The sequence below is a fragment of the Poecilia mexicana genome, unplaced genomic scaffold, assembly GCF_051168715.1.
Source record: "Poecilia mexicana isolate PSO_F unplaced genomic scaffold, ASM5116871v1 scaffold_17, whole genome shotgun sequence".
In the NCBI taxonomy this organism is placed as follows: Eukaryota; Metazoa; Chordata; class Actinopteri; order Cyprinodontiformes; family Poeciliidae; genus Poecilia; species Poecilia mexicana.
The window spans coordinates 18065024-18205392 of NW_028263386.1; the positions used below are offsets into that span (position 1 = coordinate 18065024).

The 140369-nt window shown below is 40.6% G+C and overlaps 6 protein-coding genes across 8 annotated transcripts; 4 read left to right on the top strand and 2 right to left on the bottom strand.

Annotated features, from left to right (window-relative positions):
• Window positions 1-456: 456 nt before the first annotated feature.
• On the top strand, window positions 457-18143 carry cbarpa (CACN subunit beta associated regulatory protein a). The gene is made up of 10 exons (XM_088014823.1): window positions 457-462; window positions 2564-2674; window positions 12017-12168; window positions 12293-12354; window positions 12460-12622; window positions 12702-12882; window positions 12957-13094; window positions 14603-14801; window positions 15820-16024; window positions 16093-18143. Exons 1-10 carry the CDS (start codon window positions 457-459, stop codon window positions 17948-17950), a joined length of 3075 nt encoding a protein of 1024 aa, XP_087870949.1. The 3' UTR covers window positions 17951-18143.
• A 4843-nt stretch (window positions 18144-22986) lies between these two features.
• Window positions 22987-40917, bottom strand: stk11 (serine/threonine kinase 11). Its single transcript, XM_014970272.2, has 11 exons — window positions 40502-40917; window positions 37947-38925; window positions 32539-32622; window positions 32273-32362; window positions 31270-31402; window positions 30270-30406; window positions 30062-30189; window positions 27905-27962; window positions 27056-27252; window positions 24368-24615; window positions 22987-23674 (listed from the first exon to the last, which is right to left on the bottom strand). Exons 2-10 carry the CDS (start codon window positions 38228-38230, stop codon window positions 24407-24409), a joined length of 1320 nt encoding a protein of 439 aa, XP_014825758.1. The 5' UTR covers window positions 38231-38925; window positions 40502-40917; the 3' UTR covers window positions 22987-23674; window positions 24368-24406.
• A 903-nt stretch (window positions 40918-41820) lies between these two features.
• Window positions 41821-49884, bottom strand: sugp1 (SURP and G patch domain containing 1). 2 transcript variants are annotated; one of them, XM_014970271.2, is made up of 14 exons: window positions 49754-49884; window positions 48493-48661; window positions 48253-48356; window positions 47787-48035; window positions 47505-47628; window positions 47306-47406; window positions 46452-46575; window positions 46008-46336; window positions 45811-45917; window positions 44868-45045; window positions 44647-44753; window positions 43206-43351; window positions 42775-42904; window positions 41821-42352 (listed from the first exon to the last, which is right to left on the bottom strand). In XM_014970271.2, the coding sequence occupies exons 1-14, from the start codon at window positions 49770-49772 to the stop codon at window positions 42326-42328; spliced, it is 1914 nt and encodes a 637-aa protein (XP_014825757.1). In that variant the 5' UTR covers window positions 49773-49884; the 3' UTR covers window positions 41821-42325. The 2 variants fall into 2 exon arrangements, with proteins under 2 accessions (XP_014825757.1, XP_014825756.1); XM_014970270.2 differs by lacking the exon at window positions 49754-49884 and having other exon boundaries at window positions 48493-48898.
• Window positions 49885-50118: 234 nt separating this feature from the next.
• rnf126 (ring finger protein 126) lies at window positions 50119-55778 on the top strand. Its single transcript, XM_014970274.2, has 9 exons — window positions 50119-50356; window positions 51669-51727; window positions 51809-51869; window positions 51949-52187; window positions 53198-53266; window positions 53352-53421; window positions 53671-53764; window positions 53967-54082; window positions 54611-55778. The coding sequence occupies exons 1-9, from the start codon at window positions 50282-50284 to the stop codon at window positions 54764-54766; spliced, it is 939 nt and encodes a 312-aa protein (XP_014825760.2). The 5' UTR covers window positions 50119-50281; the 3' UTR covers window positions 54767-55778.
• Window positions 55779-58979: 3201 nt separating this feature from the next.
• LOC106905421 (potassium/sodium hyperpolarization-activated cyclic nucleotide-gated channel 2) lies at window positions 58980-95403 on the top strand. Of its 2 annotated transcripts, none has more exons than XM_014970266.2 (8): window positions 58980-60169; window positions 63049-63472; window positions 67117-67278; window positions 77962-78180; window positions 92441-92587; window positions 92813-93053; window positions 93143-93307; window positions 93779-95403. In XM_014970266.2, exons 1-8 carry the CDS (start codon window positions 58980-58982, stop codon window positions 94729-94731), a joined length of 3501 nt encoding a protein of 1166 aa, XP_014825752.1. In that variant the 3' UTR covers window positions 94732-95403. The 2 variants fall into 2 exon arrangements, with proteins under 2 accessions (XP_014825752.1, XP_087870857.1); XM_088014731.1 differs by having other exon boundaries at window positions 63049-63471; window positions 67104-67278.
• Window positions 95404-121812: 26409 nt separating this feature from the next.
• LOC106923030 (spindlin-Z-like) lies at window positions 121813-127331 on the top strand. Its single transcript, XM_014995862.2, has 5 exons — window positions 121813-121961; window positions 122522-122563; window positions 123989-124248; window positions 124612-124845; window positions 126167-127331. Exons 2-5 carry the CDS (start codon window positions 122544-122546, stop codon window positions 126370-126372), a joined length of 720 nt encoding a protein of 239 aa, XP_014851348.1. The 5' UTR covers window positions 121813-121961; window positions 122522-122543; the 3' UTR covers window positions 126373-127331.
• Window positions 127332-140369: the final 13038 nt, after the last annotated feature.

The window sequence follows — 140369 nt, forward strand, 5'->3', positions numbered from 1 at the left end:
GCTATAGGTTTGTTGTGAAGTATCATTTCATTTCAAAGAGCTGAAAAGATTGTTTAAAAACGAGCTTCACTATTAAAGAATGTGTTGCATATCTGCCTCTGGAGGTAAGAACATGATGAACGTCTCTTATCTAAACGTAGGGAAAAGACCTTTCATGCTTTGCATGCTTTCTCCACTTTGAATCGAGCCATCGTCCCTCCATCAGAGAGTGACGTGCTTAGAGACATAATGGTAATGTGAAATTTAAACTCAGGCTGCATGTAAGGTTTTTCACAACTGAATTTTCAATCTTGTTCAATGTCACTTGTCAAGCTCAAAGCTCGATTACTAACCAGTCAAGAATTCAATTCAACAGAAACTGCATGCCAACATGAAGTAGGCTAAGCAGTCTCAAAAAGTACCATCATTGTATTTTACAATGATCAGAGCTTTTATGTGCAAGCGGCGCGTATAGGCATGGAGGTTTGATTTGCCTTTTTGTGAAAATAACACGCACCAACTCAAACAGCCTCATCATCAACAGAAACAAAGACGTAACTGAGCATTTTCAAAAGACGTCACATTACAAATTTAACACAAACGAGGCATTTTGAGCTCAGTTTGAAAACACTTTGTTCAGATGCAAATTTCTTTTCGTCAGGAGGGATGGTTTCCAAAGACTTTAAGTGAAATTGGTAATCTTTTAATTGAAGAGATGAACACTGTTTGCTTTGCTCTCCTGCCACTTCCCTATCCCCGTCTCCAAAGATTGGTCAGAGTCATCATGATCCCACAAAACTCAGATCAGTAAATCAGAAGTTTCTTTCTGAGAGTATCACTCCTTGAAATATGACTATTTGAAAAAGACTAACAAATAGAAAATATACATTTCTTTAAGTCAGCAGTATTTTATGTGCTGTCCTAGTTAGAAAACTGATCTAGAAGATCACCGATATCTGTCACAGTGAGCCTTAAAGTCAAAAGGAAAGCTACATGCATATAAATATATATATTGAAAATACACCATTGTGGCCGAATCTTTCTGAAAAGCATCTTGAATCAGATGCTTGGAGCGGTTAGTCGTTTATCAGTTTCTTGCAGGCAAGCGGAAAAATGATTGCCAATAAACAAACCGGACCGCGACTATGAAGCAGATTTCCAAAGTTTTGTTTTGTTTACGCTTTTTGTGCCGAAAGAGAAAATTAGTTCTTCAGATGTGATATCTTTCCTTCTCGTGATATCATGAAGGCTCAGATTAGGCCTCCTGCCATGCCGCCACTCAGGCTCTGTCTGTTTTATGTAGCAGACTCAGAGGGCGCACACTGCAGATGCTGAAATGGAAACACTTCTATTTTTTTTTCTATTAGATCCTGTCTGAAAACACAGCTGAGTATTCTACCTTGCAGACGTCTTTGAATTCCTTCAATCTCTTTCACCTTTTTTTCACAAATTGCAACAACCTTCATTAGTAAATAGGGATGATTTTTTTAAAAAAAGTAACGTAAATAAAAACGTTCAGCAAATGGCTTCAAATGTTTGTTAGAGAACATTAGTGAACAAACAGCATCTCGAAGACCAAGAAACAGCAAACGAGTCAGGAATAAAATTGTAGAAACGTTTAATACAGAACTATGTTACAAAGTAATATTGCAAGCTTTGAACGGCTCACAGAGAGCTATGTTCAACACAGGACTGAATATGTTATGCAAAATGATACAGATAGAGAAAACCTAACAGGACACCAACACATTGAGGTGTTATTCAGGACAGCTTATTCAGGTGCTAGCATTTCAGTCAAGAAACAGAAGATATCTTTAGCAAGACTTGGACACTGATGTTCACATATGCACTCCAGTGAATACAGTGCAAAACATTTCAGTTTTTAAATGTGCAGACCCTTGAAGAGACTTTTAGCTTCAAGGAAATGTGGCGTTACAAAGAATTAACTCAAATAGTTGCTCAAGATTTCAGGTGGATGAAAGCAAAAACATCAGTTATTTATTTTGTTTGTATTTTTTTTTTCCGTCAAAGATTATTTTAAATCAGTGATATTCCTTACTTCCACTTCACAACTCTTTGCAATATGTTGCTGTTCTGTGACAGGAAAGACGTTTGTGACTGCTGCGTGACAAAAATGTGAAAGAGGTGGCGTGTGAATATTTTTCCAAATTGTACATGTGAACGTGAAAGTAAAATCGCAACACAAAGTAAAAATGTAAATCATCCTTCATTAGAGTGAGTAGCACAAATTAAAACACATTGTGTTGAGCTAGCATGAGGTGGACCGGATCTAATTCAGAAAACAAACTGAACGCTTTTAGACTCCTTTCGACGGAGGAGGCAAAGCACAATGCTGCCACCAAGTGGCCAAGTGTGAAATGACACAAAGCTTTACCGCACCCGTCCGTCTGTCCGAGCATCTTATCTCCCAATACGGAGGATGAGTGAAGCACAGCAAAGTAAAAAAAAAAATAAATAAAAATAAATAAATAAAATAAATAAATAAAAATCCTACAGATTGAATGTGTCAGTTTTAGCTTCATTAATGGTGAAAATGAGATGAGAGACGCCATTCACGGGGCAGCTCAATGAGGACGGCTTCCCTCTGCCATCTCACATCCTGACCGCCACCATCACCATCATCACCATCATCATCATCATCGGTGCTGGTCACGTGGCGCTTCGGGAGCGGGCGGTGGGTGTGTCTAATCGCGTGTGGTTTCATTCATAACTACAGTCGTTATTTGAAGCCCAGAATAAAGTATGCAGACGCGGCAGACTGGCTGTGGACCGCTTCTCTCCGAGTCTACAACGAGGTGAGTCCCTGTGTGTTTTTTTTTGTTTTTGTTTTTTTTTGGTTTGTTTTTTTTTTGTACCCCTCCCTCTTACTTTACCCGGACCGGGCTCTGGCTCTGGCGTTTCTTCGCGGTCTAAACGTGGTTCTGTTTTAAATTATGTAAGACTCAGGCGACACAGCTGACCCCGCGTTTATGTGAGCGGTGTCAGACGGCGGAGTTTCCCCGCATGAGCGGGGGTCCACGTCGTGATTTATCCCACCTCCCCACAGGGCTGAGAGCAGGCGGTGCACTGACATGGGACAGCCCTGCTGATCGGGGGAGGGGGGGTTCGGCGGAGAAGGGAAGATGCTTCTGCTGCTGATGGTGCTGATGCTGAGCGCCGGCTGCAGCGCGTCCCTGTAGTCCAGCAGCCGCACACAGACGGCGGAGGGAAGCTCCTGTGACACCTCCCGTTATAGACCGTAAGACACAACACATCTGGAGCCCCTCAGCACCCACTCTCACCTGAGGGTTTTTATGCAGTAAAGTCTTCCCCCCTCCTCCCACACACACACTCACACCCTACCCCCTCCTCCTGCTTTTCTCCCGCTGATGGTATTTATAAAGACACAAACACCATCAGTGTGATTGAAGCGTTGGGAGGTAGAAAGTGTGTGTGTGTGTGTGTGTGTGTGTGTGTGTGTGTGTGTGTGTGTGTGTGTGTGTGTGTGTGTGTGTGGGTGTGTGTGTGTGTGTGTGTGTGTCTGAGCTCCAAACGCCCATCTGCCCGGATGATAAACCGGAGATGAAGTGACAAGCTAACATGTTCTCAAATCCCAGATTATCATTTTCCAAAAACATAGTCAGTGTTGATTTAGTTGTTTTTTTTTAATTGTTTTTTTTTTTTTTAGCTTACTTCAAAACAAGTGCTGACAGATAGGATATGCGAAACTGTAAAGTCTAGAAATACAAGCATTGTTGTATTTTTTGAGAGTGTTGCTACAGTAATAATCAATAATTAGATATTTTATTTAAAATGCCTTTCATATCTTAAGAAAAGGCTAACAAGTTATAGATGAATTTGACTTAAGCTTACTAGTGCATAACACATTTGTCCGATGATTAACAGTTTGACGTTTTTGGGTCAAATCATTTATGGCCATACATTTTAAGTGAATTTGCTTTAATTAGATTTGTCCTATAACTTGTCATGTTACAGGGGGGAGTTCATATCCACGTTAGGGAATAAATATTGTTTTGTTAAATTATCTTGCTATTTGCTGCTTCACCGTGTTTGCTTGGAATTTCCTGTGTCAAACCAACACAAAGTCGTGCAAAACTACAAACTGGAAATGATCTGACGAATGAAAATCTGAAAAGTGCGGCATGCATTTCAAGAGCCACCTTATGCTGCATTGAAAGGCTTTTTAAGTACGTTTCAGCGCAATAGCTCAGGCTCGTCCGGCCTGTAGCGTCTGTGAATGTAATTTTTTCAAGTCTTCTAGATAAGATTTAGATCTGAACTTTCACTAGGACCTCCAGGGGTCTTCAACTCCAGTCCCACAGGACTGGTGTCCTGCAACTTTAAGATGTGTTTCTGCTTCAACACGTCTGGGTCAAAGAGTAAGGTTACCATGGTTCAGTGTGTTTTTTCTTGTAGTTCATACCTCAGATAGTGTTTTAAAAACTTGGTTTTACTTGAGCAAAGCACATGTCTGCTGTGTCCATAAAGGGATTTTTTATTACTTTCTTTTTACAGGGGCTTTCTTCTTGCCACATTGCAACGCTGACTATAAAAACCCCCCCAAAACCCATATATGTTGTTTTAACGCATATAACTGTGTGTGAAATGCTAAATTCAGAATTCACGTTTCAAAATGTTTCACATTTTGTCTCAGGATGTAGTTTTTTGAATTATATTTGACAGACTGAAACAAAATATTGTGTAACTGTTTTTTTTTAATATATAAATGAAAATCTGAGAAGTGTGGCATGCATTTGTATTCTGCTCCGATTACTCTTACACCCTTAAATAAAATTCATAAAAACCTGTAGCTTAATATGTACTTTGATATCTCATAATTTAATTGATTAAATTAAATTATGAGGTCATTACATTATGGTTAGATCATTACATTTATGTTAAATTCCCTTTACTTCTCCACTCCATCTGACCTTCTAGTGTGATCACAAATTTAATTCACTTCTTCTGAAAATCCATTCAGATTTCAACCATTTCATGTGAAAAAAACAACAAAAACATCTGAATGCTCTATTTCTGTTAGGTGTGAATGAGAGAAAACTCTGAAAAGACGCTCACAAATGTCAGGACAAGAATAACAAACGGGCTGTGATTATGAGTAAATCACCGGGGGAGATTATTTATCGGAGCTAAGGATTCGCGGCCACGCGCAGCGCGTGAAGCGATGGCGTGCTGTTCAGAGCTGCGGCCTCGTCGTAGTTACCTCGAGCTGAGATATTACATAAAATATGAGTCTCCCTCACGGTGAGGGAACGTGCAGCTGGGTTGTCAGCGTGTGTGTGTGAGGAATGCAGTCCTGGACTGACGTTACACCAGGTGCACGGACTCTTTACTGCGGAAAAGTCCTTTTAACCTTAGAGACGATCATTAGGCCAATCACACAAAAATGGAGACATCACTCTAGTTCAAGATTCCTCGCATTGACTTCACACTCAGCCTATAATGGATTTTAGAAAGATTTATGTGATTTGAACGGTTGAGAGCGATCCGCTCTGTGTCTCTGAACGTCCTCTGCACTCACCACCAGACCTCTTAGAAAATAAATGCTCGTTTTCCTGCAGTTTGCTCCATCTTCTTTGTATTTATAGTACACTTACAGGACAGACTTCCACAAAGCATGTAATTGTGAAATGTTAGACAAATTAAACATGGTTTAAAAAATATGTTACAAACAAAAGTTTGAAAATGTGACACCCATATCTTGAGTCAATACTTAACACAACCATCTTTTGTTGCAATTTATATATAACTCTATAAAGTCTATAACTTACAGATCTAGGCTTTGCATATCCAGACTTTTTTTTTTACCCATGAGTCCTTGCAAAAAGGCTCAAACTGTGGAAGTTTGCATATCAAGAATCCCTAAGCATCAATTTTCAATTCTTACCACATATTCTTCATTAGATTTTGGTCTGGTTTTGGTCTGTTTGTTCCACTGTGGCCTTCACAGAACAGCTTCATTTATCCTGAGACTAAATGACAAACCAACAAGCCCTTTTTGCTCATTAAGTGATTTCTGGAGGTAGTTCGTTGTAGCGGGTTATACTTAGAGGAGTTAGGATAACTAAAAAGTTGAATACAACAGGCACACCACAAGTTTTAAACTGTGTTTGTGCAACATTTCACAGACGTGCTGTACTCTGTGTTGGGTGATTTCAGAAATTCCAACACAAACACAGAAGTTTGGGACAAAAATGTGAGCTGTGCGGAACGTTATAATAAAATCTGAGCTGACATTAAATGCAAAAATCTTCAGAGATAAATTGGGCAGCAGTTGTCTCTGCAGGATAAAGTACAGTCTGGGATGGGAAACAACTGGAAAATCATTTGTGCAACTTTGACAAAGAATCAGTTGCAGTCTGAGAAGGCATTGATTCAACACTCAGATCCAAATAAAGAAAAAACTAAATCAAAAACTTCACTTCTATGCAGCGTCTTTTATCTTTAATTTATCTTTTTACGCTTTTTTGCTGTTGTTTTGATTTAGTTTTTTTTAGTTTTCATTTAACCTTCAGCCTTAACACACACACACACACACACACATACACACACACACACACACACACACACACACACACACACACACACACACACACACACACATCGCTACTTCAAGGATACAAGGCTGAATATTGTAACTGCTGCAGAAAAGATCTTTCAGTAGAAACTCCAGCTAAAAAGCACTAAAAAGGACAGAATTGCTGAGTTTGAATCTTTCATTTTTCTTTGATGTGTTATATCCACTTTCCTGGTGCAAGCAACAGTTTGAATCAACACCAAAAGAAGCGATTCTCTCCCTCAGGAGGCAACACTTTGCAAAGCCAGCTCATGCTCTCTGCAAGGCTTGTGGGAAGCACAGCACCAAGGTTACCTACACTCATAATGCGGATGACTGTCAGATTAAATTTGGGCTTCAAATGATTCATTGGAGCCATGTTTTTTAAATTTTTTTGCATCATTCAACTGCAGTGAATTTGAGGAAAAAAAATTGGTACCAAATTTATTGTGAATTTTTTCAAATCACCACAAAATCAGAATAATACACATAGGCACTAATAAATTCCCATAACTATTTATTCTTTTTATGTCTCTTGTCAAGTTTCACCATGACCATTCACTTCCTGACCTGCTCACATGACCACTGTTCTTGGCTGAATTTGAACATTTATAAATTCAATGATTTCCTGGTACAAAGCAGACCTTGGAGCTGTCTTTTTTTTTTTTTTTTTTTTTTTTACAGAGGTAGAGTCATTGGCTTTGGGAGCAGTTCTAGCGTTATTGTGCAGTTCTCTAGGACATCTGGCAGAAAGTATGCCCAAAGGCTTGAAAGCAGTCAAAAAACAAAACAAAACATGGATGCATGTTTTAAGAGGAGATCATTGAGAGAGTAAAAGAATGTCTCTGTGTGTCAATTTCATGTAAAAAAAACCCCCCCAAAAAAACAACGATTAAACAAACAACCAGCGAGTCTGACACTCCAAACAAATGTCCAAAGAGGAAGAAGCAGCTGTTTTGTAAATTGTATTTGCATTCACATCACAGTGGCCTTTTCAGGAGAGGTCTCCTAAAAGTGGCAGAAACTACATCAGAGCGTTTCAGATTAAAAAGGACAAGAGACGCCGCTACCGTCAACACGTTTTTAACACACTGAAGCCTGTGAAGGTGTAACAGTCGAGCGCCAAGCTTGAGTTTTGGATCCATGTAGATCAACATAGTGTCGTATTATAACTTTGGACAACCATTTGTACATTAGCAAAAGCAGGTTGAACTCTCACCTCTGACCTCTGGAATTCAATCCTTGCTGTACACACACACAGCCTTAGCTGGGTGGTGGTTTGAGGAAAATTTGTTAAAAATATTTTGGACTGCAGCCAAGTTTGTGACACAAAGCCAGCCTTTCTAAATTATCAGAACAATTTCTGCCGATAACAGTCAAAAGTGAATCCCATATTACTCCATAAACTCCTTGGTAGACACAAAAAAAGCTTCCGATGTTTTCAGTTTAAGTGACATTCATCCAAACCTGTCAAAAGGTCTCCACAGCTTAACCAAACTTTATCTCAGAGTATTTAGAAGTTCAGTTGCACAGTCTGTATTCTGTAAAGGACGGTGTAACATTTATATAATCCGAACTGGATGTTTTAAAGTTGATCTGCGGCTCTGTCTTCCTCCACAGGGCTCACTCACTCTGACCTGGACCATGAGCAATGATCTGCCTGTTCGGACAAGTCTGACAGAGAACTCCACTGTGAGTACGCTGCGTATCCAGCAACACATGCTGTCCACACCTTCAGATGGCGCGGGATCTTGATGTTACGCTTGGAGAAACTCTCACGGTGTTTTCTGAATCCCTGCTGGGTTTCAATCAGGGTGGGAACCGCGGAGAAAGGCATGTTGGGGAAAAACAGTGTTCCAGGTGTCGGCTTCAATCTGCGGGTGCTGCGGGGGTGACGGGCAGATGGGGAGCTGATGGGAAACCAGAAACTGGATATGGTTCTGGATGGATGAGAGAAGGAGAGAGGAGGAGTCTGAGCTGGTTGCTCTGATCGCCGGTCAGCTTGAATTCTCCGTGGAAACGGAGAATCGACTTCCACGTTGCTCTGCACAGAAAGATGGCTTCGCTGCTCCGACTGATTGATGGAGCTTTGCTTCCCGTTTGGCTGAGTTTGTAGAAACAGCAGGTTTCATTAAGTCACGGCTGCTCCGATACACACACACACCCCCACACACATACACACAAATGTAATCATGGTTGTTTCAAACACAAATATGCCGTGCTACCAGAGATTTAGTTGAATACAACATTGAATGAATCTGTTCCAATTAGCTTTTTCTCCATGTGACTGCAGTAAAACATTATTTAATGACTTTTTTTTTTTTTTAACCAATCTTCACGAGAGTTGACAAGAAGTGCAAGGACACCTTATGTTTCACTTTAGTTTTCTGTGTAAAGAAGCGAAATTGGTTCAAATCTTTAATCCACATATCAAACCACATCCAGCTTCTTCTCTTCCCTCCTGGTTGTGGGCTGCTGAATGTAAAACACTGTTTCATCTTTAACTTGGTTTAAGTTAACATGTTCTGACTTGAGGCAATTTTCTTTAGAGGCATATTGAACAAAAAAAATGTGTATATGGGTGTGACCACACTTATTGCCAGCCAGGTCTGCTTTCTGAAGTAAAAAAAAAAGAAAGTTTTTTTTTTCTCACCTTGACACCCAGACGGATCCTCTGGGTGTCTGATTGGTGGTTCTACAGAAGAACCTCAACGCTCAGGACTGAAGGCAGAGTTTCTATTTCCCACCCATATCTTATCTGAATTCAGATGGATCCATCGCCGGTTCTGCTTTATGTCGGAGTCGTGATGATGTGCATTGGAAAGGAGATATATACTCTGTATCAGGAGACACATTTTTTTCTCACTGCCTGAATTAAACCAAACTAAACTTGAACTGTCTTCGTTCAAGTTTGGTTTGGATTAGCAAAGACATTTCTCATGTGTTGAGCCAGAATAATGAACAGTCGAGGCCTGAAGAGCCACGCAGTGAGGAAGAGGAACATCATTTTAAATGAAACATAAAAGCTAGAGAGCAATGTATGGATGAACACCGTAATTAAGAAGTAGCTTCATTTTTGGAGACTTGTTCTCTGGTTTGATGAAAGTCCAACTGAAGTGTTTGGCTGTAAAGCATCATGTTTTCATGAATTACTGATTGGTACATTTCACATTGTGCATTGTGTGTCTTTTCACAAGTAGTTTGGACATTCTTGGTTTCAGCTGTCAGTGGAGACACAGACGTTTTCTCTCTTTTGAAAGATGTTTGAAATGCAGCTGCGGTTCACACTATTATTATCCTGAAGTCGTTTTGCACTCCACGAGGAACTCCTGGGTTCTTCTCTCCCCTCTTGAGCCTCTCTGGATAATTCTCTTTATACATCTTCATCCATTAGCCAAGATCAAACATTTCAATTGATTAATATTCTTTTCGTGCGGGCAGAAAGAGTCCAATTATTCTCCTCTTTCCACTGAAACCGACATTCGGAGAAGAGCCAGGAAAGTCGTCAGTGGGGATTGCTCATGTGCGTCGGCATCCTCCTCCTCCTCCTCCTCCTCCTCTTCCTCCTCCGACTTCCATTTTTAGCCTGCAAAGGCCTCATTTCCCTCTCATTGAGAAGAGTTGGGAAATTGAATTAAGGGTCTTGCTGACGTTTCGATTAGCATCCCCAGCCCCGCTCAGTCAAGACTCGGTGTATTAATCAAAAGAGAGCAGTTGGTTGTCTGTGTGTGTGGGTGTGTGTGTGTGTGTGTGTGTGTGTGTGTGTGTGAGCGAGCAGGCGGTGTGTATGTGGGTGTGTGTTTGCAGCGAGGAGGCAAGGACTTAAGAGTCTTCCAATGCTGATTCCACTCATTAAATATTATGGTGCTTACAGCTGACAGTGTAACACCACAAAGAGAGTCCTCACTGGCTCTTTAGAAAAAAAAGAAGAAAAAAAAAGAAAGACAATCAATTACAGTCCAGCCAGAGTGAATTCTGCCACCATGTTCCCTTAACAAAACACAGCAGTGGAGAAATGCACGCCTCTGCCGGGCTTTGCTGGTCAATGAATGAGTCTGGATCTTTGGAGAGGAAATTAAATTCATGCGCCGCATCCCAGGCAATATCACCGCGTCAAAGTTTAAGCGATTACAACCATGTTTACAGGGATATTTATAGATAAAAGATCAGATATTCAAATTTAGATTCATGAGCTTCGATGTGTTGCTCTGTTTCTGGGTGTTTTTACCTTCATCCTTCAGTCTGGATGTTGTTGGTTTAGAGTCCTTTGCGGAGCATTTCGTTTGAATGCACAGAAAAAGGAAAGTGTCCAGAAAAGGACAAAGGAAAACCAGGGATCTGTCCCAACCCATGCACAGCTGGTAACAGGATTACGCTGTGTAATTTGGTAAAATTTCTGCCCTGATGGAAACAAATGTATCTCACTCACCCTCTCGTGGGAGGCCAGCGACTCCAGCGTTCTGCGCTGCTCGCATTTAAACAGGATTTAATTATGTCCTTGTGACTTTATAGCACTGATTTGCTGATAATGTTTTCTTTCTTTTTTTTCAGAATATGAAGTATGCTTGTGAGAGAATTCAAAAAGAATGTCCATAACCATTTTGGCATTTTGTCACGCTAAAAAGACAAACATCTGTGTATTTTATTGCTTTAGACCTACACAATGTTCTGCATGCTGTACCTGCAAAGTTTCAAATCTCAAAAAGGGTGGTATGCATTTTAATTTTATGGTATCCAACCCATTTTACTTTGATGCCCCAAATAAAATCCCCCAGCAACCAGAAGTCGCCTGATTTTCCTATGAAGACGGTTTGTTAGAGAGCATTAGGGAAGCAGCAACATCATGAAGGACAAGGAAGAACAGCAGCAAAGTTCAGGGAGAAAGTTGAGGAGAAGTTTAAAGCACCTTGGGGTTAGAAAACAACATCCACAACAGCAAACGTACCAAGACATGTACGTCCATCCAGACCGACTGGTTGGACTGGAAGCTGCTGCCCATACCATTCCCACTACGATACACGGTGGTGGTGCCATCATGCTTTGGGATGCTTTTCTTCAGCAGGGGCATGGAAGCTGGTCAGAGTAGAAGAGAAGATAAATACAGCACAGTCTTGGGGGGGCAGGGAGGGAGGAAAAATAGGGCAGCAACCCTAAACATACAGTGAGAGGTACGAGGGAGTAGATTAGATGTAATGTCCTAGTCAAAGTCCAGTCCAATGTCCAAAGCTCACCAAAATGTCCTCCATGTTTTGTTGTTCAGACTGGAACAGGAAACCACGATGCATATCAATACGCACTGCATATGTCATTTGCTGCTGCAGCCAATGTTTATGAAATGAAATGTAAAACAGCTGGAAGCTCCATAGTATTTATGTGGACTATAAATGCGTTATAGTCTACAATTATAACACATTTCACCCCCTTTCTTAAATAATCGCTCAGCAACAGGATGTGCCCGTGTCGACCGGCCAAGCGGAGAACTACGTGCTGCTGCTGGTGCTGCTGAGCGTCTTCGCCGGCGGGACGCTGGTCCTGCTGTCCCTGCTGCTGCTCTTCTGTCACCGCTGCTGCTTGGGTGGACGGCGCTACTCCAGGTGGGTCCTGCCAGAACCAGGTCGGTGTGGATTGCAACTTGAGAGATCCACATGACGTGACAGAGAGCACTTCTCCTTCTGTGCTTCAAAAACACGGAGAGTAAAAGTAATTTCCTCCCCGCAGAGCGAGCGATGACCCTGAGAAGACAAACACGACTTATGCTGAGGATTCTCAGCCCACGCAAGGTCAGAGCTGCACCATTTTGTTTTCCAGTTTCACACATGCTTTCTGGTTCGGTGTCGTCACAGACCTCTTTTGTTCCTCTTCGTCGGCGCGTTCTTGTCGCTCAGAGATCACAATTCGCCTTGATGAATCAGACGCTCTCTCGGCGTCGAGCTGTCACGATGGAGAGTCGGACCGATTCGTTTCCACCGCCTCCACGGGCCGCAGAGTGTCCTTCAACGAATCCGCGCTGTATGATCAGGAGAAAAACACTCAGGAAAAAGGACGCAGGTAACGTCCACTTGAGCAAACTTGGGTATTCTTCCCCTCTTTGGCGGACGGAGATCAGACGCTTATGCCTCGACCTCAGGTACACGCTCACCGAAGGAGACTTCCATCACCTGAAAAAGGCCCGGCTGACCCACCTGCACCTGCCTCCCGCTCCGTGTGACCTGAAGATACTCACCATCATGGAGTGCGACTCCACGGAGAGCAGCACCATCAACATCAGTGAGACTTCGGCTCCCAATCTGCCCCTCAGCATCTACCAGGTAGCTGAACAACATCAGGTCGGTGAGCCGCCACATTTCGGCCTCTGATGCAGTTTCCTGTCTCCTTTATCCAGCCTGCTGAGAGAGGAGTCCCTGACTGGCTGGGACAGAGCCTGAGTGGGGGGCTGCCTGGAGATCCACACCACTCCACCGTCCTGGACCAGAGAGACCTGCAGTCCTCATTTGTCCTCAAGTCCCAGCGCTCTCAGACGGTGAGTCTTTAACTTGTTTTCATTTGAAGTTCGTACTTCAAATGAATCCCTTGAACGTCTAAGGAGACTTCACTGCTGTTCATCTTTTGTTTGCTTTTGTTGTTTGTTTGTAACTTTGTTTACACGAGTGAAGATGGCTCCTTCACCTTTTTCAAATCAAACAGAATTGGTGTCAAATGTTTGTGCAGCAAAATTGTTTTTGTTTGTGCCGCTGTCACTTTAAAGATATTAGGAAATGTTTCCAGAGGTCACAAAAGGTCAACCAGCCCCTCCACCTAATTCAAATCAGACAAAATTGGTGTCATTCAACTCGACTACGTTTGTGCCGTTTGCTGCACACACCAGCTTTGACTTTAAAAGTCTAAAGATCAAACGGTGAACCAGCCCCCCACTTTTACTAAATCAAAATGACCTTTAAACTTTCATCAATAACTTTAACGCTTTAATGCTAACCTTTCGCGCTATTAATATTTGTAATGCAAGATGGAAGAGAAAAAGTGGACAGCAGAACTCCTAAAGCACACACACACAGAACCCTTTCATTCTAAATCTCAAGAAAGTTTAAGATTGTTGTAAGATTTTCTCCATCAAATTTTTTATTATAAGATTTTAGATGCTGTGACGTGACTTAATATTGGATAAATATGTATGAAACCCCCAAATGTCTATCAGCTGAAAGTGAGAAATGGGCCGATGTCAGAAGGAAGCATCTCAGTGAAGTTACTTAGTTTGCCGTACGTTTGCTGTACGGCGGATGAAGGTCAAACTCAACATCACGTTTACTGTGAAATCTACAGAGAGAGACTGTGAAGCCTTCACTAAAACATGCAAGGGAAACGTTCTTTATGATTTGTGGAGATTATAAACAAAAACACTAACAATTCTCACACCTTATTTGCCATAGTTGACAGGTTCACAAACCTTCTTGTGATTATATCCCCTGAACTACAACAGTTAAAAAAAAAAAATGAGAGGGTTAATCTGCACATCGTGTCATATCTCTTTGAAGATGTTGCATTACATCCAGTGTCTATCAATTGTGGTTTTGGATCACTTTTCTCTTATGAAATATGATCTAATTAAGCTGCGAGAACACAGGGAACGTTCTTTGTTACATAGTGAGACATAAGCCACGGCTGTACTTTACAAAAGTTGACCTTGCTTCATTTATTTTGTCTGTACTAGATCATTAGCTGCTATTTATTTGTTAATGTGCAACTTTTGTTTTCAAACTCAAAGCCGACCTGGTCTGTACTGAACTCGGTTTATTTCCACAGTGCAAACAAATCCACTGATTTCCAACACACAGTGAAACTCAGTCGCCTGCTAGAGGCTCAGAGCTGCTGCTGCTGCTGCATCAGTCATCGCTGCAGCTGAGTGACAACATGACAAATGCTGTCCCCTGAGGACTCTGGCTCTCACTGTTGCCATCCATCTCAGATGCATGTCCTTCCTTAATGCGTCTCCACCTCCCCTCCATCTTCCTCTGCCTTCATCTCTTCTGTCAGATGGAGGCCATCGGAGACAGGGGCGAGGCCGAGAGCGAGTGGGGGCCGAGGGGAGAGCCGGCTCAGGCCCCGGGTCCGACGTCTGTCCTGCACTTCCTCTCCAAATTGCGGCGACACGCCAGCCTGGAGGGGGCCGGGCCTTACTTTAGGAGGTGGAAGTTCGACACCAGCCATCGGGCCGCCAGTCTGGACGCCAAAGGTTTGCGCAGATTCGTGGAAACGCTAAAAGTTTTCGGGAAATGAATATGTATTTTTAAAAAAAATAAAAACTAAACTTTAAACTGGTTTCAAATGGTTTGAAAGGAAAGATGAGACGTATTACGACGTAGTACCACAAAATAAAAGATTAAATTGTTTATGCTTGACTCAATGAAAATAAATACAAGTCGTTAAATTAATAAATAAATGAATTTATTATCATTATGTTAATAATCAAATATACAAGCCGATAAATATGTAAAATTCATTCATTAAAAAAAATCATTAAATATTATGAGCATATGTAATTATAACAGCATTAAGTGATTTCATGGTTCCTGTGTAACACTGCACCATGAAATGATTTATTTGTCGCTGCAGCTCATCAGATCTGTCTGACCTGATTGGTTAATCTGTACAGGAAGTTACAGCATCACACACAAGTTTCTATTTCTACCTATATTAGGACTTTGCATTGACTTTTGTACATTGCAGTGAGTGAATTTATGCCTAACCCAAACATTTTACCTCTAACCCTAAAACAACAGAGTCCATTGTATTACGGCCGCGTTTTGGTCCCAATAAAGCTCACTGGTCTTCAGAAAGTTAGTAAATATGGCAGAAATGAGAAGAATATCTAAACGAATACATACAAACATTAAATCCATCAATTGTGAAACAGCTGCAGCTCCAATTTCATTTCAGTTATGACAAGTGTAAGTAATACCTTTAATGTAATTGTAAGGCGGGGAAGGTAATTTTATTTATATGGCACATTTTCAACAACAAGGCAACTGAAAGCTTTAGATGAATTAGAGGAAATACAAACAAAACAACAAAAGACAAGCAAGAGAAAGATGAAAGTATAAAAAATTTACAGAAAGGTAAAAGTATAGAGCTACATTTTGGTTCCCCATGTTTAGTAAGAATAAGAATCGATTAACTAGTAGGGGTTTCTCTGAATCGTGACACACTTGGCACTAGATGGAAATGTGAAGATGTGTGTGATTTCCTTCCAGGCTCCCCAAAGAGAAAACCTTTCCAGAGACAGAGAGCAGCAAGTGAAACCACCGACCACACCGATGAAGACTCCTCTCCGTTCCGAGATGACGCCTTTGAATCTTTCCCACATATTCCCATCCAGACCAGCGGCCTCCAGTCCCTCTCCGCTGAGACTCTGCCTCATCCGGAAACAGCTCCTACATCCTGTGTCTTCCTCAGGAGGTAATTCTCTCCTTACATAATGATTTCAACAAAGTCAGGTTCTGACTGCATGTTCCTCTCCTGTGCAGGCTAAAGCTGGAGGCCATGGTGGAGGTAGGTGGCAGCGCCACCACCAGCAGCAGCAGGAGAGCCGAACTCTGTTTTCCATCTGATCCCGCTCTGGGCCAGGTTGAGCCCGCCGTCAACGGAACCGGAGCAGAACAAGAAACGGTGTTTGGAGCAGCGATAAGAACCAAAGCAACAAGAAATGAGTCGGAGTCTGCGGAAGATGACGACCCGTTTGGTGCGGAGCAAGGACCCACCAGGCGGGACCGGTTTGAAGAGCTGTTGAGACAAACCGAGGATGCAAAAACAGACGTCGGCACGGCTGGTGTGAGAAAAAAGAACAATGCGGGGACAGATGAGGGAGACGATGCAGCGTTGGGAGCCGTGGCCAGAAGAAGGACAGACTCAGGCTCGTCTCTGTCTTTCATGATCCGCCAAGAGAGCTCAGAGGCACCCCCATCTCTCTACAGAGACATCTGGAGCCTGAGAGCCTCTCTGGAGCAATATGCGTCTTCAGATCAGAGCAGCACCGATCGTGAGTCGGTCCGCAGTGACGCAGACAGCGTCTCGTCCTTTGGCGGCGCAGGAGCTCGCTCAGGCCTGGACACCTGCCTGTCGCAAGACCTGGACGACGAGCCTGAAGGTGATGGGGAGGCGGAGGGCGGAACCAGAGGGGCGTCAGGGGGAGTCGGGGAGATGGGGAATGGAGCTGGAGGAGAGGCAGAGGGAGGAAACAGGAAGTTGCTTCAAATGGACAGTGGTTATGCCTCTATTGAAGCACCATCCAGAGCCCCTGAAGATATGAGGCTGTTTGGGACTCCTGGGGCCCCTCGGGGGAAGACAGCATCTGAGAGGAGACTGTTTTTTACCAGCTCTGGGAGGAAAGGCTCAGTGTGTGAGAGCGTGGAGACCAAGTTGTTTCAGGAGGAGCTGGAAGACCAGATGACCCTCACCGCAGACACAGAGGACAGACTAAAGCAGAAATCTCAGGGTGACGGTCTTTCTCACACCCTTCAAGAGCCATATCAGCTACTGAAGTCCCTCCATCCTCAGAAGCCTCCAGAAACACAAACTCAACTCATTTCTCCGTTGGTGAGCCCGACCCCACAGCCCCCGAGTCCTCATCGATCCCGTCTCCGTCGCCGTGACTACAGCATAGACGAGAAGACAGACGCGCTCTTCAACGAGTTCCTTCGTCACGATCCGCGCTTCGACCAGCAGGACTCTCCGCTGCGCTCCAGGCACAGGTCCAGGGTTCACCTCCGGAAGCAATGGCAGAGACACAAGCAATACAGCGACCCGGGTTCGGCCTCGGGGGGAAGGTACTCGCCGTCTCTAGAGAGACAGAGGTTCACCCCGCTGAGGAGGGGGGACAGCGCAGGCTACCCGCTGGACACCAGGTACCACAGCACCCTGTCGAGAATAGCGAGCGCTGCCGATGAAGAAGCCAGCGAGGTCGCGGCTTCTGAGGAGGCGACAACGGAGAGAGCAGAAGATCCGGTAGGAGAAGCAGCTGCAGCAGGGAGCACGGCCGGCCAAACGTCCGACGGAGCAGACCCAACGAGAAGCGTCTCCGCAGAGTTGGCTGGTGAGACTGATGGCTGCCAAGTGTCCACAAGCAAGGAGGCGGGAAGCGCGAGCAGCACTCTGTCGGCGCAATTTAGCCTCATGGACCCCAGAGTGGACAACAGGAACAACAACAGCAGCCAGGCCATCCTGTCAGAGGTTTCCCTGCAGGCCCAGAGCAGCCTAGCAGACAAGCTGGTGGCGTCGGTGGACGAGAGACTCTACGGCGGACTGCGCCGCGCGGAGAAGGCCCGACAAGCAGGGTCAGAGGTCATCGTGACTCACACTGCCTCACCGGGGTCCAATCCCACATAATCCCCTGCCGTTGTATTTATCACAAAACCACAATAAATCAAACATCATAATGCGTCAGACACGGCCCAACATTATCACGTGTCAGGCATCTCTAACAGCATTAGCTTCCAGCATTAGCATTAGCTTCCAGCTCGTCCAGTCACACCCGAACTGCCGCTGTGACGTCCCTCCGTCAGTAACCAGAAAACTCATCGCCGACATTCAAAGATGTAGATGCATCTTTAGAAAACGTTATTTTCTGACCTACCTGTGACTTTTCAGCATGCTAAGTCCAAGCTACGTGTCTGTGAATAGTGTACAATTTTAACCTCTACGAGCACTTTGATGGGATGAAAGCTACCGCTGGTGTTTGTCAGCCATTTCTCTCATGTCCCTTTCCTCCTCAAGTGTCCTTGTTTGTCTCTGCCGTCATGAGGGTGAAAGGTCGTGTGAGAGAGCGGTCGATTCCACGAACAATGATACGGTGAACCGCGAATGTCCTCAGCCCCTTGGCTTTTACACTCACAACCACAAAATTGTGGTTAGGTGGAATTTTACGACAGACACACATGAAGTAGTGCAAAATTTGATTTTAGCTTTTAAAAAAACCCTCCTTTTGAAATGAATAAAAACGCTATAGAACCAGAGAACAAATGAGAACATTAATTTTCAATTCCTGCCACAGAATCTCGGTGGGATTTAGGTATGGATTTGACTCTACGATTAAGGTCCTCTGACAGGGTTTAGCTAAAGTGAGTGTGCAACACATGCAGTCTATAACAAAATGAAACAACCAGGCTCCTCCAGAGTTAGCACACTCCTCTTTACTGCTTATAATGTTCCCCTAATATCCTTGTAACAATCCACAGATACCATCAAATAACAGCAGGATTCATACTGACAATAAATTAGCCACAGTTGGACTATGGTATTCAGTAGAAAACCTCTGGAGACGATTATTTGCACTGGGTTTTTATTTCTGGCTATTTTTATAATTGCACACCAGTTTTTAGATCATTTGTTCATCTAATTTAATTATGCAGTACTTTGTGTCTGTCTATCGCATAGAATTTCAATAAAATATAATTTTGTGGTTGTAAAGTTAACAAAAACAAAAGCTGTGTGAATACATTTGCCAGTCACTGTATGAAGAACGATACCAAACATGTTTACAGCTGCCCTCTCTTTCATTAACACTTTATCAGCCAACCTGAAGATATCACTATAAAACCAGATGGAAAGCAGAAGATGCAGTCAAATAAAAAAATAAATACATGAGCAGTTTTGCATTTGCTCCTTGTATTTAAGTTGTGTTTGTGTTAGTCATCAGTTCTTGTTATGTGGCACGACCGAGGAGACGGCGTTCAGGCGTGGGCTTTAGTGTATCTGGGACTCTTTGGAGGGAAGACTGACAGATGATGCGCTTGAAGTGAGTGACACAGAAGCCTCCGAGGCTTTTAAACAGATTGCTCACGGAGGAGTTCAGGCTGTCACATGCTGAAAGTAATCAGAGGTGGCGTTGCCCTGTGCCCAGGAGAAAACGAAATGATTAACACACTGTGTAAGTCCAAATAAAAATGCGGGAATAATCCGTTTTTCTCCCGAAAACAACTCTTGCAGAGTCTGATAGTTTATTTCTTTTGAGTTTGATTGTACATAACCCTGCAAAATCTCCCAAGATATGCCAAAAAAAAAAAAAAAAAAAAGCACAATCAGAAATGTTTCTGGAAAAATGTGGAACATAAGATGATTGTTTATGGCTCAAAAGTGACTAGAAATTATTATTATTGGAACGTTTGTAGTAATAGTGCAAACCAAATGCCGTTATTACTCCAGGGAAAAAAGGTGAGAATTAATCGTGAATTCTCTCAGTTCACTCTGGCAGATGAGCAAATGTATTTTTTCATCTAAAAAATAAATTTAACATTTTTAAATTTATTTTTTAGATAAATTTATGGCCACTTCCAGCTTAAATTTGTTTCATTCTTTAAAACTGAATCAGTAGAAAGGGAAAAAATAACTAAATCCCTGAAATACGAGTGAGATGCGTCTCTTTTTTTTAACGAAACATTTGAAGGAATGAATACATTCAGCTAAATATGACCTGATTTAGCTTTAGCTGCAATCAGTGAGTGGATGTAGTTGGTGGGGAACATAAACGTTTATATGCATTAACATAATCCACATATTTTCACTTTCTTGTTCTCATCCTTGTCATGTTGGAGCCCAGGTGGCAGCACTGAAGGTGAAAGCTCTTCTGGCTGCATTTTAGTTTCTCACTAAGAAGAAAAACTGTGGTCTCTTCTGGTCTTGAGACAAAACTCCAGCACTTTTGAGACAAAGACCAGAGAGCAAAAATGCTAACATCGAGAAAAGACGAAGACTTCTACAGTGTGATTTCAAGGTATTGAGACCAGGATCAGCCTCAAGAAGCCCAAACCAAAATGAATGAAAAGATGGCAGAAACTGGCTGAAAGCAACACTGAAGAGCCTGTAGGAGTTAATTCAAATCTGATTGTGTTTTATATGCGAGAAACGATGCTGCATCCTCCAAGTCTGCATCAACGAGTAGCAATGAAATGGAGAAGGCTGGTTAGTTTACAAGGACAAGCCAGACTTAAAAAGAAACCTTCTAAAACCTTTTATTTCTGTTTTTGTTTTTCTGTTGCAAATATCTGACCCAGAACTCTTGTTTCTGCTTGAAAAGTGAAGTTTTAAAAGGGTTTCTTTTCACCCCCCTCCCCTAAAATATCCTTATCGATTCCCAAATCTACGAAAAGTGGTGTCACTTGGTGATCTTTAAATCTTTAAAGGTGCTACGTAAATTAGGTTTTACTTGCTTCACCTGGAGAATATTACACATTTTAGAAGACCAGAATAAAGTCTGACAGGAAACATTAGTAGTCAAAAATGGCTGCCGACAAGATGCCTTCACGCTTATAGTCTGATAACTTCTTCATCTTTGAGATTATTCCTGGATTTCACACCTTAAGGACAGACTTCTTAAATGACTTTGATCGCAGAAGCATGACATATTAAGCGAGGGCGAGTAAAATGTTTACATTCAGGCTTTACAGTTTTAAAGCATCTATCAGCTGAACTCAAGCAGGTCCACTAATTTTCCCTTTAGTTTCCCAACATTAAGAAAATATTTTGAATCTATTAAACAGTGCAACCTGAACTGAAAGTGTGATTTTAATTAGCTGCAGCTTTAATCTGCATCATTACCAAACATAACGCACAACCCCAGCATGTTCCTCGAAAAAAAAAAAAAAAAATAAAACTCACTCATCGAGTTCCTGTGTTTAACTTCCAGAAAGAAGCAGTGACTTTTTCATCCACATTTCTCCATGTGCTATTGTAAAAATAAATCCGTTTCTGCAGTATCGACAAAAATGAAGCCTTTGTGGCATAAACTAAAGCAAAAATATACATTTTAGTCTCCACCCCCCCTCCATGGTGACTCATTCAAGCTTGTACGTGTGTGTGAGTGAGAGCTGGGTGACTAAGCTTCACAATTAAACCAAACACATGAAGTGTGTCCTGTCGTACCGACCGCTGGGCTGAAGCGTTCACAATGCCTCTCTCCATCCTCGCTGCGCCCTTCTCGTCTCCGGCTGGAGGCTCAGCGCTGACCTTGCTGACGTGGAAAGCGCCGCTCCCCCTCCTCCCCTCGCAGTCGTGACTCACCTGCTGATCTGTTCCCAGTCAGGAGCTCATGATGCACAAGAGAGGGGCAGGGCTCCCACAGATGTGATTGGTGCAAAAAAAAAAAAAAAAAAAAAAAAAGTACTGGCCATTTTTCGGCACCGACTGCCTTCAACTTAGCAGCATCTGCATAGATTATCAGGTTAAAAAATAAAAAAATAAACAAAGGTCGGATATACAAAACTGAAATTGATAATTTAGGACCAATTTGCTTTTAATTAAAACCTTAAAGAGCTGACATTTTCCTTGAGTCAGCTTAATGTGTTTTACTACTTATTGCATCTCTAATAGTTGCAGTTATTCGACTGATACGACTTCAGCCAAGATATGCAATAAACCTCAACTAAATGTTTTTAGTTTGCAGTCTAAGCTGTTAGCAGCTGGTTAGATAAGAGAGGCACAAACCAGAGATTTTCTCCTGATTAGTTTTCTTACAAAAAAAGAAATATCCTTAACTGTCTGTAGAAACTTCAAATGTGTATTTGATGTTTCGCCAGCTTTCCCAAAACAAAAACAAGTTTAGAGCAGGAGTCGGCAACCTTTTCGGTCCGTAAAGCCAAGAACATATCCTTCAATTGTAAAAGTAAAACATTTGTATATTAGAATACAAAACAACATAAAACCTTTATTATAAATTGTTCAAGAGTCACTTGTGCAACCAGGCTACTTTAGTGCAAACTAAGCAGAAACTCCTGAGGAAAAATGTACAGCTCACCTAAAAGAAAAAAAAAAAACAGCATTTAAAAGATTTAAAAGAAGCATTAGTAATTCTGTCGTATAATTTTTTGCATAGCTGCTAAAGCCAACCTCTCTTTGAGCCATTATGATGAAATCATTTTTTGATTAAAGCCAGAGAGCCTCTACAGAGGAGCTAAAAATGAAAAAGTGGCTCCAGAGACACAGGTTCCAGACCCCTGCTCAAAACATAGACCCTTTACAAAGCAGCGATAATATAATTCCTCCATTTGTGTCGAATACCTCCTGCAGCAAACGCTACTCCTGTTTTATTCTTTTCCAGAAAAACCCCTTTAAAAAAATCAGCAGGACAGACATGAATGACTAAAAATGTATTGCCTGATTGGTGCATCGCTATTAATTAACCTATTTGTTTGGGTAATCTTCCTAATAGACATGCCTCTCGCAGGTTACCTACCGTAGTTTTAGTTAGTGTAATAGTCAATTGTTTGGTTTTGAAAGCATATGGATTTTAAATCTGCGTATTCCTCGGTATAAGAATGTAAAAAAGAAATACAGTAATAAAAGTTATTGATTGGCATTAAGTGAGATGCACTGTGTAAAATATATTCCCAGCTAGCAAAAAAAAAAAAAAAAAACTTGAGCAGAACAGACTGTTTGGGACACATTCTTTATAAATAATAATAATAAAAAATAAAATCACTGGAAAAATAAAATTTAAACCTAAATTAAGATTTAAGTCGGGGCTTCAGTCTGTCAGCGAACCAATCGGCTTCCCTTTCATTCAGCTCTGTACTGCATGCAGTTTATGTTGGTGGTCTTGCTATAATGATTACTCACAAAGTAGATTTAAATACAGAATTATCCATAGCTTTGCTTTTTGGTTGTTTTTTTTTCCCCACTTTAATATTTTACACATCACAATGTGTATTAAAAACGGCCATCAGGGTTCAGTAAAAACAAAGGTAGTTGAAGAAACAGAAGTCGGGGGAGGTCGGGATGGGGTCGGGGGTGTCTGAATCGTCCGGTGCAATACTTGGCCATCAGATGAGGATGACAGAACTGGGGGCAGGAGAGGGAGGGGGGTGGGAGGGGGGGTGAACAACCAGAACCGGATGACACAAGTTAAAAGGAGGCAAAAATATTGGGAGAAAATAAACATCTTCACAGCAAGTGCCTCAGTCTCAGAGCAAACAGAACTTTTCATGCCGTCCTTCTCCTCCCCTCCTCTAGAGAGGCGATGCAGGCCGGCGGTCCGGGGAGGTGTGGGGACGTTAAGGTCAGCAGGCTTCACTCCCGGCCATCAGGACTCCAGACAATAAGGGACGAAGACAGATCGACCTGAAAGAGAGCGAGAAAGAAAGAAAGGGGCTCGGTTCAGAACGCGGCAGACGTCTGCACGACTGGATTTTTTTTTTTTTTTTTTTTTTTTAACCAGGCGAAAACTAATTTGTGGCGTCAAAACGGAAAGAGTCAACCCACAGGGTGAGAAAGACACAAACATCCCACAACCCACTTTTTATCTCATTCGGGATGAGTCATCGCCTGAACAAATTAATACACAGCATCTCTTCTGCACTGCGCCCGTGACAAACGGCCTCGCTGTGCGAGAGCTTCGGATGTGTGCAAGACGGAGAGAGCAGCTGTGGGTGGTGGCTGGAAAAAGAAGACAACCTGTTCGAAATTTGGCAAAACGCTTGAAGCGAAAACATGTCCTGGTTGATTTGAACAAGGAGCCCTGACAAGCAGTTGAAAAGATATTTGACAGCCCAGTCCAGAGGTGTTTTTGTGGCATAAAAAAAGAGAGAGAAAGAGCAACAGAGAGAGAAAGAGAGAGAGAGATCGCTCTTGTATTTGTCAGGGAAGCGGTGATGAGTCAGAGAGCTGGAAGCTGAATACCAACTCCGTCTCTCAGTCCGTTTCCCTTCTACACTCTGAAACATGTTCCTCACTACAGTTTACTGGATCTGAAGCGTATTGGAGGTTTGTTTGTTTTTTTTCTCCTTTTCTACAAACTCAGCAGTCATCACTTACCAACTGGGCTGCTGTCGTGGGAGAGGATCGGAGGGGCTGTCATTGCTGTTTGCAGGTGGAGAGCTTGCGGATTTTGCTGGCTGTGGAGACTCCTTTACGCGAGGGGTTGGACGAGGAGGAGGACCTGCGCTCGGCTTTGGTCTTGCTGTTTAGAGACCCGGCTTCTGTCCCGTTCACACAAACTGGCTTGGCGACAGCTGGGCTGTGGTCTGCGTTCCCCTGATCCTGGTGTTCCTCAGCCACTTGCCCTGCAGGCAACGCAAAGCCTTAAAACAATGGCAACCAAATCCCCAACACAGCTGACGTTCCTTGAAAAATAAAAAGCACCAAACGGATAGTTTTGTTTCCCCAGATCGGGTGCTGCTAAAAGGGAACCGTCTAAAGCTGCGTGTCCTTTACAAATGTGTGCAGAACATTGTCAATATTCCCCACTAATGTTGCAAAAACTGCACAAATTCGCCATTGTGGTGTTTCCATTAAATAAGAAATGCAGTTAAAATCACATGTGAATCAGTTTGTGCAAGCAATAAGTCATTAAAAAACATGCCACACTGTCATCCTTCTACCACTTCCTGTTGTCTCCTTTGTCTTTCCCCCCCAGTAGTAACATCCAGTAGTTAAGCACATGATTAGTGTAAAATGGAAAAAGTTTTCACTGGAGTTTTGCAAAATACACTAAGATTTCGACATCTAATCGTAGCACAAAAACTTAACGAAACTCATTTTTTCCCTGAAATTGGTGAGATTCCTTTCAGCAAATTTATTTTCATAATTCAAAATGGCTCAATTTTAAGACCAATTGGAAACACATAATATCTTCACAACCAATGAATTTCCATCGGTTGTGCAGCTGAGCCTCCATGACCAACTAATCTGGATTTACACTGAAAGAAGATGTCAAGAGAGTTTTCTATTGACAGTAAGAGTCAATTTATTATAACCTCTAACAATTACTTCAACAGGAATCTCAAAGTCCAGTCCTCAAGGGTCGATGTGTCGCATCTTTTAGACACGCCTGATTCAGACGGCTGAACTACCTCATCACCAAACATTCAACCTATACAGAGTCAAAGTGTTGAGCTTAATGCTTGATAATCACATGTGTTGAAGCAGAAACGCATAGAAAGCATCTGAAGATTGGAGTTTATGATCTTTATACAAAAGTACCAGACAATCTGAATCTCACAGACTTACAGTAAAAAAAAAAAAAAGAAAGAAAAAAAAAAAAGGTCAGATACCCAAACGATAAAAAAAACAAAACACTAACAGGAAATCCATCAGGTGAAAACCGGTTCCAACCTTAATGTCACTTTTTGTTTTTTCATGCAGATGTCTCAGTCTGCATGCGTGGCGGCTGGGCCTCTGAGAAAAACCCCCACACACCAAAACTGCAACACTCAGGTAAAAATTACGGCAGAATACGGGTCGGAAATCACCTATGAAACCTTTTTTATTTATTATTTTTCCCCTCCCTGGAGGTGCTTTAGTTTCTGCTACAGCAAAAAGTCCTTTTCGCGTTATTATCAGTATTCGAGCTCCAGTTTCATTCAAATGCAGCTTCCTATGAGGGACAATGCCCAGCGTGTGTGGGAGTAAACCTTGGGAAACCATTCATAGTCCCAAACCGAAACCCTTTCAACTGGACTATTTATAGTTGGCTTCATTCACATTCTGCAGCTCTGCTGGGCTTTTTATGTGGGGCACCACTTCTAGATACCCAACACTGACTGCTGCATTTATATTACAGGCTGTTACCTAGCAACAGATGGAGGATCTCAAGTCTAGAGGGGAGGCATGATGAAAACGGAGTCAGGAAACGAGTTAAAGCATTCGGTTAATGTCTCTTCTCCCAAACATCTGTCAACTGTGGCTACAGTTTGTAAACACGGCTAATTAATAGAAACCTTTCCTGCACGTTAAGGAAATTAAAAACAGATTACACAAATGCAGCTTGGCTAATGCCCACACACTCGCTTGATTTGGCGATGGAACTTATTCACAGCAGGCCGTCTCAATTCATTTTTAGAAACACTTGGCGGCTACATGCGCCCGGCGTTTTAAAACGGATGTAATCCATAACCAGTCAGGTGACATTGGAGATCTTTAAAAATAAAGACACATCCTACCCAAATCACTGGGCTATGTAAATAAAAAATAAAGCCTCAAAGACATAAAACGGGAAAGGAGAGAGATTTGTTACAAGTTTTCTTAACAAAAATGTCAAGTAGTTTGGTTCTGGTGGAAAGAGAAAGCAAATTATGAGTGTTTCAAAGGAGAAATAAATATTAAGAAACAACCACTGACTTCACTGCACTCTTATAGGACGAGTTGAAGGAATCTAGAGGAATCTATGGTTTATGTCTCAGAAATCCAGCTTTAGACAAAAGGGTTTATATCTAAACTCTGCTACATGCTACTAGACGATGAACTAATTAACTCGCTGCTAAAAACAACTAGAAACCATCCAACATTAATTATGCTGAAACCTCAATTAAGGCAATCCAAACAGCAAAATTAAGATGAGAGAGCTTGGATTTTATCTGTTTTTGAGGAGCCAACTAGTATTCATCAACCCGGTGCCATTAACTGCATTAAAATCTTTCGCTTTGTTTTGCTAGTTTGTCTAATTTAGACTTTCACCGACAGCTCAGAGGTAACAGAGACTCTGACTCAGGCCTGCGGCCTCACCTGGCACTGTGAAGTCCTGAGTGTAGATGATCTCGTCCTCTCCGTCGTAGAGCTCGTCGTCGTCGTCGTCCTCCGTGTAGCCGTGCAGATCCTCTAGGTAGGGAACCACCGTCATGCTGCGCCACTGGTCCCTGCTCTCCGCGCTGGCAGGGATGGGCACCGGGCGCTCCGATGGAGGATGTTTCTTTCGCACCCAGCTGACGAGAGATTGACGGGGACGAAGGTGTGATCAAGAACACAGGAACCGCTGGTTCACAGCATTTCAGACCTTCGGGTTTGGTTTCATAGAAACGACTCCCTCTTACGCTCGGACGAACAACAACAGCATGAAAAACGTAGAAAGTCATTATTAAAAACCGTCAGAGAAAACGGGGCTGACGCTCAGACTGCAAGGTCCCCGGTTAAAAACGAAACAATTACAAAAATGTTAAACGTATGGTTCAAAATTTGGTTTTCAATACATCCAACACGAAAATATTAACAGCTCTTATGTTAGGCAATTGGTGCAACAGCTACAACTAAGCAAGACATGGCAACAAATCCAGAAGTGTGTTAAGAATAAAGATAAAGTATTTCAAAAGTTCAATAAGGTTCCAGATCTAAAACAAAGTGATACATTTGTAAACATAAAGAATTGGATTGACTTTTACCACAATGCTCTAATGTATGTTTAATATGTTTTAGTTCTTTTGTTATTAATCTAATGTCTTCACTTTAAAGTATTATTTTTTCAACATGTTATGGTACATAAAGTCTTTCTCTGGGTGTACTTTCTTTTACTGCAGCAGGTACTTTCATGCCAAACATATTTCTCTGTTCAAAAGGAAGAAAAGCAAAACACACACTTACTTGTGTTGCCTTATATTCTGTATGGAAAACCTCTTTGCAGGATCATACTCAAGCATTCCTGGAAAACACATTAAACGGTGGATTAAATCACTTTACCAAGCAATTCTTCACTTCTCTCTTCTCACTGAATTTTGATAAGCTGGTTGGAAACCAGAAATGTGGGAGGGGAAAGATACTGAAATACTCCGAAGCTCTTTAATTTTTCATGAATTAATTAACATTCTTTCAAAAGACAAATATTTTAATGCACTGTATAATTTTAGTCGTCGTAAGGAAGCATTAACACCCTTCAAGTGCGTTTTTGTGCCTTAATTGTTGTAAAGCTGAGTTTCAGGGTGATAATGCAGAAGTGATGAGACGCCTTTTTTATTTTTTTACTAATAATGCAGCCACTAAGCAGAAAAGGGCAGAATGCAAAGACCTGATAGTAGTGCTGAAGGACACCTTTTGTGGCGATGGGCTTATTTTAGACCATGTAATTATGGACCGACTATCTCTCAGGTGCTGCGTCAAAGACAGACGTCACACTCACAAAATGGGGGCCAAGTCTGTTTTCAAACAGCACAGATTGCCTTTTTTTTTTTTTTTTCTTCCTCCATTGTTACGAATCCAACGCTCGATGCGAACGCGGTTGTTCAAACGGAGCGCAGGTGGATTTCAGTCTGAAGAATCTGCACACGAGGCTGGATTTCCTCCTGAAGCATTTAGCTTCTACTAAAGGGTTTTACCGTAGCTGCTGCAAACGTAATCTTCCCAACATTCTTCTTGACTTATAAACATGCACCACAAGGAATTTCATCTGCAGAAAATAAACAGAGACTCTCGAGTTGTTTCCAGTTTTAAAGGAGGGGAAAGAAATATTGCAGCGTTCATCTGGGTAAAAGCAAAGCCCCGACTATAGAGTGTTTATTATTCTGCTGCTGGCTTCAGATCAATGGAAACCACGTCAGCAGCTGAAGGGATTTCTACTGTTAGGAGGAAGCCAAGCATGTACAGCAGACACTCTTACTGTCAAGGTCACAGCGCCACCTACTGGGTGTATACAGGAAAGACCAGTATTGAACAAAAGAGGAGAACTTGGATTTTTTTTATTTTTTAAATCTAGAAACAACAAAATGATGAAAAATCTTTTTGATAATTGCTAAATTTAGAACAACCAACCCTCCTTATAAGGCAGCTCTGAAATTGTATGCAGGGGAATGATCTGTAAAAGTATTCACACCCCTTCAACGTTTTTACATTTTTGTGACAAACTATGACTTGGAGCCTTCAGACGTTATCTGCTTAGCGAAACAGACAAAGTGCAGTGAAAATCAACCATCATTTTCTATCTACTTCACAACAGCATGGTTCTTTGTGTTAGTCCGTTACAGGAATGTGTAACTTTTAAAAAAAATCAAAAAGCCATTTTTGTCCCTGGTTTCAGTAAAATAAAAATCATTTAGAGCCGCTAATGTCACATCGTCTTTAGGGAAAAGACGACTTGTAATTTTTCATCGTAATCTGATGAGTATTAAATTTATTTGTTCAGAATCACCATTTTATTTCTATTTTTAGGTTTAGAAAGAGGAAAAAAAAAAACATGGATACATCACAAAATATATAAAAAATAAGCACTAAATTTCCAATCTAGTTATAGAAAAATAGAGTTAAAAGCATTACTGGTAATTATTAGTTGCATTCTGTTGTGGAAATGCAATAAAAAAGAAAAAAACTGCTTCGGTCGGCCCTAGATTATTACACCTTTATTTCTAAAGTTTTGTTCACCATTTGTTATTTTTAGCCAAAGATTATGAAGAGGCACAGTGGACGGTCCAGCCTGGAGACTCCTGAACTGCAGCAGAAAAAGCTACGCTGAAGTTTGTGAAACATGGAAAAATTGAAGCGGTATGAATACTTTAGAAGTTGTGCAAATTTTCAAGATGACAAAAGAGGGTATTTTTACTTTCCCTAAAATTATGAATTATTAGATTGTAATACCTCCTTTTTTTAACTAAGGTTACAGAGTAAAAACAGAAAAAAGTGAAAAGGTTCTGAAACCCCTATGGGACGTTGTTGCTGCATCATCATATATATGTAACTATCGCCTGACTTGTGTATTTGTTGCTTTTTTTTGATGATCCTGTTTGTTCTGGTTCGGTTCAGAGCCGTGCTCACCTCGCAGCAGGTCCGACAGGAGGGGCCCACACTCCTCAGGAACAGTGTAGTCTCCTTTGCCGATGTTTTCAAATAGCTTATAGATGTTGTCTCCCTCAAACGGATAAAGACCTGTTGTAATGTTATATCTGAGCACAAAGAAGCACAAATCAGGAGTCAGAGTTTGGAGACTGGGAGTGACATAAGCATCTTGGTAGGAGTGACTCACAGTGTTACTCCAGCAGACCAAATGTCCACTTTAAACCCTGAAAAGGTGTCCAGTCCGTTGGCGATCTCTGGGGGCTGGAAGGCCGGCGAGCCCTGACTCGTACGACACGTGTCATCTTCTGCAAACGGGTGAAGGGCCTGAAAACGATGGGAGAGGAGATGCAACTGTGCTGAACTTTTGTTTGCGTATTTCTTCATCTGAAAGAGTAATTAAGTCATATTGTAGTTTACTGTGACTATTTATAAAGACAAATTATACAGGTGAGAAACTACAGCTGGAATTTTATCAACGAGAGAAATCTTTGAGCTTTTGTGTCTAGTTTATTATTTTTTTATATATAAAGCATTTTGTTAATGCATAAAAACACAGACACAAACTGCAGTGCATCGCTGGGGATTTTATATGACAGAACAACAAAGCAGAGCACAGTCATGACAGGAAGAACAATTTTACTCTCAACACCTGCAAATAAAATCCAGGGCAACATATAATCTATAGAGGTCACTATGTGAGCCTACAGTCTGAAATGTGACCAAAGGATAAACGAAGCTGTTCTGTGATTTGAAAACATTTGAGCGTTTTTACAGAGCACTGATCATAGTTGAAGATAAAATGCAGCCAAGTACATCCTGGGAGGAAACCTGCAAGAGGCTGCAGGGAAGAGGTTCATCTTCCGACAGGATGACGCCGATCCATCAGCCAGAGCTGAAACTGAATGGCTTGAATCAACGGATATCTATGACCACTTAAAGACTCTCCATGCTCTCCATTCAATCCTGAACTTGGCAAAAGGTGAAAAAGTTGATACTTTATATCAACATAAGGTTAATATATAGCATTAATGCTTTTGCAGGGAACTGTAAACTAGAGAACTGACCATATGATAACTCATAGTAATTGAATAATCGGTGCTTTTACAGAGATGATTAAAACCTCCAGCTAACTTCAAATGACAGACGGCTGAAGTGATGAAAACGAATCGTGACAGACTTCAGCTTACCTCTGCTACTCCAAGGTCGGAGATTTTCAGAGACCCGTCTGTGGTCAGCAGCAGATTTCCTGGTTTAATGTCTTTATGAACTATTCCCTGGCTGTGCAAATATTCAAGGCCATTTATGAGTTGGCAAAAGTACCTGCAGAGAAGCAGCAATAAAAAAATAAAATGAAATCACAGGGATCTTATACATGTGCTTCGAAGGGAAGCAGAAATACAACAGCTGTTCAGAGAAAAGCCACATTTTATTAGGGCTGAAACAATTAATCAGATTCATAATGATGAATTAAATGATCTAATTGTTTACTAATTCAGTAATTGATTAAACGCTAGACTCAAAAAAAAAAACTTGCCAAAAGAACACAGAGCAGAAATTAAGTCAAAACTGAACATCATTTTGGTAAAAAAAAAAAAAAAAAAAAAAAAAAAAAAAATATATATATATATATATATATATATATATATACATATATATATATATATATATATTTATTTATTTATTTATTTGCATCTTGTAATGCATTTATAATATTCTGTGAAAAGCAGTTAAATTAAAAATCCCCCAAAAGTGCAAAATTTTTAACCAATTAATTGATTAATTGTGAAAATAAGAGATAGATTAATCGATACTAAAATAATCAGTTGCAGCCCTCCAATTTATAGAGAGCATTGTCAAAATATGAAACCAGCATAGTAGTTTTATTTATTTATGTTTTAATGGCAAAGCACATAAACAATTACCAATTCAAACAAACAGCGGAGTGATTAGAAAGACCTTCATCAATCACTGGAAGCATTCTGGAGGCGACGAAGCATTCGGTCTCTGCTTGGTTATTTTAACATTATTGACCCTGCAGACGCCGAGCTAAACTTAGGCCTGGAGAAGCAGCAGCAGCAGGGATCAGACTAAAAATAGCTGAGAGGCTCAGAGAAAAACTGACTTGAGGAAGAAGAAGAAGAAGAAGAGGAGGAGGAAAGGGCAGAGGGGAGGAAAAAATGAGAGGCTTACCCGTGAGCTTGAAATACTGGAAACCTTTTCTCTGGGACGCTGTCCAGCATTTCTTGCATTCCACAAACACAATACTCCATCACCATATACGTGAGATGGGAGTTGAGGACACAAACTGATAATTTGATTTAAAAGAGAGTCAATAATTAGGGTTTAAAACAAGCAAAAAAATAAATAAATAAATAAAAAAATAGGGATAAGAAAATGAGTAAGTTCATAGCAACAAATGTTAATAAAATCTCATTGAATTCGAGGCGAGAGGATATATTTTCTGCTTCTCTTCATTGTAGAGTACGTCGACTAACTGGATCACATTCTTATGTTGGAGTCTTCTTAGCAGCTGAATTTCCCTATGAATGAAAACAAGAAAAAACAGACATTGAGAAAATAAAATAAAGCAGAGCTTTGCTGCATGATCTAATGGTGGCACATTTCTGCTCGCATGCAGGCGAAATGCCAGATATACATCAGCACTCCGGTTGAAAAGTGCCGCTATAACGAACATGATCTCAACCTATTTTAATAAATGCTGCCAGGAGATGTGAGAATATTTTCCCACTGCAATCCAAACATGGATCTTTCTTGTAGTTGAAGCTTGCTATGCCGTCAACTCACACGTTCATGTGTTGCAGCTGATTTTTATCAGCACAGCTTGTAAAATACTTGAGGAGATGCAGCAATGGAAATCTCTTGGGATTTAACACTTAAAATATTAGATCTTAATTGGAAACGGCACAAAATAGAAATTATAGACTCAAAAAAGACAAATGCCTCCACATCCAAATATGTTAGATACACGTTTTGTGACGGATTCTTCTGATTTGGTTGTACATCAAAATTTTATTCATAACTAGCGGTATTTATATTAAGAAATATTACGGTTTTCCTTATTCCACCATTAGCAGTGACACAAGCAAAGTTTTAAAGTGACATTTCAGGTTTGTTGAAAGCCGAGAAGCTGCTAGCTTCATTCTTGCGTATCGATGCAAAATATACCACAAAAATCTAAACCCCGGGTGTTTTGTTTATTAATCCATTTTTACCAAACTTTATTTTGAGCTGCTGATGGTGCAGAAGTCCAATGAAAAGCCAATACAAGCATGTGAAACAACTCAAATCTAAACTGGTTTAACAATCAAGGACAGTTGGTTAATGACGATCAGTGTGCGACATCATAGGTATCGACGCACGTCTGATGAACACTAGGCTGAGAATACCAACTCTAAGGTGAGATAAGTTTTTCTCAAAGCTGAAAATGATGCTAAAGAAGTTCAGATCCTGGCCACGCTCACACTGGTGTTTTGTGAAATGGAGATTTTCAGCTGCCGTTCATTTTTTTTTTCTTGTTTAAAAGGAAAAAAAGATGGGGTGGATTACATTTAGTCCAATATTGGTGCAGAACCAAATAACCGAAGTCATGCTTTGATTGCAGTACGTCTACCTGCGCAGCATTAGTGACGTTTGGAAAATGTGTTGGATTGTTACAGAGGCAGCAAGTTGAGAGAGCAGCAGCAACAAACAGGACGCCTAGCTTTGGTCGACTCGTCTTTTCTACCATTAAACAAGTCAGATTTGTAAATGTTGGCAGGCAGCTGGAGAGTTTTACACGGAGAATCTTCTTTTTCCAGGAAAACATGTAAACAACAACATAATGGCTGAAAATTGTGATTAATGACTAACCCATATTCTTTGGACTCCCTCTCCTTTCTTTTTATTCATCACAGTGACTCTCCTCAAACAGACACACACCCCGTATGTAAACTTTAGTATCTCTGCCACTAAAAATAAACACCGAGTGTGAGCATAAAGGGCAGTGACAATCTACCCAACAGGCCAAAAATACATTAGGATGCAGAATTTGCAAGCAAGACACTTCAGATCTTATATATAGGACAAAACACTAACATCATATTAAACAGCCCTAAAAGTAGAAAAACACATAAAATACACCTACTAAAGTGGTTCCATCTTTGAGTAGAAGTTGTTATTTTTTAAATCTGCTACTTTACTGATCTGTCTGACACAACTTCACTCTGTTTCATACATAAACATGTGATAAAGGTTTTCTCTGCTCGTAATTTTAAGTGTTTCACAGCAGAAAGAGTCGTTAAGATAAAATCACAGCAGCTTTTACACCATAGAAAAACCCAGAGTTGGCAGCAGGAGCTTTTAAGTCCTGAAGTCAGTAGTGCCTTCGACCTCTCCGGTTTCTGTAACTTCATAAACTGTGGCTTTGATTCAACTCAATCTTAATCTTTGACAATGGATATTGTGAGCCTTTGTTTCACACAAACACACCAGCAGTTGTTGCTGCATCACTGCAGCAGCTGAAGTAGTTTCTTCGCGCACAGTCAAAAGAAAAACTAACCGGTAATCATCTACCCCGATTCAAAAGATGTAAAGTGTCTTTCCTCTCCAGCTGAACGAGCTCAGACGACATCCCACATTGCACCGCTTGTGCGTTTGTCGCCGCATCCCCACAGATACTCATTTCCTTCAGAGTAACATAACAGAATCTGTGCTGACACCAGAGGACTGCAGTCCATCTGCAGCTCAAATTTGCACCGAAAGACCTTGTGCACCACCGGCCCGCGGGCTGCGGCGCTGACAGGACTGCAACACTCAGCGATACCGAGGCAGCTGCGGTGCAGCACAAACAGATTATCCAAACCTCTATCTACGCTGCGCTGCGCTTCCAGAGGTGTGTTTGTGTTCATTCTGCGTTCCCGTCATTCCAGAAAGGCATTCACAGACTGTTGCCATAGAAACAGAAGTGGCATTGCTCAATCAATAGCAGCGTGAGCACGCCCATCCCAACAGCAACACCCAAGAAAGAGGAGCCATTTCATTAGTGAGACCACTGTGAAGCCGCTGAATGCAGAGGTCATTTCTATGCAATCTGCAAACCTAAAGGCAAACACAAACGTTGTCACCTAAAGCCGAACATAAATAATAATTAAAATAACACATGAACCACTTGGAAAGTTAATACTGCATTTGACACGTCTGCCTACAAAACACCTTTCACATGAATAAAGTTATAAAAGGAGATAATAAAATATGTGACTAGTTTTCAAAGAAAGCAGCAGGATGCATTCATGGAAAAGATGATTAATGAGAAACTGTTACTGTTGCTATAATCAGGGAAAGCGAGGGATGCTGCAAGTCATGTTACTGGCAAACTGTTAAGGTTTCTAAGTAAGCCTAACTTTTAAATATTTAGGTCAATATTTACTGTATCATGTAACAGCATGAGTCAAATACCGGCATCAAGGTACAAAAAGTTATTCTTTCCGCAGCTCTGCATTTTCAATGACAGTGTTCAGATGAGACGCCAAAGAAAGCGTCAGAGAGCCAAGAGTTTTCTATCCAACAAAGTTCTGCAGACTGAGAGCTGGATGACCTTTGACTGTCTGGGATATGGAGGAAAAGATTTGCTCAACAAACAAACTCTGAAATCAATTTCCAAAACTTGTTTTTAGTCAGTGTTACCATGGTGATGTAGCAAAACTATGTTTAAAAAAAAGACACCTTCAAAGTAACTAAACTCTTCCAACTGAGCCGTTCGTCTCAGTTTATAGAACAGCTCTCCAATCGACGATCAACCCAGGCTGCATACCGATCAATAACTGCTGTAGCTTTCTTCTCCTTGCTCTCCTTCGCGTTTCTTTCCATCCGGTATTTTATGTTTACATTATCACGACACGCATTGTTGACATAAACATCAACAGAAAAAAAAACCAAACTGGGAAGGTGCCCCGTCCACTATGGGTTGGAGACAAACCACTGCAATTTGCTGCGAACCCTTTTGCCTCGAGTGCGTTCTGCCCAGAAGCAACCAGTGAGTATTTTGTGCCGTGACGCCACATTCCGACAGCAATGCTTGAAGTGTGAACTGAAGTGTGCGGCAAGGCGACAGCTGACGTGTTTGAATGATTCTTTGTTTTTCCAGTCTGTGAAAACGTGAGCAATCCATCTCAAGTGAAACGCCGCTAATTAACGCAGATGAAACCAAATATACGGATGCCGCAGTTTGGTGGGACATGCTGCACTGGACTCTAGTCCCAGTAGTTTTGGAAAGACAAAGCCGCTGCCTGGATGGATCTGTCATTAACCAACAGCGACAAATTGTAGTTTGACTACAAGCTGTCGGTATAAAAATGGTAAACTTCAACCAAAGTCAGTCAGGGAGTCGGACAAAACCAGAAACATCCATTCGCAGTGAAAACAGCCTGATCTCTGTTTTAAATGTGGCCTAAAAACATTCGGCGCTTCCTAGGCTCAGAGTGAACTCATTCTGACAGTTTTCTAAGGATAAGTCTAATATTAGTACAGCCCCACAGTGAAAGGCTGAAGTAATATTTAATAAGACTGATGTGATTAAAACCCCGGCTGCTCGTTAGAAAACGGGTGAGGCAGAAAGCATTTGGGTAGATGTGCAGGATGACCACACAGGAGCAACGGTACGGCCGGAAAAGAGACTAAATAAACAAAAAACTAATATCGGACAGTTGCTACGAAATTCATGGTTAGGATTTTATACAAAACATTTTCTGTCATCTTCTCTTAACCCTTGTTCACACCATTTAAAGAGACGATGCATAGAATACAAAACAAGAACTCAGTGTTAAAACAATATTTGGCAATAACCTCATCAACTTCAATTTCCTTTAATCAACCCATTAGGACTTCATCCAATAGATTAGAGTCTGAAACTACATTAAGAGAATGTGCAATAAATAAGAAAAACAGACTTCTTGTTTGTAATCTATAACGCTACACATTCACGTCACAGATGTAGTAAAAAGTGATGAATTTCAGTGATTCTTTTATGAGGTGAGATACCAAACTTTCCATCAGAAAATGTTCAGGCCATAAAAAAAAAAAAAAAGAATCAATAAACGGCGTGCTAATTGGAATTTTAATTGTTGTTTAAAACGTGGTGAATAAATGATGAGACGAGCGCGACAATACGAGAAACGTGAGCGCGCCTTCACAGGTCATATGAAACCTGTGAAGCACAGCGCCTTGCGAAAGCAGCATATCCCCTTAAACATCTTGTTACGACTGAAGACTTCATTGCGTTTTGTTACGTTTATACACAATAAACCAACAGAGCTGCAGAGAACCACGGCTGAAGGATAAGCATGTGCTGGGATGACGACTACAAGTTGTACACCTAGTAAAGTTATGAAAGCGTGACGACAGGAAACTCACTGTTAAAAGAAAGCTTAAAAGCTCCTGCTTGTATTTTGACAATTTGGAAATCTGAGATCCTCTCAGTCCAAGCTAACAGAGTTTGAGCTGCTCTGAATAATGGCAGCAAATTCAGTACAAAGCTGGAAGAGATGTGTGCCAAGACTCCCAGCTGAAAATCTCACCAAAAAGTAATAAAAGACATCGACTTGGAGGGGTTGGATACAAATTCATACCCAAATTTTTACATTTTCATATAAAAAATGTTTGAAAATAATATTTTCCTGAAGAAAATATGGGTAAATTTGCATCGTTCACAGATAAGTCCACTCCTTCGGAAGACTGGAATGTGAAAATCTTTAATAGCTTTTGCAAGACACTGCATAAACTGATATCACTAAATCCTCACTGAGGAATCTTTCCTCCAAATAAAGCTTCCAGAGAAAAAGCAAAAAAAATGAAAACAAGCAGAACTTACTTTTTAACATTGGCTTCTCCATTGGGAATCCGTCTAAGCTTCTTCTTCTTCAGTATCTTGACGGCCCTGCGGCAAAGTGTCTCTGAGTCCAGCATTTCTTTTACTTTGCCATAAGAGCCTTCCCCCAGCAGGTCCCCCATCAGGTACTTCCCTATCAGCTTGGCCCTCTTCCTGCGCGGCTGATAGATCACCTCGGTAGAGTCAATGCGGTGGATGAACGTGTCCATCTCCATGAGTTCATTTTCGTTGAGATACTCGAGACGAGGCAGGTCGTCGTCACTCATGATGACGAGATTTACAACAGCTTAATCCTCGGGTGCACGACGAAAGGTTTGCAAACGCACTGCTGCTGAAGCGTAATCTGCCGCTAACCCTTTAAAACTAGACTAAGCAGATCCATGAGTGGAGATGAAACGAACGAAAACCAGGTAAAAAAAAAAAAAAACTGTGAAAACAGGTGAAGGTGAAATGGAGCCTGAGGGCTGAGGAAACAGCTGGGTGAACAACCTGAAACCTGTAAACATTAGGATCTTTTTTTTTTTTACTCAACAGGGTTTAAAAAAAAAAAAAAAAGAGAAGAAAAAGGTGCAGAACAAACTGGCTCCAGTGCTGAGTTAGTGCTTAATATTGTTCATTATGAGCTAGATTTGTTATGATTAATGCTGAACAGAAATTGTGGAAAAAGGCTATGATTTCACAATTTAATTCTGATCAGTCAGTCTCAATAATCTGTTTAGGATTCTAATACCATGCGACTTTAGCTAAAGGCCACCAGTCTTTCTTTAAGGCCTTACAGCAACGCATTTCTGTCAGAGGTCCATACTAAACGACTTAAAAGTGTGTATGTAGCTGGACTGGATTCCCAGTGTAGATCAACAACCGAAGCTGCGGTCGACTCCAGGAGGTTGACCGGACCGTCCGATGTGGTGAACCGTTCTTAGGTGTCCTCCATGTCACCACAGTTCCCACAGAAAGGCGCCTGAAGAATGGCCACAACAGATTCAGTTTAATTCAGTTATAAGTTGCGTTAAAATAAAAACATAAGCAATTTTAGTGAAGCATGTTAATCTTATTCTCTTCATAGCTACTGTTAAACAGAGGTAAGACTGCAACTGTTCAACGTGAGGCCACCATTTGAGCTTTTTACTGAGACATTTGGGTCGAAAATGTGCATTATTTTTTACCTTTTTTTCTTTCAGTCGTCTGCCACAATATATTCAACCTAAGTATGTGCTTAGAGCTTAAGATTCCCAGCTTTAAATTTAGCGGCATTTACATCCTAACTTGGGGAAGAGTTTATAAATGACAGTCCCTGACATGCAGAATCCCTCAGTCTCTTTGTTGAATGCAGGTTTTTTTGGCTACTCATACAATAAGCCCACAACAAAACCATAACACATTTTCACGTTGAAAGATAAATTGCTTTGAACTAAAACATTTTCATTGTGTCAAAGCTAGAGATTCGTTTCTGTTTTTAACTTCTCCAACACCTGATTCTTGCTCTTCGCGATGCTGGTTGTTCTCAAACTACTGAGGCCTTCACACAACAACTGGATTTGTACTGACACTAAATTACACATAAGTAAATACCAATAAGGCAACTAGGCGCCAGAGCAAAAGGGACTTTATGTACATACACCAAACTTTTTCTACTTAAATTTGGATATATTGTGAAAAAGATGCATTATTCTCTCCTTTTTTACAAATATGAAGTATTTGTGTTGGTTAATTGTATAAAATGAAGTTCGAGGTCACAATGTACAAAATACAAATGGGGTAAAGGGGGATGAGTACTTTTGCAAGGTGTGTACACAAAAGCCTCAACAACAATTAAGCTGCATTTATTCAACTTCTGCGGTTACATTTAAAAACGAACAATGGCAGAAAGACACCTTTAAAAATGGTTAAATTCAAACATAATTTTATGTTTCACGAGGCACGGTGTTGTCCTGATGCCAACTTTTTTAACAACTGTAGTACTAAACAGCTGAACTAGCAGAAATGTCAACATCTGAAGGCTATAGGCTAAGTTTGTTTAGCAACTCTGGTTGAATAAAAAAAGATTTCTAATAGAAATGTTCGCGTCGTGGGTTCATAAAGCGTCAAACACTCAACGACCTCAGCTTGTTTTGCACCAAAAATAAACGCGTTTGTGTTCACCGAGGGCTGACAGTAGAAAATCAAGAGGGGGACGAGCGAAACGTCGTCACACAAGTGTAGCTAAGGACTGGATGTACAGCAGCGGCGGCTATCCAACTTCATTTGCCGGGTGAAACGGCGGCATACTGGCTTATGAAAACCATGTTATTTGACTTTGCTGCATTATGTTCACCCCACAGCTGAACGGACACTGGCTTTAACAACCTGCGCACTCCTAGAAATGCATATACACAAAATACTGCAGATGAAGCAAGCTAATGCAAGCTAACCGACAGCTAGCAGGACGCTCAGATTCCAATGTAAACTGCTAACCAGCCATCTAACAAGCTAACTAGCTGCTGCTGCAGAATTTCGCCTAAATCTACAAACATGTCTTAGCTATGAGTTTTACTCACCCGCTGTGTGGCCGTCCTCGACATAAACTATTGCCCCTCTCGTTTGACACAATACTAATACAATTTTCTGACTATTCGTGCTACTCTTGCCTCTCAGGTTGTCGCCATCTTGTTTACCTCCCCCCTGAACTCGCCCCACACGTTACTGCGTCAAATCAAAGTTTTCAGTGAGGAAACGACCTCTGCCACCTTTTGTTCACTTAGTCATTCACTTCAATTATTTATTTACATAAACATTAGCGATTACTGAGGAGAGTTTTCATGGAATTGCTGTATATATATTTAAATTACCGCATTTTGTATTTTTTTTTCAAAATTTTATTTTATTTATTTTTTTGTTTTCGGTATGAACATCCTGAATTGAGTAGATGAAGCCCAAAGCAGAATTTGCTTTAAGAGGCCCAGTGCAGTTTAGTATCCTTCCAAAAACCTATTAATTAAATTATTTTAAATTGTGTAAGTTTCTATGTTTGCATGCAATTAGTTTTGCTTAGAGGGAAAAAAATACATAAAAATTAAGTTATTTAAAGAAAAAATATTAAGCCATAAAAAACTTATATATATAAAATCCCCCTTATTTGTTCCATACTTATCCACATCTGAAAAAGTCAAAATCAAACTCTTCCACACTACTTAGAAACACTTCTATTAAAACTATATATATGTAATCAATTTAAATCCCATGCTTGCTCATAGCAGTGTAACCAATATTGTCCTTCAGAAAAATCGAAATACTTTATATTTAAAAACATCTACAGAGTACGTGGTCCAGTTTTTCAAAGGAAGACCGTTCATTTTACAAAGAGACAATAGGATTATAGAGGGACCACATATAAATAACAAATCAGTGATGCCAAAAAACTAAATCAATATAAAAAAATGACTTTAAATTTGCCAAACCATTTCAAAATTTATTCAGCCATGTTGATTTATGAGCGACAAATTAAAATACTAGCTGCATGCCACCAGTTTTACCAATTTTTATGATCTCTCCTGTATCTGATTGATGATGTGGCCAAAAAGTAGCTCTTGCTTCGCTGGGACCTCTTGAGTTATATTTATCCCATGTAAACCTCTCTAGGGAATGGCAAACTAAAGGTCTGATTTCACTGATCTGTCACTCTCCCTACTGCTGGTTTCTCCAGTCAACACTGCTTACTGTCACAGTCATCCAAAACCAGAAATAAAGAGTTTCAAAGGCACTTGAATACCAGTGCATAGAACAATTTTCCCCCCCCAAACATAAAAATGAGTACGTCAAATTTGTTTCTAGATAAACAAGTACAGCAATTGGGAGTCAAAAAGTATTTTCCAGAGCCTTATATTTCAGGTAAGGTTTTTTTTGATGTTGTTTTTTATTGTGAACAATGGAAGTTATGATACATTGTAATGATTGGGGCACAGTGACAACCTCACTCGATGTGAGAACTTATCAGAAGACCGTGAACTTATACAAAACTTTTATTTAGCTAAGGACGCACAGATCCGTAAGAAAGCCAGACAACACAGGAGTGAAACACTGATGAAAACCAGATGGACTTCTTCATACATTTGATCATGTTACACAGATTCATCGCAATGTAACAGACAAATTAGCAAAAGTTTATAGAAAGCTGATAGTTTAGTGTAATACACGACATTTTCCCAACAATCTTTTTCAACGTTTGAGATGTTCTCTTTCTTTTCCTTTCACAGACATCAACACAAAAATCTCTACTGTCAAAACACTTTTGATTTTAAAAACCAACCGTATGAGCAGCCGATGCGCAAACTATCCTTTTGTTACAATGAAACGACGAGCACAAACAGAAACAGTCCTCCATATCAGTAATATGGCCTCCGTGGATTATTCTGCAAATAAAAGACAGTAGATCACATTAGGAGATCGCAGTAGAAATACAATGTACAAACAACAATTGCAAAAATGACTATATGCATACAGAACCCTGTAAAAGTACTGAACGTTTTCACATTTTCTAACATTAAACCAGAAACTTCAGTATAGCTTTTAGGATTTTTTTAATGACAGAATGAAACAAACTAATTTAGATGTCAGAAAGTTAAAGTACTTATGATCTTAGCTGACCAGAAGCATCTTCTTAAGTGCTAGTTTTTGTTGGTCCGTTGCATTGAAATCCAATAAAATGCGTTAAAAGTTTGTGTTTGTAACATGACAAAATGTGGAGAAGTTCAAAGTGTATGAATAGAGAAATTAGTAGATTTAAACGCTCTTTGCACAATTCAACTTCATCAAAATGTGAAAAACTCATTACCAGGGGATTGGGCCTGAAGCGGTAGGCGAGCATCATCCTCTTTCTGAAAGCGTCATACTCATCATCGCCTTTCGACAGCTCAGCTGGACGATCGACTCCAAACCCCGCGCCGTTCATGGCGGTGGTTCCTCTGGAGCGGGACGGAGAGAAAAACACAAAATCACCTTTGTGGTTCATGACTGACCGGGAGCAAAATACTGGTGTTTTGTCTAGAATGTATGTGAAATAAGTATTTTTAAATATAAGTTTGATTTGTGTTGGAATATCTTTCAAGTTCTCAAACAGAGATAAAAATGATTTTTATATTAATATTCCACTCCTGCAACATAAACACTACATTAAATGAAAGTATTGACATAATGTACATAGAAGGACATTTTCTTCTTTTTTGTTACTATAAGGGCAAAACTTAAAGAGTGAGAAGGACTCACTTGTTAACAGGAGCTTTGATTCCTTGTCCTTCACTGCCAAGGCCTTCTCCCTCCTTCCAGCCCATTTTCATGAGCATTCGGAAACCAAGATTCTCCACCGTCAACTTAAACTCTTTATACTCTGAGTAGTCGGGGTCCCGGCCTTCCTGCAAGACAATATTACAGAGTTGTTTAAGTATCCGAGACATATATCCGACACAATTAAAATTTGATCCAGATGTTTTTATCGTCTGCCCAGGAGATTTTGCATGTCCACCTTGTCTCACGCATCTTGATTTTTTTTTTTTAATCGATAACTGGATTTCCTTCCACAGCCGTAGGCGTTTAAATCTCACATGGATGCAGACATTACACTGAACCCAGATGACTAGGAATGAGGAATGCTTCCAGTAAAGTTTTAAAATTATTTTGTGGAAACCATGGACATGAAGAGGAAATTTCCTTTACCTTTTAGAAAACAAAATACATCAGTTGCTAGGATTACCAAAAACTTTAAGATACATTTATATACCGGTAATTAATATTAGTTAATTTTGTTCATATCTATATTTATGCTGATGATGGAGATGACATAAAGATGTGCTGAAGGTCGGTCTTATTCAGGTTCCATTTGATACATTTCAAATTGCTACCAAATGTATAAAAAAAAAACAAGTATATGTTTTCAAATAATATACTCCTTGCAGTTTCAAACCCAGGAAACAATTGTTATTTGTTAGAAATTAATTGAGTCAATTCTGCTTTCAAAGAAATTAACTTGTTACAAGATCCTTCCTACTGCTCTTTCAATTTGATATTATTTGTACAAATGTTCCTGTTGGACCTGTAGAAATGTAGGGTGCAGTATATTATGGAGCACTAAAGTTTATTACAGGACAAGCCTCTTGACCAGAGCTGTACTCTGTACTCTCTGGATAACTGGCCTTCATTGTTCACACAAACCGTTTCTCCAATACACAGAAAACCTGAGGAAGAAAAAAAACAACACACTTTTCTTTCCATTTCCACTTGAAAAAAAATCTACTATTAAGCCTGAAGCTGGACAGCTTGAATACACAAAAAGATTTAAAGACCCTGGAGTAAAAATAAGTGAATATTTAAAATTTTATTTGTAGGGGTTCTTCTTTTTACTTGACACTTTTAGACATAATTTTTTGTATCCGTTGTGTTGACTATTCTATTTCAAAATATCATTTTGCAGGTTTGTTGAAAATAATACAAGCTTAAACCTGTGAGATTTCCTCAAAAAGAGAAAGATGATAATGACTGATAATGAACCGACATCACTATGACCAGACACTTAACATGAATTAATTTCAAAGAGTCACAACTGTCACCTGGTAAACCCCCAAAAATGACATACTAAGGGTTATGAATTTGATTACTCTTTATGAATCTTCCTGATAAGACCAAAAACAAATGAAAAGAAAGCAAAACAAACCTTGAGAGCCTTGAAGGTCTCCATGAATTTCTCCAGCTCCTCGGGGGGAAGGAAGTCTCCAATGAAATGTTTCCCTTTCCCCATTTCTGTCAGAGACTCCGCCCACTCTGGAATTGAGGAAAAGAATGAACTTAGTCATTTAAAAATGGTAATGAAACCATCACAAGCGATCGCTGCAGTTACAATGCACAGCAACGTTTTGTTGGATTTCTCCGGCGTACCGCGCGTCTTCTCCATCTCCATCTTTCTCAGCTGATGCTCCCAGGTGCCGTCATCCTGGTCCACTTCTTCGTCGCTGTCATACTCATGTTGGTGATCTCTAATGGCTTTCTCCCACAACTTCTGCATGTCCGCCATTGCACGTTTGTGCTTCATGATCATTTCATACATCTCTTGCATCTGTGTGGAAAAGACGGGGATGAGGGTTTGGCAAAAACTAAAATGATAAGATCTAAACGGCTATGGCTGCAAAAGGCTTTTGTATTAGTAAAAAAAAACAAACAAAAAAAAACAACATCGGGTAAGATTTATGTAGAGCTGTATGAACAGATGCACCAAGACTTTCAGCTCAATCTTTTCCAATAAGAGAATGCAAAAAAATAAAGTCAAAGTTGGCAAGAAGGTTTTAAAATTAAGGAGACATAAAGTCATGAGTATTTAATTTCCACAACATGTTTGCTGCCCTCAAGAAGCCAACAGAGTCTTTATTCAACTATTACATGATGGCTTTTGAAATGACGGCAGACTTTTGGGAATCTCAGAAATAAAGATCAATATTCTATAAAGACTGTTGTTTAAGTAATCCTATCTGTAATAATCAGATAGGATTACTAATGTAAGACACTGAAGTACAATAGAGTATTACGGCCATACTAAAAAACAATAAAAAATGAAATTACAAGAGGAACCTCTTACGAAAATAAAGTCATAATATTACCTGAATAAAATTGTAATATTGTGACTTAATTCTGGTAATAGTAGATCTTTTGTCTTGCTTTACTTTGTTTTTATTTTCATACGACTTTATTCTCATAATTTTTTTTTTATTTTATTTTCTAAAGCCAATTTAGACTCCACTATAATTTTACATGGTTCACAATTTATTTATTTTTTTTACAAAATTATAAATATAAAAACATCACAATGACATTTGCAACCGTATACCTCTTGCTGTTCTTTGATTTGTCTCTTCTGGTCCTCAGAGAGCTCGGTCACTCCAACCAAACCAAGAGGCTTTCCCTTCTTATAACCGAGGCCGCTCAGCTCTTGAGCTGAAAGAGACCACACAGCAAACATTCACAAAATATAACGGACATAAACAGCATTAAAAATAATGCAAATGAATTAAACAGACGGCTTACCAGATAGGGAGGGTGTGTTAGGATCTGGGACGTTAATATCTTGGGGAATAACAATTGGTGCAACTGGCAGCTGCACTTTGTCCTCTTCAGACCCCCATCTGCTCTTCCTCTTTCGTTTGACAGGCGGCGTTTCTGACTCCTGATGTTGAGGCACCGATGTGCTGCTCAGATTATGTGGGGAGCTTACAGGTAACGAAGACGCAACTGGACGCTGGACGTCTGTCCTGGAGTCTGCTGGCGGCGGCGAAGAGCACCGAGATGCAGAATGGTACTCTTGTAGTTTCTTTCTGTAGAGAAAGTAGGCTGGACTTTGCCGGTCGAATAAAAAGCTGGAGAATGGAGATGAGGAAACATTTTTTGTTAGATCTGAAATAAATAAATGGTAAAAAAAAAAAAAAAGACAGAGAATGAATTTGAAAACGAGTAACAGAAACACAAAAGAACCTGAATGCAGGATTTTCTCTGTTGCGTTCAATGGCGATGGCTTCAACCTCGGGGCCACCCTCCGCCACAAACCGGGCCAGATTTTCAATGATTTCCTGGGTTTCCACGTCCACTGGGGGGGAGACTTTAAGCAGCCTATTAGTACTGGGACTCAATTCACACTCTACTACTGTACCGTACTCAACTGGCCCTCACACAGCACCAGTCTAGAGCCAATAGGGAATAAGAAGAGGAAAGGGGAGGAGGAGCAAGGACGGACAGGGCTGGTGAATGGGGAAATCTTTGGATGTGAGGTTTTTAGCACAATAAATAAACAAATTAACTCAAATGAAACTACCTTAATATTCTATTTATATGTATGTTTTGTAAAGTTAGCTTTAGAAGACAAATGGCAGTGCAAATACTGACAAGAGATTATGTATTACTAGATTCAAGTACAAGTAGAAAATATATTTAATTTCAAATAGCTGAGACCACCATCTGTCTTAAGTGACATTTTAACAAGAAAACATTAATTTATTTCAAGGTTTTTCAAGCATCTTTACTAAGAGAACCAGTGAATGTGGCCGGCACAGTAAAGATTCAATTAAATGATTTGAATCTGCTGCAAGACCGTTGATAACTGCTAACAATGGAGACCGGACTTTGACATTTTACAGCCGACTCAGCTTTTAAGAAATGGCATCTCTTCTAAAGCTGCTTGAGAATTATTTAAATTATTTAATGTTCTATCTAATAATATGCTGCAGAAAAGCAGCACAGTCTGTGTGCCCTAAATGTTTAATTGTTTGAAAAAAAATATATTTAAAACAGATAAAAGTAAATAGAAGGTGAAGAACAAATTGAACTTTTACCATTTTCTGATTTATTCTCAAGTTTCTGCAAATTGTTCTTCAGAACTGCAACTTTGTGTTTGAAGTAGAGATACTCCAAGCTGCTTTTATCAAATAAGAACCTGCAAGGCAAGAAGAATAATGAATCCTTATGAGTATAAAAAAAAACAAAAAAACGCAATCTGTGTTAAACGAATCTGACCGAGATATTAAAACCTACGAGAACATAGGATCATCTTTGTAGTCCTCCATTGCCTTCTTCTCCAGCTCAGGTCCTCCTTCTGCCACGAAAGAGGCCATCTTGTTGATAATGAGTCTGGTGTCTGAATCCACTGGGGGAGAGACTTTAAGCAGGCTATGAGTATATTTACTCAAAAGGCACATATGACAATATGCCAGACACAAGGCAACTGTTCCACCGGAGCACGCAAAGCAACCACTGAACTGTCCAAGGCACGGAGCGGTCCACAGTCAGATTTATAAGATACAGGCCTTGAATTACCTTTCATCTCTAAGAACTTGGAGTAATCGGTCTCCTCTTCCTCATCGTCATCATCAGGAGAGGAAAACACGCTAGGCCTTTGGCTGAGAACTGGGTTCTTCTTGGGCTGGGCGTAGCTCTTGAACTGACTGAGCATTTTGCTAACTTTGACCCCAGGCCGCTGGCCGACCGAAATGCTTTTCTTCTGCAAAGTGTTTCCAGATGGAGATGGACCTGAACTTAAAGGAGCCTTGGAGTCACTGGTGGAATCTAGAAAGCGTAAGATAAAACATTTTATGTATTCTGGTATCTATCACATATCCAATAATTTTTTTTTAATGACTCTCGTGAATAAGTTAAAACAACCACGTCATACTTCAAAGCATTTCTCATACTTGGTTGAAATCTAATGTGACATTAGATCGCCAAACAGAAGTGAAAGGATGTGTAATTTCAATAAGAAAACAATGCAAATAAAGAAACTTACCCGAAGTATTGTTTGTTTTTTCTTTTTGCATCTTCATGAACTGCTGTAGGAAGCTTCCATCGTTTGCGAATTTATTTGAAGAAGGTCCCTGAGGAATGGGTAAACTACAGGAATAAGAAAACAAATCTCTTAGTTTACTCAAAGACCACGAGAATAAAAAACTATTTCCCCAGAAAACACACTGACTAATATATTTTAAAATATTTAATGTCAATCCCAGTTTTGCAGATGTTTGACTACCTTGGAGGCAGGGACTTGCTTGCTGTCTGAGCATTCAGTTTTGCTTGCTCGGCCATTCTTTCTTCAATCTCCTTTTTCTTCTGAGCGATCAGTTTCTCTTGGCGGAGAATATTCATGTTCATCTTGTTTTTTTGCTGCTGACCTGGTTTGGACATCCACCCTCCTCGTCCTAAGACACATTTGAAAGCGCAACATCCAGCCATAAAAAGTTGAAGACGTTTTCTAATCAGAACTAATAATTATGAAGTTTACAAATGACCTAATCCACTTATTGGTCATTGATAATACAATTCGGGTGACTCAAAGGAACCCGAAGGAGGAAATTTCTACATAGGGATATTTTCAACAAGATAAAAATGTTGGTTTCCTTTTATTACTCATTCATTCAGAGCACTGCAATGTGATTTATACTGACTGAGTTTGGGCTAATTTGCAATTGCGAATCTGCAAAAATGTCAGTCTCTACATGTGCTAAGTTGGAAGACTTGCAGTTATTACGGGAGCGAAATGCCGCTATTTAAAGCATTAGCATGCTAGCTGGTGTGTGAAAATAAAATGCACACTGCACTTTTCATACATTTATGCATAAAAATGTGAAAATTATTACATTTTTTTCCTGCCACTTTACAAGTAGACACTACTTTGTGTCGATCTGGCACTCAAAATCCCTGCATGTAAAAAAGGGATTTAAAATGGCTACGTGGTCCTGTGATAAGAACAATAAAGGGAGTGTAATATTTAGCCTTTTTAAGGCCTCAAAACCCAGTCATATCCATATTTCGAATATCAGTATCTCTTGGGAAACATAAGGGTAAGAGAATTTAATGTTAATATTAACACGTACGTAGAGTTGTTAAATGCGGATATATATATATATATATATATATATATATATATATATATATATATATATATATACTTGCGAGTATGGTATAGTTTTGTAGTTAATTTACTCTGGAGTGAGACGGTGTATACTACAGTAATAGACAAAAGTGCTGAAGCCAAGGATCTTAAGATAATTCTTTGCCGATAGAAATTGCAACTGATGTGCATTTCATTTATTAAGAAATCTTCATTGACTTAACTGGTGTAAAGTAATAGCTAGTTAGTTCACCTGTCAGCTAGTTAACACTGGCTGACCAAACGATACGCTCAAATACGACATAAGCTAGGTAATTGCAAAACTAGCCGACCGATTCGTTTCGTCAGAAAGTGCAACTAGCATATTTATTTTTATATTACAGATACACTGAATAATTACCTCCATCGCCAGACTCCATGGTCGTAGCTAGAGGATAAATATACAAAGAAAACGGACAAAATACAGGGAACGAGGCCTCCAGCTGCCGCAGTAGCAGCTAACGGAATGACGCTAACGTCAATTAAAACGCCACTTCCGGTCTGTGTTTTTCACACACTAATTTTCTACTTGTCAAATTGAAAATCATTTATAAATATTAACAAAATGGATCAAACAATAGACCATATATGTACAGATGCATTTAAAGGGATTTGAAGAAAAATGACAATTGTATGAAACGTACAGTACAAGTGCAATTGTCAAGCTGGAAAATTTGAAAGGAATATTTGTATGGAGGTTTCTTTCTTTCTTTCTTTCTTTCTTTCTTTCTTAGAAAAAAAGCCGGAAGTTCTTTTATTGGTAATATTTACACACTTTACATTACACTCTGGTGCTGCTGTTTCCTTTTCCTGTCGCAAAAGCAAAAGTCGGGCTCTAGTGTCCCTTGCTGTTATCCGTCCGTACAGTAGCACTCACCCAGTACTAGAAATGGCCGAAGCCCCTCCACGGCCCAGCCGGTTTTTTTGTCACCGGTGTTCAGCAGAGATCTCGCCCCGTCTACCGGTAAGAATCACTGACATATTTAGCCTTTGTGACGGGTGGGGAATCATGTTTGAACTGGTCTGGTTGCAGATGTAGCTCTTACAGAGCCTCGTTGAGTATCTGCTGGGGTTAAAGCCCCGTCGGTTCAGCTAACCCTTCAGGGCAGCAGTAGAGTGTCAGTGTCAGTAACAAACTTTAGGGATAAACTCCGGTTACAACCGAGTGTTTTGGAGGTGTATTTTCAGCGGTACTGTCAAATGAAGATTCAGCTAGAAAGAAAAACCGTTACTGCCCGACGGATTTAATAATGGTGGAACACCATCAGGCTAACTGAGGTCAATTTGTTTGGATAAAATAAGTTATCCCATATATATATATATATATATATATATATATATATATATATATATATATATATATATATATATATATATATATATATATATACACGTTTGTGTGTGTGTATATATGTACAGTGTATTATTATTCAGTCATTATTGCTGTTGTTCCAGCAGCTTGCCCCAGCTGTTTGTTGTCAAGCTATTCATTGGAAGCTTCTTGAATGTTACAGTAACATTTACTTTCTAATCAGCCTGCCGTTCGGCTCTTTGTTAGGAAATCAAACCGTTTAGTTTTGTCTACAGTGCCTTTCAAAAGTATTCACATCCTTAAAAGTGTTTCTTTTTTTCATGTTTTTTTTATTATTATTTTGTCACATCACAACTAAATATTTAAGTGTATTTTATTGGAATTTTAAGTTATGGGCCAACACAAAGTAATGGACAATTGTCAAGTGGAAAGAAACAATTTTCTTTCTTTGTAAAATAATATTCCTAGCTTCGGGCAGCTTGTGATGCACTGGTTAAAATAATAATAAAAAAAGGGCATGGCCCATCACCTTGAGCACAACATGTTTATAGTGAAACAGTGCTGGCAGCATCATGTTGTGGGGATTCTTGTATTCAGTAGAGTCGGAGGAGCTCGAAGGAGCTAAATCCAGATGGTTCAGATCCAGGCATACTCAGGTGTTCGAATGGTCTAGTCAAATCCAGGCCAACATCTAATTGAGAATATCTGCAAGATCAGAAAATGATGTACGTTGATGCTCTCCATCCAGTCTCTCCATTCTTTATTTTATTTTGCACCGAACATGTGCCAGGCAGGTATAAACGTACCACGAAAGACGTTTAGATTTTTATTTGTAGGTGTTTATTAACGGCCAAAAATCACCATCATGTCAGCTTTTCAATACGATCTCGGCTGTCTAGAAACATTACTAGCTTGTGCAAGAATGCTTGGCAATAAATTCAGTTTTTCTGATTCTTATTCGTAGGACTTCACATGCCCACGCTGTGAGTCTGGTTTCATTGAGGAACTACCTGAAGAAACAAGGCAAGGATTTGTATTTATCTTACGAACCGTGTCAGTTCGATCTCTAAATGTCTGAGTCTTAGTTTCTGTGTTTTCTAGCAGTTCTGAAAATGGGTGTCCGTCCACGTCTTCTGCCAGCGATCAGAATCGCTCCAGCTTTGAGGTCAGTACGACAGTCAACCCAGTACCAGGAGAACACGTCGTTGCACACTGACCTGACTCTTTTGATTGTGTGATAACAGAACATGGATCAACATCATTTATTCACATTTCCATCGGGCTACGGCCCATTCGCCCTTGGGATTTTCGACGAAAACTTTGACATTCGATCGAGATTATCCACAGAGGACAACCGGGAGGCGGAGAACAGGCGAGAAAGGGAAATGGCTTCACGGCAGCGATACAGTGCGCGGCAGCCGCGGGGTCGACACGTGCCACGCCGGCAGGGTTCGCGGCACGAAGGAGTGCCCACATTGGAGGGGTGAGACATCTTAAATTGAAATTTTCTTAAAATTTTCAACACGAGTATTCACCTATAATGTTCATCTTTTTGCTTTCATTCTAGTTGTAAACCAGATCACAATTCCCAAGCGACTTTTATTCAAAAGCAGACCTGGGTTGCACCCAAATCTGCTTTTAATCAGTTTAGTAAACTTGACATAATGTAGAATAATGCAACTCTTGTTCTTGTTTCTGAGAGCAGACTCTTTTAATGTCTTGGATCTTCAGCGTTTTGCAGATCCCTTTTCCCCTAGAAATGACAGCGTAACTTGTTTCACTAAAATATTGCACCTGTAGTTTATTGTCGAGCTGACAAAGAAAATGACAAAGTTTTGGGGTTGGAGTGTGGGTTTAACGTAGAACAACAACATTCTTTTGACTTGATGATTTCGGATTTTTTTTTATTGCACACAGTAAGTTGTAGTAGTAACGTTTTTTGTTGTTGTCACTACTACAAACTTCAGTGTATTTAATTGAGACTATACATGATATACCCACACACAATAAAGGAAATAATAGACAGGTTGCATTGTTTTATACAACTAAAGGCAGTGAGTTGCATTCATTTTTAAGTAGTGGTATTTGAGCAATAGGGGCTAAATATAGATGTTTGCCACACTTTCCAGATTTTGATTTGTGAAATATTTTGAATAGCCTTCCACTTCACACTTTTGCACTACTTTCCGCTGGTCTATCACTTAAAATACATTGGAATTTATGGTCGTAATTTAACAGTCTCTGCAAAACGTCAGAGATACGAATATTTAGCAAAACGCTGCATAGAATAAGCTGACATTTTCTGCTGGTTTCTAAATAGACCATAGCTTTAAGAAACACACAGGCTGGTGTGCATTTTTTCATTCTTTATATGTTGTGAATTGCCAGTAAATGGTTCAAAATGAAGTAACTCTGGACACTCTCACTGCCATTAGATGTTATTAAGAGTGTGATGATAAATAAATTAATGCTATCCGTCTTCTCTTTGAGCAGAATCATCCAGCAGCTCGTTAATGGAATCATAGCACCTGCAGCCATGCCAAACACCGGGATGGGACCATGGTAGGGTTCAAGAAGTCATTTGTGAGATTGATAATAAACACGTGTTATTGTACAGTTTTTACAGGACTGTATTGTTGTTTTGCAGGGGTATGCTACATTCCAATCCAATGGACTATGCCTGGGGGGCTAATGGACTGGATGCTATCATTACACAGGTTTAATATTATCTAATCATTCTTCTGACTGCAGATAAAAAAATATTTTAGATTTCAAATATTCAGTGGACAATTTTACAGTGCAGATTATTTAGCTAACTGCTAAAAGCACCCACAAAGAAGCAGTTTATTTGTTTATAGCATTTGTTAAAAATTCCATCCGTGTACTTGTCACATACTAAAGCAAAACATGTTCTCATGCTATTTTTTCTGTAACTATGAAAATGTTTCTGCTTTTTTGCTTTGCAGTTATTAAACCAGTTTGAAAACACCGGTCCTCCGCCAGCTGACAAAGAAAGAATAAAGAGTTTACCCACCATTTCCATTACCCAAGAACACGTTGGTAAGTTCCTTTTACGCCATGGCGTTGTCGTTTGAACTCAAGAGAAGCTTTAATTTATAGTGATGTGTAGCAAAGCTCAACACACCGTTTACCCTGAATGCACAGAATCGGTCTGACGGCTGTTTCTCTTTGCAGCTTTTCTCTGTGACTCTGCGTTGCAAACATACACAGACAGATGGCATGTGGCTTTGTGTTTGTCCAGGTGCTGGGTTAGAGTGTCCTGTCTGCAAAGAAGACTACAGTGTTGACGAGAGTGTTAGGCAACTACCGTGCAATCATTTGTTTCACAATGATTGTATAGTTCCATGGCTGGAGCAGGTATGGATATTTGATAGCGTTGCCTTTAACTTCATTTCAAACCTTACTGTTGCTGATTATTACTAGTTACAACAATCAGAGTATCTGTGTCCATTTAGGCTGAAGTTATTTATTAAAGAGCCCGTGCAGTAACAAGTTAATATATGGCTTGTATATATTTAGAAAATATTTGTGATGCGTCTGTCTTTGATCGAATTCCAAACAAAACTCAAAACCTTCCGCTGTGGATGAATTGGAACAATTCTGCAATGAAAAATTGATTCCAGTTGATGCTGCATAGGCTGGCAAAAAGATTTTTTTTTTTTTTTAGATTAAGTAGGTAAATACTTTTTTCACATTAGGGCAAATTGGTTCAGATCTTTTTAGCTCTTTTAATAAATAAGTCATGAGTTAAGCATTTACTCTGGTAATCTTGGTTTGAAACATTTAATCAAAAAGACCAAAAACAGAAGGAGGCAAATGCCTTTTCACAGCACTGTAAATAGACACGGTATGTTGATGAACACTTTTGATCCTTTTCTCTTTCAGCACGACACGTGTCCCGTGTGCAGGAAGAGTCTTAGCGGTCAGAACACGGCCACAGACCCACCGGTGTTATCAGGAATCAACTTCTCTCCACCTTCCTCCTCGTCCTCTTCCTCTCCAAGCTCACCTAGCAACGAAAATGCAGGGAGCAACTCATAGGCTTTCTCCCCCTCCCCCACCCGTCTCCCTCCCAATGTCCTCCTTCACATCTGACGGCACTGCACTCCGCTGAGACCCTCCAGCTCCTCTCTGCAGCTGAGACCACAACAGTTTTATGTCTCAATTCTCGGGGACAAGAACTTTGACTTTTAGTCTTCATTCCACCCCTCTGTGCCGAACAGACGCTGGGTCCAACCCCTGCTGCTATTGTTACTAAGTGTATGAGGAGTGAAAGAGGAATGTGAAATAAATTAGAGGTGGGATTGTGACCTGATCAGAAGCAGTATAGAACTAGAGTGGACTGGGTTTTTTTTTGTTTGTTTTTTTTTTTGTTTTTTTTTTTGGGGGGGGGGGGGGTCGGAAATGTCCTCGTCATACGGCGGGTACACATTTTAGATGAAAAAACTATCAACAAAATGCTCTTTTTAAAACAAAAGATTGCCAGAGGTAGTGGACTGACTCTTTAGATGCTCAGATTGGAAATCCTCTGGAAAAAAACAAACAAACATGTCAACCATCAAGCAACCCAAGCCTCTCGGGGGGGAAAATGAGGCTGTGTGTCTGATTTTAATTTATTTGCTTCTTTATTTTGCACAGGATTCTGACTGAGGGTGAGAATGTGAATCTGGATAAATTTACTGTACAGAAAACGCAAAGAAAAAAAAAATCCCCATAAAATTAATTATGCAGGATGTTCCCCCCCATTTTCTTTTATTACGGTCCATTTGAGAAGAGCTCACTCATGTGTTTGCTATATCTTGACGGTAGGGATGGTTGCAGCTTAACAGTGGACACAACTTTTATTTTTGTAGTGGAATTTTTTTTTTTTTTTGCAAACTTGTGCATTCACTGAAACACAACGTACGCAATGTTAGTTATTAAGAAGAAGAACAAGCAAATGGCATGGGATTATTTTACCTCTATGGAACTGGCCAAATGAATTTCACAAAATAAGTGTTATTTTATTTGCTGAATTTTTGTACAGTCACAATAAAGTACTAAAAACAACCAATTCCAGACTCCCCATTTTTGATGCACGGATAAATAATGTTACTGACGTCAGAGAAGATTAAATTTTAAATTGCTCTAATTTTGATGTTCAAACAGTGTCGCCTCATTTAGAGAGATGTTTTAAAAAACGTCAAATTCATTTATATTTATGAATCTATATACAGTCTTTTTTTCTCCGTTTGGCTTACTCATCAAGAATTACATTCCTACGGTATTCATATCTTGTCCTTGTATTTTCATAACCACAAACATCAATATATTTAGTAGGAATTGCATATAATAGACTAACATAAAGCCATGCAGTAATGCATACCTCTACAGGAGATCTTTCCTGCCGACAGCCACCACTACCTAATGTAACTCTTTCAATAATTTCCAAGAACATTTAATTTCCCTTTGGGATTAAAGTTTTTTTTAATTAAATTTTTTATTTGAATTGGAATTTAAGTGACTAAAGTGGAATTAAAATGGCGCACGAGTTTAAATCATCTTAGCAAAAAGCACTCCACCAAGGACGGTTGGAGAACATTAGTGAACTGCTTTGCTTGATGAAGAAAATATATTGAAAATACATAACAGACGCTCAGACTAAGGCTGAGAATTTAGGGTTGATTAACATCCAGGTGGAGGATGAGTCACCGGATCAACCTGTGAGGAGTTTCGTGTTTTAAATTACCAGGTACACCTAATTGCATTTTATTGCTGAAGCTTTCAAAGTGCCACCAGACGAGGCGTTGGCACATTCTTGAGTTGCAAAAAGCTGTTTGGTTGGATTTGGCGACTTGTTTACGCGGCCACGACAGAGAGAAGTATTAGGAAGTATTGAGTAGTTAAAGGGAAGTCCAGTGAGTTGTACAACTGCGATTAAAAAACTTTAATGTAGAAGTCTATTCTGTTCTTCTTCTTTGTTTTCGGGACATTTGTGTCACACCAACAAGGTCATCACTTCATCTTCCTTATTTAGGAGAACATACTTCACTATGATCAATGAATGAACCGTATTAGGATGTGTCTCCACCTGTGTACCAAAGCAACATGTTTCTAGGCCAGCAGCTCCACCTGTTTGCTTTATTCTGTCATCGGTCTTTGGCTATCTCTTTCAGCCATTTGTTGTTAACTATGAGAGTTAGTGTAACTTTAGGTAACTAGGCAATACAACACATCCCAGTGCAGCAACATCGGGGAAAGAGAAGCAGGAGGTGGGCAGAAACAAATAAACAAACAAACAAACAACAAAAGAACAGAGATGAAGCTCATGACTTCCCAGCGCTGACTAAAAAAAAAAAAGAGTAAAAAAATGAAAAGTGAAGCAGAAAATGCTCTTTTGCAAATCTGCTTACTGGCTTTGACAGTATTTTTTCTTCACGAGTGTTATGTGCTGGTGTTTGTCACCACAACAGTTTTTCTAAAGTCTCTAGAACCAAATCTGGGTCCAAAATTAGAGTGGATCAAAACTAGATCAGAGAAAACAGGCTAAATACTTTATCTCCACTCTGCGAGACCACTCGATTATCATGGCCTAGATGTGTAAGAACGGTGCGCTGTGGTTCCTCTGGCTTTGGCTTTCGGCACGCGTGCTTTCAAGATGTGGGAGAGGAGATCCTGTTCACGCTACTGTACTGTTTAAAACCAGCTTGATACGTTTTTATAGTGAGGTAAGGAAAGGTTCACTCAACTACTGCTTTTCTAATCTATAACTCACCTGTCACGAGGTAAATCTGATCATTTGTAATTGACAATGAGGAGATTCAACATTCATGTGTTTGGAAACTGCTCTGCTGAACTGAAAATGGAAATAAATTCATAAAGTATTCTTTAAATAACTAGAATATTTCAGAGTTTGTCACAATAAACTCACCAGATGTAATTTCTTGGGATTTTATGTGATTGGCCAGCTTTAACTGTGAAGTGAGGTGGCAGCATCAGAGCCAGTGTCTAACAAAAAGCTGATTAAGAGAGTTGGGTCTGTTGTGAGGACTGCTGCTCTGCAACCTCTGGAGATCGATGAAGGACTCTTCATAAAATGAAGAACATAACAGGCAACCCCGAACATCCTCTTCACAATGCTGTGATGCAACAACAGAGTGTTTTCAGTAAAAGGATGCTTACAGATCTGCAGCACTACGGACTCCAACAGATCAGCCCCAACCTCAGCCATCACAATCTAAAACGACTCTTTGTCCATAAGGTCAGATTCTGCAGTGCGTAAATAGTAGTTTTCCTGTCGTTCTCCTGAGTTACCATGACCCTCTTAACTGCTTCTCTGTTCCACCTTTGTTTGGATTTTTACCATTCAATCATACTTTAACTTTGCTTCTTATCTCTGTGTTTTTGTTTTTGGCTTGATGATGCTGTCTGTCGAGTGTGCCTTAATGCACATTCGGGTGCTCAGCAATGCCACTGCGATAATTCCCAACTAAAAACAAAAAAGAAAAAGAAAAGCCTAATGTGGCTGACAAAAGCCCAACATTAAGTTCAATGGCTTGATCTGTTATCCTGAGTGAATTTCAGGAATGAACTGCAGGAATAATTTACAAATACAGATGCAAGTTTTGCTTTAATTTATATGATTTCTGACCAGGCCAAACCCTAAATGATTTGACCTTCTCCTTAGAGAAGTCTCCTTAGAGACCTTCCGCTTGAGACCATCTGCTTTGGGTCAGAATAGATTTTGTGTAGCCGCTAGAGGGCGCTAAACACATGCCTGGGGCACCATTGACCAAAGGAAATTGTCATTGTCAAAAAGGAGTGTAAAAAAAAAAAACCCGAGTTAATGTGAACGTTTATTAACACGTGGTGATTCAGCGGTTTTTTTTGTTTTTTTTTTTTTGTTTTTTTTTGTTAGTTGGTTTGTACGTTGGAATGTATTCAGATGATTATTTCAGGTTTGATCGCGTTCAACCTGAAAGTCGTGACAGGCGTGAGCTGGAAAGCTCCTTTAAAGTTCGGTGATGTGCATGATTTACCTATAGTTCTAATTAGTTTAGATTTTCGTAAACGACTCGTTTAGAATGGTGCTTTGTGACAGGTGACTGAGGGGAGAAGTTCAATAGTTTGAAAAATAAAAAAAAGTCACGTCCACCCCTCCCTCTCTTTGTCCCTCCTTTCTCCCCACTGTCCCTTTTCTTCTGCATCCCCCCCTACCCCTCCCCAGCCCTCGCTGGCTGGCCTTTCTCAAAGATAATTGGAGGCAAAACTCGATATGCTCAATGTCATGGACAGGAACGAGGTCTCACCGGCGTCTGCTGTCACCATGAAAAAGAAGGCGGTGGGCGGCAGCGGGTGCAGCCACATCAGCGCACCCAAGGCAGCCCCATCCAAATGCTCCAGAAGCCCCAGCGGACAGAATTGCTTTAACCCCGGCACAGCCAGCGGTAGCCAGCCCGGATTGACCAGCGACGTCGTGATGGATGAGACGGAGGACGGAGAAGAGGAGTCCAGGTTTCAGCATCCGCGGCTGCGCCGAGCCGGGGGGAGCGGCAGCAGCGGAGGTGGAGGAGGAGGAGGAGGAGGAGGCGGCGGCAGTATCAGGATGAAGAACTTTACGCCAGGAGGGGGAGCCGCGTACTCGGCTTCCAGGAGAAACTCCAACAAGGAGCTCTGCCTTACGCACACAGAGGACGTTCCCACCGCCTCACGGCCCACTGCTGCCTCCAGAGCGACCGAGACACCCTGTCCGGGCGATGCTGCCCAACGCGGCGAGACCTGCGGAGCGTCTGGGGCGGAGGCGTCGGAATCTGCGGTCGGGGTAGAGGTTTCCAACGCGACAGCGGGTGATGGTCGCAGCGGCGTCGCTCCAGCATCCAGCATGAAATGCAACAAAAACGGAGAATGCAGAAGGGACTCGGGTACCGGGAGCCTGCGCTCAATAATCCCCAAGCAGGAGAAGCAGACAGCGGGATCGGGGAGAGCCGAGGACGGAGGCGCTGCCAAGCGGGGAGCCTGTAACTCGACCACCGCCAGTATGGACGGCTCGATCACGCCAGGCGGGTCTCTAACCGGAGGGCAAGGAGGAGAGAGCGCCAACCCGGGCGCCACCCCCGTGTCCAGCGGTGTGCCTGAGAAAAAGGACTCCAAGGTGTCCTTTTCCAACGCGCCAAGCCGGAAAGCCTCCTCCTCGCTGCACGGCCCGACCCAGACTCAGACCCAGCAGCCGAGGAACTCTGTAACTTTCCAGAAACAGGAGGATGGACCACCGATTGTGCCCGCCGAGGATGCGGAACCTCGGGGCAGCCAAGCCAGCTTCATGCAGCGGCAGTTCAGTAGCATGCTGCAGCCTGGGGTCAACAAATTCTCCCTGCGCATGTATGGCAGTCAGAAAGCAGTCGAGAAGGAGCAGGAGAGGGTAAAATCAGCTGGAAACTGGATTATCCACCCTTATAGCGATTTCAGGTAAGAGACGGGGCTGCCATTGGTTGAAGTGATTAGAGGCCCGCAAAGGTCCTCATCTCCAACTTACTTTACACCTGAGTGTAGTGGAAGCGCAGGAAACACATGCATTGTTATCGTCCAGCGCTACCTGCGGCTGGTGTGTCATTTCAAACGTATCTGCATACAATTTACCAAAGAGATGCCGTCGACACCCCATCCCTCGCCCCCCCCCCCGCTCCCCCCATCCCCACCCCACGAAACAACCTGTTGTCAGGCACTTTAGCGAAGAGTGTCCTCTCAAGGTTGTAAACAAATCCTGTTGCAGTCGGAACAATAGCTCGTCTGGGGTGCTCTCGCAAGCCAGGCCTGCTATTACATCTCGACTTTTCACAACAGCACGACGCTCACATTCATCAAAGAAGGCAGCGCTCCGACGAGATGTATTGCTCATCACGCAAAAAAAAAAAAAATGTCTTTATTAGAACAAGAAGGCGGCTAATGATCGCGTTAACATCGGCTCTGCGACAGGAGCCATGCTGACAGGATGTAGGCTAGATGGGAGTGCATGCATGTGTGTGCGCGATGCACTCCGTAACGGAATGTCACCTTGAGCCAAGTGTGCGAAAAAAAAAAAAAAAAAAAAAAACCTCAAGCGTGCTCGCTGGAGACAGATCCGCCCGAATGACTCCGGGATCCTGCCATTTATCGATGGATGCGCCCTGTTTGACGTGCGGATAAGCTCGTCTGGAGATCCAGCGGCTATTTCGTTATTCAAATATTTATTGGGTTTTTTTAAGGGGGGGCGAGGAGGGGGGGATAGATAGAGCGCTATATGTGATTAACGTCCTCCCGTGAAAGCGTTTTATTTGATGAAAGGTATCTGGGGGGGTTAGAAAAGCGGCGGGTTTTTATTAATAATGTGGGCTGAACCCGACTGAGGATCAGCACCACGGGGAGTGGACAGCTCCCCTCCTTCTTTCTCTCGGCAACCATTCATGAATGGCCCACTTGTATCACATAACGCCGAGTCAGACGAGCACTAAAAGCCAAACTTGAAGACAACTGTCCGGATATAATTCGATGACGAATCACTTAAGAGATCCCTCACACCCACACAATTAGGCGCTTCGGCTGCCCCCCCTCCTTCTCTCACTCCGTTTCGTATTCTCATTAAGGCTTAGCGGCATCAAAGTTGCATCAGGTATTATCTTCGTGGCGTGTATTTATTTTGCAGGAAGCGGAGCTCGTTGCATAAGTCGCAGTGTAATGACTCAGCGCTGCACCTGTCCTGCAGAGCTTCCTCTGATGGGCTGAAACCTCACTCCGTTTTCTCCTCCATCCCCATCTCTCCAGACCCTTACATCACCACTTATTTACGCGATTTGCCTGATAAAATAAACTAAACTCACTCTGGCAACACTTGATTACCAGGTTTCCCCCCCCCTATTAGTTGTACTTTGTTCTAAAATGATGTTTAATTATGGCAAAATGTAGCAATTCACATGGCTCTGTTGACATCAGGCATTGGCATTAGTTTATGCTTTTGTTATGACTCCAGAGATGCACCAATCGATTGTCTAATAATTGAAACGGGACAGTTTTCACTTAATTAACTCTGATTGTTCACTGGCAGGTCAAGTCCAGACAATCACTCCATTAAACGCATCAAAATGGCAGACGGAACAGGATTCAGTCTTTAAACACATACAGCTGTGCTTTGATGGACATTTTCTAACTCAGTGAAAATCAGCTGAAGGTGTGAGTCGTGCCTTTGTTGCTTAAAATGGTGATAAACCTGCAATTTCTTCCTTTTCTGTTGGAATCAAAAGGACTATCTATCAAATGAGCCAAAGCCCTTCTTTTTTTTCTCTTTATTTGTGTTATAGACTTTAGGGAAATGCAACTGGTCGAAATTGTAACCAGCAGGTCAGACCTCAGACAGAAAAACACTTAGAAATCCTTATTGACCAAGGAAAGAACAATTAAATCTCTACAAACATAAAAATAAAATAAAACCTTGTGCAAGTTTCTGGCAGCAGAGATGGTGAACAATGACAATGCAAAAAGAAAACTATCAAGGTTAGGTGAAGCAGACTAAACTTTCTTTAAAATCATTGGTAATATCAGATTTTAATACACTTAAAGACTGATAAAAATGACCATTTAAAGTTACTTCATTACTACTAAGCATAATAAAATGCAGAGATCAAGCATGGCTTTATGACCAATACAGGCACATTGATTGCAACACGATGTGTATTCCTTCTGTCAGAAGCAGGATTGACCTCCTGAGAATTATTAGCTATAGTAGCTCATCTGCAAATGTCAGTCTTTGCTTTCCAAGTGCATCAGTGAACCTGTCACTGGTTCACCCCTCTTCCTTACTTTGACCAAAGTTAGTTCCTATTGATAGCAGCAGATTGGGAACACTGTGCAGGAGCTGCAGTTTTGTGGACGTTCTCACTGACCCAGCTGTGAAGCTGTCACAGTTTGGTCATTATGGATGGAACCTGCTCAAAATTATCATACACTTTTCAACATCTTTGATGTTACATATTACATATTCCACTTTTCAACATCTTTGATGTTGAAAAGTGGTAGGATGAAATAATTCATCCTACCACTAACAAGTGCAACGACAAGTGGAAAATCATTGGTATTTGATCCATTTTTTTTTTTAAAGTGGTCATAATGTAATGCTTGGTGAGAGTGCCTACTGAGTTAACTTCACTGATCATAAATATTTGCATTTCCAGACAGGGAATGATGAAACATTCCACTTTGCTCCCGGTTTTCCATCCTGAGTTTAAAGCGCTCGTTCAGCTTTCCTTTTCTTGCCTGGTCTGACTCTGTGTTTGTCTCGCTCTTCTCCCCCCTCACTGCGGCACGCCTGGACTCAGGTTCTACTGGGATTTTACAATGTTGCTGTTCATGGTGGGCAACCTGATCATCATCCCCGTGGGCATCACTTTTTTCAAGGACGAAACCACGACGCCCTGGATCATCTTCAACGTGGTCTCCGACACCTTCTTCCTCATGGACCTGGTGCTCAACTTTCGCACTGGAATCATCATCGAGGACAACTCAGACATCATTTTGGACCCTGAGACCATCAAGAAGAAGTACCTAAAAACTTGGTTTATTGTAGACTTTATCTCCTCCATCCCGGTGGATTACATATTCCTCATAGTGGAGAAAGGGATCGACTCGGAGGTGTACAAGACGGCTCGGGCCCTGAGGATCGTCCGCTTTACCAAGATCCTGAGTCTTCTGAGGCTGCTGAGGCTCTCCAGATTGATACGCTACATTCACCAGTGGGAAGAGGTAAGGACACGTTTGTAGAGTTGCACTTATTGATTATAACGCCGACAGACACGGAGGACAGCGTGTCCCTTCTAGTTTAGCATAAGAGGTCTCTGATTCGTCTCCAATATGCTGGTTCTGGCTCACGACCAAGTGGACAATCTGCCTCTCAATCTGCTCCAAGTAGCCCGCGCTCCTTCACCTGAAGGCGGCTTTATCGACGCTGTCACTTGCCAACCTGAGAAAAACAAACAAATGCAAGAATAAAAGGAATTTGGAGCACTGATAAAAAACAAAAAAACAAAAAAAACACAGGGTCCATTGCACATCTGCCTCGGTGACCTTGCAGTCCTGCCCCGTGGCAACAGGCAGTCTAATAAGCAGCCTATTATCAGGGCAAACATAGTTAATCAATTAAGGCACCACAGGTGGAGCAGCAGAGGTGGAGGATAATGATAATATTCAGCACTGCAGGGGCCATTGGCTGTGATTAGACATGTCACAAATTAATTACAAACTGCACCGCCGCTCAAATGACCGGGCAATTTATAGACCCAAATATGAAAAACTACATTATGGGAACATATGTAAATAAAAAAAATAAACAAATGCTGTAAGGGAACGAGTGTGACGTACACAGGGCTACTCTAGCTAGCAATTGTTTAGCAGAACAAATTTCTTGTTGGAGTTTTCCGTTAAAGATAAACATCTCAAGCAACACAACTAAAAATACGACTCATCTATACACTTATAAATTATTTTCTTTACAAAAATCTTTTTTAAAGAACCGTCACAACTAGATCAAATGATAATAAAACAAGAACAACACAACTAGCAGTATGTAGATTTCTCAAAAATGCTTAGCAATGAGAACTGTTTGGAAGATTTTACAGACTATGATTTAAAAATCGCAGTTAGAAGAATTTCTGCCTCTAGAAATACACAACATGCACAAAAGCGTTTTCTACAAAAACAGTTTTGTTTTTGTCCTGACATGATTTCAGGGAGCTGGTGGTCTATTACAAAACTCTCATTGTGTATTTGTAATGGACCCTCACCTCCAAGAATCTTGAATGTTCAACTATAAAGAGACTCCACAGATTATATTATATTATTTATATTAATAGGCCATAAACATGGGTTATTGGGTGGTTGGATGGTTGCTTTGAGACCAGACATTCAGATCAAATATGAAAAATAACATTAAATTTAAAATTAATATTTCAAATGTCAATTTTTTTTGCATCATAATGCAGTTATGGATTATCTTTATAAAAAAACACATTTAAAACACTTTTACAACTTATGTAAGAATCTAATATTCCAAAAATATTTATTTTTTGTAGTCACTGATTACCTTCAGTCTAAATTCTGAACTTATTATTTTTATTAATACACTTTTTTAGAGACAAAAAAGGGAAATTATTACTGTTGTCCTACTGTTTAGAGATAAATCTGATTTATTAAATTAAGTTTAGTTCATTAGTAGTTGAATCACAGATTTTATCCACCTCATAGACAACCGAGTCATCAGCGTACAGACGAGGGCCAGGATCACGACACACACCTTGAGGATTATTAAAGTACAAACTAAAGAAGGAGGCGGCTTCAAACTATTACTTGTGCGATTCCTGTTTAATATAGATAAGCATTAATAAGTACAACACACTGTTAAGAATCGCTTAGGGAGACTTCTCTCACAGATTATATTTAGAGTTTTGAGATGAGGATATTCAGATTTCTGTAATATTTCCATTAGCAAACGACTATTTGATAGTTTCTAGTAGAAAACATGAGGCGAATTCTGCTGAGTGGCAATGATTAAAATCAGACTTTATAAAATATAAATGGTAATGTGTTTCCACTGGTAATTGCTCTTAAACAACATTTTCCAGCACTGTCAGCAGGTCTGGTGAATGCAAATCAATTAATAATACCAATTTAATTCATTTCAATACAATTCAGTTTTTTTTTTTAAAGAAGCAAATGTCATTTCAAGGCACAAGTTATTTCAATTTAGTCACACATGCATTCTAATTGATCCTACTCATCAAACAGTGCTTACAGCTCAGGTCTGTGGCGTATTCCTCCGGTTTTCAGATGAGATTTTAAAAAGGCATTCTTCCATGAAGGAGATGTTTGACTGACTCGCAAATTCAGAATCTCAGCTTTAAATACTGCAAGAACACAAAGCAGTGCGACTTCTAAAATTGTCAACACAGCTGGTTTATTTTCTTTCTTGGCCTTGCATTAAGGAAATTGTCTTCACCAGGAAGCTCCACAACCAAGTCTTTCAACAGAAGACATGAAAAGCCATAAAATTTTAGGTTGTACTGCGAGTTACGGGCAGCATGGTGTTCCTCCTTGGAGAACGTCCTTCTTTGAAGGAGAGCCTCAGTCTGGGACGCAAGCGGTCAGGTGGAGTCATGAGATCACTCCGCTCTTCGTCTGTGGCACCGTCGGCAGGCCGGCGTTGGCATTTTGCGGCAGTGAACGGCACAGTGGGGCTCGGTTGCTCACTTGACCTTTGGATAATTGGATTTCTGAAGATATGATGTGATAGCACGCACACCGATACACACAGAGCCTTGCATGACGGGAACCGATACGAGGCACGCGTGGAAAATGAGGGAAGATTAGACGTCGAGCGAGTTGCTCAGATGGTGCAGGAGGCGGTCAGTTCATGTTTCTGGTTTTTGAGCTCATCTTCTCTGAGCAACAACGGAGGATTTGGGCAATTGGGCTTGAAGCAGTTTTTAGTCTTTCAAGCATTTTAGAGCTGTCCGTGGCGCTGAGCGTCTTCAGCAAGTAAGGCAACGCAGCTGCGCGCGCCACAGTGTCACCTCGCGCGTCCTGATGAAACGCGACCACGCTCTCCGTTTTTTCAGCTCCTGACTGATAGGAGCCGACAGTGAAAACCTCATAAAGGTTAAAGCTGCATTTAGAAAGATCAGCGCATGTGATTCATGTCCAGTTTCGTTCTCCTTCACTCCTATCACCAAGTATCACTTCTCTGTGCGCCACTGAGTAAGAAGTGACCCACTTCCTTCGGAGTCGACTCCGTCAGACAGTCACACGTGTTTTCCTGCGAACGGGGGCTGTCAGCGTCACACGTTTACACCTCTTGCTAAATTATTTTTTGCATCCAGGCGAACGGAGCGGCGTCACGGCGAGGTTTCTTCGGGTCATCTGGGGATGATTAGATGATTGACCTAACGGGGCTTCTCAGAGGCTGAGGGTGATTGATGCTTGAGGCGAACCCAGACCATCAGTTCCTCAGGATCACGATGGTCCCTGTCCATCACTCTGTGGATGAGTGCAGGCCCATGTGCTGACATATCTGTCTCTGCTGTTAGTTGGATCGCTGTGCTGGCAGGCTTGCGTGAGTGCAACATGGCTGCGACTGGAGCCTGTGCGTGATGGAGACTCTGACTGATGTAACGTGCCTCTGTGTGAAAGGTGTCTTGCCCGCTCCTGCAGCGTGTGAGCTGGGACTGATGGTCCGTCACTTCCTCTGATCATTAATCAAACCTGACGTGACCCAGGATAGCTGAATGTGATGCCAGTTTGTTAAGATGGCTCTCGGTTTTATTTACTCTGACTTTCTTTTCCTTACACTTCAAATATGCTTTCACTCCTATTCGCGTTTTATGGTCACACTCCAGATCTTCCATATGACCTACGACCTGGCCAGCGCGGTGATGCGGATCATCAACCTGATCGGCATGATGCTGCTGCTGTGCCACTGGGACGGCTGCCTGCAGTTCCTGGTCCCCATGCTGCAGGACTTCCCTTCAGACTGCTGGGTCTCCCTTAACAAGATGGAGGTATGTGTGTGTGTGTGTGTGTGTGTGTGCGAGAGAGAATCAGGTCCGTGCGAAAAGTGTCAAAGTTATTTTGCTGACAATAAGTGGAATAACTCATTTAAACTGCGAGAGGAGAAAACTGAGTTTTTTTTGTGATGAACCAACAAAAAGTAGTTTGTCATTGTGCAGTGATGGAAATTAGATGGTCTTCAAAACCTTTTACAGGAAAAATTTAGAAGAAGTGGCTTGTTCTTACTTTAATGTGTGAGAGTCGCCCCAAATAAAACCTTCATAACAAAAACCAATGACCTTTAGAAGTCAATATATAATCACATTTATGCAACTTGTCATTTGAGAGAGTGAGAGAGACATCATGTAGATATTTAAGCCTACATGTACTTCTGAACCTGCGCAGATGATAGAAAACTCACAATATATTCAGATTTAGTTGAAGTTCTTTGTTCTATGTACACATCCTGGAGAAATATGGGTTCAAACGCATCAATAAAAGCCCAGGATTAATATGACATTCATGTCAATGGTAGTAAAAAGTTAAAGCTAGAGCCCGGTCAATTTAAAAATCTGCTTTATGGACCTCCATGTAAAAAAGACTGATATTCAGTTTCTTCGATTTGAGACAAAAAGGTCAGAACTGGATGTACAAACTCAGATTACAGGATAAACCATGTCTGCTTGAAACTGGAAGTGGGAGTACTCTACATTTTTGGTAACACTTTATTTGAAGGGGGGTGAATAAGACTGTCATGACACTGTCATAAACATGACATAACACCTGTCATGAACATGAATAAGCCTTCATGAATATTTATGACGTCATACAGCGTCATTCGGTAAATTATGACACTTTTAATACAAAGTTGACATTATTCAAAATGTCTTTGTTATGACAACTTGACATTAACCAGGAAATCATTACTGTTTAAACTTTACCTTTAATAACATAAAGTTACCTAATTTTTAAAGTGCAATCAGTAATACTTTTATAACAAATTTATATCAGTAATGATTTCTTACTTATTCATGTTCATGACAGGTGTTATGTCATGTTTATGAAAGTGTCATGACAGTCTTATTCAACCCCCTTCAAATAAAGTGTTACCACATTTTTCAGTGCAAATTTCTTATACAGAGAGCATTATGATGCACGCAATAGGATCCCTGAAGCACATTTAACCTGGTGTCACTGCCTGAAAATTCAGGATATTAATTATTAAAAATGAATAGCATAATGAACAACGTTAAAAGGGACAGAAATCTCTGCCATATGCACCTGCTTAGCGTTACATTGCTTGGTAGCATACATTATCATATGCTCCCACTTCTCAGACAGAGAAAATCCCTCATAACACCGTGTTTTGTGGCGCCGTTAAGCCCGTGTGACAGAGAACAGTCAAAGTTTGCCAGCAAAGAAGCACAGAAAAGGAAGCTAGAGATTTAAGCGCACCTCTCGGTCCCCCCTGCGCCTCCACTTCAGCGCCGTGGGGTGATGACAGGAAAGATAAAAGGGGGAAACAGAGGGATGTGGGGAATATGGCCCGGCAGCTGGGCTCTTTGTTGCCATGTCTCTCTCTTGGAGATAAAAGCCGGTTGTTTATAGGCCTGTCTGTCATGGCTGCCTTTTACTGTGCAAGGGAAGACCACACCAACCCGAACACGAGACGGTTGTCCAAATTGTTTTGTAAGCAGATTGAGTCCCTCTCCGAGACCCCTCTGAGTCGGGCACGACTCCTCGTAAATTTCTGTGTAGAGGTTTTTCTGGCTGAGGCTCCTGGAGGAGACGTAATCTGATAGCAGATGCTGCATAACTGCTTGTAATGTATGTAATATTGATGTATAGATATTATATTTTCACTGAAATTGATTTAGTATGATGTTTTCATTCATGGGTTGTGGGATGAGTCCGTCAATCTGCACAAAAACTGCAGCAGCAAAGGACTCGGAGGGTGGAAAGATGTCATGATTTGTAGTTTTTCTTAGATTATTTAGGAGAATTGAAACATAATTTTTGGTGAATAAGATTATAAAGTGGGAGGTTACAACAAGGAGTTATTCGGTGCAAATCCCAGCTGGTGCCTTTTGCACACTTAATTTCTTCACATCCACAAACTTTGATGTAATTGTCAAGTGGAAGTAAAAGAATACATATTTGTTTTATTTTTTATTCGCAAAACATGTCTTAAACATGTGTCTCACATTTGAATTCAACATACACCTAGTTAATACTTTCAGGAACTGCCTTTGACTGTAATTAGAGCAATAAACTCAGTTAGACTGGATAGAGAGCACATCTAAACACAAATGATCAATGCTTGCATTTCTCAAATGGAAATACATCTGGACTTTGACTGGTCCGTTCTGATACAGGCTTTGATTTAAAGCCTCCAGTTGTAGTTTTGACTGCATGTTCAGGGTTGTGGTCCTTTATCATACTGTTTGAAGTGTTTTTTCCCAGCCTGTAACAGGCTTTCTTGTAGGATTGCCCCGTGTTTAGCTCCTTTCATCGTCTCATCTCATCTGCTGACAAACAACAAAAAAGCATTCCTGCAGCTCAAAGGCCTCTGCAGAACATCTGGATTTATACTGAAATTAAATAATTTACTAAGTAAAGGATTTCTGAAGGCAAGCAGATAAACCTTGGATTTTTTTTTTTTGCCTGGGTATCAGTAATAAGGGATTCTAGATGAAAACGCACACCACACTGTTTATATTTTTCTTATATACAGCTTTGGAAAAAAATAAGAGAGGACTTAAAATGATCAGTTTCTCCAGTTTAACATTTTATAGGTACATGTTTGAGTGAAATGAACATTGTTCTTTTATTCTATGAACTACTGACACATGTCTCTGAAATCCCAAGCAAAACTTTAGTATCTATTTGCAGAAAATGAGAAATGGTCAAAATAACGAAAAAGATGCAGCGCTTTCAGGGCTCAAATAATGTAAAGAAAACAAGCTCATATTCATTTAGAAACAACAAAACTAATGTTTTAACTCAGGAAGAGTTCAGAGGTCAATCTTTGGTGGAATAACCAGGAGGTTTTCAAAGGAGTTTCAATGGAGTGGTCTCTTAATTTTTTCCAAATTTGTATTATTTGGACATTTTTCTTTGCACACACTTTCTCTGAACATATTTTTTCACTTCTCACATATGAAAAAATACATAGAACCTAAGTGTAAGCAATTAGTAATTTGAAAGAGAAAATGATCAGGTGAATAGTGGCTGTGTCACGCCTTCATGCCATTTTCATTTTACTTCAATTATATATCAAATCAAAGCTCCCCCCCCCTATAATCGTTTCTCATGCTTGACTTGCGCCTCTGCATCTCTTTGCCATCATCCTGGAAACAACCTTGTGCTGTGAGAGTTTAAAGAAGTGGATGCTGAAGTTTGCAGTGGACAGGTCACTGACTCCTTTAGCGCTCTCTTTGCTTCATAATCAGAGAGAGTCTCCAGAGAGCCATCGCTCTCAAGCGAAAGAGACGCCGTGGCACGGTGCAGGCTGCATAGAGCCACCAGAGACCACCCTCCTATTGAGTGCCTGACAACTTGTGACATTAGCTATTGTGCTGGTTGCCGGCCCTCCATCCAGCCCCGCTGCCCCCGGCGGCTCGGGAAGTGTCAAGCTCACACGCAGGAGCCATGGAGGACTTTTAGAACAACCTGTCCTCAAGTGACGTCCACCAACCAGTTAGTGAACTCTGTCAAGCTTCTCCTGGCTCAGGCAGCAAAGGTTGTTTCCAACCTGCACCCTAAAGGCAGTCACCGTGAAAGAGTGGCTGCCCCGGCATGCAAAGATAACCCGAATAAATACCATATGCATTTTTAAAATTCTGATTTTATTTATTAAGGAACAAAGTTTTTCAAACTAGCTCGGTGTTATGTGAGAAAGTAATTACCTCTAAACCTAATAATTTGTTGTGTAACTCTTGGTATTGTGCAAAACTTCAAGCATTCATGATAACTGGCAAGAAATCTTTTACACCAGGAACTTAGACTCACTCTTCTTTATTGTTATGTATTTTCAAGGCTCCTGGTGGGATTTCATACCATAAACGGGTAACTAAGGCTGCCTTAAGCTTTTAAGAAAATGCGGTGTATATCAAAAACAACTTAAAATTTTTTTGACTTCACAGCATAGTTGTGTAACATGTTGAAATTGGCTCCTGTCTCTTTAAGAAAGATCCTACCCTTTCTGGTACTCCTCCTTCAGCACCACATTACAGCAACGTCCAACGATACCAATTAAAACTAGTAGGAGCGTTGTGGTTTCTTTCTTATTGTTGGAGTGAGGAAAGTGCAACCTGCAGTACGCTAGATGTTGTTCTGGGTTCATCAACGCACCTTTGCGGCAAAATTGGTTGGAAAGCCACTCTTTGAACTGTTCACCAATATTCCATGTTTTCTCCTTTTTTTAGTTAATGGCTCTCACTGTAATTTGCTGCAATCCCAAAATCTTAAAAAATGTCTTTAAAATTGAAAACATGTCAGTAACTTTGTTCTTCTTCTGTTCTTGGATTGGTTTAAACTGGAGCCTGGTGTTGCTCTTTGAGGTTGTGAGGTACCTGTTTTTTTGTTTTTTTTTTTTTTGTCAGACATGTTATATTAAAATTATTTCTTCAGGAGTCATAGTTAATTCATGATTTAGCAAGTTGAGACAATACATTCTCACATAAGATCAAAGTTTGGATATATTTTACTAAAATGATCATTTGAGAATTAACTTTTGCATTTACTCAGATTTTCTTCTTATGATATAAACATTTTTTAATAGAGTAGAAACAAGAACAGTAGGTTAATTGGTCTCTCCAAGTTGCCTGAGTGTGTGGTTGCTAGTCCTGTGTTTCTGTTGCCCAACCTGTTCAGTTTGCAATGGCAACTGGAAATAAGCAACTCACCTTCAAGCCCTGCAAAAATAAGTGAGCATAGACGACAAAAGGATATATTTGAAACATTACAGAGTGACGGCAGAAACAGAAGAAATCTATAAAATTTGAAATACTTTTCCACGGTGTATCTAAAATTTTACTAGCCTTAAATATCATTACCATGATAAAGTGAGGTAGTGAGTTTTACTTCCCCACAGAGACAACAGAAATAATTTTGACAGCAGCGCTAACTGACAGACACTGACAGGGCGTCGAGTTTCAGCTGTGTAATTACAACTCTATGTGCACCCGTCCGCCGACGTATCTTCATCACAGAGACATCTCTTCCCTCTTATTCCCTCTGCCATCAGCAGGAGGGGCTTCAACACACAGGGTGGTCTGCAGATCAAGAAACAATCACTACGTTTGTCGGTAAATCACTTTATTTACGTGCAGCTATTATTTTGGACCAGACAGCAGCACTGCAGGTCTGCTGTGCATCGCAGATCTGATCTAACACACTCACTGGTGTCGGTAACAACGTGTAGACAAGAGAAATGCAATTTGATGTTTGACCTAAACAAACAAATAAGAGGTAAGGGAGCCTATTTGCTTCCTGGTTGGTGGAAATGAAAACCTCTGAGCTAGGATTTTAATTGTCGAATCTCAGCTGTTTGCTTGTAGGAAAGCTAAAAAACAAAGAACCCTGGTTTCATTTTTAAAAAAATGATAATATTAGTTATTTCTCTGAAGAAGCTCCTCATGTCTAAAAGAAGCGTTGCCACGCCATGGTTTGCAGCGCAGGTCAGAAGTTAGCACAAGAGTAAGCATAAATGCCATCAGTCAGGGGCTTTTAATGATGCACTCGAACCATTCCCGGTAAGTGAGTCAGTGATTGTACCGAGCCCCACTTCGATTCACTTTATAAACCAGAAATAGGTGCAGGAATTTGAATTTATTGTGGGTTTATTTCTAAAATCATAAATACAGGTCTTATTTAGACTTTTTTAAACAGCTTCTTCCTCAGCCGTCACGCTGCTTAACTGTCAGTGACTCTTTTTCTTGTTTTTCTTGTGCTATTTTGTGCATTGGTACAGACTTTTTTGCTTCTAAAATATTTTCCCGTTTCAACACTTTTACATCCAATGTTTTGTATTTACTGCAGTGCTTCCAATTTTGTGAAGCCACTTAAATGAGTGTGCACTGTACTGTGTTAAAAATGAATGACGACAAAGTGTATGTCCATCGCAAGTTAAACCTCAACCACGTTCTTTTGTAGAAATCAACAAGCTCCTGGAAGGATTATCGATGGACATTTGACCGATTGCCTTATAAGAAATGATAGATTTAATTCAGTTTGGTTTGTCTCTTGTCACAAATGTGCCTTTGAAAGAATGTCCAACCTTGTAGTTGTGGACAATTTGAGTTTCTTTCACCTGAGACGATTGTTTGTCTCAGGTGAGTGAGTCCAAAACCTGGACACTGTTGGGTCTCGCGGACCTTACTGAACTTTATCGAACATCTATAGACGATGTTTAAAGCTGGAAACCAGCCAGTTTAAATGATCTCTACCATTTCTGCTAAGAAGAGTGGATAATTATTCAGTCTGAATTATGCAGGAACTACATCAGCTACAAGAAGTGTGCGGTCTAAATTACGTCTGGTCAAACATTAGTGGGGGAGTTTTTCTTTCTTTCTCAGTCATTTTGTGAAGTTTGTACATAGTGTCTATGTTTGAACCTTTAAAAAAAGAAAATGCAGTGACCTTTATTGCTCTAAAACCATTCCACCCTGGGAAAAAATGATTCCAGTAAATTATTAAAAGCTCCTGACAGTCATGCCCAAGATTACTGTTTGCCAACTTCTTACTGGAACAGTAGGTCAAGTGGCTTCTGACGGCTTTCCTGTCGCTTCGTATGGAAGCTGCAGGGCCGTACTTTGTTTTCAGTCTTTTTTCTGAAGTTTAACATTTTCTCAAAACTTTAAGCACGGTGGTATTGAGGGGATTTCTTATATAACATTAAACTATCCAATCTTTTAAAACACATCAGGACCAGACGACTTAGTAAGTGTTAAGATTTAAAACAATGGGCATTTCTGTGGTGGCAACCTGCTGGTTCCCTTTACAGATAACATAGTCTGTCCTCTCTATCCTCTCCCGATGTGTCTGTGTTTCCCATCAATCACAGGAAAATACCTGTTTCAGAATAATCTGCTGCAGAGGATGCACAAACAGTGAACTTTCACCACAAGGATCCGGTGAAAGAACATTTCTCCACCCACACTATAAAGATCCCACACACACCGAGACAGGCGAGCGAAAAAGAGTCTGGAGACAGCACTGACTTTTCAATAAACTCGGATAAGCCTGAGTAAACTAAATTATTGGCTTATGGCCTCAGTGACTGGGAGAGAGGCTTTGTTACACGTGTAGGTATCTGTTCAGCTAATCAGCCTCCGAGCTCAGACATAATTATACATAATTTCATCCGTTTTGTTTTTTTTTTTGACATGGAAAAGAATATGAACCTTATAGTTTTATATTTTTATACCAATTGTTGCATTGTGGGCTTGCAGCAGTTTAGGATAAAGGAGATTTTGTGGCAACGAGGTGAAAATAGTGGATGATGGAGTTAGTAGAAGCAGTATCCATCCAAGTTTGATTTGAAGAGGAAACCGAGAGGGCGAGTGTACAAATAAATATGTTTTCTAATTTCAGTAGCATAATTTCACACAAAAAGTTTTGGAACTATTCAAGTCGTCTTTATCGGAGCAGATGCCAAGAAGTCCACATCTCAAAAAGATGCAGAAAAACTCCAGTAAACAAAAAAAGGTGAGAAAAATCAAAGTGTTTGAGATTTTTTTGTTTTGTTTGACATTCTTTTCCTTTCACGTTTAAAAACACAGTTAAAACATTAATGTGCAAAAGACTAAAGCTGCACGCTGATGTTGGACTCATCTGATGTTATTCTGAGCCTGCAGAGAACAACAATTAATTCAATAAAGGTTTCTTAATCAGCAGATAATAGAGCAACATGCTGGAATAATAAAAAATAACTTCATGTTGATTCCATCTTACGGTGGGATCTCAGGGTCTAAACCCTTCACTGGAACAAACTGAGACCAAAGATGAAAAGGTCACCAAGCTCAGAAGAAATCCTCAGAGATGTTGTATCGATGACCTTGATAAAAGTAACTAACTCCTCTTTGAATTTATGCAGATCAGAACAAAGTTTTAGCACGACGAGCATCTTTTCCAGAGATGTCTATTGATTTTCGACCAGACAATGAGCATACATTACAGACTCTGACCTGTCACGAGCAGGTAACGCTTGGACAATTTTAAGCAACAACCCCGTATTCAAGTTATAAGAAAAGTGAAACGAAATAGCATCAGAATGTTTCATTTCCTCACATCTTTAAAAACAAAAGACATTTTCTGGTTTTTTGCACAGAGAACAACATTGTCGAGGCGTGAAAGCTTCCCTGCTGGGAAGCCATAGAAAAGATGACGGTGCCTTTTTTTTCCTAATGGAAATGTGAGGAGATGTACATCTAAAAGCAAATAACAGAAGTTAAAGATTGTTGGGTCTGAGCAAAAAGGCCAACCAACCATGACTTTTGTGGAAAAGAGCTTGGATACTTTTTCCTGCACTGAATAAAGCCATGAATAGACAATCTTTATTGGCTGACATCTTTGTGTGTTGCTTTCTTTTCTATAAGTACTGAGATTAGATTAGATTAGATTAATACTGTTTCTGCGGTGTGAATAATTGTGAAAATGATTGACTGCAATACAAATCCTCTGCAGACATTTACTATTAAAGTACAACTTTTTAAAATAATTTATGGATGTGTAAAGCCAGACTGTCCACTTTGAAACTTTAAAGTTTCCCTGTTGCTCTGATTTGACCGGATATGGATAACGGCGAAGTTTTATAATATCAGAGTGCTAATGAAGATGAGCAGCTCGTGCAGAGTCTGAGATAAATGTGCATATTAGCTGAGTCACACGTATAAAATTTAAAGGCAACACATTCCAGCGAGGTTAAAACTTGATGAAAATACTTTTTACAGACTGAAATCCACAAAACAATATTTTATTAGCAATAGATAAACTTTTAGGAGTCGAGTCCAAATCCTTCTCCTCTATGCTTCTGTAATATTCAGCATGTCGAGTCCAAAAACAAACACCAATGTCGCATACAAAGTCTGAAAAATGAAAGCATTTTTTGCGCTGCCGCATGCACCACAGTGATGCTGCAGCCCACACAAAGACGCTCTTTAGAGCTCGGCGAGATGAATGCAGAGCCCCGTCTGTTATCTGGCGGGTTCAAACAGCCTCTGTGCCGCTAATGGAGATGTTGATTACCGGCAAAGCAAAGGATAGCTCCCAAACTGAGATCCCAGAGGAGAACTGTTGAGGCTTAGGTGGATATGGAGTCTCTCCTGCTCTCAATGCTGTGCTATTTCAGAATCAAAGTGCTCACCATTCATATATTATTCAGCACGGTTCACTCCGCTGTTTCTCCTACTGTCCTCAAACTCACCGTTTACTCCCCGTCCACTTGGTGGAGCTGTATGTATTGTTGGAGTTCCCAGTCTCCTTTACTGGTAGGCAGTGGCCACTTTATCGCTCGGTGGGCCTTCTGGCGTTGCTTTGACTCAAACCTTTATGTGGAACATCATCCTCATTTAAAACTTGTGCCTTTTTCTTTTTTCCTTCACTGATCTCTGGGAAAAGTTGTAATTTTTAATTAATCTATTATTGGTTGACTGGGAAAAGTTAGGGAGAAAATTAATACCTGTCTCAGGAGCACCATGGCTGACACACACACAGCTGGCTTTTTATTTCAGGTTTTACTAGTTCAAAATTCACTAAAATGTATATGTTGATGATAAATCCCACCCTTTGTAATTATTTAGCTACCAATTATGGCCAGACCTCTTGAATGAAAAAAAATCCCCTAAATGAAACATGTCTGACACAAACAAACAAACTTCATGGCTCCAGTGAAAATGGCCAGCCTAGGAAGCCGACTAAAATGACTTTCAAGTGCATATTGATGAGGTCAAAGGTCAGTTTCTGTGTATTTCTTAAAACTGCTGATCAGAAACAACATAAAGCCAAATGAAAGCTTTTTCACAGCTTTGTACTTGGTTTGGTTTTCATGTGTGCCGGTGTTTGTCACATAAACTGTTATTTTGTGAAGACAAGTGAACAAAACAACAACAACGACGAAGAAACCGCTAATAAATAAAACGTAATCCGATTTGCGTCGAATGGGTTCAAGCAACAGTTTCGTTGGGCGGGGGAAACAAAGCTGGAGAAGTTTTATTTGCGTTGTATTAGATGTTGCGTTCACCGCTTGTTCTCGTCGAACAACCTCGTTAACGTCTCTTTGCAAATCACAATCGGAAGTTTGTTTTCCGAGCCCTGACTCTCGGTGCGGCGGGGCCCCGTGGCCGCCGCGCGCCCGTCTCTGCCTCCAGCAGATTCCTTCTCACAAAGCTATGAAAGGGCATATTTAATGACCTCTCATTATCATCTCTCTGAGGAAATCATTTCCAAACCGCCTCTACTTCGCTGATTAGGCCTCGAAGGATTTCGCTGATGTTGTTTCCACTTCCTCCGTCTTCCCTTCTAATGCAACACAGTCCCGCAAGTTCTCATTTGTGCGGACGCTCTTCCACGACCCGACTGTCCCCAGAGAGTTACTTAAGCTGTCCTCTCTTTGCAGTCTCTCTCTCCCTCCAAACATGTCATTTCGCTTTATTGAGCTGCTTGTTTGTCCTGTTTCTCTTCTCTTTCCACAGAACGACACTTGGTCAGAACTCTACTCCTTTGCAGTTTTCAAGGCAATGAGCCACATGCTGTGCATCGGCTACGGCCGGCAGGCCCCCGAGAGCCTGTCGGATATCTGGCTGACGATGCTGAGTATGATTGTGGGAGCGACCTGCTATGCTGTCTTTATTGGACATGCAACAGCTCTGATCCAGTCCCTGGACTCGTCCAGACGACAGTATCAAGAAAAGGTGAGGGAGCGACCGCGCCCCATGTCCTCAACACTACGTCTGATGTTTTTTTAAATTTTTTTTATTTATGTATAAAAAGAAACACTTCAAAACCTGTTTACACTTTCCCTAGCATCAAGTTATGGAGTTGATTAAATCTGATAAATACCTGAAAACCTCTCATCTTTCCACAGAATAACAGAAAAGTTGGTTTATTTTGCTTTTTGTCAAATGCACAGCAGTCGTCTGTGTTACTCAGACTTTTCATGGATTTATTGCCTTTGACTTAGTAAGTTATTAGTTTTCGGATAAGAGAAACTCTGGAAAGAGAGAGAAGTGAACACATAACCACCAGATATCTTTTTTTTTTTTTTTTTTTGCTTTATGTGCATAGAAAAATTAACTACAATAACAATAATTTCTCAGGAAGAAAACACTGTGGCCTGGTAACGTTTTAATTTTATGCTTCAGTGTCAGGTCTTATGTTTTTGTGTAGCAGAGAGAAAATTTAGGATATTTCACAACCGAAAATGTCACCAAATTTAACGTCAATAATACAAATTGAATATGTATCTAAAACAGTCAAATCGCTGCTTTACCGGTGTAACACCTAACTTTTCTTCCCCTAACGATAGAGAAGGAATGAAACTACAAGTTTTAATTTAACATTATTTACTTACATTTTTTTTAAATTCTCTTCTCTCTGATTGGTGATTTAAACATTTTTTATTTTTATTTTTATTTTATTTATTTTTTTTACAAATGAGTGATTAGTAACACTAATACAAGCCAAACCCACCATAGCTCTTCCAGACTTTAAATTCAACAGAAAAAAATGCAACGCCGACTAACCAGAGCAATTTGTTAGGCTGTGACCCCAGACCCACGTTTATCTCGTTCTCGCTGTGAGGTAGTGTTTGTCATGCACAGCTGTTTCTGTCTTTGGAAACCCAGCCATGCTGCTGGGTGCTGCAGCAGTGGCCTGTGGCGCTCGCAGCTCAGCCTCTCTGTTTCCAAGCAGAGTCTGGTTCGCTGGTGAGCAGGGGCCGCGCTGCTGGCTGTCAGCAGCCAATCAGAGGCTGCGGGTGTGTTTGGCCAGGTAGAGCCATGCTGCCAGGGGCTGAGCGTATAAAAGCTGTGCTAGTGTGAGTGTGCTTGCGTGTGTGTGTGTGTGTGTGTGTGTGTGTGTGTGTGTGTGTGTGTGTGTGTGTGTGTGTGTGTGTGTGTGTGCGTGCTTGCGCCCACGCTATGATGTCCCCTTGGGCAGCAGTAGAACTGATGAGGCAGCAGACCCTCGTGTCCTGCCAATGTCATCCTGAAGGTGACGTAAGCAAGCATGGCTGCCTTCCTTTCAGTCTCTTCCTGATAACTCCCAACCCACGCCACACACCGTCTTTAGCTTTTCTACTTCATGGGATATATCATCCGCCTCCTGTCCGTGTCTCCGTCACCTCGATGTCTCCACCTGGTTTCCTGCTTTGTTGCTTTCCTCCATCACGCTCCCTTCTCACCTCCTGATCTGAATTTCTCTCTGTTTCCTCGTATTCTGCATCCTCTGTCCTCTCTGCCGGTGGTGTCCTTGAAAGGTGCGGAGCTGCTGCTGTATAGCTGCTACAGGGAGCGAAGCAAGGGGGAGGGGAAACCTGTGGGAGAAGGAGTCCTGGATATTTGAGGGCTGTGTCTCTTACATTTTAGTTGAGGGGTTGTTTTATATCCAGCTACTGTTGTTAGAGACAACTATGGTACTATAAATCGGTCAATAAATTAGTTTGTGGAGAGAAATTATGAAATAAACCAACTCAGGATGGTGAATAATTGGGAAGTGAACGGAAAATAAAACATTATTTTCATTTTTTTGCAATCACATATCTGTAAAATGTAGTTAAGTTTCTGTAGCTCGGCTCGTCTGAGTCAATACTTCTGAAAACAAACTGTTGTTGCAATTGCAGCTGCATCTCTTGCACGTCTCCACCAGGTTTGGGAAGGTTTGGCTTCTACTTTGTCCAAAATCTCAAGCTGGACGTAAAATGTCTGCTAGCAACTGCTTTCAGGTTGACAGATTCTCAATTGTATTTCCCTCAGGACTTGGACTAGGCCACTCCAACACAACAGTATTAAACATTTTTCTAAAAACGATTTCATCGTTTAGCAGCAGTGTCCTGCTGGAAGACAAGCCTCCATCTTGCAGCCGGTACCAGGTTTCCTTCCAGCGCTGCCGTCCGTCCCTCTTTGAGTCAACTCGGTCAGATCAGGTGGTCGGTTTCTTCTTGGTGGGTTTGCACTTGTGCTGCACTCCCTGAACTTTAGGTGTTGGATGGAACATCGCTTCCTGAGATGTTTAAAGCTTGAGATTTTCTTTTATTATTTGACCTGCTTCTAAATTCCCTCCAGCTACTTTGACACTTTTAAGTTTTTAGTACCAATATTTGTGAGATTTTAAAGTCTGATCAGAGACACAAAGTAGAGGATCAGCTTTGTATCATGAATTTGCATCAATTTTTAAAGGGTAAGCTGCTGAATCAGCCCTCATTTCTTCCAATTTTGCTTTTAAACCACTAAACCTTTGTGTAATCTTCTGCAATGACCTTGTTAATGACTTCTTATGGTTCTTTTTGGATGCTATAAGTTAATTCCCACAGATACAACCTATTAGTCACTTAACCATAAAAAGGCTCTTGAATTTCAGTTTAGCAAAGATCCAGGTTTGAACTGCATTTTCAGGCATTTCGTTAAGAACAGCCTAAAGCCATGAAGACAGTTTATCTTTATTTTCACACTGATTCTATAAAAATACAAAAGATAAAGAAACAGAACATAATTGGTAGCACCAACATGATTATAACCACAGAGTTTTTCCCCCTCATCATTCTATAAATTGCGAATACGGTTTTCAGATTTCATTTCAGGTCTTTGCTGTATTTTCTTCTTGTTTTTTAAGACACTACTCTCAGAAACTGTTTATCTGTTGACACCTCTTCCTTCGCTTCGGCTTCAGAGAACCTGAACAATGTGCCGTCATGGTCAGAGACGAAGGCCGAACTGAAAATGCCAAAGAAAATCTTTCAGACAGCTTTGAAACAACTGATGAAGACCTTTTCTAAAAGGCCATGAAACTCTTGATTCTTTGGAAAAGTTCTATTTTAGAGACACAAAAGGTGGTTTGAAACTTTCACATTGTTCTGCACATGCGATCAAGTCAGAGCTGGGCTCATGGAGGTGCTTTTTACGTGTATCCACATGCTTTTAAACCTTTTCTTGTATAACTTCCTCCCATCACAGCTCTGGGTTTTTTTTTTATTTTCTCCTTCGAGGGCAGAAAAGTGCATTTCTTAGAGCTCTGTTCCCTGACCAGTTGTCAGATTTTCTTCTTTTGGGGAGGATTAGTATTTTAGCTGAAGATGTTTGTATTACGCAAAAAAAAAAAAAAAAGCAGAGAAGTGCAGGCTGTGCCACTGCGGCTGATGCTGATGCTGCCGGGTGGATTTGCCGTGCCGACAGACAGGTCTAAAAGTGACATTATAATCATTTTGAGGGTGTTAGCAAAAATAAGACTGCTGGCAGTGTGTAACAGCCCATAGTGTGAAGGTTTCAGTTTCAACCCAGAGGTTATGTCAGGCTGTATTAATAGAGAATTTAGCTACAGTTGCTCTGGTGAAGATATTATGTCTTATTTGAACGTTGCAGCCCGAACGAGGCTGCACAATGTATTGAACGTTTAGAATAATCATGATACTGCAGAAGTATTTTACACTGAGGTAAATAACTCATAGTATCTGCAAAAGATAAATCTGTGTCTTGATAAGCAGTTTAAACATGAATGAATCTGAAACCTGGGAAGAAAGGCAAAGAAAGGTCTGTGAAATTAATGACAAATTTTAGATCAGCAGATGAGTCTCTGGTGGATGAGATTAGACATACTGAGCGAAAATAAAACACACATGCTTGCTAAAATCTCTTCCAGTTCTATAAAATGTTTACAAACAGGCTGTGGTAAGTTGGAGATAGTTAGTAAGGAAGACCGAATCGCATTGTCCTCAGTGAGACGATTATTTCATTTTTCAATTCAGTTTGATTATGTGACACTTGTTGTCTCAAGGCACTTCTCAAAAAAAGTAAACTGATACCAATCAAACAGATTCAAAGTAAAGTAAACGCATTCCAGCTGATCGTGGTTAACAATCGAGTTTAGTTTATTATTCAAATTAGCTAAAAAAGCCGTCTCCAAGGAAACCTGGCTGGCTGCATTGAGTCTCTAACTTGCAGAGCTCACTTCTCCTGAGTGAAAACGTGGCATCAGAAGGAAATTGTAGGCTTTGCAGTAAACCCTCATACTGAGCAAGCATGAGGTGACAGTGGAAAGACAAACTCTCCGTCGACAGGATGATTCCTCCAGCAGAGCTCGACTCAGTGTGAACAGACGAGCAGCCAAACTCCGAACCAGATCGCAAAGAGCTCACGTCCAGTCAGCCGCAGCAAATGATCAGCCAGTGGCTCCGCAGAGAGAGACGGGGTTAAAAGAAATGATTATCTATGAGGAGAAAGTTCAGTTTTTTTGGCAGCGGTGATTCAAATCCCCTCCAGGAAGGCATCACAACTAAACCAAACAACCATGTGAAGCCTCTACAAAGAGCAAATAAATACTAATGAAAAAATGATTAAATATCTTTCAATAATTAATTAATTACAGTCATTTTAAAGTACTGTGTAATTAAGTATGAATAATTAGTTATGACTTCAGTATTTTTCAGTTGTTGAGTCAAAATATATTATCAAAAACTCAAAATTGAAAAAAAAAACCACATTGTATCTGTGAAGACATGAGGTACTGCTCTTCTTCTGGGATATAAGCATTTTATTTAGAAAGCTTTAAAAATGCTGTGCTATTTGATTTAATCAACACACAAATTACACAAAAGGATTAAAACTGAATGCAGTCCTAAAGGAAAGTTCCCTAAAAGTTGCATTTTCCTCTCAGCCTTGACCTGAACCTCGGATCATGTGTGTGCGCCAACCTGATTTTTCTCTTGCTCGTTTCTGTAAAGCGGTGTTAGGATTGGCTGCACCCCCGGCAGAAAAGTCCAGGGAGATCAGAGCTGATGTGAGAAAACAGATGGTAGAGTGACTTCAGACAGAAATGTCTTTTCTGGAGTCATTTCTAAGCAACCAAAAACTCAAAGATGACCAGTCAAAAAAAAAAAAAAAAAAAAACAGCACATGAAAAACAACTTTTTACAAGTGTGGCCATTTTATCTGGGTCTGGAAAGAGACTGAAGCTCACCATCAGGTCAGAGGAAACTGGTTCACATGATTGGAAACAGGAGTCCAACCTCCACAGCACTGGTTTCCTGCAAACTGGAGTGACTGGGTGCCCCAGTGGTTCAGGACCGAAACTCTGGCTGGTGACAAATCCCTTCTGAGAGACGTCCCATCGTTTGGGCCAGCTTGATCTTTTCTTTCTCTGATGAAAACTGATTCGTGTTGTAACTCCACAGGTCTATCTGTTGCACTGATAAGCCGCTCTAAAAGGTTTAACACTGAATCAGCTCTCTGTGGATGTTAAAGATCAGGTGTTGGGAGGCCGAGCTCAGTCAGCAAAAGCAGAGGAACAGACGGAAGTCGGCAGCAGGGCCGAGCGCAAATCGTGACACCGCACCTCGTACTGGCACTTCCGGTGGCAGGTCTGACACCTGCCACAAGTGCCACTGCGTTCGGCTGACTTCGGCTGACCTCGGCACCTCTTACTGGCACTTCCGCTGACACCTGCCACAAGTGCCACTGCTTTCGGGACTAGCTGCCAGAGTTGCCACTGTGTTCGGGTGACTTCGGCTGACTTCGGCTGACCTCGGCACCTCTTACTGGCACTTCCGCTGACACCTGCCACAAGTGCCACTGCTTTCGGGACTAGCTGCCAGAGTTGCCACTGCGTTCGGCTGACTTCGGCTGACCTCGGCACCTCTTACTGGCACTTCCGGTGACACCTGCCACAAGTGCCACTGCTTTCGGGACTAGCTGCCAGAGTTGCCACTGCGTTCGGCTGACTTCGGCTGACCTCGGCACCTCTTACTGGCACTTCCGGTGACACCTGCCATTAGTGCCACTGTTTTCGGGTCTAGCTCTCAGTGTTGCTACTGACTTAGGCAAATGGACTACATATCCCATGATGCTTTATTACTAGTAGAAGAAGAACTTAAACACAGACGAAGAAGACAGAATTTAATAATTTTTTTTTCGCATAAATACTTATGTTAGCTGAATTCCTACACGTTTATTATATCATGTATGATTCGTTCATCCTATTTATTCACTAAAGTTCATCTGAATAATCCAGCCGACTCCTTCCGTCTTTGAATTAATCAAATACACAGAAGGTATCAGGGATGCCATTGGTTTCGGCACCTTTGTAACAGCTGAGTCTCGCCTCCACTAGAGCTGCTGTTAGATGTCCAGGATGTTTCAGAGCTGTCACAACTGTTTCCGATGTTTTGGGGGATGGCAATGACAGTTTTTTGAAAACGTGTTACTTATAATGCGTGTTTATAAAAAAAAATTCAATGGTAATTGTATATTTATCCATTTAACACTTTGAATATTTTTGACTGAGTTTAATTCAATCAAGATGGCCAATTGAATATACTATAAAGTGTCACTATTACAGTGGAACCTGTCACTATGTTCAAAGACACATCTGGTTAATCACACATCACTGATAGTTAATAGGACTTTTTACTTAATCAAAATGACATTCAACCCTTGCCCATGTTTATATCGCAGAACAGTGGCTGAGATAGTGCAACAGGAAGCCAAATGTTGCAACTGGATAATAGTAATAATAATCAGACTCTGTATAACGTATATTGTAGAAATTAATAAAGTTTGAAAAATAAATTTAAGCTTAATGATCATAATTTCTCATGGAGGAATAATAAGTTATTTGATCCTGATGTAGTAAATTCACACGTTGACTAAACATGAATTTTACAGTAGACTTCAAATTGCTGTTTAAAGTATTTACATACAATGGCTAATAAATATTGACAAATCAATTACTATGCATATACTTTGTGACATAAACTTGAAAAAATGTTGAAACATATCTGCCAAATAAAATAATATGTAAACAGCACAATTTTCTTTGAAAAAACCATTTGCATCTTAAGTATAAACTAAAGTAATTTTTATTTCCAAAAATATGTAACATTCTTGTTCTTAATGCTGCTTAAGATTCACACATTGTCAAATTTTTTGAGGTGTAAATAATTTGTGTTTTGACTTATCAATATTCAATATTGGTGTAAAAAAATTGAAGTTGTTTTAACTTGAAAGTGAAAATCCTCCTGCTGCCTTGAAAATGCTGTTGAAATGCATTTTTTAGCTCAGATTTTAGTCATTCTCTCATCTTTGAATAAGAAAACTTTGAAGACAATGAACCGAACCAGAAAAAAACACAGAGAAGCAACCTTCATTTATGCCACACAAATCTGTAATAAACTTGACAAATAATGAAAAATAGCGGGGATTAAATGTAATAAATAAAAACAAGTAATAACTATTTAAAAATGATTAACTGGCATTTTTGGAAAATTATGATAACATGTTTCTTTTTTTTAAAAATGCATTATCTTAACAAAAAACACTGAAAGTTATAGTGGCTGCCTGGTCTATTAGATAATAGACCAGGCAGCCACTATAACTTATGACATCCTGTGCACTGTCATGGAACCAGGCTGAACATAATGTCACTCTGGAATTGTCAATATCTCATGTTGCCACTGTCAGAAATGTTAACTAATAAGTCAATATTAGTGAACTTACCCGGTTTAATAATCAATAGCATTATATTAAGGTCATTGTATGAAAATAATTATAATCCGGAACTGACAGGAGCTTGTCAGCACTGACATACCATGGCAACCGAGTGTCAGTTGTAGTGGTAGGTACCTACTGGTAGCTATTATCACCTGTTGCAGAAGAGGTCCCATCTGAAAGCGCAGGAGTTGTCTTTCTCTGTTTAAGTCTGAACACCGGCTGTATATTTAAATATGTATGAGAATTATGTTGTAATTAAGATATATTTTATTTCTATTTGTTTGATCTAAAGTTATTCATATGCTACATTCTGTCTGAAACAGATAGAGAATGAGGTTAGCAGCCTGTGGCACCCATGGCCACCTTACTTGTGTCACCTTACCCAGTGGTAAGGTGGCACAAGTGGCACCTTACCCAGAAGCCCGTGGCACAAGTGACAGCTTATGGCAACTGTCAACATGTTTTCACTGAGGCTGTTTATTGGAAACTGAAATTTGAGACTGTATAAAAAATAGACCAGGGCATATTTGCTTTTTTTAAGGGAACAGAATACTTAACAAGAAATGCAATACTTTGTGCCAGATCCACCATTATTTTCATTAATTATAAATTCATTCATATTAATTCTGACACAGAAGCTGTCACCAAAGAATATTATATTTCTATTCTATTGTTTTCCCCACTAAGCATATTTAAATATGCTGAAGTATGTATAATACAATTAAAAATACTTTAAAAATACAACTGTTTATAAATATGGCTGCATGTATAAGGTTTCCAGTAACAAAACAGCGTGTTATGAAAGATTAAATGTTCAAATACGTCATTGTGCCTGTTAAACATATAACGCTGAGTGGAGCGGTCGAACGCTATAAGATGGCCGCCCTAAATCTCGTGAGCAAAAATAGGCGAGAGGGGTCCGTGAGGCGTGGGAGGTGCCAGTATGAGGTCGTGGCAACCCTTGGAAGGTGCCGAAGTCAGCCGAAGTCAGCCGAACGCAGTGGCAACACTGACAGCTAGACCCGAAAGCAGTGGCACTTGTGGCAGGTGTCAGCGGAAGTGCCAGTAAGAGGTGCCGAGGTCAGCCGAAGTCAGCCGAAGTCACCCGAACACAGTGGCAACTCTGGCAGCTAGTCCCGAAAGCAGTGGCACTTGTGGCAGGTGTCAGCGGAAGTGCCAGTAAGAGGTGCCGAGGTCAGCCGAAGTCAGCCGAAGTCACCCGAACACAGTGGCAACTCTGGCAGCTAGTCCCGAAAGCAGTGGCACTTGTGGCAGGTGTCAGCGGAAGTGCCAGTAAGAGGTGCCGAGGTCAGCCGAAGTCAGCCGAACGCAGCGGCAGCACTGGCAGCTAATCCCGAACGCAGTGGCACTTGTGGCAGGTGTCAGACCTGCCACCGGAAGTGCCAGTACGAGGTGCCGAGGTCAGCCGAAGTCAGCCGAACGCAGTGGCAACTCTGGCAGCTAGTCCCGAAGGCAGTGGCACTTGTGGCAGGTGTCAGCGGAAGTGCCAGTAAGAGGTGCCGAGGTCAGCCGAAGTCAGCCGAACGCAGTGGCACTTGTGGCAGGTGTCAGACCTGCCACCGGAAGTGCCAGTACGAGGTGCGGTGTCACGATTTGCGCCTGCTGTCTCTCGAAGTCGGAGCGCTTCTGTAAGGATCTGCAGGATGTTGTTTTTTTTTTCTCAGCACCTTAAACAACAGCCTCTTTTTTTCTCCTCCGTATGCTCGTCATTGATCCCTCTAGTTACCCAGAGGCAGGCTGACGTTGCAGATAGCGGCCGACGAAAACTGCCTTTTCCGTTGCATTGGATCATATTCGCGTCACTGCTAAGAGGAAGAGGAAGAAGAAGAAGAAAAAATAAAAGCGGCTCATGAACCGACCCTTATCAGGCGGCATCTTCTGGTCCCTTTGAATGCACGTCGGGATTTTAAGCATTTTCTAAGAAGCTCCATTTCATTTAATGAGACTTTGTGAGGCCTCACAGTGTGTTGCCGCCGCCTCTGTGCGCATCTCCGAATTAAAGGCAGACAAGACGAGCGCTGACTTACCGCTTATCTGATCCTCCCGTCTTTCTTTCGGTGAATGTGCTTCATATTGTAATGAGCCGATCTAGCTGGCAACAAATTAAGTGAATGAATTTTGCGCCCCCAAATGACTGTTCGGGGGTAAACCTAAATTAGAATAGTGGAATTCGTGCAATGAAAGAGAGGAAAGTAAAAACAGATGCCTTAATTGGGTTAATGGGGATAATACTTGAGAGGAAGAAAATGCGCAACTAAGTAGGATTTGTCCATAAATGTTTCCTGTGAACGTCACCAAATTCCCAAATAGTAAATCAGACTGAGAAAAGGCGTGCCAAAAATGAAGCAGCAAATGCACATTGTGTTATTAACAATGCCGCTCGGAGCTTTGGGCTCAAAGAAAAGTCATCAGTGTGTCACTATCTGCCGCAGTTCGCTTTTTAATCTGCCTCATTAGTCCAGAATTAGCTGAGTCAGAAGCTGCAGAATCAGCTGTGCGGTCGGTCGCTCGGTCTACCTGTTTTGATATTTCCCCACAATGACAGGCTCACCCAGAGACACACTTTTCCTTACAATCAGCGCTTGTATTTACTGCAGGGCTTCAGCGTTCGCGTCAGCATGTCGGGTAGTTGTGACACGGGGTCGTTTCTGCAGGCTGATATCCATCTGCAGATGTCAGGATGCGGAGTCACTCATGCAGGTGAGAGTTTGTGTCGGGCAACTCAAACACGCCCTGCCGTGTGAAGAAGACGTCTTCCTTCCTCAGTTTAAGGCTGTGAACCACAGCGGGATGTTTAATGCTTGTTTAGGAGTCTCTCTTTGACGTCATCAGTAAAAAGGCATTTTTTTTAATAACATGGTGACATATATTTCCCCCCTCATACCATGCAAACCAATCTGCATAACATGGTTTTCTGGTTTTATATCTGTGAAGATGGTTTTATTATTGGTCGTTTTAATACACCTGAATGGAAAAATAAGAACTGAATTAATTTTTTTCCCCCTACTGCTGCCTGATCAAATAGTAGCATTTTCTTTAATTACAGTAGCTCACAGTGGTTTGAGGAAAAGGAAAAATCAAGTTTCTTGATTTTTGTCATGTTTTTGACAAAACATGACAAAAATCATGTTTTGTGTTGCATAATAAAATGCAACACAGACTTGTTGCATTTTATTAAGATTTTATGTGACAAAGAAAAAAGTAGCCTACAATTGTGAACCGAGAGGAAAAGGAAATGTGGATTTTAATCATATTTACACGCACATATCTGAAAAGTGTGGTTCAGCCCACCACTACTCTGCCATTGTGAAGCACTGTGGAAATCATCAAGTAAATATTGAAATAGAGCAACTTGGATGGTTGTGTCTGCTCTATTGTGCTCCTGTCATGATCTGAGGGAATATGGAAGGTGAAGGTTTTTATTATCCTGAGCAGACAGGAGTTGAAACGTTCAGTCTGTGTACACATATATTCAGCAGAGCACAGCTCAAATGTTTGTTTGTCAATTGTTCTTTCTTTTAGAAGCGGAGAGGCAAGGCCGCCTGTTTCTGATAATAAACAGTTTCCTCTGCAGGAGTTTAGACGTTGCTCTCGAGGACTCAGAGCTCCTTGTTTTGCTTGGGGCCCCTGGCAGGACATAATAGTCGTCTGCAGAAGAAACGAGCCTAAGACCTTGCATTTATTGGTCTGTGTTTCAGTGGTGAGTTGAACCTATCCGAGGTGACGTCAGAGGACGCTGAAACCTTCAGGTTGTGCGTTAGGAACCCCACGATAGGCAGCGTATTAACGGTGTTTTCCTTTGTCCCTGAAAGTTGTGAGTGCTCCCAGTGTCTCCTAGGCTGTTAACTTCTCTAAATTTTTGGACAGCTTTATAGCTTCTGGGTTGAGCTGTGGTCTTGTGAGGCTTTACGTTTGAGCTGTGCTGAAGTGTACACAGTCTGACAGCAAAGTACAAGGAGAAATCTCCACCAGCAGCTAACTGTTCTGTCATTCTCCCCTCTGCAGTTTTAGCTCCTGGTTTATTTTGTTTTATTTTATTTTATTTTTTTCTTATTTTGTCAGCCGCTTCTCTTGGATTGTCATTAGCATAATCCAACAATAGAAGCTGACTGTTTGTGTTTCTGCCATGCTGAACACCTTGTGTTGACCTAGCAGTGAAGGTGGCTCTTTTTAAAGGTTAGGAGTGTATTTTTCTTCACTGCGTACATTAATGCACTAGGAGTTTGTAAAGGACTTCAGCGGGAGTGAGGCACATGTTCATATAAAAGCTGGATGCAGTGACGAGATTGGATGTTTCTGCAAAGTGTCCCTGTTGCGATCAGATGTTGTAAGTCTCCAGGCAAGGATAGTCCTAAAAACACACATGACATACTTCTCCCTGAGAGTGATGTTTAGAGACAAACGTGAAAGACAGGGACTGCGAAATGCACTGCACTGACAAAGTCTCCTAGTAACAATTAGGCCTGTTCTACCACTAGAGCACAAACACTAACAAGATCAGTTTCAGTAGCACAGGAGTTTGTTTTTTTTACCCTCCACCTAAAGCACCACCTGCAGTCTGCTGGGTTTGGCAGCAGTTTGCAGTGGCCTCTCGGTAAACAAGCAGGAAAGCCTCACACATTAATGTTCATACTGATGGCTCCCAACGCAGAGCAAAACCAAGCAGCATTAAGCTTCTTCGCAAATCTCATTTAAAAACTCTTAACAGTAAGACTCATTCAGATCTCATGAAATACACGATTAACACAAATTACAAGCGGAGAACAAGTCTTTTAAAAAAATAATTTGACACCTTATGAGGGATAAGATTTTCACCACTATTTTCTGTAATTTAAAACTAATATATATATATATATATATATATATATATATATATATATATATATATATATATATATATATATATATATATATATGTATATATATATATATATATATATATATATATATGCAATCATGTATGCGGTGGCTTGGATTATTTTCTATTCAGTATTAGAGATCACTGAGCTTCTACCATAAAACCAGGGAACGTGAAAGGTGAAGATTTCATTGCTCTGAGCAGCAAAGTTTTGAAGCCGCTGTTCTGCGTCCACATCTTTTCAACAGAGATGTTTGTTTGCCAAATGTTCTTGGTTTTAGAAGCAAAGGGATAGGCTGTCTGTTTCTGACAATAAACAATTTGCCCTGGAGGAGTTTATGTGTTGCTCTTGAGGACTCTGAGCTTGTAAAACTGTCTGAGCAATCGGACTTGTTTTGCTCGGGGCATCTGGCAGGATGTACAGTGTATTCTGCTGCAGAAGGGAACTGTGCATGTTTGGTTTGTGTTGTTGCAGTGAGGTAAACTCATTGACGCAAACGTCAGAGGGCATTTCTTGATACATTTAGAGAGTGTGTTCATTGTTGTATTAATAATAACCTGCATGTCTGGGCCTTCTACCTTCTTGTGACTGAGGGCATGATTAAATGAAAAACAACAATAAGCAGATTATGTTTTTTCACTTTTTCATTCTGGGGTCCATTCGGACTCTGAATATCACAATGGTCAAAATGATTCATCACTGATACATGCAGTTCTGTTTTTTTTTGTTGTAAGCTTAATGTTTAAGCTTCCATCAGGTTTGAGGCTCAGTAATAGTAAAATTTGCTCAACACCACATATATGTTGGACCCAATAACTAGAAGTGCCGGTGTTTCTGTGTTCATTGTGTTTGTTTGACTTTTTTATATTTTGGTCTGCTCTGTAGGCCTCTGAACTAAGTTGAACTATAAAATACAATCTTGTCTTTCTGATTAACAATACTTGACTTTTCTTATTAAGACCTAAATATTTAATTAAGGTGGCTTCTCTTTGTTAGAATCTATTCATCTCTACATTATTCAGAGACTGAATCAACTTAATGTTTTTCCTTGTGCTTCATTTTTGTTACTTTGCTTCTCGCTGCCGTCCCTGCATACCTTCATTTAGACCAGCTGCCTGTTTGGGGCCAGGCTCCCTTAGGATGGCAACAGAACTGGGCTTCCAAACACAAGTCAGCACAATTACAAGATTAGAGCTTAAATCTCTCAGTTTACGTAGTTGGGTTTAAGGTGAGTCAGAAAGGCATTTGTCCAAGTTTGGGTTGTCCTTAAACCAAGGTTGTTCTTTGTGGGTGAACACTCTTTGCTTCTTTAACTGTGTGCAAATCAATTTGTCGCTTCCTTTGGTCTTTTTCTAGGACGGTATACTTTATCATTCCATTTACCCTTGGACAGAAATAAGTAAATTAAACCATGGCGCACTGAAAAACAATGCAAGAGAGGCCGTGTGCGTGCAACATCTCCGTCCTCGCTAATGTGCAGCCTCTATTGCGTATTATGTTCTCTAATACTGTGGCTGAAAGGGTAGCAATAAAAACTGTTCTTATGCAGAGCATTAAAAGCACATCATGTCTGTTTTTCCCACTCTCTCTCTTAGTACAAACAAGTGGAGCAGTACATGTCCTTCCACAAGCTGCCTGCCGACTTCCGACAGAAAATCCATGACTATTATGAGCACAGGTACCAGGGCAAGATGTTTGACGAGGAAAGCATCCTGGGGGAACTCAGTGAACCTCTCAGAGAGGTAAGATCTATCAACTTGGCCTATTTTCCATAAATAAGCTCAGAGTTTCGATTTTTCATCTGTTAGTTAAACTGAAGTTGATGGTTTCATTCGTAGTGCAGACTTTGTTTTAGCTAAATGTGTGTTTGCCTGGCTTACAGTGCTCCTCCTGTGCCAGGTTTTATGCAGAAAGACCACACACTCTGTATGTATATTTGTGCTTGATTGCGCTTCATTTCTCTTTAGGAAATAGTGAACTTCAACTGCCGAAAACTGGTGGCGTCCATGCCGCTGTTTGCCAACGCAGAGCCAAACTTTGTTACAGCAATGCTGACAAAGCTACGTTTTGAGGTGTTCCAACCTCAAGACTATATTATAAGAGAGGGCACCATTGGCAAAAAAATGTACTTCATCCAGCACGGCGTTTGCAGTGTCATCACCAAAGGCACGCTTGCTATGAAGCTGTCTGATGGCTCTTATTTTGGAGGTGGGATGTCGTCTTTGTCCTGGATTTGATGCTTTTCCTAGGTGCTGTTGCTCTTATGTTTATTCTCAAGCTCTGCCTTGCTGTTTCAGAGATTTGCTTGTTGACGAGGGGTCGACGAACAGCCAGCGTGCGAGCAGAGACGTACTGTCGGCTCTACTCGTTGTCAGTTGACAACTTCAACGAGGTTTTAGAAGAGTATCCAATGATGAGAAGAGCCTTCGAAACCGTCGCCATTGATCGTCTAGATCGCATAGGTACAACAAATATCCAAAGATTTACATCAAAGCATCACTGGGATGATTATGCAAGAATCTGGTAAAGATTCATCTAGGCTAGGCTGAGGGTTAATTCAAGGCAGAAAATATGTTGTCCTAACTCTAATACTGTCACCATTAACGAAGTCTAATGTTTTCAGGCAGTAAATGTAGATGGGGCAGTAAAATTATATGCTTTGTTCTCTGAAAATGACACAGGACACTGTAACAATATATGAAGGTACAAAGTGACTCCATTACTTCCCCTAGGGCTTATTTGAACAGAGGATGTACCTGGTGTGAAGGACATCACATCCTGTATCAAGCTACTGTTGTTTTCTCTTTGCAAATTCTAATTTGCTTGTTTTTATGCATTGTTCAGCTTTTTTATTCCTTCTGTACTGCCCTTGCTTTTTATATTCTCTAATGTTGCCTCTGTTTTTTATTTTTATTTTTTGCTCCTTCCTGCAGGTAAAAAGAACTCTATCCTGATGCACAAGGTTCAGCATGATCTCAACTCCGGCGTTTTCAACAACAGGGAGAACGAAATGATCCAGGAGATCGTCAAATATGACCGCGAGATGGTGAAACTGGTGGATCTGCAGCGGCCAAGGGCCATGTCTATGACTCCCTCTATAGGTGGGATCTTTGCCCCTCCGGGTCAGCCTCAGTCTGGCTCTGCAATTGCCACCCTCCAGCAAGCTGTGGCCATGAGCTTTTGCCCTCAGATGGCCAGCCCCTTGGTGGGCCCGGGGACTTTGCAGTCCCCGCGCATGGTGCGACGGTTCCAGGTGATGCAGAACTTGTCCAGTCCAATCTCAATGTCTCCTCTTCAGTCTCAACCTCCCCAAACACTCGGAGGGGCATTTGGATCTGCTATTTCTAGCCCCCCGGTCCAAAGCCCGCTCACAGCCACAGGACGGACTTTTCAGTACATGGCGAGTGTGGGACCGTCGGGGTCCCAGTTGTCCCTTGTCCAGCACCATGCACCCAGCCCCACACAGACCACCCAGCAGAGGCCCGCCTCACACAAAAGCACCCACTCTCTCCATATGGGTAGTTTGAGCCAGGACACCCGGGCCTTGTCTGCGTCTCAGCCTTCACTCCCCCAGGAAGGAACACCACAGGCTTCCTCTGCAGCCCCCAGCCCCCCGCCCTCCACCCGCACTTCCAACTCCTCCATCGGCCCCCAACAACCTCCCCACCACAACTTACCGGGACCCTCGGGCGTGGGGAGACCGGCTGGAGCCCAGCAGAGGGTGGCCTTTGCCTCCACTCCTCCTCCAGGCGGACCTACTGGGATGGGGGCAGTAGCAGCAGCTGCTGGGCCGGGACCTCCAGACTCCGGAGTTCCCAAGAAAGATTCGATTGTCAGCCTTCCGGAGCTAGACTCTGCCAGATCCCGGCTGTCTTCCAACTTGTGACCCTAGTGGAGTTCAGTAGAGAGGCCTTTTTTTTTGTAGGAGAATCAGTGCGGTTAAGGTCAGTCCAGCTGATCATTCAGCTTGCTAAATGACCAATCAGCTACTGCCAGCGCCACCAGTCTTTCAGCCTGGGTGCACTGTGTGCTGGTGTCAGCAGGAAGAAAGGAGCTGCTCGAAGTATTGAAGTACTTTGACTACGGGGATTCAAATACGATTATATTAGTATATAAAATTAAGGTCGAACTGGTCTGGTCCGCTGTGCCAGCACCTTTAGTCTTAGTATCACCCCTTTCACTCTGCTTCCAAACACCTACTGCATATCGCTGACTTTACTGTAAAGATATGACGAAAAGTATGATTAATGTACCAATTACATACTGTGTAGAATCCATGCAATGCAATCTAGCAGGAGCTGGACTTAAAAATGAAAATCAGGGACTTCAGGTCAAATGACAATGACATTTTAAGCGTTCAAAAGTGTTTTAAATGTACTTTTTTTTTTCCTCTCTCTGTATAAGCTGTCGTAGCAAAAGAACACACATCTTCATATCGTTCAAACTAGTAGTGGAGTTAGTGTTTTAGACCGCTGGTCGATCTTACATCAACGTGTAAATAGTCGATGAAAAAAGTAAGGAAGGACATTATATTCATTGTATCTACCCAAAAACCAAAGTTGAGCTTGAACACCAAGTCTGGTTGTGTCTGTATCAACTAAAAAAGAAACATAGAAGAAAATGCCATTTATTTAACTGCCTTGATTCAACGTTAGAAGCCATATATTTGGTTTGTGTGTATGCATATATGTGAGCGTTGCTGTGTGTGTGTGTGTGTGCGTGCGTCAGAGAGTTTTTGTTGATACGTTTTGGTTCCATTTTCAGAGAAGGGACTCATGCACTCAACGACGCATCGTCAAGTATGACTGGTTGGAAATGCTGACGATGGCACTGCCCTGTTTTCATGAATCATCCGGAAAGAGGTCAGCTGTTTGCTCAACATACTGATTGTAACCCTAATGGCAAAGATGGTTTAATAATCTGAGCTTTACTGAAAGGAAACATTTGTGAACAACCCATACTGTATACTTGCTTGTTTCTGTCTAGGTTCATCGATTAACACATGCAATATAATTCTGCAATACTCTACCCCGCCTATATATATAAATATATATATAAATATGAATATCTATACTTATGCTGTACAGGAAAGTGGACTTGTTTCTTTATGTATTTTTTTTGTTTGTTTGTTTTTTATTATGTGAAATTTTAAAGAATCCAGCAGCTATTGTGGCTTCACTTGAGGTATTGTAATCCAGTGACCATGTTGTTACCTTAACCAAAAATGTGTGAGGGAATGAGAGGGTATGTTGCTGTGTTATTTTTGTGTTAATAGAAGAAGAAGAAGAAAAAAATCACACTAGACTAACTGCTTACAACTGGTTTAAAGACACAGGATGAATCCATGTTTGAGCTCAGCAAGTCAGATCCTCAAAAATGTCACCTGAAAGGCATTTTCAAGTGTTTAAATTGATAGGGTGGCCAATATGGGGTTCGGACGCCTCAGTTGGGAGAAAAAAAAGAAGAAGAAAGAAATCACCTAAAACTTCGGTGAATGTCTCCCACTTTTAGGTGCACAGAAATCTGTTGGTTCGAAGTGCGAGAGTGGGTCGAGGCTTTGGTTATTTTTATTCGAAACATTCTGATCCCGTTGAATCTAAAAACTCCTTCTCCTGCTGAATGTATGCCATACGAGGAGGACGACAGCTAATCAGTTTTAAACTGCCATGTAAATAAAGGGACAGAGGATTTTATGATGCAAGGGGGGGGACTGGGCATTGCTGTATGAGTTGCTGAGTGTCTGTGTGATCTTTTTTTATAGTCTGTCGATGCTTATTTGGGTTGAAGATTGCTGTATTTACCATTTGTACTACAACCCAATACCCCCGGATCTGAATATTACAGAAAAGTAAAAAAAAAAAATGTACTGAAAAGGGGCACGAATGAGAGCGTGCTGTAAACCACTTTGAACCTCTCTGTCCAAAGTGAGAAGTGAGGACGTCCACTCAAGCACCTTGTGTTGCACTACGACCTTGTAATCAAAAAGAAACAAAAAAAAAACAAAACGAAAAAAAAATTCAATGTTCTGTTTTCTCAAAACGGTCGTCGCACTTCTTCTGGACCCGATATGTGGTTAAGCTGTAAAGACGAGTAAAAGGGAAGTCAACTGGGGCAGCTGGTTCATTGTGTTAAACAAACATGGTGGCCAAACTTTTTCAGCTCTGAACATCGATTTGGAGCCAAATTTTAAATTCACTGGACATTTCACTCAGGTTTGCTACCTTCTCACAGCGACGTATTGACCGCCACAATGTGGCTTTCCATTGATTTATGTAGACATGCCTATTCCCATATTTTGAGCTCGTTTACTTAATCGTCTTGAGTAATTCGAATTGGCACAGAAAAAAAATAAAATAAAATAGAGCCTAAGATTGTTGAGTGCTTGATCTCTCGTTGTGAGACCTTAAAAACTGGTGACTGTCTTTATCCCAGGGCTTCGCTGTGTGGCTTGTGAACCTCTGGTCATTTTTATACACCCGGAACTAAAATTCAAAGGTGATTAACATGTTTATTTATTGTAGTGATTCAAATTAAAAACGTAACTATTTTAAGCACGTATGTATTTCTGTTTGTTTTGATGATTATGGCTGTCCGTGTACTGCACTTTATGAGCACTCAATATTTGACTTTTGCATGAATTACTGCGTCAATGCAACACAACAAGGAAGTGTTTGGCATGAGGTTCTGCTGAGATGTCAAGGAAGCCTAAGATTAGTTCAACTGCGGCCTTCAGCTTGTCTTCATTGTTGAGTTTTTTGTCTTTCACCTGCCTCTTGATAACACTGACAGGTCAGATAAGCCTTTTGGTCTGTATAAACTCAACGTGGACGTTGTTAGTGTGGGTTTTCATGTCAGAAAGTTAAATCAGTATTTCTGTAAAGCTTGTCACGTGAAGTTTCCTGGTGTAAGGCTGCGCTGATTTTTAGTAACTGTGGAAATTGTTCCCAAAATCACCACTTAACTGTGGAAACCTCAGCCTGGACTGTGGTTAGTTTGGATTATGTGCCTCTCCACTTTTCCTCCATATCCAGGGATCTTTATTTTTATTTCCTCCCATCTTGGAAAGCATATTGTGGGCCACTTGGCAATCGTCCAGTCCTTTTTCTCCTTAGTCAGGATAAAACATCTTTGACATCTCTGGTTCAGGACTGGCTTTAAACAAATAATGCAAAGTCTGCCCTAGATAGATCTGTGTGTGGTGATTCTTAAAGCACTGAAATGGAAGCATAAATGTCCCCATTGGGGATGAATGAAGTATCTATCATCATCATTATGATGATCACTGAGTCCAGACCCAGTCCACGACTTGTTGAAACTTCCCAGAATCTTGAATGAAGTTTTTTTTTCTGAATAATTTCATTCTCATCTCTGTTACTGTGCACCTTTTTATTTTACAACTGTTTTTTTCTTCCATTCAGATTCTCATTAATATCCTTGAATATTATGCTATAAACAGCCAGCTTCTTTAGCAGTGGCTTTTTGTGGTTTGTTCTCCTTGTGGAGAGAGTCAGAGCTTTCTGACTTATGGGTCTCGTGCCAAATAGCTTTCTGAGTTGTAAGCCATAATCACCAAAATTAATGGAAGCAAAAGTTTGAATTGTGTAATTAATCTATAATGCGAGTTTTACTTTTTAAGCTGAATTACTGAAGTAAATCTACGTTTCAAAAATGTCTAACTAGCTGAGGCACTCTTGCAATAAAGCAAATAAAATTACATTTTCTGTTCCACAAAAAAGTAAATAAACTTCTTTTAGTCTTTCCTGAGTCACAGTACCGCCTCCCCAGCCTTTCAGTGATACATTGAATCATGAATTTTTTTCTTTTCTTTTTTCCATTTCCTGTGGGAAAAGTGAACACCAAAACACCAACAACCATTCTGAATGAAATCTGAGTTGTGTTTTTCCTGTGCGCTTCAGTACTGTTCTGTCTGATTAATTGGTCCTTCTCCTGAGTTCCTTTTTTTTTTTTTGCTAATACCAGAGTTTGCCCTGTTAAGCTGCTATCAAGACTGTGCAGATCTCTGAATGAGTCCACAGTCGGCGAGAGCAAGATGAATGGAGAATTAAAGAGCTAATGTTTCAGGCAATATCAGGCACCGTCTCTGTTTCATTGCATCTACATGTACCAGTGTGTAATTCCCTCCCACTCAAAGGAGACACTCTGATCGTTTGAACCGTCAGCCACAGGCCTGATACAGCCCCGGCCAAGCGCACACTGCCAGTTTATCTGTTTTTGTGTTTGTCTCACGGGTCGCTCAGTGTGTCGGCTTCACGCTGCCATTGAGACGCGTTTGTGCTGCACTAGCCTGATGGCAGGCCGGTTCAAAGTGTGATTGTGTTTAGTAATTATTCTTCTGGACTTTGCTGTGAAGTGGGAACGGATTCCTTCAAGCGCGTTTGGCACTGACTGACAGTGATTGAGAATCTCAACGTTTCAAGCCTCTCACTCTTGCTGTACCAGATGTTGAGGGTACTGAATGCCTTGGTGTTGATTTGTTAGCAAATCAGGGTCTTATGTTTGTCTGTTCTCGCTGAGTTATCAGTCAGGTTTATTTGGTTGTAGATTTACGAGTTATATTTGCAATGTGCCCTCTGCACTTGGACTGTATATACCTTGTGCCTAGTACATCTAGTTTCCACATAGTCTCCTTTGTGGTATGTATGTGCCTGTAAAAATGCAAATATGTGTTTTTATTTCCAACTTGCAATATATGTACAAACCATTAGATGACTAGTATTGCTAAATTACAATGACAATGTCAGTATATATAATTTTCCCTGATAGGGGAAACACAAAATTGCACATTTTACGTTGGGTTGAACCTTCCAACACCATACGCGCTGTACTCAGTATGTTCATGTTCTGTACATATGGTATACACAGAGATGTGGGGCGCCTTCTCGGGTTTTCGCCACAAACTGGTGTTTAAGCAACATTTTTACAAAGGGAGGGTGAGCTCTGGCTAGCTCCTGGTGGATATCAGCAGTCTAGACATTAGCTTAGGAAAGCTGCTTGAGCCAAAAACAGCAGAAGTTAACAAGCAAAACTGTGGAAATGCTTGCACAAAATCAAAATACATGTACAAAATGATAAAAAAAATTAAAAAAACAGAAAAAAAAGGCTGTTCATATGCTGGATTATCATCAGCCTGTGCTGGCTTTTCACACTGATGCTGGTTGCACACTGATCTGGTGTTTGGCCACTAAAGGGAAAAATAATTCTGTCCAAGACTGAATCCAAATCTTGAGAACACAGCAAGTCTTAAACGTGACTCCCAGGTGAGTTAGATGACAGATAAAAGCAGAGTGCATGCTCGTATTTTTCTCATTTAAGCAGAGTTCTGTGTGTGATTGTTGTGGGACCTTCAAATCTAGAAACTGTTGTGTACCAACTACTGTACAATGATTTTATGATTTTATTTAGTCTTACAGTTTAACTTTTGTGTCGTAGCTACTGTAGCCTGCTTAACTTACCTAAGCCTTCTCTCTGCTTCAGGACTCTGTGTGCTTGAGTTTGTGTGTGTGTGTGTGTGTGTGTGTGTTCCTGTGCCTTTCCTTCTATAATGTTGGTCCCACTTGAGAATATGATGCCATTTAGGGGGCTGAAACCCACACAAAGCTGAGAGATGCCAGCACAAATAAAATAATAATAAAAAAAACACCAATAAAAGGTCACAACCACAGTTGTTTTCAAACTACTAAACAATATTGAAATGCTTTCTAGAATTGACTCTAGCACATCCTAGACTTAGTAGCATTCCACAGCCTGCACGAACAGCTCAGTGTGGGCATCCAGACACACTTTACCAGCACCATGAAGATGACAGCACAGATCTCTGAAACACGTCTCCTCTCTCGATGAAAACCAGTCTGCAAACATCTCAGGCTGTGCTCGGCTTCTCCTCGTACAAAAACAGGCTTAGGTATTACTCAACTTCAACTCTGTCTTAAGTTGATGCTTATATTCCAGTGACAACTCAGCTCCCAGCCCCAGCCGCAGCGCTTACCAAATTGGTCTAAAATGATGGTGGTGGTGGTGGGGGTGGGGGGGATGGGGCTGGTTTGTCGTCTTGTCTCTCCAGACTGGGATACGCAGCCGGTGGCTGGGGTGAGGGGCTGATTTGCTCCTGTGTCCAAAAGGCTGTCTTGTCCACCACCTTTGTTGGTCAACAACACAGAGCCACACCCTGCTTTATCTCAATAAGCTGGTCTGTCAGTCAGTGGCAATGTTGTTTCAGCATCCATAAACAGACATAAAATACCTTGTTGTGCAATAAAAAAATTGAGCGCATTGGCATACTTATCCCTGTGTGTTGACCTTTTTTTGTCAGCCTGTATTTGTTGGTATTTTGAGTAATCAGTAGTTTTAGCATGTGAGTGTTGGACATTTAACTAATGCCTCGTTTTCATTGAGCGGGTATGGTATGGGTTAGTGCAGTTTGATATGCTGTTATGTCTGTTTCTATTGTTAAAGCGGCAACAAAATTGCACCGTGTCATTCCCGGATACCCTGGACGATGAGCCTGAACCGCACTGACCCGTGCCGCTCAGTGGAAACGGGGTAATGGAGAGCCTTGCAAAAGTATTGATGCACCATTTCCACATTTTCTTGCAGCAGAACCACCAAATGCACTGTTTATATATAATCTAGTGTTACCTTAAGAGGTCGTCTAAAGTAATAGAGTCCACCTGTGTATAATTTAATCTGAATATAAATACAGCTGTTCTGTGAAGGTCTCAGAGGTGAGAGGTGAGCTGCCAAGAGTACCATGGCACTGCTGGTAGAGCTGCAGAAATTCACAGGTGAGGTGGTAGAAACTGTGGAAAGTATGTCTCTTAGTTGTTTAGTCTCAAATCCAGGCCATTAAGGAGACTTAGCAAAATGAATGCCACTGTTGAAAGGAAGCCAAATGAAGTTGTGTCTCCAGTTTGCCACAAGCTATTTAGACAACACAGTAAAAACTTTTACTGTGTTGTCTCACACAGCGAGGAATTTGCAAAGTGACTGGTAATCAAAGCATGAAGATTCACATAAAGATAAAAATAGAAACTATACAAAAGCAGAACTGCAGCATATACTGCACAGTAAGGGCACAATTACATCATAAAATACTGTCCAAATATTAAAAATGTAGCTCTGGTCAGATCTGGTCTCTTAAACCGAATTTCCCAGGTTGACTGCAAAATACTACGCGTGCCAGAAAACACTTCACATCATCTTGACATACAGCCAGGTGCAACTGAACAGTTGGAGGATTGATGTGAGGTAATCAATGTCCACACCTAAATACAGCTGAGGATCCACGGCCCATTCGTCCACCCATCGTCTTTACCAGCTTGTTCTTGTTGGGTTGTACGGAGTAAACCCCGGATCGGTCGACACTCCATCACAAGGCATCACAGAGACATGCAGGACAAACACTCTCATACCAAACCTAACAGTTTGTTTCTGGAGTGAGGGAGGAAGTCGGAGTACATGGAGAACCCACGCATTCATGGGTAGAACCTGCAAACGCCATGCAGAAAGACCCAGGTTGGGATTTGAACCCAGGATCATCTTGCTGCCAGGCAACGCTGCTGCTCAACTTGTCTGGTGAAGCTTGACATGCAGCTTAAATGAGCTTGAGGTGTTTTACAACCCTTAAGAACTGGAGTGAGATGTTATTGTACAAAGTGTTAGCTAGTGGAGGAGCGAGTACGATGCAACACTTTTCACAAATTTATTTAGAAAGAGCACAAATTATTTCCTCCCGCTTCACAATGACCCTTTTTTTGTGTTGGCTTATACATCAAACATTTTGTATATGGTTAAAATGATTTGAATACTTTTGCAAGGCCTGGAGGTAATAACTGCAAGCATGTGAACACACACACGCACACACACACACTTCCTAGCTGGCCAGCCGCTACACCCTCCTTGTACCCCACATCAGATGAGATCTTTTTCTCTGTTGCTCTGCAGACAGGGGCTCCTCTGCATTCCTGATGAGATGTCTGAGCACAGACTAACAGCTTTCCCTTTTGCGCTCATGTGGACGTCAACTCACAGCACCGCCCAGGAGTACACAAGCAACATTTCTTGTTTGTCCCTAAGTGGGGTTTGCATGCACATGGAAAGTCCTAGTTCTGGTATTAGTCTGAAACAGAGAGGGTACATGAAATGGTTGTGTTTGTGCACGCATCAGAGATGAGGGCAGCCCAAGGACAAAGTCCGGAGCAGCCTGGGAGCAACACCCGCCCATTTGCTCTCTGTCTGCATCCGTTCCTCTAAACGTGCACACACACATGTGCACGCGTGCACACAAGGTGAGAAATACTAAAACACACACACACAGCTGTCTGGATCCTCGCTGATTAAGTATGATGCACTGAGATAGAAAGATTAAAATTACATGGAAGGTGAGGTTTTGACACTGAGCTTTTACACCGTTTGTGTTGCCTCCTCAGGTCTACACGCAGCTTGTACAAATGTGGGTGAGGCCATCCGCAGTGCGTGTCCGTAGTTTTACCTTGACGTGACATAATGTCCTCTTTCCACAGCTCTATTGCCAACCACATGCACACACACACACACACGCACGCACGCACGCACGCACGCACACACACACACACACACACACCCCCACACCCACACACATATACACACACACACACATACACACACACACACCCACACACACACACACACACACACACACACACACACACACACACACACACACACACACACACACACACACACACACTCTCTCTCTTTCATTGTAATTCAATGAGGAAGCGAGCAATGTACTGATAGTGGCTGCAGGCGGATACTACACCAGGTTGTGTTGTGTAGCTATACGAGTCTGAGCATATAGTTTCATCCTTTATATAAGGCCAAGGATTGTCCTCTACCTCGATTTCTCTGCAGTGCTGGTCCTCTACTTTGTCCCTGGCTGTCCTACTTCAATTAATCATATCAGCATCAAGTGCGCTACCTCCCAGTCTGTGTTCCTCCAGAGGGCAATTTGCTTATTTAGCTTCTTACCGGTATCCTCGTCCCTTTGCATCCATCTCCTTACGCTTTACCCGTGCTGTCCGACACACTTACTCCTCATCAGCCTCTCAGCCTTCTATTCTGGTCCCAAGTAGCAAAATCTGCTGTTTCAGCTTTAGAGTCTCTTCCAGGTGCAGATTATTATCCATTTGCCAGGGTAAAATGTTTGTGTTTCTCACATCTGTAATTCATGGATATGCAGGCTGACATATAAAGTCCAAAGGGAAGGTGGAGGGACAGCTATGTGGCTTAGTTGTTAGTACCAGCATGAATAGTTTTGGTGCAAATCTATGCTCTGCAGAGTCTTTCTTTGTTGAATAGGTATGGGCCAGTGTAAAATTATGATGTCCTTGAACAAAAATGCCATGATTTCGTTGTATTGCAGTGTTTGGAATATAAACATCACCGATTAGTTCAGAAAATGACACTCAAATAAGAATTAAATGTTGCACCAACAAAATTGCAAGTAACAGATCAAGGATTCCTATCCAAAACTTTTCATAAAATTTGGTTTGAAACTCACTGACTAAACTTTTGTCAGCCACAGTAGCAGAAAAAGTAAGGTGATTTGTGTTTGTTCAATGACGCCATATTGTCAGAAAGCTACTTTATTTCTGTCTAATTGGGGCCACATTAGTAAGAAAAATTCATGTAGGAGTGGAGCAGCAGAGGCAAGTACTGTATGTGGGTTTTGGCCATAAAAAATGTACCAAATCCTTAGAACGAGAGATTGGAAATGCTGCAGTTTATTAATTTAAACAGAGCTTTAGCAGTTTGACTCGTCCAGATAGCAGTCGGTTTGTTGAAGTAGGTGTGATGGTGTCTTCATCTTCAACCACAGTCCACAGAGGTCAAGATGTTTGCTTGTTCGCTTGCTCATATCACAGTAGTCTTTCTTGGACCTTCATAATATGACAGATCTGTAGTCATTGAGGACAAGGTGGGATGTCTCCCACAGCACTGAAACCTGCTTCTTGATTAGGCTGAAGAGATGCTGCAGAACTCCTGAATCCTTCAAGACTCTGGGTTACATGCCATCCGGACCAGCAGACCTTCTCAGGTCTCTCTAGCCATCTATTCACCAGACTTCTGACAAACACGAGAGACAAGCTGAGCACCCGCATCTCCTGATTTGGCTGAGGTCAGCGACCTCTGACTGAGGTGGATGATGAAGCAACTGAGGAGTGACAAAGGATTGGTGAGGGAGAGAAGAAGATGTCGAGTTTGTTCCTTGACTTTATTCATACTCCTCGGATATTCCTCTGTCTCTCTCTCTCATAAAACTTTTTTTCTTGTTTCAGTGGCGATCCAGGGTTTGTTACTGGGGAGGTAACCCTACTTTTCTGGTTGGGATGTTGTTGTCCTGAATGTCTCATTGAGTGAGTGAAGTGGGACTCCACCATGCAATGCTAACAACACTGATAAAATGCAGTGCGTCATTTTACTTGCTGCTGAGCTTTGAAGCAAATGAGTGGGGTTGAATTTGATTTGTTTAATTTGGCATCAGTATCAGAGCTGCAGTTCTTAAATGGCTTAAATCAGTGTTTGAGGCATTTTAAATAGGACGCATCTAGTTAATTATATTATTTCAGCGGCGATGCTTAGCTACAGATAAGTTGAAACAAAGAACGCAAACAGTCATACTAAAAGGTTTTATCGTTTTATGAAAGGAAATCCTTTCTTTTTAGCCAACAGGAGTTTGAAAACAGAGGTTTGCCAGATTAACCCCCTACGCCTTGTAGCCTTATGCATCGCTTATTCCTACACAGTGTTAGCGTAAAAGAGCGATTGGTGTTGTCTGTGTTTATGCAAAGACTTTGTGTTGGGACTCCTCTGGTAGCCAAGCCATTGTTGCCTTTTCTCCCCACAATCAGCCAAATTAATGTGTGGGTCTCAAACATGCATGTAAATAACTGTAATTTGGTTCTCATTTGCACACAATAACTCGACGTCAGGACTTGTGAAAATGTGCTGAAAGCTATCCGTTCAAAACTGAAAAGAATGCAGAAATTTTAACCTCGTAGGCCCCATCGTTTCCGCTGCTCCGGCCACGTCTTTCTGCTCCAGGAATTATCTGGGGAACGCGGCTCAGTTCCGAATACCAGGATTAGCATTTGGTCCAAGCTCTGTCCATGAATGAGTCAGCGAGCGTGACGGCAAATAGACACAGAAAATCATCTTGCAGCCGCAGGCAGCCTCTGTCACATCACAGTTTGCCGGACAGTGGGCCGGGGAGGAAGTGAGAAGTGCACCGATCTGAAATGATCAAGAGAAAGGCACACAGCCAAAGACAGGGGGCAAGGGTTGCACAGTCCCTTACAAGCTGTGTCAATTAGATAAAAAAAAAAAAAAAGATGATGAATTTATGCAAATAGTTGCTGAAGCAGTTATTAGTGTTCTTATTTGAACATGACAGACAGTAATGGATTAGTCAACTACTGTTTTCTGTAAAACATTTCAATCTAAACTGGTTTCTCCTCATACATGTGACACGTTCAAGACTTTTTTTTTAGAATAATAATGAACATTTTTCTTTAAGTTTATTCTGTCAGATAGCAAGTATTTACCAGCAGCTCCTTATCAAGTGCTGCACATTTGCTTACAACATCAAATTATGCAACGGTCATATGCCTCTCGGCTACAAGAAGGAAGAGGAGGGCATTAACTAACAAGAGCTCAGCTGCTACATGTATACACTGTTTTATGTAATTTTTTTTACATAACCTTTTATGTAAACAATCAGGCTACTGAAAAATAGCTTTCGGAGAAAATAAATCTCTTTCATAATTGGTTTAAAAGTCAAGTTCTCCTTTAATGTTTAGATGCGTCTCTATTCAACCCACTTGGGTCAAATAATCACCTCATTTCCATTCCTGCTTCATTTTATTTGCTTATGTCTAACTTAAATAAATAAACACAACATAAGCTAACCTAGACTATAGAGACCTTCTAGAGGCTTCTCTGCTCTTTTTCTTGAGATTTAATTTGGTCACCTACGTTAATTTATACCTACTTTATTTACTTCTTCTTGCAGTAACAGCCTCCACACCGAATAGCGTTGTCACAAACAACAACAACAACAACAACAGTGTCATAACTAGTCATACAAAAACTTGCCTGATTACCAATTACTTTCTCGGAGCATGTCTAATAATGAAAAAGGACGCATCAGAAAAAGAATGAGGCGAAACGCCGTCTGTCTGCCGAGCCCTCTGGCTAAGTATCTGGGCTGAGCAGCGCTCGCTGTGACCTGCTAAACACCTACCATTACAGGTGACCCAGAAAACATCCGCTTTGTCCAAAAGAGTGAGGAGATTTACTCAGGATGGGACAAAAACGTGGCAGCCTTTGTGATATTAGTGATATTCCAGAAACACGAGCAACAGGAAGTGCGATTCACATAGATTCACATAGAGGGATCAAGGAGAAAATCTCGAGGCAGATAATATTACCCTTTTTCTCTCACCAAGCACTTTGTTTCGTTAACAAAACATTTAATCTCCTCAAGTCTGCAGTCTCTTTCAGCTGTGATTGTTTTGCAGCAGGAAGCAGAAGCCCCCACACTGTAATTTTGCTCCATCATCCACTTCCAGTGATAATATTTTCTCCGGGCTGCCAACTGGAGTGATGAGAGCCAGGACAATGCTTTGCTTCTGAATCATCTCATCTGTTCTGCTCTGTCAAGGTCTGCACTCAGTGACACTGTGGCTATTCATCCGAGCAGACACGCTCACACATTCGCACATTGTCATGCGCTCGCAGTGAAGGACAAAAATATCCACCATCCCGTCTCAAAGCTCTCATTAACTAATCAGCGTAAAGTTTCCACCCAATCTCTCCGTGGCAGCATGTCATTGCGTACAATTTAGTTGTTCGAAGTGAAGGTACCCTGTGGTGTTTTACAAGTTACTGTTTGGTTTTTATGTAAACTCTGGTTTCAGGTACATTTTGACAACTTCTTATGTACTTTGATTTTTGACGGATCTGTGGAAATGGCTTCCAGGTGTTTTTTTTTTTTTCTTTGTGTGTTTTAATTTTTGGTTCCAGGTTCTACCACCTATTTGAAAAAATAAAAATAAATAAATAAAAATATTTGGTGCTGATCTTGAGCAAAAAACTGTTGATCAGCTAAACAAGTTGCAATTGAGTAAAAATAATTACTTGAACAAAAATGTTCCTCTTAAAAGATTCAAAGTCAGCTGGTTTAATGTCATCGTTGAAGTTCGGATTATTTGGTGTAGCTGTCTCAAACAGTAGATTAAAATGGATTAAGACTTTTTCACAGAAGTCAGAGGCAAAACAACCTTCTGTTTAAATCTACAGCATAGATATTATGAGTCAGAATTGTGTCTTAATTTTGTTTCATCTTTTCTGCTGTTTTCTAGCCTTGATGTCCTCAGTCGCCCTCATCTTGTCTCTGGATTGCCATGTCACCTCCCGTTTCCTCTTTCTCATTTAATCCTCACTTCCACTTGGCCAGTTTCTCTCCTTCCAATTTTAAGGCTCCACGATTTTAGCTGTTCAGCACCAGATCCGTAGCCGATATACTGTTGTTTTCCCTCAACAGTCTTTCGTTTGTTTGGTGATTTGTTCTTGGATTTACTGCTTTGGCGGCGTCCTTTTGTCGGTGCATCTGCTCTCTCAAGTTCTGAGAGCTTCTTTTTTTTTTTTTTTTTTTTTTAAACAATCCTGTTGATGTCTGTTTATGCTTTGTGAATTAATTGCGTTTGTAATGTGGAGAAGGATTTGCATGTCATGGTTTTTCACTCTGTGTGAAGAACCAGCACAGTTTTGCTAAATTAGAGGAAAGCGACAGAAAAAAACAAAACAACAAAAACAACATGACCGCTTCTGTTGCCATAAATCTTTAAGTGAAAATTGCAACTGTGGTTGTGTTGATGCTTCTGCTCTCAACACAACCACAGCTACATTTGCTAATGCTGAGCATTAACAAATGTAGCTGGTTTGTTCTGCTCTGTCACTGTGATTATGTGACCATAATCACAATCGCATATCCTGCTGTGGGGTCTTGCATTTTGAATTCAGGACTCTTTGCTGAAATATAATTTCTGGTAGTGACTTTAAATGGCCGTAGACAAGATTGATGTCTGTGTGCTGAGGCATCCTGAGCAGGGCATTGTTTCCGGGTGAGGGAGAGAACAGCAGTGACAGCCTAATTGTCAGGAGGATAGAGGAAGGCCTTTCAGCATCCATCATCTTCACACAGAGCACCCTTGGGTCCAACCACCACCCTCGTCTCTCCATCTCCTCTCGGAGCAAACAGACCTTGTAAAAGTCCCGCTCAAACAAACAAATACAATAAACACACCCAAGGTTCTGCGCTCGGCTCCAATGAGGCAGCGCCGCTCCCTCCGCCATGCGGTCGTTCACTCATACGTATGTCTTCATTTATTTCAAGGAGGCCGAACAGATGTAGTCTCTCCATAAACAGCATCCCATACACGTAGCTTTAAACGTGTGAGCCACCACAGGTTACCACAGCTTTTAAGAATCTGGAACGCTTTACTTAACCCAGCCTGTCTTATTTTCTGTAGATCCATAATCAAGCTACTTACATTCTCTTGCAAAAACATTCATTCTTAGAATAATTTTTAGTAGACTGGTGGTCTTTCACTTTTCGGGTGATAGACTGAGATGTGGTTTGTGAGATATCCAGAACTTGGAGTTTTGTATTTTTGCCTTAAACCTCTGCACAGCTTTATCTCAGAATGGACGGGAGTTCTGCGTTCGGTTTGTAGTTGAGTTCCTGAAAATAAATCTGTTATTTCTTCTGTTTGCATTGAAACAGATTGTATCTTAGAAACTGGACTGATAATTTTAAGCTATATTTTGATAATCATCATACAGAAATTAAGATATTTTCAAATTCATAGGGAACAGAAGTGTTATATATAAAAAAGAAACTGCATTGGCACACTGAAGAGAGATGGATGGAAAGATACAAGGATAGCAGTAAGAAGCTAAATAAAATATTTGCCTGCAGGAAGTAAACAGCCAGCGGGGATCGTTCATTTGAAGCTCATATGATTAATGAACTCAAGACATAGAGAGACAACGGAGCAGTCCAGCTCAAAGCATTGCATTTGTTTTTGGTTTTTTTTTTTTACCCCTCACCAGATTCGACAACTGAAAGAAAATTGCTCACTTGCCCAAACACAGGGATTAATTGATGGTAGACTTCTAACCCACATGCAGAATCAGGCCCAGAGACTACTGGTGAGTAACTGTTTATTAGAAAAAAACTATCACAATGTCGCGTAGATGATCCGTAGGTATAGGTCCGAGTCTCGCCTGGAAGCGGAGAGAACAGGCCAATGATCTGGCCAGAGGTGGACAAAAGTTTGATGGGTTAACGGGAGTAATCAGCCTACGTCTTCTTGGAAGGCTTTCCAATGGTGGGGGGGAACAAACAGTGGGCTGGAGCGGGCAGGCCGGTGAGGTTCTGAGAGTGGCAGGCGGATTCGCCAATGGAAGTCGGCTACCTGGAAATGAAAGACAGGGAACAAGTGAGGATGACTGACAACAGGCAGAGAGGTTTTCTCCAGAAGGTCACAATTATGCTAGCGTTTCTCAGGAGAAGGCTTAGCGAGCTAGAGTCTACCGTGAAGGGATAATCATCTGGTGGAGAGGTCTGGTAGCTCCTTAAATCTTCTCTTGACTGATGATCCAACGAGCTTCAGGCGTGCAGCTCCACTCCAGGCCACTCCCCAACGGGGAGCCGAAGGGGAGAGACACTTCTCTAAAGAAAAACCCAGAACCTGACACACAGGGATTAATTGCCTGAGGCAAGTAGGGGCCGGTAAAGTCAGATCATGAACTTTTTTTGGTCCTCAGTAATAATCTTGGCAGTTTTAGAACAAAGGCTGTAAAATTGTTTTATTCTCTGAGCGCTGCAGGTTTTGTTCACTGCTTCTAGTGACCATGTGCATTTAGATCTCAGATGTGCTCACAGGACCACAAAAGCACAACTACTGATCTGCTGTGGTGGGTATTCAACAGATCTAATACTCTTAAAACAAATGTCTCAAATCAACACATGATGTGTTACATTTTAGCACATGTGCCGAATCAGCTCAGGCACAACATACATGTTGTGTTTGTCATTTTAACAGAACAATTTTGTCTGTCAAATCAACACAAATGTGTGCCAAAATGTGTTATTTTGACATAAACGTACATATAAAATGTGTTTTCATAGGTAGGACAAACTTAAAATTGACATTTCAGTTGAGGATATTAGAGACACTTTTATTAAAATTAAGCACTTGCATTCATAAAGCTGGGGCAGCTACTTCAAATATTTTAAAAGAAATACAAATCACCAAGTCAAGCTTTTTTAAGGTTATTTAATGTCACACCTTTTTAATAGTCCTAAACTGCCTTTGTAACAAAATAGTTTTGCAACATTCAGGGAACATTTATGAGAACCATGACAATAAATTTAATAAATAAGATCATCCCGCCCCTTCCAACATTTATCTGTGTTTCAATTGTACTCAAATGGCAGCGTGTGTATACAACCTGATCCGTGAGGGAACAGATGTTTTATTTTATTTTATTTTATAAAGTTCAGAAAATATCCTTCAGCTTTGTAACTTATCTGCTTAAAAAGTTATAACCAAAGATATAGGGGGAAAAAACAGTGATGTGTGCGAGGAAACAATAATATGATTCAGCATCGAACGCTCAAAACATAAAGTGACAATAAATAAGTAGTTTTTTCAAACTCAGATCAGGACTCTGAAGTTTGCTCTCTAAGAGACATAGCAACGCATATTTTCCATCGGTGCATATTCATGTCTGCTGAACTATGTAACTTAGCCACATCAGTGTATGTATGTTATTCATGAATGCGATCTCTGCACAGAACAGTTTGGTCTCGAGCATCGTGTCTCACCTTCGTCTGATAAGCTGCAGCATTAGAAATGAGGTGAGTAAGGAAGTGAGTGGGAGTCAAATCTGCGTGCGCTCGCTGAGCATTTTGGGAAAAATTCAGAGCCGTCACGATGAACCTGGGTTTCAGGGAGACGTGGCGGAAGGAGACGGGGAGGAATACAAAGAAGTGTGGCTGCCGAAGAAAGTCCAAGTGAAGGTCATCAGGACTCTGAAGGATGTTGAACTGGGTTCTCATGATAAATAATTTACAAACTTCTTTAATATTCTGAAAGTTTTGTGATGGTATTCTGAATTCATACGTCGTCAGTAGTGGTAGTAATGACTTTAGCAGTGGCCAACCTGAAGCAGCTCCCCAGAATACCTAAATTAGCTCTTATGTTTTTTAGGCGTGGGCAGGTCTTGGGTTCAGATCCCAGCCTAAGGTCTTTCTGCTTGTTCTCCCAGTGCATTGTGGGTATTCCTCCCACGACCCAAAAACAAATCTCTCTAATTCATCTTTAAGTGTGTGGATGGTTGTTTGTTTTGTGTGTCTCTGTGATGGGCAGGGACCCTGCCCAAGATGAATCCAGATGACCGCTGGAGATACGCACCTCCCTCCTCATGACCTGCAAGAATGAGGCGTACAGTTATCTACTGATTATCCACCTACTTATTTAAATAATTGCTGGTTTTCGTCTTGTCATTTATTGGTTCGTGCTTATTCTCCAAATTACTGTCTCAAGTATGACTTCAGTGTCTATATCTGGTGTTCATTGTCGTGTTAAAAATCAGGAATAAATCACAATTAAGAGAACAATGTGTATAGATAATGGTTGGATGGAGGCTGAATATCCCTGGCCTAGATAAATCCAACATGTATCCTGTTTTTGACACCATCAGCTGAAATAAGTGATTTCTTATTTTTTGATTTTCCCTACACTCTTTTTTTCTCTACGTTTTGATTATTAGTAAAGACTTTATTTTTCCACTTCCCTGCCTCATGTCTCCTCCCTGCATCTGACTTCATGACAGATCTGAACTCATCATTAGAGTTCAACGATGAGTTTCAGTAACTTTCTTTCAGCCAGCTGACTGGCAGGAAACAGCAATTAGGGTTAAGGATGCACCACTCTCCATGCTCTCAGAGACAACTGGTCACTTTCTCACCATCCTTTATGACGGCTAAACTCCATGAACCCTATAAGATAAAGTCGTAGTGGTTTTTAGACAGTAACTGTTTAAAACCTGGCATTCCCTAATATTGATAATTCATCTATAACCACTGGCAATTGTTCAAAAACATGCTCTACTTTCTCTAATGAGTAAAGTACTGAAGCACAGATCCACTACTATCAATTTATGGATGTGTTTCACAAGATAACCTTATTCCTTAACTACAAAACCATTCTGAACAACTGTAACTGGAAAAAAAAAAAGGATAAAAATCTCTCTTCGAACTCTTCGAAATGTCCTGCAGCTCAGCTGAGAAACACGACAGTGGATTTCACAGTCATGATGCTTTGGTTCTCTCACGTTACAGATGTTCTCTGCTCAGAGGCTCCGTTTCTAAAGCAGTAAGGTTGACACAAAGGCTCCTTCATCCGCCGTGATCAACCTATGACTCAGACACACACACACACACACACACACACACACACACACACACACACACACACCAGCATGACCGCAACACGTTCATGCTCCCCTCTGCTGGTGTTCATCCTCCACCCCAAACAGGCTGGAGAGTCTGTATTATTTGGATGGCAGAATACCCAGGGCGTCTCCCTTCTCCTCCTCAGATATCCCAGTATGATCTATTTCTGTCCTTGCATCTCTGCTGTCAGCGAAGTGCCTCTGACGTCTCTGTCTGCTCTAACCAGATGAACGCTGTCAGATCACAGCAAAAGAATTCAATTAAATCCTCAACCTTTTTAATTCTTCTTCTTCTTCTTTTTTTTACCAGATTATGTTTACCATCGCAGTCACTTTCCTGGAACAGGAGTGATAATAGGGCCGCAGGTTTGTGTGATTTAAATCAGCTGTCCCTCTTTGCTTTAACTGAGTCATTATTGTGATGAGTTGTTATTTTTGCACACAGAAGCAATTTAGTAATGAGACATGCAGAGTTATTAGAAGCAAGCAGGAAAAGAGGGGGAAATTGAGTGTGAAAAGGGCACAAAGGGAGTGAGGGGGGGTGGAGAGAGGAGAAATGAGAAGAGGAGATTATTTACACATAGAAAAAAAAAAGATTCATGTTTTAAATTGCTGACTCACAGAAAGCTGCGGACCCTCTTTCTTTCTTTCTTTCTCTCCTTCTGGTGTTCGTTTTCTCACCCACAGGCCCCACAACAAGTCACACAGTGTGTCCCCCCCCTCCGCCCCTGAGAAAAAAAGGCGCGCTTACGCACAACACTGGCAGCCTGAGAGGAAAGGGGATGAGGAATGTTGTTCCTACAAAGCTGCGCTGTTGTATTGACTTTGCTGCCGTCATGTGGATTTATTCTGCCTAAAATAGAAAGCAAAAAAAATATATATGTATGCAAAACTAAATCAACAGATCAAAGGCCTCTCGGATGTGGCTGGCTGGCTGGTAGGAAGTGTGCATGCCTGGGATGGATTCTGCTTACGCTACTAATCCAGCTATCAGCACCACATTAAATACATTTAGTTCAGTTTATTTGTATGGAGCCAATTTGCTGAACATTGTCTCAGTTTGCTCAAATTCATATTGTAATCTAGAAATCCAATTAGAACCTAATTCAGCTCGCATCAGTCCAATTTAATCCTGATTAAAAACAATTATGTCAAAGTCAGTTTAACATTAAACTAGTAAAAAAAAATGGAAGAAAACTCGATTCAGCCTTGGCTTTTGTGGTTTTGTTTTGTCTGTGTCGGTAATGTTGGTAAAGTTGTGAATTGAAATTATTTTTTTTTCTAATTATTTTCCTCATTCTAAATTTTCAAAAATATCCATCCATCCTCTGTACACCCTTGTCCCTCAGTGGGGTTGGGAGGGTTGCTGGTGCCTATCTCCAGCTATCGTTCCGGGCAAGAGGCAGGGTACACCCTGGAGAGGTTGCCAGTCTGTCGCAGGGCAACACAGAGACAAACAACCAAGCATACTCACACCTAGGTGCAATTTGGAGAGGCCAATTAACCTGATAATCATGTTTTTGGACTGTGGGAGGAAACCGGAATACCTGGAGAAAACCCACCACGCACAGGGAGAACATGCAAACTCCATGCAGAAAGACCAGGGCCGGGAATCAAACCCAGAACCTTCTTGCTGCAAGGCAACAGTGCTACCAACTGCGCCACTGTGCAGACCCTACCAAAAATATTTGCTGGTAATTTGAATTGACCTAAAACAGTTTATCTGGTTTTGACAATATAGATACTGATACTGAGATACTTTAGTAATTATGTTTCATTTTAAGGTAACAAAACTTTTCTAAGAATTGATGAAATTTTGTTACGACTCTATAGAGACTTTCAGGAACTGAGGAGACTGACTGATGTACTTTTTAGAGAAAAAGGTTTCAACGTTTTGACTGACATCATATCGTTAGTGTTTCTTTTCGTCACGGTCTTGTAAATTATGTTTACTGAACTTTTTGAATGTCCACCTAAAACCAATTTACCCACACCGCTTCTTGGTTGACTAATGTCATCTTAAGCTACAGATTTCTTTATTAGAGGTTAGATAAAAGTTGCAAACACACACATCTATACACCCGAGCACACAAACGAGCGTCAGCAAGCAACATCAGAAAGCGACTGAAGGCGCAGCACCCTCTGCTGTCTGCGTAAGGGGAAAAGAAAACATTCAGGAGAGAAGAGTCGGATGTGATACAGTATGACTCAGGGCTATGAAGTCAGAGCCGAGTTTATGTGGAGATTAAAGGATTGAGCCAGGGAGACAAAGTGTGGGCAGGAAGACAGACAGCGAGTCTATGAGAGCCATGAAGCCCACTGCAGAGGCTGCGAAAAGTAACGCAAAGAGTTTTTCTTCCAAATTTATTCTAATCAGATTCAAACAACGTCTGTGCAAAACACAATGTTTATTACCTCAGGGTAAAGTGCAGTTCTTCTGGGTCAAATGTCACAGATAACTGAGACAAGCTGCTGCATATTTTTGACTTTTCCAATGCAAATAAAACGTTTTCGTTCAATCTCTTAATGTCATAAATGCCTTTTGGAGGGCTTCGGAAAGAAAGGGCGTTTTTCCTAATAAAAATACTTTCACTGCAAAGTAATCTCCAAGTATCTGTGGTTTACTTAAAGGACAAACAAGAACAGAGGAGGCGTCGTGTCTGTCCTAAAGCAGCAGGTACTACCGGTATTTTAAATTAAAACCTTAGCTTAGCGCTCATCTTCAAAGGAAGTCTCTAATAGTGATGAGTAAACAGATCATTATCTGCCCTCCGAGTTGAGCTCGGCTGGTTTTTGGAGCATCTTTTCTCTCCTGGCTCACAGCTTCTCTCCTGCAGCTCTCATCAGGCTCATAAACTCCACAAGCTGTTTGAAGCACGATTAAGTTTAAAGAGTTACTGCTAAGCTCTACCTTTCCGTCGTCAAGCAGCCTCTGAAGGTAGCACGATATTTAACATTTAACCAACAACCTAAGGGAGCAATTTGAATGATGTTTCATTTGTTTTGTTTGGGGCCAGAGTTCAATAAAACGACAAGAAAGATATACATTTCAGGAGCAGGATCTTAACAAAAACTAAACAGCAGGCGCAGGAGAGTTATTTTCAATTTTTGTATCTTGTTGGCAGGATGGCATGAAATCCAGGACAGCCATTGGCTTATTAACAGAAATCTTTTTTTTTTTTTTCCTATCAAATGAATTTCTTAATGTAAAAATGATTATCTATATGGATCACAGTGTTGGTAAATACAGCAGAATGCAGACACAGCTCCAGCTCCTGCTAACCCTAACTCTAACTTTGCTTTGTAAGAATCAATTTTGCTGTCTTTGCATCTGCCCTGTTTTGTAGTGTTTTCTTTTGTTTTTGATGGAAGCAAAATTGTGCTGCTCTGTGCATGTGTGCAGCCTCTAGTTGACCCGCCTCGCCTGCTGCTGGTGGTCAGAGATAAATCCCACATTGTGTTATTTTTGTTCGTTTGGTGTGCTTGGCTTGATTGGGGTCAAAAGCTCCTATGTCACATGCGCAGACACAGAAGTGTGTGTTCATGTTGAAGAGGCGGTGTTAATTAGAGGTGTGTGCAAACGGAGCCAGATGTACCTCGACCCTTTCTTGGGGTCAATTCGCTCTGACAGTAAGAGCTTCACAATCCCAAGATCCAATTAATATGAGGATTTACTTATTATCACACTGAATGAATGTAATTAGACTGAATCTTCAGTGCTACGGTTAAGTGCAGGATAGCAGATGTTACCCTTAGCTGCTGGAAAGAACAATTAGTAATCATGCAGTTATTTCTGCAGCACTTAATTCATACTTTGCAAAAGCTGTCATTATTTAATTGCCCACATCAGTCCTGGATATATCCCCAGTATTTCAGTCTGAAACAGCAGAGAAGCAACATGATCCGAGACTCGGACCGGAGCAGGTTCAGAGAGGCGTTTGTCCAGGGTGTGTGTGTGTGTGTGTGTGTGTGTGTGGGGGGGGGGGGGGGGGTGTGTGTGTGTATATATATATCATGAGATATACCCCATGAGACACCCCAGAGAGACCCAAACTGGCAAGCTGTCACTTGTCCTAAGAAACTAAATTACACACTTGAAATGTAATAATAATTAACTCTCCCAATAGAGAAGGTAGCTCAATCTTCTGTTAATACTGAAATAAATGTTTGGCAGATGCTAGTCCTACCAATTCCCTGTTGCCGGTTGCGAGAAAACAGGAAGGAACCAGCAAGGAGTGAGTGAAGGAGAGAAGGTTAAATATTGAGAGAGTGAATGCTGGAGCAATAGACCGGGCTGGTTGGCTAGCAGGTTGCAGGTGTGAAGAGAGAGAGAGAGAGAGAGAGAGAGAGGATGGCACAAGGGGGCAAATAAACAGGGGAGCAAGAAAAATGACTAAATGTAACAGACAAACTAGACACATAATCCCTTCCTCTCTTTCTTCCTTCCTTCCTTCCTTCCTTCCACCTTTCCTTCGTTCCTGCTTTGGCTGAGCAGCTCCCAGCATAATAAAACCTCCACCTTGTGACAGTATTGTGGAGATTACCACTTTTCCCACTCTTGGTTCTATGAGAGCTTCAATAAATATATGATTAATGCAGTTACAGTGTGTGGTTTTGGGATAATAATAACACGTCTTTGTGCAACTAGTATCCCAAAAAGTATATTTCAAAATAGGTGTGTTTTTTTTAAGAGTATTATTTGTGTGGTGTGGGGATATACGGTTAGCTCAAAAATACTGAAAAGGAGTTGTAATACTTGAATAATCACTTTCCCCGTTATTCCAATATGTACAACAAAATGTGATTTATTTTAAGCTCATATTGTTCCATATTCAAAGTTATATATCCCCTGGAACAATAACCCACAGCTATGATGTTTAAAAATTGTATATTCTGCTAGCATTGCACCTGCTGTTTAATTAGTGATTGTTTCTTAGAAACAATCAGAAATCATCTTCACACACGGTTCCAGTTAAACCTGGAGCTATTTACATGCTTTGTTTAGAGTTTTTCCAATAACTAAACCAACCTTCTCCAACGTTTGTCTTTAAACTTTTGCTTTAATTGCACCGTAGTCTTTCAACATTGACATTTTTTGACCAATTCTCACCACTACTTACAGCCTTTGGCAGCCAGACGCCTGTTCTTTCTGCTGAATGAAGAAGTTTCCAGTAGATGGGGAAACAGCCTGCTCTGTAAGAGAGAATCAACTCTGATCTGAAGAAAAACAAAGCAGCTCATTACAAATACGAACACGGGTAGTTTAGCGTACACAGATCTTGCAGTCTGTCATAATTCATTATCTTCAAAGTCAAAGTGTACTTAAGATGGAGAATCGTGGTGATTCGCGGTGATTTGGCTCAAGATGGTTTGTTTTTCATTCACTAAGAGGAAAGGCACATTTGCCACACACAGGAAAAAAAAAAATCCAGATACAGCATACAATTTGCAGCACCTCTCGTTCAACATCTATAGGATTTCTTAAACATACAAACCGGCATGATTGCAGTTCATGTCTGGAGACATTTCAATACAGCATCCGCTTATAATTTTCCCTCTTTTGGAATAATTGCTAGCAATATTGGTTCCTAAGAGTCAATCTTAGTTTGTGCTCTTTAATCTCCCAGCAATACATGTTTAGTCTCAATGAATGAGTGGGCAGACGACCTTCTGTGTCCTTCATCCTGTGAAGCAATGCATAGATATTGTACACACAGATGAACAGTGGAGACTGAAGGAGAGGAAGAGGGTTCCTCTATTTTTGGAGTCAGTGTTCTCATGGGCTTCCAGGAGAGAGGCCCGCTGAGGGCTCCCCCTTCCTCTGATGGCAGAGCAACACAGAAACCTGCGAGCTCCAGAAAATGTCAGTCATCACGACAAGTAAACACGGGGCTTCGCATTTTTTTGGGGGGGGGGTGGTTGCATGTAAAAGCAGAACATCCGTTATGACTTCAAGAAGTAAAAGGCAGAGCGCTACTGTGAGCAAATAAAACTTTGATAGCAGATGAATATCCTCTGATTAAAGAGATACTGTAATGAGGGGCAATAGTGAAAAAAAAAATTGAAAGAAGATGGCCCAATTTCTCAGCATCCAGGTTTTTCTGTTGCTGTGACAACAGGAAGGACAAGAGGAGGCAACCTTGGACACCAGACAGCTTTGTGTCAATGCAACACTGGTTTCTTCACGAAATGCCCTGAGCTTTTCAGTGCTCCAACATTGACACGTCTCAGAAGTGACTCTGAAACTGGTGCAGCCACACAGTTCAAACCCAGATCTCTAATTTCATTACTCTAATGCAGGCCTGGTGTTTAACCTGCAATGTCGTAGATGATAAAATGAAAGAAACAGGAGATTGGAGTTCAGGTTCTCAGAGTACTTTGTTTATTTGTTTATTTAAGGATCCCTATTAGTCTCTAGAAGAGAAGAAATTATTCTTCCTGGGGTCCACACCATAAAATAAAATTAAATCATTCTTTACAGGGTGTAAAGGTCCAATGTCTGTAAATTAGTCAAGAGGTCCCAAAACTCGATGAACTCATTTAGAGAAGCCATCTGCAGGTCAAATCATGGTCCAAAGAGGAAATTACATTGTTGGCATCATGGCAAGAATAACTCTCATCCTTGCATGTCTTTGATTTACATCAGGAAACCTCTTTCTGACACTTACAAAATATGACAAAAAAAATCTATATCTTCAAGCATAATCTTGTTTTTGATTGTTGGATTCAAATAAGTGATCAAATATTTCTAATTTCCATGCTACTCTTGTTTCTCATTATTGTTGTGAACCTTAATATTTAGAAAAATGAACAGTTTTTCATTAGTCCAGAGATTCAAAGTGAAACCAAATAAACTAACAGAAACAAGTTGCAAACGTATTAGTTCAATAAACTATAAACAATAAACAATGCATAAGAAATAAGAAAGCAAACATAACCTGTAAATATTATATACTGAGTTGCAATAAGAGTAAAAAAAAGATGGATGGCCTGTTGGTTTTTTCGCTGTTCGCATGTCAGATCCCCAAATCTTTTATCCTAAAATGGCTTGTCAGGTGGATCCCAGGGTGCTTGATCATTTGCTGTCCGCTGCTCAGTTTATGATCACAGTCTGTTAGCAGAGGCAGGGACAGAGATTCTGTGTTTAGTGTGACATCTTGTGGATGAAGTCTATATTTCAGTAACCAAAAGACCATTTACAACTCATGAAAGCAGCTCATCTGAAAAAAAAAATATTGGTGAAAAAATTCTTGAACAGCAGTTTTGATTAAATAATGTAATTTCTCAGTACATATCACAAAATCTAATTACAGTACGTTTTTGTTTCACTTTTTTGGTCAAAAAGGGCGCAACACATAAATCATACAACACTTCTCCTTTTTTGGTTAATTTATAATTTAAAACAGTAAAGAGAATTTTGTTTTTTTTTTTTGATTTTCAAAAAGTTTGTCTTCACATTCTGAAATTTATTTACTAAATAAGCACAAATAAAAAAAATGGTGAAAGCTTGGATGATGATGATGTTATGGCTTTGTAAAGTTCTGAAAGGTTCATTTACATCACAGAGTTAATTAGATGTATTCCAAGACAACGCCTCAAACACAATGCTGCATGACACTCAGACTGAAAACCACGAAGCAGGAAGGTGGCAGCATCTTGTTACAAGAATGATTTGCTATCGGAGGTACTTAAGCAAACTGAAAAATATGTTTCAAAGTAGATTTGAAACATATTTCAGAGCAGCCATTATAAATCTAGGGAAGAAGATTGGGGCCACTGAAAAAAAAACAGTTCTGACTTTAATCTCAGAATTCTGAGAAAAAAAAGTCAGAATTCTGACAAAAAAAGTCAGAATTCTGACTTTAATTCTGACTTTTTTCTCAGAAGTCATAATTCTGAGAAAAAAAAGTCCGATTTCTTTTTCTTTTTTCCAGTGGCCCTTATCCTCTTCCATATAAAGCCCTGATCTCCACTTCCAGTAAACTATTGTAGAAGGGTACCCAGAAAAGTTTTATCTAAGTCAGATGATTCTACTAAATAAAAAGAAAATGTATGTAAAGCTTTGATTTAGGATAATAATTTAGTAAATTTGGGTTTTTCTGCTATTTGGCTAATATAAATAATTTTGGTTCATCTTCAATGACAATCAGCAGAATTTGCAGCTATGATATGAACATTTTTATGCAGCGTGCAAACAGAGAGGGTGCTGAAGATGAACGCCGGACCAAAGAGGCTTAACCAGCTTGTAAAAACGTGAGCTTTGTAAAACATAAATTATTAAATATAAGTGGAGACGTGGATGCTGCAGAAGATAAAAAGGATGCTTAATTTCGCCTAACTAGAATTCCCAGAGGGCTTTGCGAGCTGCGGGAGGCTCCTGGTAGCTGTAGTTCCTAAAACAGTGTCGCTTCCGTGTAGCCTACGTTAGGTGGAGGAATCCGCTCAGCAAACACAAATCACATGTGAAATTATTGATCGGGCAGGACAAACGACTTCTCCTGACGGCTCTTGAACATTTGACCCGTCGTCCTGGTAAAAGCTGTCAGCTCATTTATTTTGTGTGGTTCTTGTTTCTATGTTGTTGTAGTCGCTGTCGCAGTGGTGCAAAAATCAGCGCGTACATGGCGATGCATTTCCTTTTGTTCGGCTAGCTTATGTGCAGAAATGTAGAAGCCACTTTCTGTAAAATATTTTGTATTTTACAGGAAGAGGCGACGCAAATGCTCTCTGGGCTTTAGTCGTCTGACTTGTTAAATGTTGAACATGCTGTGGGTTTATATTTTGAATGACCACGGCTGTGTTTGTTTAGCAGCACTGTGCTAAGTTATTTATTAGCCATATAGTTAGCTGCATAAATATGTAACCTGTAGTTAGCTTCAAACCAAGGTAGTTAGCTCTGTGGCTTGTTTACATCCGGTTCTCGGGTTCCTCTCATATTTTGCATATCTGCGGGTCATTAAGCTTGAACTGCTGGCCTAAACTTGATCACTTTAACTACTTTGAATGCGGTTTTCTCCTCAGTGACTTTATGAGCTTTAATTATTTTTTCCGAACTTATTTTTGAACTAACCTAGTTATTTTTTTTTTTACAGGGCCGTGTGAATTTATGGAAACATGTCAAAGAAACGCGGCAGGTAGGCTAAACTCAAGGAATATAATAAAAATATGTCTTTTCAAATGACTGACTACATTTGACAGCTTAATTAGGATGTCATCCAAATGTGCAAGACTTGCCTGCCAAAGCAAATAATTCATTTCCGTAAGGGCAATATGAGAAAATTTAAATAATCCAAGGTAATGTCGGCTGCTGTGTGGAACAGTCGGTAGCATTGTGGTTTTCAGCGAGCTGGTTTTAGGTTCAAATCTCAGCCAGAGGTCTTTCTGCATGAGGTTTTCATGTTGTCCTAATATCCATGGGTTCTCTCTGGGTACTCCCTCCCAAAGTCCAAAACTGCCAGGATAATTGGTGTAATAAATTGGGCTTAGGTGTGAATGCTTGTGTGCATGATTTTTTGTCCTGTGTGGGTGGTAATTTATGAATGTCAAGTTATAGTGGAAACTAAGAAAACACAAGAGCAGAAATCACAAAATGTATATATTATTTTAAAACGTAAAAAAAAATAAAAAAATCTTTGATTCATGTTTTTTCAGTAGCTTTTCAGTAAGAAGAAATTTGAGTTCAAGAAAAGGTCACGTTCTTTAATTTAGCATTTCATTTTGTCTTTAAAAACAGCTGCAGTTAATATTTTGCCTTAAAATAAAACTTTTTTTCATGAATAAATTCTTTTATCAAAGCAAAAATGACAGTTAAATTTAAAATAAAAAATTACTTCTAATTTTGCACCGAATCAGGATCGTGTGCTGGATGCTTTACCTGATGGATGAAATCAGTTGCTTTTTATCATATGTTGTTTTTCTTCCAGGAGCTGTATAGACAATTTATTTTCTTGAGTCTATGTTTTCTACTAATCCATATAAAAAGACATTATCATTAGCATGATTATCTATTTCAGTGTGCTGTAAAGACAACTGAATCCTCGACTTTACTTCTGCATGAAGTCCTATGATGTAGCATGAGCCTGTTTAGCAGTGAGAGAAAACCCCTGGGCGTTGCATGCATGCAGACAACACAAACAAATTGTTTGCAGCTTTTCATGAACATTTGACACGTTCATGATTGAAACTGACTTGGTTTGCTTTTTTTTTTTTTTTTTTTTGCATGCATGTTACTTCTGTCAGTTTGCAAAACTAGGTTAACTTCCCCTTCTTTTTGCAGTCATGGTATCTAAAATATTTTGTGAAATTAACACGTTCAAGGACAAAAAAAAAGAACAAATTGACCTTAGTCAAGAAAATTAAAATAAACTATCTGTAATACTCTTTTTTTTTAAAAAAAGACAAACCGTAAGCCCTTATTCCAAGTTTAATTTGGATTCAATCTGTGGCTTTAATGTGATTCTATGCATAAAAACATTGGATCTGCAGTAACAGTCAATTAAAAGTCAGACTTTCCTTAAATTGACCTCTTAAAACAAAGACATGTTCTGTTGCGATTAAAGGAAGCGTAGCAGTGGAGAGCTGAGTGAAAGCTTGGCGTCGACCTCGAGCCCGGACCCGGATAACCTCTTGGGCCGCAGGATCCAGCACACTTGGAGGGAAAAGGGCAATGTGACCAAATGGAAAGGCACGGTCCTGGAGCGCCTCACCGTCAACAACTCCCTCTACATGGTCAAATACGACGGCTTTGACTGCGTTTACGGCATCGAGCTCTTCAAAGACAACCGGGTGTCCAACCTGCAGGTTTTGGCAGAGAAAGTCGGTGAGTATGTTGTAGTTCATTTATTTTTGTATTGCAAGCTTTGATGTAACTGTAAACCTGTCTACTTGTATTTTTTTTTGTTTGTTTTTTTACTTCTGTTTACAAAAATGTATCATTTGATGCTGACTGACGTAGAAAACCCCTGTCGTCTTTGTCAAACAAGTAAACTGTGTAGAGGATGTTAATTTAGCTTCTGACTTTTCTAAGATGGGAGGCAATTTCAACTCGACTTTTTAAAATTTTTAAATCTGATATTAGCTAATATGAAGCAATTTTCAATATGCTGGTACTTTTATGCACCGACTATTTATTTTGGATCTGCAAAGCTTCCGGGCTCATTAAAGCGGCTTCTCTCCGTCGCAGTAAACAATAAGATCAAGGTGCCTCCGGGGGCCGAGGAGCTCGTGGGTCGAGCGGTGGAGCATCTGTTCGAGAAGGAGGACGGGGAGAAAAACGAGTGGCGGGGCATGGTCCTGTCCCGAGCCCCCATCATGACCCACTGGTATTACATCACCTACGAGAAGGACCCGGTGCTGTACATGTACCAGCTGTGGGACGACTACAAAGACGGAGATCTCCGTGTCCTGCCGGAGTCAGGTACAGTAAGGAGCGCTCTGGTAGCGCACTGAACGTTTTAAGACATTTTGTAACGGTTTAGAGTTCAGGGAGAAGGATGGATTTAAATAGTCTGAGTCAAAAAAAATATGACTTTACTGTTTTGTTTTGTTTTCATCATGATGATGTTTAGCATATTTTTTTGCTTAGAAGTTGTAGAACTATTCCTTATTATGTTCTTTTTCATATTTTTTTTTTTTTTTCAACCACAATGTTTTTTTTAGGATTTAATGTGTTACAGCAACACAAAGTTATACGTATGTGATTTGGAAGGAAAATTACTTTTTCCTGTTTTTTTTTTTTTTTTTAACAAAACTAAGCAAGGAAAGTATTAAACAAAAAAAAAACAGCCAAGAGGTCTGTGGTAATTCTAGCTTAATTGGCGAATGACTGACTGGTATCAAGTGCTTTGGAGTCCTCTGGACTTGATATAAGTGCTATACAAGTACAGGCCATTTACTAATAAAAACATATCTAAAAGAAAGAAAGTTTGCCTGAAACCAGGTAGAGATCAGGCGGTGACATGTAAGAAGGTGCTCCAATCAGATGAGACTAAAATCAAAATTTAAACTCTAAATGAAAAATAATTTTGCGTCGACCGAAACAAACCCTGAACACAACATCCTCACAGTGAAACATGGTGGTGGCAGCATTATGCTGTGCTCTTCTTTAGCAGAGATGTGTTGAGAGTTGATAGGAAGACACACATTGGGCAATTCTGGAAGGAAACCAGTTAGGGGCAGCAAAAGATTAAAAATAATCAGACTAAACACGCAGCTGGATAATAAAATGGTTTAGATCAAAGCATATTTATGTCAGAATTGCCAAGTCAAAGTCCAGCACTTAAGGAATTTAGGGCAAAAGTTAAACATTTGTTTGTGCAGATACTCATCATTCATTCAGCTGAGTTTGAGCTACGCTGCAAAGAGCTAAGTGGAAAGTTTCCGTCTTGATATGCAAAGCTGGATATGCAAAGGACGTGGAGTTATACATGCAGCAAAATGTGTTTTTTTTTTTGTTTTTTTTTTCAAATGCATTTTAGATCCAAATGCAAGTTAGAACTGTCAGGTTTTTATTTTATATATATATATCTTTTAAAAAACGCTTTAAAAACAATGTATTGTTTTCTTTCCACTTTGCAATTTTATGCTACTTTGTATTGGTCACATAAAATCCCAACAAATCACTTCACGAATGTAGAAAACTGCTATAAACTGCGTATTTCAGTTGTTACTGGTCTGATGTTTTTTTTTTTTTTTTTTTTTTTTTTTTTTTTTCCATCTGCTTGTGTTTGGTCTTCCAGAGAACAAACACCTGCTGCCGGCTGACAGGAAGCCAGGTGAGGAGCCAGAGAGCCTTGTGGGTAAACAGGTGGAGTACGTGACAGACAACGGCCTGAAGAGGACGGGGCTGGTCATCTACCAGGTCCCGGCGAAGCCCACCGTTTATTACATCAAATACGACGACGACGTCCACATTCACGTCTACGACCTGGTGAAGACCACCTAAAAACTGCCCCCGTTTCGGCCTGCGCTCTTGGCTTTCGCTCGCTCTCGCCCATCGTTACCTGTTCAAGTGTTAAAGATGGACTTTTTTTTTTTTTTTTTTTCTGCAGCGGGAGGAGAAATGTCCAACTTCAAAAGACCCAAGACTTTTCTTCTCCTTCGCCTACTTGCTTTACTCTTGCTTTACAACATTGCTTGCTTATTTTTATTATTATTATTATTATTATTATTACTATTAATTTTCAAGTTTAACTTAATATATTACTTGCATATTTTTTTCAATGTAAATAAGTCATGTCTGAGACTCTTGGAGTTAGACATGTGTTTTAGTTAAATCAAACTTCTTTGTTTCAACTCCAAAACTCCGGTTTCAATCAGACAAAGAGAAGTTTATTTTCCTGCTTATCCGTCTCTGGATTTCATTTCACTTATTTATTTTTCACTTGGTGCATCTTTGCCTTGCTGCTGGTACCAAAACCAGAACTCGGCCGTGCTTTACGTCACTGAGTCAGCCTCTGCTTGTTCAATATTGGAGTAATATTCATTTAACTACTGTGCTTGTTTTTCTCCTTCCCGGTGAACTCCATTTTTTTTTTTTTTTGTTGAAGTGTGACGGCACTCATGAGACTGTGTCTCACATTGTGAATAAAAAACGGTGTGATCTTTAAAAAATAAAAGTTAAAAATTATGTATCATATTTCTGTTTAGTTTCATCATGTAAACCATATTTTTTCTACACTATGATCTTGTATCAAAATGACTGGTGTTCATGTGGGGCTGTTTCAAACTGTTTGTGCTGCACACTATCTAGTTGGATTTGGCTACTTACATTGCTTAGTATTTTTAACTCGCGTCTTTATTATTTGCCAAAAAAGAAAAAAAGAAGAAATACTACTCAATGTGATCCTGACTATGTTTTTTGTTCTGTAAATATAATTAAACATTTTTACGAACATAAACAAATCTATTGTGTTGACAAATGTTCCTGGTATGGATGGATGTTTAGTTATTTCATGTGGGTGTTTAATTGAATCCCTGTAAAAGTGCACTTAAAATATACAGTTAAAGCTAAAATGCATATTTATTTTCTTGCTTTCTAACATTGAATCACACCTCCTGTAGGTTAGCTAGGGGTACCTACTTTTTATTAAATTTCTTTTTTTATTTTTCTCCAACTCTGGGCTTGCTGAGGCTTTCGCTCAGCTTATTAGTGACGATTACATGAAGTTCCTCAGCCTGCAGAATAATCTGCAAGATTGTTTTGATGTAAAATTCACCTGTGACGTCAAACACAATAAGAAGAAATTTGTATTGGTAGGATGATGTTTTAAACGGACTTTATGGCGTGTGTTCGCGTCTGATTCAGCTGCACTGTGTGCGCAGAGAGTCCGTACAGCACACAATATTCATGTTTTGAATAAAATTACAGAAATAGGTATACTTTTTGACCAGGGGTGAGCATTTATAGGACCATTTATTATTTATTGTTACAAATTTCTTTTAAGAATTTAGATTTTTTTGTTATAAATCTCAGTAATTCGATTGTGATTAAATGCGGCTGATGCGAGTAGTTTACTGAAAAAAGTAAATTTTATGTAAAGTATCGTCCCAAAGGAAACTATTTCAAACTGGAATATTTTTCAAGAGCAATATTTGTGTTTGCGGTGCCATAAATTTTGTGTCATGCAGTCACAGCCATACGGTTACCTAAAATTAGTAATGAATAATATTTTGTCATTTTTTTTATCGTCACAATAATAGGATGCACCACTACCAATCAACTGTATTCTGAGATTTTCAAGTCCTCAAACGATTACTGTGTAAACTGCATTTCATAAATTGCACATTTTTTTCAAAACTAACATTGAGCCATTGTCTATGTTGTCCAACATAAAGTGATAAAGCTTTCTTTTATGCAGAGATGAAGAGAAATCTCTCCTTGGCCTTTTTTTGATTTCGCTGCTGAAATGATGATAAATGAGTTCAGACACTTTTAGTGTTGAAATGTTGCTTCAGTTCGTTTTTACCAAAAACACTCAACTTTTGCCTCTGCGGGACTTGAAACATTCCTTGTCTTTTTAAAAAAATAAACCAATGCATTTTAGGAGTTCATCAGATATTGACTCGAGTCTCCTGAAAATGATTATTTTTTTCAAGGCACTTGGAGCGGAGTTTCATTCAGCGATTCAACGTTACTGCAGCTCGCTCCGTCAGAGTAACAAGAACATTGAAGGACGGATTTATCAGGGGTGACTGGGTTTAAAAATGCATTCATAATTTCTGAGGAACAGTTCAGCCTGAACTTTTAGTATAAATAGATCTCATCTGGTTGTTTAAAAAAAAAGACAGACTAGTGTTCAGTAAATGAGGAAGCCGTTATGAGCTCTTCTCTCTTCCATCTCTGACTTTTAATTGTGTTTCACTGGTAAACTGGTCTGGCTCAATTGACTGATTGACTGACTGATTTAATTGATTGGCCTTTTTCTTTTGGTATTTAAGACACCGCTTGAGTAAACCATGAGTCAACAGCTGCTGTAGTTCAATAACAGAAGATAATTTGGTCAGAAGACACACATGTCCATCATTACATCGAAATAAAATTGGTAAGAAATAACGAGGCATCCTTTCAATAAAGGTGATAAAAGTATAATAGTTACTTTCCTCAAGAAACGTGGAGTTTATGTTACAGCCTCCCTTTAATATTCTGCTTTTCTCTACATTAGAGAATCAACAATACATGTAAATCTGACGGATGCACTTATATGAATGGAGTACCTGCACACGAGTAGCTTAATTTTCATCTTTCGCCTTCTTGTTAAGAATAGAAATGATGACAAACAACATTTTGTTCATGCATACATTTCGAAGCTGTACACTTTCCTCAAAAGTATCTAATTTTCCTCCACTGCACTTAGGGCACTTTAATTAGTTTCGAAGGTATTTTTCTCCTAAATCACAGTGTATGATTAAGTGACATTTAATCATGGCACTTGATGAAAAATTACAGGTCATTCTGATATCCTGAGGTAAGATGTTAAATTATAGCCAACTCTTTGGTTGTCAGTAGTAGCAGATTCAGCTTAAGATCCACATAATAACAGTGGAAGACCGTCAACTTTCGCCGATTAAAGTAAACAATCGTCACTTTCAAGCCGAGTAAGAAAGGACACCTTGTACACGTAGTGAATGCTATTTTTTTTGTCTGCTTAATCAAGCCTTTTATTTTCTATAACACCTATAGATCAAATATTGCAAAAGTTTTATCAGGTTCATCCTTATATCTCATACTTTTTTTGTTTTATATCCCCAATTTTTTTTAATCTATTCCTCTTGAAAACTAGCAGATGTTACCAACAGCTTGGGATCTGCACGCTTTAGACAAAACAAAAATCAAAACCAGTGTCTTGTCATGCCCACCTGAGCAAGAGAGAGAGAACAATTAACCCAGCTCCTGGGTGCAGCTCCTGGGTGCAATTAGTGTTCGAAATTAATATTATTAGTGTTGTGTTTTTTATTATATTTTAAGTGTAGAGCTAGCAAAACCTCTTAGCCAGGCTGGCAAACAATAAAAGAAAATCCTGTCTGTGCTTTAAAAGTCAAGTATATACGAGTCAAAGTTATCCTGGCGTCTGCTACAAAAACGCTTTTGATGCTCATTTTAATCAAATTCCTAATTGGCTTCAGCTTTTAAAGGCCAATGAAATTAACACAGAGAAACAGCCCTAAATCACACCGTAACACTGAACCGGCTCTTTTAGCGGGGCTTAATTACTCTACATTGATGCCATGCACAGGCCTTTTTTTGAAATGCTTTTAGACCTGTTTGGTGTTGTGGATCATTATAACCAGATTCACAATTGGTAAACCAGGTTGATGAAGCTCTGCTCCTTTTGTTCCACATTGGAACAAATGGTTGGAAACAAAAGTGCTGGTTCCTGACAGATCCAAGTGTATCTGTTCTCTACTTGTTCTGTGTCACAACCCTTTAGTGTTTGGGTTTTGATTTTTACTTGTATTTGTGTTCTTTGTTATCTCTTAAAAGGTCTTGCCACAGTTAGTTCATTATTACAAGGTTTTGCCTTATTGGTTCTTCTCTAGGTGTTTAGTTTCTTAGGCTATGTTTGTGTCCTGTTTCTTGAATATTTGTATTTATTTGTAGTCAGCCTTTTTGTCAGCCTTCTGGATCTGTTGAGTCCCTGTTCAGCTTCTTTTGGTTTATTTTTCATCTTCTCTCAGTCTACCTGTTTGTCTTCTCTCTCAGATGCCCCTTCTGTAATCAACCACCTGAACCTTGTCAGCAAATGCACTCGTCAGTATTTATTCCTGTCTTTTTCAGTCGCTCCCTGATGGATTCTTTTGTATTGTCTGTTTTCTTACCTCGTTGCCTCTCATGGTTTATGAACTAATCTTATACTTTATTAAAGTATTCTGTTTTCAACCCATTCTCAGTCCCTACTCTGTATTTGGGTCCTTTTTAAAAAAAAAAAAAAAAAAAGAAAGAAAGAAATTCTGTTGCCGCTTTCAGTTTTGGAGTTCCTCAGGGATCCCATTTGGGTCATTTGTTCTTTGTTCTGTATCCCCTCTTGTGATTATGTCTTTGAGAAGCTCATTTTTGTCCAATTGTTTTGCTGTAAAACATTGAAACCAATAAATAAAATTAAGATATACAAAAAGGTAAACTTTCTCAGTCTTAATGAACAAGACGGGGCCAATAATTTTACTTGAGAAATTATTTTAGTCTTTTTGTTATTTGTTCTGCTGTTATGATTTTGGGCGTGACACCTGACATCCCTTGTAACCTGGATAAAAAGATAAGACATGTTGTAAAATTAAGGTGTTTTTGCTTTCACTGACCTTGACCAGATTTATTTGTGCTTTTATTGCCTCAGGTCTTTAGCTCTGTTGTGCTTCGTGTGTCGGGGTAGCTCAGGCCTCGATGCGGCACTTTGAAACTCCTCGCAACGCAGCAGGTTATAAACTGATATAAATGTCCAGTTTTTGCCTGGACTTTCTTTTCTACATTGATTTTCAACGTTTCTTACTTAATTTCACGATTTATGGTTTATCCTACTTTTCTTCACGTGATCTTCTCTGTACGACCGGGCGGTTTCTCTTTTTCCGAGATCCATATTAGGTTGCAGGGCTGATCGAGTTTTTCCAGCAACTGCTTCAACTCTATGGAAAAATATTCCTCCCCCGTTTGCACTGCTTTGAGTATAGGTCAATTTAAATCTCTGAGAAAGATTCTTCTCTTTTCTCTGGCCTTCAGCTTGAATACATTCTGGGACCTTGAATAGATTTTATGTACTTGGAGTCCATATAGATCCTCTTTGTCATTTCACTTCTGCACTTGGTATATGTTATACTTTTTACTGTTTCAATGTCTTGCTTTGTCAAATTGTATATATTTTCTTTAGCTTTTACTGTTTTTAATTGTTCTCCGAGTGGCGATGTTAAGGTAGGTTAAATCACATTAATGTTTATAGACCAGTTAGTTCTATTGAAAATCAGTGTGAAATATAAATGGTTTTCCATTTATCACATATAAAGAAGAATCTGGACATTTGCTGTGTAATATAAAGTAATGAAAAAGGTAGCTATCCTTTCAGCAAAATCAAAAAGATCATTGGATACTGATCAATAAACTGGAGCAACAAAATGTAATAATCAAACAAAAGAAACGTACACAAGACAAATATACGACTGATTAATTTTTCCACAGACTATGTGTTAACCAAAAGTTTATTAATGAAGAAAGAAGCACTCAGAACAAAACCAAAAGTGATTAAATTTTTTAAAAAGTCACCTTTTTGTTTGTTATTTTATTAGATTTTAATCACTAGTTCTAATTTCTTTTTCGTAAATTTTTATGCAAAACAAGGAAAACGACAAAGTTTCAGAATCAGCGTTACTCTGTCCACTTTCAGCACCAGACAAACTGTGATGGAGCTGAAAAAAGAGCTTTATTGGATCAAATATGGGCTGTCTGACTCTCAGGGAGCCAGTTTGTTTGCATATTTACTGTTCCCACTCAATCTCTATTGGACTGGGAGATAGTGAGGTCTGTACTCCAAATGCAAAGGTTGTGGGTCGACAGTCATAAATGTTCAACCACGTCGATGTGAACCAAAATCTCAGAGGGGTGTTATCCAGGTCCTGTTGAATTCATACCACAGAAGATACAGTTGGAAAGGGGAAAAGGATCCAATCTGGTACTCGTGTACCTGCTGTAGTAGATCAGAACCACTTCTGCATGGATCTGAGAGCCAAAGGTAGGGAACTCCAAAGTCTTGGAGTCATGGGTTCACTGACGGGGGTCAAAGCTGTAGTCATCCAGAGATGTTGACCTCGAAATGCACTCTGTTGTCCACCAGGAGCCAATGAAGTTGCTTTAGCAATGGAGTCACATGAAAAACATTTTTGAAAATCAGCAGCATTTTGTGCTGACTGCAGCTCATGGTTTGGTCAGGAAAGCTCGACCGTTATGACTTTAAACTCCTGTGGCTAACGGAGCGTTATTGGAAATGACCTGGCTCAGATATCTGTCCTGATTTAACATCGCACACTATCTGCCATTTCAGAGGAGCTCCCCGTTTGATAACAGCGTTGTTCTGCCGATCAAATGTCAGCCCCGCTTTAATGTCGACATGTTCTCGCCTGATTCCTGATCTCCCTGATCTCACATGTAGCCACATGCTGACTGCCTCTTCCCACCCCCGGAGTTTCTACTGGGTGCCAGGGGCTTTGGCGACGGGTGCCGGTGCAGACATCGGGGAACAGTTGGCATACCATCACACCAGGCTGTACGCCCAGCTCGTAATGAAAACAAGCAGGGAGCACACGGGTTGCCTAAGGTCCGCGCTCTTGAGAATGTGCATGATGTAATTTCGTCACCTGTTGTGCACTTCCCTTTACACGTCCATCACTAGTTACTAGTGTTGCCTTTTCTCATGAAGCCATCTGCCAGAGCTCTTAGCAACAGCTTTTATTGTTTAGACATCATAATTGCACGCATATCTTCGACTGTGGCTCTGTCTTTTGTGTTTGAGTCTTACAACACTGGATTGTATTTGACACAAAACAAAACAAAAAAATAATAAGAAGAAGATCCATTTGTGCTGTACTGTGAAAAAGTCTAACAGATTTCTTCTTTTCTTGCTTTTGGTTATGATGGACTGTGAAAATACAAAATACGTCTTTGAAGTAATTTCATTTATTACGGAGAGAAAATAAAAAGCCCCATCGTCAGCAAATAATTGACCCCCATGGTAAATGGACTAAAATTATGTAGCACCTATTTCAGTCTTTACACTACAAATGCATTCACACTCACAAACATGACACATTTATAGGCAGGCAGCATGCGGTTACGTGGGAACACCAACATGTGACAGGAGGAAGCAGGAACTGAACCTACAACCTTCCAATTGTAAGACACCAACACTGAGCCGCAGTGGACTAACTGTGATTACCCAAACTTTTAGGGGTCCAGTTTTACTAGCCACACAGGTTTGATTACTACGGCATCTACGGAATAAAGAAATTGATTAAACAGGACCTGTCTGACAACATGAAGTAGGCTAAAAATTCTCAAAAACCTACATATGATGCTCTGATATAAAGAAATTAGAGAACAGGAGAGAAACAAATGAATATTTTTGGGATTCGTTTCCCAAAGAAATTCCAGTGAACCATGCTGAACTTAATATCCAAAACCTTCTCACTGATGGCAGGCATACGGAAACTGGCACGGCAGAAGCACATTGAAGATTCATCCAGGAGGTCGTAAATGAACCCAGAACAACATTTAAGCACTGCAAGCCTCATAAGAGATTGGGCAAAAACTGGGATTCCTGGAGCTTTTCAAGGTGGAAATCACGTTTTAGTCACATTTACAAAAATATGTCAAAAAAAAAAAATGTTGATAATCTCAGAGACATTCAGGGAAATATTGCGTAGACGTGTCAGAATAAAGTGGGACACTTTAGCCAGTGATGGAAGAGTGAACACACTATTTAAGAAAAAGTCCACTGTACTGACTGTCCAACATGGGGTGGTGCTGTGATGGTTTGTGGATGAATTGCTGTAGCCATAAAACTCTGGCAAATCCTACTGGGAAATCTTTAAGGAGAAAGTGAAGGTTTGGGAGTGGCCAAGTCAGAATTAGGACCTTTCCAAATGAAATGTTGTGGGATGACTTTAAATATTACTGCATTACTGACCCATCCATCCATCCATCCATCCATCCATCCATCCATCCATCCATCCATCCATCCATCCATCCATCCATCCATCCATCCATCCATCCATCCATCCATCCATCCATCCATCCATCCATCCATCCATCCATCCATCCATCCAGGTGCTGGTGCCTATCTCCATCAAACGTTTCGGGCGAGAGGGGTTCACCCTGGACAGGTCACCAGTCTGTCGCAGGCATTACTGACCTTTCTCCCCTTTACATTTTTCGATTCTTCAAAAGCGTAGCAAATCTTATCAATCATCAGAGAGACACATAAATATTAAAGGTAAATCTGCCTTTCTTAAAAGACATCATGCAACAAATTTTGCTGCACATTTGCTACTTTGCATATGTCAATTCCTGCAATAAAAATAGCATTTAAAAAGGACAGATGGTGTTAATGCATTATTCTTAGTGATACATATGCATATGTATGTACACGCATCTATACATTCCCAGGCTGGGTATGAAAGCTATCTATGGATCAGTCCTCCTCCTCTTTTTCATGTTATTATTACAGGGCCTTCCTCAAAAACCTTGAAACTATACTCACATTCTTATTGGCCGATAAACAAATGCACTTGACTCTTTTGTGTTGCTTAGCAACGGAAGCCAGTCCCTATTTTTTATTTTTTTTTATATATATGAAAAACCAGGATGCTGCCAATCTGGAGACTTACAGGGTGCAGTGTGCAGGAGATGCTGCTGAGATGCATTTTTAATTCTATCATTGCGAGCTTTTATTAGTGAAAAGAGCTGAAGGCGCTGACACGGGTCGACCTCAGAGAGAGGCTGACTTTAGCCTTCTGTGTCACTGGAGATGATGCCCTTTCACTGCTCAAACGTTGCTTGTATTTGGCTCCTCTTAGCTTTAGATTTCAATAAATCAACCCCAGATTTTTAGGATTTGCTAGGTTGTAGTAGAAGAAGTGCATGTCTCCTGGTCAGCAAAGGCGGGTTTGGTACCGTGTTCATTAGGAATAACAAAGACTGGGATACTGTTAGCTCAGTCATGCAGGTTTCCTGGTAACGAGCAAAGGTAAGTATATGTGGTATGTTTTCAAATTAATCTCTATAGCCTCAAGCCACAGCTCATACAGGAATGAGGATTTTGTGTATTTAGGCTGCCCTTTTGTTCCCTTTTCATCCCTGGTAGCTTTATGACAGACAAGTACATTATGTATTTTTGCAAAGTGGGATGAGTAGACTTCTTTAAACATCCACCTGCCACCTATGGTTGTTTTTCTGTTCACTGGGTGTCATTTCTTTACCATTTTTAACATTAAGCAAGGTTAAAAGGCGACTATGTCCAATAGAGTAGCGATCGCAGCGTGCGCGCTCTGCTTCTCATCTTCAGCAGATATCTGATGTTTGCTCAAGTCTGTTTACAGATATTAATGTAGCCTTACTGCAGGCCTCGTATGCAGACTGAATACTGGCTGTGTGGAACAAAAAAAAAAGGCAACAAAAATAAGACTCGTGTATCTTCATCGCTCTTTACGTTCTCTGGCTAACATGTTACGTCCATGCCTTTGCTCATGTGTGCATATTCACACGTTCTGATGTCTTATTCTGCTGGTTGCACATCTTGTCACCAAATCTGCAAATTTTAGTTTTACAACTTGATCATTTCCAGCTTTGAAGCACAGGAAAGGCTGTTTCCTCAGTTCACAGTGGGCCCTCCTATTGATGTGTGATCTATTGCATTACTATAAGTCATACTAAAAGTGAACCCATGACTACAGCTCAGGTCTCCTTTAGATAAAATGAATGATTGCATGTTTAAATGCACATAAAACCTTCCTGTTGGGTTTCCTCTGATAACCCTGTCGAGAAAGTGTTGGTGCTGAAGTGAAAAAAAAAAACATCTGGAACACACATAAAACTTTTAAGGGTTTATTTTACTTCATAACGAACTGAAAACACACATTTCATCCAAGGTTGTTGAATAAATGGGAGGAATACAATAGAACAAAGCTGCTTCCCTGTATTTTTTTTTTTTTTTTTTTTACAAGGCACTTTATGACATAATTACAGTTTTTCCCTGAGCAGCTTTCACCGCACGATTCAGTACCATGCCTAAATTATCCTTTTTGATTGCAATTTTGCCGGTAATTAACATTACTGAATGCTGGTTCGCGCAGGGACTGAATCAGAGCGTTTTAGGGGGGGGGGGGGGGGATTTTAAAGGGCAGCTTGCTGGTGGAAAAAAAAAAAACTGGAAATCTTGTCATTAACGTCAGCGCCGACTGTGCGTGCAGGGGTGCAAAGGTGGTGCATACAGAAGGGCACTTGCTTGTGCTGAGAGGTAGACTGGGACTTGTTGTTCTTTGATGAGCGTCACAACAAAATCACTAGTCTTCCACTCAGCATCACCAATACTTCATCCCAGGCTTGACTGGGTCCTCATCCTCGTGCTTCAGTCTGCGCTGGAAGAAGAAGAAGAAGAAGGAAAAACAAGGAGATTGGAAACTTGAGTCTGTTTTTTTCCCCCCAATGGCTTCATGTGTGCCACAGAGTGGATTCAAGAATTAGAGGCATTTGCCGCACACAGCGTGTGTCGGCGGTGCTGCGGAGCACGAGCTCCCAGCGTGTCAGGTTGTGAACTTTAGTCGCAGATGGAAACGGTACATGCAATCTCCATCTCTGCGCTTCCCTCAACCTATTTCTCTCTGAAGCCTGTTGACATTCCATCCTTCCTTTGTTGTTTTAATGCCAACCTTTCAGCTCCTCTCAAAAGAGCGAGACAGGAGGGGTGCTGGGGGTTGCGAGGAGGGGTGGTGGGACACGGAAACAGAGAAAGCGGATCACAGCACAGAAATCTTAACACGGTGCACAGCTGAAAGCTCGTGGAGGGGCTTTTGTGTGTGTGCTCCTCTGTCTACCAGGACACATTTGGACCGAAAGAGAGAGAACAGACGTGGAGAACGTCCTGCATCCCCAGTATGTGTTTGAGCCGGTAGCTATGCAACAAGACTGGGAGTGAGTGGGAGTGGGGGGATGGGAAGATAGGGGCCAGTTTAGTAAGAGGAAGGAAGTGAGGCAAGAGGGTAAAAGGGGAGGAGGAGGAGGAGAAGGGGGGTCCTTGAGTGCAAACTAGGAAAAAAAAAAAAAAAAAGAGACAATTTGTACGAAAAGGAAAAACCTGCTTAGAGATAATCTATAAGACTAACCAACTTATTTATTTTTTGGTGTCGATTTAAAGCAAATTAGGCAACTTCCTTGGAAGAAGGAAAACATCTGCTCAAAAAAAAGAATCAATTTGATTTTTAAGCTAGGTCGTGAAATCAATGGACGCGCTACGGTGACCAGCAATAAGTCCAAACATTGCTGAAAAATAACTCCCAGATGAAGCTGCTGTTCCCACCGGATCGACAGCTTGGAGGGAGGGGAACGACTGGCCACAGACGTGGGAGCTGTCCAGTGTCTCGGTGCTGAATGACGCCCTACTATTCCTCCATCTCCTCCTCAGCTCCTCGCCTCGGCCCGGGAAGAAAAGAGACAACATGCCACCTGTTGCTGCGCCCAACTTTTCTCTCAGGAGGCTAAAAAAAAACAAAAAAAAAAAAAAAAAACGGGCCAACACATCTCTCCTGTCTGGGATTACAAAATGCGCCGCGGCTTGGAAGTGTTTATATGTTTGTTTGCCTATTTTTTTTTCCTCTTTACCCCCCCCCCCCCCCTTCTCAAATCACAGCTACACATGACGACATGATAAACACTTTTTCTTCACGCGAGGCAGGAAGGAAGGAGAGGAAATACGGGCTGTCGTGTGTCGATATAAGACGCTTTCAGCGTTTTCACTTTTTTTTCACCCCCTTTTTGGTAAACTGATTTTAATCGCGTTTGGTCGAAAATATATATATATAAATTAAAAAAGACGACAGTTGTGGCGGTTAAAAGAAGCAAACCGGACTGTTTCAGTGGAATAAATCACAATAAAAACAATCATACACTCACCGTTCAATTATTCCGACGAACCTCTGAGCATCCGAGGCCTGAGCTGTTTTACTGTTTGCGCCTCTCTCTCTCTCTCTCTCTCTCTCTCTCTCTCTCTCTTTCTCTCTCCGAGCTTCTCTTTCTTACAGAAACCAGCCACATTCTGAGCCCTCCCATCTGAGCTCCACGTAATGGTTATCGTGATGTTACTGGGTAAGCTGGAGGAAGATGGATCAGCCGTGTTTATATACGTCTGCTGCCCGGAGGAGACAAGAAGGAGGTGGGACGATGCGGAGTGACGACTGCGCGAGGAGACCAATTGACGTGATTTTTAGTTTTTTATTTATTTATTTATTTTTTTTTTTTTCAGACCGCGTTAAGGGTGTGGCCCGAACCGGTAGCCAAATTACATTAGATGAAGGTTAAAACTATGAATAAAACATATGGTGAGTGAGGCTGGATCTCTCTGTAGGATGTTGATATTGCCAATATACTGTTTCTATTTCAAGATGTATTTTTTTTTCTCCCCTGTATGGCTGAGGTATTATTATTATTATTATTATTATTATTATTACTAAAATTTTGGTCGATAATTGAATTTGGTGAAGAAATAAACAATAATTTTAAAAAAATACAGTGAAGTGAATTATGCCCAACTCAGTGCAGAATAAACAGTTTGAGAACATAAATGAACAAACAGCATAATGAAGACCAAGGAAGACAGAAGGGATGAACAGTAAAGGATGAAGTTGTGTAGAAGACTAATGCCGAGTTAAGCGATGAACAAATATTGAGCATCTCAGAGTACAATCCTAAAAATGTGCAAAAGCACAGCAAAATCACAAGCCAACAAAGATCTGGCTTGTCATTTAGCAGGCAGGCCACAGAAGGAGACAAGTAGCCAAGAGGAGAGCCACAGTCCGCTGGAGGATCCGTCAGCAGGTCAACTTCCTGAAAGGCTTCACCGTTTGGCCTTTCAGGGAGATTAGAACTGATGCAATTGCTTAAAATCACAAGAGGACTGATCCAAAGTTTGCCACAGAATCTGCAGGTGACACAGCAAAGGTGCTCTGGCCAGATGAGAGTATAGTTGAACCATTTTGCTCAGACGTTGAATGCTTTGTGTTCTAAAAAGGCTACTACTGCCCACAAAACAATGCTGAAACATGGAGGTGGCAGCATAAGTGGTGGGAGGACAATTATCTTCAGTATGAACAGAGTGGGAGAATGGTAAGTATTGATGAGGGAAACGTGGCTAAAAACAGGACAAATTCTGGGAGAGAAGCCTGCTTGTGCCTCAAACGATTTGAAACTGAAATATATGTTCATTTTACAGCAAGAAAGCAACACTAAAAACACAGTTGTATTTCCTTTTTGAATTATCATTATTATTTTTTATAATCTTCATGTATTAACATGGTCAAGTTAAAGTCCAGAGCCAAGCCAAGCTGAAAATATGTGGCAACACTTGACACATGTATGTTTTCAGTATTTAACTGAGCAGTCTGACTAAAGTGGAGCAAATCTGCAAAGACGAATCAGCAAAAAATGTAATTCTATAAATGCGCCATCCCCCCAAAAAAACATTGCTGCTGTGATTGCAGGGAATATGCAATCAGCAACGGCAAGGTTTTCACAATGAATACAGAAGGGCACCGCTACTTGTAAAATATTTAGAAGACCATGCATCATTTCCTTCCCCTGATGCGTAATAACGCACTGCTTTGGGGTCAGTCTTTCACAATAAGATAAAAATAAAACACAATTAATTTAGTGGTTTTAACGTGACAAAATGTGAAAACGCCAAAGAGGCATTAATA

Coding starts and splice junctions, on each gene's coding strand:
- sugp1 (XM_014970270.2), bottom strand. CDS start 48,695: ATGGCTGGATGTTGCGCTTTCAAATGTGTCTTAGGACGAGGAGGGTGG. Junction 47,629..47,786: donor CAAGTTCTTAGAGATGAAAG/GTAATTCAAGGC, acceptor GCCTGCTTAAAG/TCTCTCCCCCAGTGGATTCA. Junction 45,046..45,810: donor AAATCAAAGAACAGCAAGAG/GTATACGGTTGC, acceptor TTTTCCACACAG/ATGCAAGAGATGTATGAAAT.
- cbarpa (XM_088014823.1), top strand. Junction 2,675..12,016: donor TGGCGCTTCGGGAGCGGGCG/GTGGGTGTGTCT, acceptor ATAATCGCTCAG/CAACAGGATGTGCCCGTGTC. Junction 12,623..12,701: donor ACTCAGGAAAAAGGACGCAG/GTAACGTCCACT, acceptor CCTCGACCTCAG/GTACACGCTCACCGAAGGAG.
- stk11 (XM_014970272.2), bottom strand. CDS start 38,230: ATGAGTGACGACGACCTGCCTCGTCTCGAGTATCTCAACGAAAATGAA. Junction 32,623..37,946: donor GGAGAAGCCAATGTTAAAAA/GTAAGTTCTGCT, acceptor TTTCATTCATAG/GGAAATTCAGCTGCTAAGAA. Junction 27,963..30,061: donor CCTGTCGGACCTGCTGCGAG/GTGAGCACGGCT, acceptor TGTGTTTTCCAG/GAATGCTTGAGTATGATCCT.
- LOC106905421 (XM_088014731.1), top strand. CDS start 58,980: ATGCTCAATGTCATGGACAGGAACGAGGTCTCACCGGCGTCTGCTGTC. Junction 60,170..63,048: donor CACCCTTATAGCGATTTCAG/GTAAGAGACGGG, acceptor GCCTGGACTCAG/GTTCTACTGGGATTTTACAA. Junction 63,472..67,103: donor TACATTCACCAGTGGGAAGA/GGTAAGGACACG, acceptor TTCGCGTTTTAT/GGTCACACTCCAGATCTTCC.
- LOC106923030 (XM_014995862.2), top strand. CDS start 122,544: ATGTCAAAGAAACGCGGCAG. Junction 124,249..124,611: donor GGTTTTGGCAGAGAAAGTCG/GTGAGTATGTTG, acceptor TCTCCGTCGCAG/TAAACAATAAGATCAAGGTG. Junction 124,846..126,166: donor CCGTGTCCTGCCGGAGTCAG/GTACAGTAAGGA, acceptor TTGGTCTTCCAG/AGAACAAACACCTGCTGCCG.
- rnf126 (XM_014970274.2), top strand. CDS start 50,282: ATGGCCGAAGCCCCTCCACGGCCCAGCCGGTTTTTTTGTCACCGGTGT. Junction 53,422..53,670: donor TGGATGCTATCATTACACAG/GTTTAATATTAT, acceptor TTTGCTTTGCAG/TTATTAAACCAGTTTGAAAA. Junction 54,083..54,610: donor TAGTTCCATGGCTGGAGCAG/GTATGGATATTT, acceptor TTTCTCTTTCAG/CACGACACGTGTCCCGTGTG.